Raw genomic sequence first — 126,427 nt, forward strand, 5'->3', positions numbered from 1 at the left:
CGTATAAAATCAAACTCGTAGAAGAATAAGTAGTCGTTATTTGTGAAAATTATCTCAATTTAACAAGGCATTTCAGCTTTCAACTTACAAACACCCATCATTTTTATCGTTTGTTTAGTTATTTTAGAATTGTAGACTAAAGTAATTATTATGCAGGTAGTAGTGCTGGTCATATGACATATATAAGGTGGGGGGGGGGATATGGCTAATTTTTCAACATGCACTATTTGATTATTAAAAATATAAATTATCATTATCATTTATGAGCTCTTAAATATTAAGTTTTTATCACTTTTTTGGTCATGGATGAATCTATCCTCCACACCCCCCCTGGTTTAACCCCCACTAATGGTTGATATGGTATCGAGTATCTTTTCTAAGCCCTAACTATTCACTCAGAATTTAAGACTCCTCATCGTAATCAAATATTATGTATACACACAGCCTAATAACCACGCATATTTTAATTAAAGTCGATGCCGTTTTCAAAAGTCTCCTTTGAGTTTTATTTTTACTCTCAACATGTTTCAAACTATACGTGAAACAATTTAGACCTCAGATATGTGCATAATATATTGTTTACATATTACATATATATACACAGAACTTCTTCATGTCAGCGGCATTAACGTAAACCACCGAGTTCGTGCAATAATCATAATATATAATATAACAACAATATTAATCTTATTATTATGTACTGCATTGACGATACACGCAGCGCAGGGGAACGGTTAAAATTAATGCGCCGTCGGTGTATACGAGTTACCATATATATATGCTAAGAGTGTATGCGCGCGTGTGTGTGTGTAACAGGGATGCTGATAGTTTTGGGGGTGTTTATGATTTGTAGCTTTCGGAGAAAGGGGTATATTGTAATTTTGGTAAGCGAGCGGGGGTGGTTTTTGGTCGTCGGGTGGCTGCAGTGGTGGCAACGGTGTATGGGGGGGGGGGGCGAAATTCACCAAGATAAGACACGTGCAACGGTCGTCGCTTTTACACGCTCCCACCGCGGCCGCGGCGGTGGTGGTGCGAGAAGAGGCGCAACGCAACGGCTGCTGCAGAAACAATCCCGTGAATACATAAATACACAATTAATCACTCTCTCGTTATAACTGCCGCGTTGCTCTTTCTCTCCTCCGCGAGCGAGTGGGAGAATTATACATCCCGATCGCGCTCTTTGCACCCTCCCCGCCTAATTGCAACCCCGTACACCAAAACACACGCTGAAATGGTACCAATACTAACGTTGTCGGTGGTCGTTTTTATCGAGGGTATTTTTGTTGAATCACGAAGAAAAACAAAACCCAGTTGTGGGGCGACATTCGGGTTTTTTTAGTTTTACCCGCTCATAGGATTGTGTAGGTACGGTACGGGTAAAGTCAAATTTCGCTTGGGTTAAAGAAAGGTAATGGTCGAACTGCATTCGGGTAAAAGATAGGTAATGATAGAACTACACTCGAATTAAAAGCCGGTTATCTTAGAACTGAACTCAAGTTCAAAAAGCGTCAACTCATTTCCTTTCCCACTTACAAGCTTAGGACTGACAATGATTTTAATCATTGACATGATTAAAAATGAGTTTTTGTGTATATTATATAATTATGCTAGTAAAATATACATATTACATATTGTGTAGTAAATGTGATAAATGTGTAATATTTTTTTTTAAAGTATATTTTAAACTTTTCAAATGTTTATACTATATCTATTATTTACAATTATTTTTTGTAGTTATTATAAGAAACTGATTTCAAAAATTTTAACCTGTTAATTAATTTTTGATAATATAAGTTAACATATTTTTCGATTTCGTTAATTTTTTTCTGATATCGTGTAGTTGAAAGTCTTGTGTCAGGCTTCTGCATTAAAATGTGCCTCGTTGTATGTATAATTATCTACTAAATTCTTGAACATCGTTATTTTCTGGGGTAGTTGGCATAAAATCATCTGTATAAGATTCGTTAACTTCAATTGAATTCAAAAAAACTTAAATCAAATATATTACGAAGCCGTTTTTCAATTTCTGTTTTTGATTTGTGATCAGTAACAAAACCCAAATTTTGTATTTTGCGATTAATAGAATCTACAACTGTATACGGTACATCGAAGAAATATTTAGTAGATAACATTATGAATTGCTTGTTCAAAATCAGCTACAAATAAATTTGGCTTAAATATTAATCTTAATTCATTGCACTTTTCTCAAATAGTTTTAAACATGTTTTTATACGTACCTATCTACAGTTTTATAATTATTGTGAACTGTAACCGTATGCAGTGTGAACATTTGATAAAAAAACGTTGGGCAAGTAAAAACGTGCAATCCATGTTCTTTTCACATATATATTTTAAATTTTTTTGGTTGAAATATTATAACATTGTAAGTAGAATTGTTAACCAGTAAAACATGTTCATCAATATTTGTTTTAATTTTTAATTTGTGTTTGTTGATAGTATCATGTGTGATGTGTGTCATTAAGAGTTTTTGGTAAAATCGGATAGTTTTTTCAATGTTCATGATATAATATATTATTTTATCGTATTCGATTTATGTGATAAATATTTAATAATTTTGTTAATTCTGAATTAGCGTTGACGATTTCTTCCCCAAAAATTTTTAATGATCTATAAATAGCTTGGTCAGCTACTTTTATCTTTGCTGATTTTGAAATAATTTTTGAGATAAATTACGTGGTTCTTCGTGCTTATGCATAAACTCACATCGAAAAATAACTGTAAAGGTTTCATTGAGATACAATTTTGTAGGACAACCACGATGGGTATAACTCCATTCAACACCTCCATGAGTAAGTTTATCTTTGTAAAATGTATAATTTTGGTACGCAATTAAGTGACGGTCTCGTTCACTTTTAATAATTTCTAAACTACTACATCTTTACCCAGTGAAGGAACAGCGTTAACTACACAATAGCACCTACTAGGTACTTAATTAATTGGTCTACATACTATGAAAATAAAATGTAAGTACTGTCAAATTCATATATACCGTAATAATCTAAACTCTTATTGATATCAGAGTATAGTATCTAATTTATTGTAGACTGTATTTCAAGGAAAACTAAATATTAGCTATTTTTCGAACATATCTCTTTTAGACAGTGCAATCTATAGGTACATGCAATAATACGTAATAACACACTTTCTTATAATTTCTACAAACAATAATTTCATTAAATAATATATTATACTTGGAATACCAAGTCCTATACATTTTCATTTTTTGAACCCAGGTGCTGTTTGACCATTACCTAATACTAATCCAAGTGTAGTTCGACCATTAACTTTTTTTTACCCGAATGCAGTTTGACAATTTATTAGGTAAAAAGTGCAATTCGACTATCTCCTAGGTACTTGCTACTTAAACTCGTGATCTACTCGATTGAATTTGTCCCAAATAATATAATGATGATAAATATAGTCGGTACTGGTTAGATTAATGGTTTTAAACTCAAGTGCAAGTTGTACCAGGTATAATATTTAGATCCCTTCCCTTACCTTCATATATTTATTGAAAATAATAAAGCTTGTCGTCTGTAAGGGGTGCGGGTCTCTGAGATCTTATTTTTGTTATGTTTCATTAATTATTTTGATATCATTATTTTAATATGAGATACGAACCACTATATATTATTATTAATTAGGTATTGTACATGATATCAATATCAGAACCACTACGTACTAGAGATTATATTATATCCAACCCGCTTCTACTGCTGCCACCATCGTTGTTGCGAACCGATAATTCGTTGAATGCCCTCGCCGCCTGTAAGTTCTGCAATTTTCGAAAAGAAACTTTACTCAAAGTTTTTATCGTTAACCGGACACGAGTTTAATTAAAAATAAACTTTCGCAGATTGGACCCGACCGCCGGGATGGCGCTTCACTCGGTTATAACTTATAATATTATTATATATATATGTAGCAATGTTGAATTATTATTATTTTCTGTAATCGCATGTATACGAACGCAGAAAATCGTAGACGTCGGGTTCGGAATAAAATATATGTTATAATATTAATGTAGATATGACGTATTGCGTAAAGTGTATATTTTTTTCCAAAAACTACATTTAAACTTTATCGCCGTGCGGACGAAATTCTGAAACAAGAGTTAGCTTAATTACTGTTTGAAACTTAAGTTTAATTATACACTCAACGTTGTAACATTATTTAAGTTTCATAATACGTATTATTTATAAAGTGATTTCATAGTGTATACATATTACATATAAGCAATTAAGTCAAAAAGTATTGGCTACTATATAGCACCGTATAGTTATTCGTACATGATCGCATAATAAAATTCCATTTATAAGAAGATAACGTATTGTAGACAGTTTAAAATTAGAAGAAACCAAATTTAGGGGAGGCAATCGCTATATATATTATAAATATTGATATGTATATATTTATATATTAAATAGCTGGCCTGGCCAAACAGTGGCTCGCATTATAAACTCATGCTATTCAAAAGCGAACTTCTTCAATTTTACTAATACTGCACTACTGCAGTAATAACTAATAAGTATTATATTCCTTTTCCTACTATTCATATTATTTTTCACTATATTGCGTGGCTCGTGACTCTCTTATCACATCTATAACGTAGGTACCCATGTTTTCGGAAGACCGACAAAATTCAATGACCACGAATGTAACATTTTTCATGACGGAAAACGGACCAATGTTGGAATACATTTTACAAAAATTCTGGATCATTGAAGACTTGTAAAAAACAAATTATAATGATATTCTGATGTTTATCATCCTGTTTTAGAACAGAAAAAATACTCCAATATTCAGCTTTAAGGTTGGTGGCTGGTAGCAAAGTTGATCTACGTAGTGGGTTTATCAGAGCCCCACTTATGGTAGGGGGAGTATGTTGCTGCAGTTCTGGGCCATAATTAGGGGCTCTCGTATAATACTGTATTTCAGTCACAAGGTTTATTTATACCAATTAAGATTAAAAAATTACTCATAGGCTTATGATGGTATAGATTATTCATAATCTTTTTTTTTTTTTTAATTTTATTAGTTAAGTAATTTATACAATCTATACAACATTATGTATAATAAGCAAATTTGATAGTTAATATAATATAAAGTAAGAGAATTTAACATTTGTGAGCAGGCACTCAGCAGCAGCACCCGACCGTGAACATTTTGATGTCGTGGTTCTTTTTATTATTTTTATTTTTTATTATTTTAGTAGGTCTCTAGGCCACTGTCTTTTAAGTCTTATTCATAATCTTAAAAAAAAAAAAAATAAATTGAATATAATAAAACAATGAAGCAAAAGCCACTAAATTTATAATTTAGGTCGACGGACTTCTCCAAAAAATTAGCCCCCGGGCCCCCATAATTCTTAAGTAGGGCTCAGGGGGTTATTCTAAACTGTTACCTTTCTTAATAAATTGGAAAAGAACTAGCGTGAACTACCATAAAACTTTATTTCATATACCGGTAGCGGCGATCACCGATTAAAACGTCGTTGCTCCGTTAATCCCGACTTAATCGTGTAGTCGCGTACTTGACTCCCCATTGTTATATACAATCATCCAATCATCACGTTTGTTTTCGGTTTTCGAGAGCATAAAGTTTTTTCAATATTTTCGGACACTCACTGCACTCCCTCCGTGCACCGCGATATCATATCTCCTATACACATAATATTATACGCCGTAAAATATACATATACAAGTAACGGCCTCATAAAGATACATGCGCTCGTATACATGTATATAGTGCTCATCCGGTCGCGGACGAGCACTTCGGCCGACGTCGTGCGCACGTGACCGGCGAACGCTCGAGTATTATAATAATACAATATTATATGCGCGCGCGGCCGTCGCCGTACCACCGGCAGCGAGCGAGGGGTGCACCCGGGCCACGTGGCGCCGGGCGTGCGGTGCCGTGAAAAAATTATCGACGAGCGGCGGTCGAACACCATAACAGACGCCGGCGGTGGTCCTCGGGCAAACGGTAAATTAGCTAGTTTCGGCATATTGTCCGCGGTTAATGGTTCGCGATGTTTTCGCGATGGTCGCAAAACGTTTACCTCCCACGGTCCCGTCGCCGCCCATACTCGCCGCTCCGTACGACGTTGACTATAATACGACGACGTCTACGACGCGGTACCGAAGTCTCCGCGAGATGTGAAATAATATTATTGAGAACGGCGCTCGGCGATAATGGACCTAATGTACTGCACCGTTGGCAGAGTGGGGAATTTATACGTAAAATGTATGTGCTAACATCATCGCCAATGAGACCTGCAGCTAACCTATAACCTTATAGTGCTGCAAAAACAAACACGTTTCCCACTATGTTATACATTATAATTTTTTTAGTTTTTGTTGTTTTATCGTGTTATGAATGATCACACTCAAAAATGATAAGGTTAAGATTTTTGGGTTTTTTGTTTTCTAGAATTTTAATGTAATTTATGCGGTTTTTCAAAAAGTAAATTAAAAATTAGCTGGATATTTTTATTCATAATTTTTACAATATCCAGAAAATATTTCTATTGTTTTTAATGCAACAACTCCAAACATTAATTTAGTTAGTTTAGTTAGACTAAGTCCTTAGTTATAAATCATAACAATATTATATATTATCACTGTGACAAGACTAAGTCGGTTTATTTACATTGCACACAGTTTTCCTCAGTCTTCATATTCACCTCCTCTAAACAGCTCTAAAACACCTTAATTAAAATTTATAATTTTATTCTGACACCAGAATGACCTCCTAGCAGCAGATACCATTAAATGTTTTTTTTTATTTTTAATGGTTATAAATTTTATGTTTTGATTTATTGGAAATGTCGTTGAGTAAAATTCAAATTGTATAATAGAGTTAAAAATAATATAATATTCCTATTATTATACCTACATATTGACATATATGATCCTTATACACATTGACTTGTTTTTAAATATTAACGTCCTGGGTTAACGTGTTGACAAGGATGCAGGGTGCGGCTACCCACTCGGAATCGCACCCTTGTTTTTCGGTCCTCTCGTTTTGATACATATAAACCTCAGTGATCCACTTGTGCTGTAATAATCTGTATTCATACCGCATTATGTTTTTATGGTACAATGTTATCGCACAACCCTTTAGCCATTTAGTTGTAAAAGCCACAAGCCTTGTCGTAGAACAAACCTAAATAATGCATTGTAGAAACAAAATAAGGAATACGAAAAATGTTTGTTTATTATTAATTTTTTTGTAAGATTTCAGCTTATATGAGTAGAAGAGCAATAGCAGTATATTTAATTTATCGTCCTTTTTTTTAAAATAATGACAAGACATATTTCACATGAGACGTGTTACTAAGTAAATTAACGCACCAACACAGATTTTCGCATTAAACTAACAATTTTTGTAAGTAATTCAAGTAAACGCAAAAATTGGCTATAAAATTACCCCAGAATAAGGTAGTTAAAATGACTACGGTTTCTCTATATTGTCTGTTGTCTCTGTTGTCATCGTTATTTCATTATTTCCAATTTCCACGTAAAAATTTTTTTTTTTAATTTAGGTTTTGTCAATAATATCCGAAGTCACTATTTATACTGCAGTTTGTTTGTATAAAATATTAAAAATATTATTTAAATCTTAAATTTACTATAATTGTGGAAACAGATTAATAGTCAGATTCAAAAGGTAGTTTTAAATTGATAACTTTAAATGTATATTATTACTTATATCATTTTCTTTTCACAATACTCCGAGTAGTTTGCCCCAAGGTGCATTTTCCACTATACAATATATATATAATATACATAATATATAAGTTAGCAGGTTGCTATAATCTCTCCCGATCCTCTAAAATACCGATATAGGTTCTATTTTATGAAATAAAATGACCCTGGTTAAGTCGTATTCTAACAAATATTTCTGTACTTATTTATTTTACTTAACATTTTAAAACGTTAAAATTATTTGCATAAAACAAATATTCAGTGTAAATAATGGTTGATACTTTGAATATTTATACTTAGTTAACAGTTGTATATACGTTGTAATGCTGTATACATTTATACAATATTCGCATCGACTCATTTAGTTTTAAATTAATGCAATGCTTTTTAATGACTTCATTTTTAAGCAACAAGGGATCAAAATGGTCCCCTTCTTATAATAACTTCTTTATAGGTTGGGCGTGTCGTGATGAAAACACTTTTCATTGGTTAAGCTTGCATTTCTTTCTGTCAGCTAACTTTGCTAATTTACATTTCTATGCTGCTTCTGATTTATATACTTTAAAAAGTTTAGCAGTAAACTTATATTACCTTTCTTTCAGTGCTAATGACATAACAATCAATATTGAAATACACAATAACTATGTATATGTTTTTTTATAATAATTTATCATTATTTTTTGTTTCCAAACAATATACGGGTATCATATATTTAATTATATCAATATAACATAAATCAGTTAAATTAATTTGGTAAATAAATCTATACATTTTTTTTTGTATTATAAGTATGAAATTATTGTTCTTTTGTGAACCTAAATAATTCCAAAGACATATTGCAATCATATTAAATGGCATAAATGCTGGACAATTCGAAAAGTGCCCAATGTGATTGTTATTGAGTTAAGTTCAAGTATCAAGTGTATGTCTGTTACCTTCCATTCAGTTGGTCTTAAAATATCTGGAAAATTTAAGATTTTTCTACAATTGTGTAAGCAAATCGTTTAGTTAAAATTGATTAAACCTATTTTAAATTTAAAAAAAACTTATGAACTGGCCAAGACTTTAATTTATAGGTAATACTGTAATAGTGTATAGGATGTATAATTAATTATCATTTTGATCATATTGATTATTGTTTATATATTGTAAATATTAATAAAATAAAAACAATATTTGTCATCATCCATGGGTGTACGACGTTATTTGAAAATCTGACGTACTTATATATTTCTTCTATTAACTGTTACAAGTATTTTGTATTAAATAAATCGTCTATTTGCCTTGGTTTGATATATTTTTCTGTACATAATCATATTATAGTCATTAATTATATATCTGATTTATTTTCACATCACCTATGTGAATCCTCAACACTTACAACCACTATGTCGATAGCAGACAAATATTGGAATTTTTTTTCTAAATAGTTTGTAAAACTATATGTGGTTTACCCGACTGAGCAAATAAATAAATAATGAAATACTTCGGACTGCAGTTTCCAATATAGCTATAATATGAGTATTGGGTAGGTAAGCTATTGCTGTATAATATATAAATACTCGAATATTGCTGTACTGCAGGTATTTAGTGATTCGCCTACTTACTAGACTTGAGCTGTCATCGACTGTGTCTACTAATACAGTATTATATCACGCATGTATATGATGCAGCTTGTTGCGTCTGTGGCATGGTGGCAATCGTATATTATATTATTCACATGTACATACACTCCATAGAGCTTCAACATCAAAAATCTCATATTTCTAACAATTAGACAAAACACCAGAATATAACAACATTTTTTCGAATAACAGAACACTAGCCTTCTCTTACTAAAAGATCACGACAAACAAAAAAGGCGCCCAACACACAGGACCAACAATCACCAAGCTGAAAACAGAGAAAGAAAAAGGCCAAAGCCTGGGAATCTATATTAGGCCAAGAGCAGCCAAAATAAAGTAAATCAAATACGCGGCAACAGTGTGCACCGTGAGAACTTTCACTCTGTGATTTCCACGGTAGGTCGTTAAAACGCAAAATAATATACTCTACCGGATATAATGTTGAGTTGGAAAGATTCGTCGCACTGGGTATTATAATAATATTATATCATATTATATACTCGCGGGAGAGCACGTGAGAGGAACACTGGCGTGACGTCTATATATATTATATATACACACAATAATTATTATGATATATTATAATATGTGCGTATCAATACGGTATTGTTGTTTTCGAATTTAGGCCCACGCTTATATTATGTTCGCATTGTTCTTTGATGTACTGCACGGACGACTCAATTATTCGATGCCGTGACGAATTGTCGCGGGTGCGCGTTGTAAGCGCCGCCGCCGTCGACGCGGCTGCCAGGAGGGGATTATGTTATTATATTAACGGGGATGTGAATCCTGCACCGCAGTAATGGATTCAAATGCGCTTTTCAACTTTCACATGATATTGAAATAATATACAAAATTAATTCAAAAATACGAACGTATAATTCACAGCGATTAAGGCGTACCTTATAGTTATAATAGATAAAATGTATAGAATATACCTATAGTGATGATTTATATACTGTTAACATATACGATGCGTGTTAGCTCGACGTGGCTATACCGCTTATATAGGTAGGTAACTGTGATATAACGATTTATGTTAAATATTGTTCATCGTAGTTCGTAGATTCTTTGAATGTGTACTGCATAATTTTTCTCATAAAGTACCTACTTACTTGTGCTTCGCTTACACAAGCGAAGTTAAAACCCTATAAAAACAAAAACTTACTAAAAAATATACAAAAACCCCTACCGTGCTACCTCACACTTATGGCATATGTTGCCACGTGTTACCCCTAATAAAAAATAAAAAATATCAGTTTGTTTCATGTATATTTACTTAATATAATTAATCAACTGTTTCAGCATAATACTAAATAATTTACCAAGTTTATTTGTTTCACATGGACAAAGGGACTTAGAGTGCTATTCTTAAGAATTTGTTTTATAGAATTTGGAACTTTTTTATTGTGGATACCAGCAGCCCATACTGGGTAATCGCTACCAACTCAGTTTGTAGCGATTTTATTAATGCTATTTATAGCAGTAGAGAGTCAGATTTTATCTGCAGGGTTGAGGTATGGTTTATAGGGGTAGTTACTAATTTTATTATATAATCCTTAGTATCCTTGTGTATCTTTGGTTTAGTTTTTTATTGATGTGAATTTTTTAAATTACTTTATCATCAGAGCTTGCGTATCCCTTATCACTGAATCATTCTTGCTGTGCCTTGTGGTTTTTTCGGTTATCAATTGACAATTTGTATGTACTAATATGCTGGATTTACGTATTTTCCCAAGGTTTGGTTCAGTTTATATTAAGGAAATATCTGGACTTCACTTTTGGTGCAGGGATGTATAGTATGAGTTGACGTCTTGAGATCCACGCACGGGGTAGTATCTATTATAACATTATCATCGTTTGTGCAAGGCGCGTGTGTGTTGGGAGCGCGTGAGCATAACTATATCATTATATCACTATGTTATGTGATTTTGAACTATGGGGCGGGTCGCGGCCGGTGTGGGAAACGCGATGCTAGCACCGTGACGAAACGGTTAGCCCTCCCTGCCGCTCGTCAGTTCGTCGTCGGGTGGCCTGCTGATACGGGGTGTGCGGGGGTGTGGAGGGTAGTTTATCAATCGGCCGCCGCAGGGGCGCGACGGACCGACGACCGTCACCGCCGCCGCCGGATCGTCCGTCACGGCCAGACGCGCGTGCCCGTCCCCGTCGCTCTGTATACACACATCACTATAACGTTATTATTATTATTATATTGTATAGCATTTTATCGTTCGTGATGTTGTTGGCGGACGAGTCGAATGATTTGACATGTTTCGGCGGTGTTGGCGTCAGCGCGTAAAGTATAATAATATTAATATGTACGTACAACCGTTACGCACCGTTGCGCGCCGCTGTATTTTATGCAGGTCCCATCGCCGTTTCACGTGAGAATCGTTTCAATCAAAATTATTGGCGCGTCACGCGTGTGCTTCGTTTTTTTCGGGGCTCGGGACGAGTTGGACGTGCCAAAATATTTCGATAAAATGGTCAGAGTAATTATTGTATAAGTATAATATGTAGTAGCGCCTAATCAAAAGTAAAATATACAAATATTAATGTATTTTTTTTATCATAGCTTTAATTCTTAATTGATTGATTTTTATCGTAGTTCACTAGAAATAATATATATATATATTATTATTCATAATATAATATTACAAGTTGAAGAAATAACCATGTGGTTTGGTGTGCAATTCTAAGTACGCAGGCCTGCATGTATGCGCCATATATAAAGTGCATGTCAGCCGTCAGGATGCAGGGCTGTGTGGACTGCAATTACTCATTTTCGGAACAGTAAAAGGCGAAAAAATAATAATATGTAGTTAACTATAGTAATTATTGTTATAAATGTAGCTCAAAAATTAATTTTAATAATTTCAATAATGATTTAACTGACTTTAACTTGATTGGTATTTTTCAATAATTGAAGTTGCTTTATAAAAAGTTAAGTTTAAACATAACAGTAGATATAATATCTTAGGGTCAACGGAAACAAAAATGTAGGTAACTCAATAAGAAATTACATAAATTATAACGAATAACATAATTTTGTTGATATTTGAGTATATACAATTTCTTGCATAAATTCAAAACAAACTGCACGAATAATAATTTATATATGATCTGTTATAGGATTTAAATCAATACTAAATTATCTCAACTATGCTGTATATATATTATAATTATAATACACCATATGTTTATTATTTTATTATATTTTACAATTTGTATCGTTCACATCTTAATAAGTCAATTAAAAACAGTTAAAATTGGTTTTTGTTTAAGTATTGTTATTACGTGTAGCCGTGCGAGAATCTACACGGTAAATGGTAATGATATTGTATATATTGGAGTAAAAATACACGAATTTAAAAAATAGTAATTTTATTCATATTTTGTAAAAAAAAATGTTTATAGGATGTATATTTTATTAGCAAAGAAAATGAAGTGCGGAATATAAAACAAAAAGCGAAGCAAAATAAAAATGAATAATAGCAACGAATATTTTGACAATTCGTCGCTTGCCTGCCATTCATTCTTTTGCACATATTATAAAGCACGTTAAAGTCCATGAAAAACTGTAAAAATAGTTATGAATAAAAAAAACACAATTTATCAAATCACCCCTTCTCTTGTACAGGTCGTTATTTATATATACATACGTAAATATATAGTTGAAAGTCTACATGGTGATGGGGTAAAAATATACATTCATATCGTACAAAGTTTGTTAAAAAATCATTTATGAAATATATCATATTCATGTACATACGCATATATAATATATGTATATATAAATATATTTTTTAATCACTCTGAATTGGAAAAAAAAATTGAATAACGGCATTTATGCTTTGAATTCACAGTTGTTATTGTTTTGGAATCCGAGAGAATAGGACCATTCAAATTCGACGTGTAATTTATATAGATTGTAAATCATCGTGAGAGTAAAGCGAGATCCGCCCGGATATGGAGCTATTCTCCCTATCCCCATTCGTTGACATAATGTTAGTCATAATAAGTAACGAAATGCAAGAAGCGTTTTTTAAAATATTATTTTTTTATACCTTCTGTTCTTTTATTTTTATTTTGGTTCTAATACAAATTTGGAATTTAATCATATAATATAATGTACATATTGCAATTTACAAATTAAGTTTACGTCAAATATCACATTATAAGATGTGAGATTTATATTTAAAATAATATTACATCTTTATTATAACAGTGGTCGGTGCAGAGATCAGGGTAGGTAGGTACTCGAAACTAACTTTCTTCTTAGTTAACAAGATGAATAAACAAAGAATATACAATTATTGTATATTACATATGTAATAAAAGACATTTTTAATCTTATAAAGTGTTCAATCGTTAGCTGGTTCGTATACAAAAGCTTGATTTCGGGGTTCAAAACTCTCCAAAAATGCTTTCAAAAGATTTTTTTTCTGCATGGCCATGTAGAAAATCGATGACAAATTTAAATTTTATGTTCTTGAAACATTTTATTAGTATTATCAACTGTTGATTAGGTAGTAGATAGTGATGAACTGATGAAGTCATGCAGAACGATATCGATATTGTTATAACACATTTTACAATATCGATGTTAATAATATATAGTACATTATAAGTACATTAGAACTTATATAATTTTATGTTTATCTATATTTTGACAGCAATGATGAATTAACGGTTTTATTTGGATGGCCAATTATTATATACTTTCTAAATATTATTTTTGTTATTTTATTACTACAATTTTTTTATAAATTACTGAAATGTTTTTTATTATTGTGTACGTATAATATATTATGTAACATAATAAATATTCAAAAACTTTTTTTATTAATGGTATACAAAAAATTAATTAATTTTCCAAATTGCTATATAATAGTTAATATTAAGAAAATATAAGAAACTATATCAATTCAAAAAAAATCATACTAACTAAAATAATCTAGACTCACATGCGTAAATTATTTACTTGGAATAAATTTCAATCTGTAAAGTAGGTTAGATCATTTAAGTCACATTCCGAATGCGACGGATAGTCAAGATTAAAACTCTGATCGCACATTGTATCAATAACCAATTAAACACGTCCATTTCTTCCAGTTACTATGCCTAATATATTATATTCCAATCTAAAATTATTTATTTTTAATGAATTTTGTTTCAACTATTGTTTCCACTAGGAAGAATCAATATTGTTGCTATTTGATGTGTAGAAGTGGGAAAAATCGGAAAGAATAGATATTGGATATATATATATATATAATATTTATTAAGATGGGTAGAATATAGGGAATATCTGTTTCCTGATTTACTGAGTGATGAGAACTAGTTCCTTTTTTTACTGTTTTAAAACGTTAATTACAGTAGATTTACAATTGATGCCAATTTTACTCTTTAAAAATATACAGCAATTTTAAGAAACTCATTCACTGGCTCACTCTTGAGTAGTAAAATCAATTAAGCTCGATTTAATTACAATTTGTAATTTATCATGTAAGTATTTTAGGTAATAAATAAATTAAGATACTATAATTAATTTTGAGTGAATAATTTTTTTTGGTGGCTATTAAATTATAATTCAAAAGTACATATTAAGTATTAACCCATCGGGAAATGAGAGTTTTTTTTTTATTAACAAATTTATTTATTTTACAAGTTAGTGTAATTATTATTCGGTAACATTTCAGTACTTGTGCAGCGAGGTTGTTTTGTAACGATATTTAGTGATTTTTGTTCCTTGAATGTTGGGTATTAGTTGAGTGATATGATAATACTCTTTTTTTATATCTTGTTCTAGCCTTCTAGATTTTTTAATCTTTCAGGAAAATCGGGTTCCAAATTTTCTATAACAAGAATATCGTCTTGTTCGTAATGTTTGTACTCCGTAATAAGTCCTAATATATTTGATTTTATATAATAAAATATTTCTGCGTTCTTCTTTGATAACTTATTATGTATTTGTAATTAATTATTAGTTATAAATTTATATTATGTTCTAGATTTAAACTCACCATCCCCTACGACGAGCTACTCTTATTGGGGAGGTATTAATTGTTAATTTTAATGTAATATTGATATTTTGTATATTTTTGTATTAACAAAATAAATAAATAACAATAATAAAAATATTAACGGAAGGTTTCTATTTTTACGTAATAGTAACAAAGTTAGCGTTGCGGTCATTACCAGTCATGCTCATAATATTATTATGATCCACACTTCGCTCAGAATCGCTTTCATGTACAATGACAATAATACCAAATCATGAAGTAGGTATATTCGAAAGGTTAAAGCACAGCGAGTTCTCTGTTTTTTTATTATAACTATTATCGTATTTCGAAGTAGGGCTTGTAGAAGCTTTATTTATTTAATCATCGACATTGAGGATAGTTTCTAAAGAGGGATTTTTTTGCTAATTGTTGTTTTGGGAGATCAGAAATAAGAAGCTCCCAAAACCCATACACTTTTCTTAATTATTAAAAAAATCCAATAAACAACAGTGCAAAAATGTATGTAACACCAAATTTTTAATCAAAAAGAATTTTTTGTTTTGGAATTCAGAAAGGATTTCGCTTGCAATTTTCAACAAATACTTATGTACTACATATAAGTAGGTATATAAAATAACAATTAAAATATGATGTCTCTTTTGAGATCTTCATAGACATTTTAAATTCAATTTTCTCTTAAGTTTCAATTTATGTTGATGACATTTTTAATTGTATAATTGGATTTAAATTTAAAAAACATCCATTACGTTTTACTATCTCCGGGCCTGCTCGTCGTCTCTGCTAATATGGACTCAACGAGCGACGTCGCTATAATTCTCGTCGGCTGTAATAATAACAATGATAATAAAATATATGTTATTCAATAAAACTAAGGGTTGGGTAAAATGTTGAATAAAAACCGTAACTGGTGTCGACATCTGTGAGCGCGGTAGACCGAAGCGCGCCATCTGTTAGTAGCACTCGCTTCGTCGATATCGCTACCGGCGCGTCGTCTGTCGTCGTCGACCGGTCGGCAAAAAGTTCACGGCCGTTCGTCGTCTGCGGTAGCGGTAGCGGCACCCCGCTCCGGCCAAATCCAACCCTTCTCGCAGCCACCAGTCGTCGTCCACGGGGGGTGGCGGTACAATCAATAACGACGCAACCCTTATGCGTCGAAGTCGGCGCGGCGGATTCGGCCGACGAGACGCGTCGTCGTCGTCGTCGTCGTCGTCGTCCGTTCACCGCCTACGCCACGCCGCTACCGAAATTGAAACGACCGACGCGAGCGCCGCCGACTCCAGTCCACCAACGCAACCACCCCTCCGACCACCACACGCCACCCCTACCACTGCTACCACTCGCGAAAACCCGCAAAACGCGTTCCACCGCGCCCCGAGATTACGTATTTTTGTTGTTTCGCTGGACGCGGATGAACGCCGACCGAGCGCGCGCCGCAGCCGTACATCGATCCGTACACGTGCGTGGGCGATACGGCGCTAAACACATCCCCCGCCGCCCACGAGACTCGTCTCTCGATCGGCGATTGTGCGATCGCCGTCGCTGCTCGCCGCACTCACTCCCGACGACAGTGTACACATTACGGTCGCAACACCGCTACCGGCCACTGTTCAGCAATCGCCTGCGGGTGGTCCCGTGTGAGTAATAATAATACCGTATAATACCGTGACGGAATACCACCTACCCACGCGATAAGTATAAAAATAATCGTAATAAGCTGCGAGTGTCAATCGCGTGCGACGATCGGTGCAAAATATCAAATCTCGTCGCGTACCGCCGTGTGTTATCGTCACAATATTACATTGTCGTATCGTATCAGTGTCGCGGGTGCAGGTGCAACGGTCGTCTGGTCGGCGGTGACCGACATGGACCGTCGCGCCGAACCACCGACAACTTCGGGCGCGACGCGGCCCTGCTGCTGCTGCTGCCCGTCGACGGGACGGACTTGCTGGTCGTCGACACGCGCTGCAGCCGCGCGAACACGTCCCGCCGCTAGTACGTGAGATCGCTGCTGCTGCTGCAGGGCTCCGTCCTCGGCGGCGACGGTGACGACGACGACGAGGTCGTCGTCGACCACTGTGCAGAGAAGGTGCAGGCGGCGGATGCGGCGACGTGGTGATCGCCGGTGGTGGCTTGTACCGTCACATCAGCAGGTCGTTTCTCGACACCGGTGTACGTGATAATTATGGTCGTGGCTGCAACCATGGCCAGCATGGATGACCACGAGCGGAAGATTGTCGTCGAGTTCTGTCAACTGCTCGAACAGTCGAAGCAGCTATTCAACGGGCTCCGGTAAGTGGCGGTGCTATAATATATTATATGCGGACGGTGACTGATTATAATATCAACCCATCAGATGAGTGACGACGATCGACGTCGTATGATTGCGTTTGTCGTAATGTCGCTATTATTTAATTTTTATTAATCATCACAATACCCTTTCGGCATGAACTTTTATCTTTTGAAAGGGTAACAATAACTTTTTTATTTTCGTTTATAATATGAGTGTATGACGTATACACAATATACTTATGTCGACTATATTGATGGATTGAAAACTATAAATAATAAAAATTAAAGATAATAATTTTATACTGCAAATTATGTTGATTATATTGTAGTATTAATAATAATGTGTCAGCTTGGTACGGTATTATGATGTTATAACAAAAGAGTATAAATAAGATAATATTATCTTATCATGGCCTCGCATACTACAGCTAAAATATAGCTACACTGTACATGCGTATGCGTCATGTCCGTATACTATAGACCGGTGTTTTAGGGTTTTTATGTTTTTCGTCACACTCATATTGTAGTATATAGTGCACGATCCAATATTCGACGTTACTACGGCACTGCTTTTTGAAAACGCACGTCGTCGTGGGTGGTTCAGAATTTTGGAACGGGGTGAGCAGGTTTTTTCAGAGAAAATATTATAAATTTAATTTTTAATTTTAATACATAACTTTAATAATATAAATGTCATTTATTTACTTATATACTGAATGCATGATATGCATGACGTCTAACAATTCCAAAAGGGGCCCCTTAGCCCCTTCTCGGTCTTATTAGATCCTGCACTGACGCATGTCGTATAACATTATAGTGACAATGACAATTAATTATTTCCATGCGGGGCTCTCGTTGGTCTTTATATGACTAAGCTTAGGGTAGGTTTAAGATATATAAATACATTTCCGAGTACAACACTTATATAGATATATCTAACCTAACCTATACTTCATAATAATATTACATTATATTTACGCTATCGTGTGGCATTTATACGTCTACTCAATACACCTATTGTGCTTGCGTTGACAAAAAACACACGCACACACACAAGACACACACATGTCCGTTGAAATGGTAAAATACTAATGTTAGTACGTTACCAAGCGACGCGTGTACCCTGATTACGTTATTTCGTGCGCTTAGCGTTTTTTTGAAATGATGGTCTCCACGAATATAATATTCAGGCCTTGGGACGTGATTTAGTCGTTCGAAAAATTCTGTGTGTGAGAGGGGGGAGGATTTAGAAAAATATATTACGAAACCAACGAGTCACGTACTGAGTGCCTTAACCAGAAAGGTATATGAATATAATATAATCGTATCGTATATCGTTATGAATATGCACGGATTCGATTTTATTTACATTTTTCACAAATCCAGGGATGTTGGCGGTTGACATCGTTTCAGATTTTCAACTGAGAGCAAATGTTTTAAGCACACTGATTTTATCCCACGCGACCCTCACTTTTTTTTTATCATACATATTATATCATTCTATAAACGCTTTGGTTTAAATTTGGTTAGGGTCTTTTAAAAAAAATGTATAAATATTGTTGATATTACCTGACTTTTCCTTTATAAGGTATAAACATTAAAATGTATTAAACGATGATAACCAGTGAACATTTACCTACGATTGATAATATATGTAAGCGATTGTACATAGTTACTTGATATAATTGTTTCGATAACAATGAGCTATTTAGTAATTGTACATAATTATTACACATTATAGAATAGAGAATGGAAAGGAATAGAATGGTCTAACGACATAAAATTACATTTCCAGTGATTTAAGTTTTTCGCCGTGCTCAGTGCTGCGTTTATCTGCATATATTAATATTAGATATATATTTCCATGTTCTCTTCCCAATAGAAAAATAAGTATTGTTTTGGTCTTATATTATGTTTAATACTTAATTGTTGGGAACATAATATTTTTACTAAACGTATAAATCGTTCAACCAACATTAAGGTTAGGTTAGGTCAGTACGTTTCGTAGATCTCTGTGCACTGAAAAACCTCTTAATCTCAAATATGTCACTATAAAATAAAATTGCAATATAAATACTATAAACAAAAAAATACATATTTTGTATTCTCGTATGGTATATCGATAGGTATTCGAGTATTTGACATTGTGGTAAAGCCAAAAATCTAATATTAACATCATTCAAATTCATTCACTTAATCAACCTACGCTTAGTGACAGGTGGATCATAAGGTACGTACCTATGACGTTATAGTATAAACTCTAACTTCACAATGACTTAAAAACACAAAACACACACACACATAAATACACACAAGTACAATACATGCTTAACTTGTCTATTACAACATAACTTCCAAGATTAAATTCCGGATTAAGGATCAATTGGGCTCTGGAACACCAAACACTTAGTGGGCCCCTTTCAACTTTTAATTTCAAAAAAAATTGTATCACTACATTTTTACGACTGTATAAAATTGTATAATTTTGTACTGTAATTATGGTACATCATGCGAATAGATAACAAATACCTAATTTCAATTATTACTACCTATAGAAAATTGGTACAATAATGGATAATAAAGAATACCACCTTTGCCGAGATATGTGCATATAATGGACATGTAGTTATAATACGTATACGCTATGTAGTTCACAACATCCATTCTATAAACTTTATCAATTGTTAGAATATCAATTAACTATTATCGTTTAGTAATTTTTTGAAATATAAAATAAAAAACATTTTTATTTTATAATTACTACTTACTAAAATAATTTTATGTTTTTTGAAAACTGTTTTAAACGCATACAACGAAAATATTTTGGGGATAAAGATGGGCCCCCAAAATCAATGGGTTCTGGAACCGTGTCATCTGTAGTATGTGCATTAAAAATACCCCAAAGACCCTGTTATATTATTTATAAAAAAAGGCCACTGGGGAACACCACCGAACACCGACAAAAAACGTTCACGCATTCAGTGATACCCAACAATTGTATACCGTTTTTAGCGCCAGGGATTTTAATTTTTAATTTTAATTCATATTTACAGGGACCTTCCACAATGCGGTCAGAAAATCTGGCAAGGGTATTTCGGCAAGACTTTTGACGTTTACACAAAACTTTGGAAGTTTCAACAGCAACATAGGTAGTTCAAAAATATATATATTTTATAATATTATGACATAGTTTTTACATTTAAACAGCACAATTATTATAATAATTGGTCGTATATATATACTGTGAGAGGGATGACCAACAGGCTGGCCTGTCCGCTAAGTCGTTTTGTTCGGCCTACTGCACTATAATACTGCTGGTTATCTGTTCAATTTCAATATTTTTTCATATAGTCCAATATTAATATGAAGTTTACTGTGTACATTTTTATCAGTTACTATAGTAAGTTATTAATTTAATATTGTGTTTAATAACTTCATTTAACATGCCAATATACGGTTGAAAAACAACCATTTTTTTTACCTTGTCAGCGAACATTATAAAATGTAAAACATTCATCTCGATTATTATTTTTTCTTTTTTTTTTACTTAAAGTAAATAAATTGTTTAAAAAGCTGTAGTATAATAAACAAAATATCACACGTACAATGGTATAATTTATGCGAATTTATTATTATTATAATTTAATATTCCTTTCATGTGTTTAGTTCAGCGTTGAACAAAATATCTTCTACAATTTAATCTTTATTTTTTTGTTCGTTTTTACTTTTAACAATGCTGTTAGGTATATTTTAACGTTTTTTGATGACATACTCTCAAGTTTATGAATAAAAGATAATTTGTTGTACTGTGCAGATTAAATTATTCTAACTTTTAATATACTTAGTATTATATTTATGTATATACATCTTACAAGTTATACAGCTTACCTCTGTATTAATACTATAAATGCATAACTTGATAGTGTTTTTTTTCTATTTACTATATTTTATTGATCGTTTTTAACATGTACTCGTTGTAGTTTTCGAATAAACGAAACTTTATAACAAATAATGTTTTGAATGTTTTGATGTATGAAACTATAATATTTATAATTTGATTTTTTTTACATCATTACGGTACCCAACAAACTGTGTAATTTCGAGCTTAAACAACAATATTATTATTTTCACCGGCATATTAGATTGAATTATTAACGCAGGTACTTAAAATAATAATATACAATGATAATTTTACCGACAAAGTAATTATACTTCCAAAACTAAAACAAAAATTTTCTCAACAAATACTCATGACTAAATCCATAAAATCGAAAATGTCAGGTATAATTTCATGTTGAATTGTTTTGTTTCAGACAAGTGTTGGATACAAAGTATGGCTTAAAGCGATGGCAAATAGGTGAAATAGCCTCTAAAATAGGTCAACTGTATTATCATTACTAGTGAGTATATTCATATTCTTCAGTCAGGCATAAAAATGCCACACTATCCGATGAGCCCATAACTATTGATCCTTTCTATATACTTAACGTGGTGTAAAGATAAAAAAAATCGTACAAAAGCCAACGAACCAAGCGACGACAGCCCCCAAATGGCAAACTGGTAAACTAAATTAATTTCGAATTCGAGGCTGCTGTGTTTTACTCAAGGTTTTAAGTGTTTTTTTGGGTTATCCTTATAAATTATCGGTCAAGGGCTTTAATTATATTATCCACTTGTGAACGTGATCTCGGGAAAAAAATCTACCATTTTACACTATTACGTGTGCATATATAAATATATAGGTACCCTATTATAATGTATAGCAGTCACTCCATTATATAGCTTATTTTACATAATGCGTAAAATCGATGCAAACTCGGCCATACTTGGACTTGTCGGCTTATATATGTACAGGGTGCAATAGAAATAAGTAATGACTGACAAACGTATAGTTAACCAAATATGTATAATAGCTTTTGTTTTTATCGATGTTACATTTTTTTTAAAAGCTTATTAATAATAATTTAGTCGTAATATGATATCTAATTTTTAAAAAAATGTATATAAATAAAAGTTATTTCATGGTTGGTTAATTACATCTTCGGCCATTTCTATTACACCCTGTACATAGGTTTTTTTACTTGGCTGGGTTTTAAGGGATTGGGGGTATAGTTTTCAAGTATAAAACAATAGTGTCATGCCATGTCTTTCGAGCGTGACGGGCCTATTTTTTTTTGTACACAATTCACTTATCGATTAAAAACTCTTTGGCCATTGTATAATATAAATTTTCATTACTCAAGATCCTTGTAGATTTTAATTTAATAAAATATACTATAATATATAAGTACGTACAAAATCCTCACATATACTTACACAATATTATCATATCCATTACTCATTTAAGTGTATATCATGGCGTAATAAAAATGCAATAAAATAATTCGTTTTAGTCTTAGAACCAGCGATACGAACAATTTGAACGAAGCGTATTCGTTCTATTCGGCAATAAGAGGAAGACAATACTATTCTCGAGTGTCTCAGGAAGATAGGTAAGTTAAAAAAAAAAAATAAATTGATAATTAGAAATAGCAATTGTTTTAATTACATAAATGTATAATAATATTTTTATCGAATATCGGATCGCAAAAATTACAGTATATTATATTATATTATACACCTATAATAAATTCACTGAAGAAAACGCATGCGATTATATTATGAGTATTAATCTTATATTACATTTTTTTTACCTATTTAAAATACCTCCCGAAGTTTAAAGTAATATGTAGGTACCTATAGGATAAAATGATATGTAGGTATAATATATATATACATATAACATATAATATTATTAATGCATCATAGTTATAAGAAAATACGTACCTATGGTCGTGTTTTGGCCTGAATGACTGAATTACGATCTATATTCCAAATAGGTACAAACTAATACTTTGTACCATTTTAGTCTTGTTTTTAATAAATTATTGATTTTAGGTTTGAACATTATTTTTTTTCATTATAATATAGTAAAATAATTGGATTCCATGTAATCATGTTATTTTCAAAATATTTAAAATCAAAAATTCAAAATTGTACAATTTAATGTCATATCTACTGATTCTAACCTAATCTAACCTATAGATAAAATATACTATTTTATTTAGTGTAAATTATAAAATAAACTACAATATTCAGACATTGAGAGGTTAAATGAAAATGTATAGTTTTATTATACTGTCTGAAAAAACGAAATACAACTTTTGATTATCCTTGAAAATATAATTATACATATACTCATACCTATAATATAGATTTAGTTTAATTTCCAGTTATACTTTAAATGGAATGGTTCATTTTCAATAATTCTGGGTGTTTTTATGTTTTGGTTTATCAAAAAAAAAATAATTTTACCAATTAATATGCCATATATATATCCTCTTGCAGGTCATAATAATAATAATAATAATAATAAACATCTTATTATAATATTATAATATTTTTTGTATAAAGCCATTTTTGCATCATACTCTTTAGCGGTAGGTATTAATTTATAAATTGTACATTTTCAGATCTGATCTAATGGTAAAGAAACTGAGGTACTACGCTAGGTTTATCGTGGTGTGTCTTTTGTTAAGAAGAGTGGGAGCCATTCGCGAATTATTGGCTGTAAGTGTATAATTTAGCGATGATGTTTATTAATATCAAGTAAATTGCAATTATTAAGAGTTAGTACTCACTTCTCAGTATCTTTTCCTATATGCTCTTACTGAATGAAGAGAAAAAAATCGATAACATTTTAATTAGAAATAGCATCGTTTTGTTTTTATTTTTTGCTTAAATGCAATTTGTTTATGTCTTATAAATTTGTGACCGTGTACTTTTTTATTTACCTAGGAGCTCGACAAGCAAATCGTAGACTACACGAGTACGTACGAACCGGATGACCAGTTAGAATGGTCTTTGGTGTTGGAAGAAATCAAGACATTCGTAAAAGCCGACAGCATTGTAAACGTTTTACACGCTGATCAGAGTAGTGTCATACTTTCACACAGGTAAATACAATTCAATAATATACCTAAACAAGATAATACAATACTCAACGTAGGTGGTATTTGTCCCAACCCCAGAAAAAAATATTATTAGGGCACAATTTTTTTGTTTTAATTGTGATTGATTTCCCCCCCCCCTCCCCTCAAACAATTAGAGCCAAGTACCACCTATAGCACACTATATTGTATTCTATATTACACAATATAATTTACCTAAACAGTATAATACAAAACACAATATAATATAGTATTATGCTTAGGTTAGGCATGTCGAATAATATGTTCCTACTCCGTTAACTCTGCCACTGCAGCATAATATCCTCTGCTTATTCATACTTCGTATGTTATGTAATATAATATTGTCGCTTTTTTATAGAGACAAAGGTTTCTGGCTTGTCTATAATATAATTTCTTCAGTATCTATATCCAAGACCAATTTTTGAAAACTGTTGGTATAAAATTAAAACTTATAGCCCTACCCTCCGTGGGTAGTCCAAATTGAATTTTTTAGATTTAATATAGGTGAATATCGTATTGTATTAATTGTATTTACTACATCATCTTATCTATCACAACATTATAGCTTTAGCGATAGTACGACTATTTTTAATTTTTCTGGTGTATTTCGCTATTGTCACTTATTGTTCGAAATAAAAATATTATTATAACAAAAAGAACAATATACCAAAGTAGATAAACAAAATTAAAATAGTATTATAATATCTGATACAACTGCTCTATGATAACAAATTTGAAAATAATATTAAGCTATTCTGAAGACATTTTAAAATATAAGCTAATATCGAATTATCTAAGAAAAAGAGCCCTTCAGGCTTCAAGGGGATCCAATATAATGAGTTTTTTCTTGGAGTTCTTGGAAAAAATACCTCGTGCGCACGCCTATGCATTGTAGGTATGTGAATATTGGATGCAGTACGTGTCTGTAGTCTCTTTCCTACCCGTTAAATTTCCCTCTGTCAACAGCCAACATTCAATATATTTTCGTGTTCGCTACACCGCAAATGATACCATACAACGTACAAAAGCGTTAACGCATGATTCGTTTTCCTTATACTCGTTTGACACGCACATATGCAATAAAAAGAAACTTTTACAGTGCTATATATTGTATATTTGTATATAGGTACCTACCAATTATGTTTACAGGTTAACACCGCTGACTACGCCACCGGTGGAAAAATCTACGATGATGAATCTCTCGTTGCAAGAAATCATACTCATAGGAAACGCGTCAGAACAGGTTGGAAAAAAATCGAATAATATATTATATTATACACATGGACATGTTGCATAATCAATAATCATATTGAATATGATTTAATTCGATTATGAACAATTATATTAATAAAATTGTCAATTGTAGGTCAAGTTTAGCGAAATGACGATAGACATGTTCCGAATGATGCAGACGCTAGAGAGGGAGAAAAACCGAGACGAAGTTAATCACGTATCCGATCCTCCTTCAAGAGCATCATTTGTGAGTTTTCCCACTCAAATGTACCATTAATTAAATTGGTTTTTAGCTTTAAATTAAAAACAATACATGATGACATTCTGCACTGTATTCTTATACCATAACGTACTATTATATTAAGTCATCTAAAGAAGAACAAACTAAAGCATATATCAAATTGATTAAAATGCAAAAAAAAAATGTTTTTGATTATATTATCATGATAGCTATATTATTATATTAGTTCATATCGAAAAAACGTAATATATTAAACATTAGATTGTTATTCAGTACTTAGTACTAAACATATTATATCATGTTTAAAAAATATTATAGGAAAGGGGCTTTAGTACCCACAAAAACTCCGGCTATTTGCACCTTTAAATTTTGATTATATAAGTTTGAATATTAATAATATATTAATATATAAATATATATATGTATATATTTATTTGACTATTGACTTAATAATTTCAATTTATTTTATAGGAAAAAAGTTACTCGATAACCAGTAATAAAACCTTAGCGTACCCGATGATGGCAAATCACGACGTGAATAGTTCAAGAAGAGAAAATCCTCACAAATATATACTTTATAAACCAACTATTACTCAAATAATGATGTTCTTAGCTACAGGTTCAAAAAGACCAGTAATATATTATTTGTTTTAATTTTTAATTCAATATTTTTAATTGAAGGTTTTAAAGAGCTTCCTGCAAACGGTGTGCTGCTCATGTACGTTTCCGCAGACGGATGCTTTCAAACCTCAAAACACGTAAATGATTGTAAGTAAAACACTTAGAAATTTTATACGAGTTTAGCTTGTTCTATAAGACATATCTTGAATATTTTGTACATACCTACATAATATTAACAGTATAGCTATTTACCTGCACAAATTAGAAAACTAATTATTTCTCAAAACGTATTTTAATGAAAAATAAAATAATATTTATTTTAATATATGTATTATGTACATCAATTTATTTATTTATTTTAATCTATATCAATTGACAACTGTGTAAATACCTCATATGTCTTGATAATACAGTAATATTATTATGTATATAAAAAATAGTTTTTATTTTAAAATTGGAAAATGTATACGATTAGATAACATTCTTAAAATTTTGCCAGATAATAAAATACCGACATACACTTTTTCTTGTACAGTTATGCAGTTTTACGTATTATATGATAGACTATACTGTATAGGTATAAGTCGTATAGGCCAGCGTTTCCCAAAGTGTGTTCCGCGGAACCTTAGGGTTCCGTTAGATGTATGAGATTATTGAGAAAATTATGTTTATTTAATGTTTGTTGTTTAAAAAATGTTTGATTGAAAATTTTTTTTTAATTTAAGTTTAATAATGAAAAGTCATTAACAGTATCATTAAAATATTATTTGGACTTGAGAGTTTAAGGAATTGATTTTCCATTTTTAATTTACAAAAATTGTAGTTGAGTTGGATTAGACATTAGGGTTCCGCGAAACACAAACAATTTTTTAAGGGTGCCGTGGTCGTAAAAGTTTGGGAACCGCTGGTATAGGCTAGCAGGTAATGCCCGACTAAATCAATTTAACGATTATTTGTTTTGATTTCAAGTATAGCTTTACCGCTATCAAATTTAGTTTGACGGTGATGAACATAATATAACTTACCAATATTAATTAAAGCATTGGCTGTATATAATAGGTACTTTTTTATTATCTTATAAACTTTTAGTCACTATCCATGGAAAAAGAAATCGATTTCGGGTTCTTTTAGGTAGCTTATCCTGCTTATACAGAAATACGTGTATATTTTTTGTAGTACATAATATATTTGAAATAATGAAATGTAATTACAACCTAATAGACAATTATTTTTCAGTGGGTTACGATTGTGGAGGAGTCATGGCAAGTAGCAAACGAGAAATGGAACTGACCAATAAAAAAGGTGTACATGTAAAAGAAATCCACTGGTGAGAATTTGAATAACGTTCTAACCCATAATATATTGATTTAAAACCTAAAAATAATATTAATATTTTTTTTATTCGTTCGATAGCTTATATCCAGGAGATCTTTACCCGTTCACTAGAAAACCATTGTTCGTTATTATTGATTCTGATAATAGTTTTGCCTTTCAATACATACCGAGGTATTTTGGCCATCCGTTCGTCGTGCTCATGTCTCCCCAGGAGTTGCCGGATAAACTTCACGGTGGGAAGAATGATATTATAATAATAAATAATAGCATAGTAATAATATAATAATATTTCTATAAAAATAGACATAGCAACAAATATAATGAGTTTTGGTTAATGATATATCAAAATTCTAAGTCATTATTTTGAGCTTATATCTTTCATGACGAAACAAATATTTTATTTTCGGGCACCAATGTTATTTTTCAGTTTAAATTTAGTCTAAAAATAATTGAGATTTCAAAATGCTTTTGATTAAATACTTTAAAATTACAATAAATATTTTTAAAACTCCATTTTGTATGACAATTATAAATTAAGTACTGGAGGAATGTTTATGTTTTAGTTTCTACAATTATACGGTATATCTACTATTGAATAATAAGAAAATACCTATATTAAAAATTGTTAAGATTTGTTTAAATACAAAATGTTGTCGAAATTTGAACTTCAATTGCTCATAAAAATTATACGAGGACTTAAAATCCTAAATAATAAACATATTTTTTTTAATTTCTATTGTAAAAAATAACTTTTGTGGTATTATCACGTATAGTACACAATGCTAAGTTTCTTCGTTATTCATTTTTGAATTTAAACAATACAACATGATTTTAACATGTTCTGAAAATTTGGTTGAGCATATATAATTTCAGTTTCCTAAAAATGTATTTTTATTTTTCTCTAGTTATTTTGTGAAGTAGGTACTAATCATCTTTTTTTTCACATTTGGCCATCTCACCCTCCCTGTACCCTTAAAGTGCTAAATAGATCCAATACTCTGCCAAAATCCACCCTCAAAGTCAAAAAATGGAACATTTTTACTTCTACAAAATGTGATTGTTGACACAAAAAATAATGCATTTTTAAATCTTCAAACAACACTCTCCTCCCAGAATCTAAAACACATTATACAAAAATAATGAAAACAATTCTTCGTTATATTTTTAAAGACATAACTCCTCAGTCCCTACATAGACCTACCAAACTGATACCTTTTAATTTTTGACTTTATTTTAACTAGGTTTTTATTTAGAATCCTGTTAATTCAGGTCTTTTCGTCTTGCTAAGACTTTCACTAGTTTAAGATTAAAAATATTAATGTCATTAAATGAAGCATTCGAAAAATACATTGGTCGGTTCAGAGAGTAGCCTCTTTTGTGTCTTCAAATTAAATTGCCTTACATCATAGTTACAGAAATTATTATATTATTATGTTGTTTAGTTAAAAAAAAATAATAAATAATACATAATATTTTATATAGGTATGTGGTTCTTATGAGATTATGTATTTTTTTATCCAACAGAACAACTACAGCACAACGGAAGTTTGTTCACGTTGTTCTTGCATAGCCCTTTGACTGCATTCTGTCTCATATGCAACATCTTAACGGTTAAAATGCATTTATGGGAGAGGGCCAATTCGTACGTAGATAGGTTTATCACGGAAGCTAGCCGTCTGTTTACTAGCAAAGTGAAACCAGGTAAATAAAACGAATAGTAAAGTACAAATTTCCGATAAAAAATTGTTTCGTATAATTGTTTAATGCATAAACGTTGTTTATTGTTATTGTTCTAGACGTGTCTTACATACAGTTCTTCGGTGACGACTTTTTACGGTTATTATTATTGCGGTACGTTTTTTGCCACGTTGTACTTCGTCATCATAGAGCATTCGTTGTGAGTTAACTATCATATTATTATAATTATTATTATTTTTATTTATAATCATTCGTCATAATATAGTATGGTATACGATTTTGAGTTAACTCGTGTAACGTATTATAATTTTCCGTTAACTTATAGCAATTAACACATACCCATAGATGTGCCTACAATTATAATGTATTTTCTATAATGTTAAAAATTATAAAAAGATGACAGTATAAAGTTAAGACACATACCACACACGATATTTATGCATACAACAACTCTTACATTAAGTATGTTTTAATTTAGACATTGGCATAAAAAGTATCTACAAATTATACGCATTGTGGAAACGGTTTGCGATAGTGAGATGTGCTATTTTTGAATGTACCAAACACATAAATATGTATTAACTTTTGCAAACAGCTTAAGAATATGCGAAATCCCACGAATTTCTGAAAATGTGTAAATCGTTTTTAAATTGTATTGGATTGTTTATAAAACAAATATTTAATTTCCTTAAAATCTTATTTTATCTTAAGAATTTAGTATTTTATGTTTTTTTTTAGTTTTATTATTCCAAGATAATACAATAATAATACACTTTAAAGTACTATAATTATCAAAAACGCATAGGTAGTTACGTAATGTACCTACTATGTAAATTCGCAAAATTATTTTTTTATTCAAATTATCCATACATAATAGTATAAAGTATAATGAATATATCTTCGCCAAGACGATATTTGTTTTTATTCTTGTTTGAATGGAAATGTTATTCTTTAAAGTGGTATTCTGTGTCCATTGACTATCTACCGCTGGTTCAGCAACAACATCTAAAAATAATTTATCTTCGGATGTAAAAGTCTAATAAATATTGAAACAAGCATTCACAAAAAAACAAAATAAATATGCAGTTATAATAGTGTGTGTATATTATGCAAAAATATGCTTCATAGACCATGCATTTTGCAGAAAGCACATTGCACAATTAGTTATAAATAATAATAATAATGTAAAACGAATTTCGACAGTAGGAACTTCTTCTACGTCTTAACATAAGGAAGACATCACTCAAACGCAGTTAAATAGCTTTTTTTTTAAATCCACAGCCGTGGAAGTTGAACGCGTATATTAAGTGTACTGTTATTTCTAATATCTCTATAACATACATACAAGTAAATATTATAGTTGTAAGTTATTACAAAAAAATAAATAATTATTAAAACTATTTATAACATCCAAATAAAAAAAAAATTGTAATTTATCTAAACTACCAAACATCTGTATAAAATATAAAATACAGGGTATCTACACTTATAGGTAACTTACATCAAAAATAGTATAACGTGTCCGTTTGAGACGAGGGATAATATTTTGAGTTGTTATTTTACACATTTACTTACATTTTTTTTTACATTTATTACCTACATTGTATATATATAGATTGTAACAGTCTTACTAATTAATCACTCTTATCTGTTTTAGGGAGAACAGTATCTTCCGCGGTGTCAACCGCCATTGCCTTTGGCCAGCTTTTTAGACGAGATAACTCTGAAGAAATACGTCAGAGAGTTGGCCAAACACTTGGACGTTTTGTCACATTTCGAGAACTTCGAATGATCCCCACGACCCACTATTATTATTATATTGCTCGGCGGTCGTCAACTTCTTCCAGTATAAAAATAATAATAATTATTATTATTGTTGTTATTTGATTATAATATATAGTATGTAGTATACCATATATAATATTATGTTTCTATAAATATTGTACAAAGTCGTGAAATCCGTGTGTGACCTATAATACCTGCATATTGTGTGAAAATTGTTCGGATATATGATGTAAGTCAACGATATTTAAATATGTTTAAATCTTAATTTTGACCAAACGTACGTAAAATGTGGTGATTCAATATTCGTCTAGTTTATAGATGTTTATCCCACAGATATTAATTGTTTTGTTTTCAATAACCGGAGTTCGATATTTGTTCTACACACCTATATATTATATACGTTCAGTTAAATAGTAGTATCTAGATTAAATATAATATACATATGTATATGTATATATATTTATACAATATATGGTTATATATACATATATATATATATATATACAAGTATATTATATCAAAAAATAAAATACTAATTAAATATATATGATATTATATAATATATATAGGATGATTCACCAAGGATGTCCCACCAATTTTTTCTTTAGTTATAAAGTTATTTAAAATCTAATATTTGGAATTTTTGAACACTTGATATTTTTTTGTACCATTTAAGGAGTGTCGTTTGGTGATAACAACTTTGGTTTTTCAAATTAGAACCTTGATTTTCAAAAATCTTACCTTTATTTACTTTAAATTATTTAGCAAATAATTTTTTGAGATTTTTCATGTATCAAAATAAAAATTCACACGAGTAGTTTACGGGTTATTAAACATTATTTAGGTACTAAGGATAGTAAGTATTGGAAAATATGAAAACTATGATGATTTTAAAATTGAAGTAATTAATATTAATCCATCAACATTTTAAATTAAAAAAAAATTGTATTTAGTATAATTAATACTAGTTTTAATATGAAATCTATTTTGTATTTTTTTAGATTCATTTGTAACTTTGTAAGGACTATTTTATCCTTAGAATGTCCATTTATAACTAAGAAACTACTCATTTGAATTTAGATACTGCAGACAAAAAAATTATCAAACAAATTATCTTTTTAATAATTTAATGTAAGTAATGGGATTCTCATTTGAAAGAAACAGAAGTTATACATTTCTACAGGACACTTATTATCTATGTAAAAATCCAAAGTAGGTATTCAAAAATATGGTCTTTTAAAAAAATCAAATTTTGAATAACTGTATATTAGGGTATTATTTAAAAAAAGTGGGGGTGGGCATGGTTGGTGAATCATGCTGTATGTTGTATTATGTTACATAAATAATATATGATTATTATTTTCTTTGTTTAGGCCCTAATGGCTTATTTATCTGTTCATATAATCTGTTAAGAACTATTTAACTCCATCGTAATATATTTGAAACTTAATAATGTGTTATGGTTTAATCAAAAAACGTTCGATCGAAAGTACAATAAACGTATATTAAGCTCTAAGGAAGCCTAAAATGTTTATATACATGAATAAAAGTACCAAACTACAATGTTACATTATTATATAAGTTATGTGTACCAATTAAATTTGAAAAAACCTGTAACACTTTCTTTTTTTTAAATTCTAATTTCTAATAATAAATAGTTTAATTTTTTTCTAAATTAATAAATCAATTTCCAAATCTTCCATTTTGTACTACGAAAAATCTCTTAAAATTGCATTATATACAAATTGTTAGCGAAATAAAGTACAGTATTTTTTATAAAATTCATTAATCTATTTATATTATAAAACTACTTGGTTTAAAAAAAAAAACATTGCTGCTTAATAAAAACCAAGTGCCCTAAATTAGTTTTACTATATAAGTGTTTTATCGTCATTATTATTATAAATTATTATTGTTTCTGTATACTGTTTCTTGTAATCCCTATATTTTGTTGTACTTCTTGGGGACGAGTACCTTCGATGTATGCGTACTGTACCTGTATCGTGCAAGTATACCTACTACTGATGTAGGTACATGCGTGAGTAATAAGTATGTACTACTCGCATATACATAATAATATATATTATATATATATATATATATAATTGAATGTTTTAAGCGCTATATGCAATTGTTTATTATATAAACCCAATAAATTGGCCGAAACTGTTTACTTTTATATATTATATTTTTTAGAAAAATGCAATGCGTTTGTCGTCCGTTCTGTTTAACGAAGTCAACGTAGTCTTAAAATTTTTTTAGATACAACTACTCCATCGTTTCATTCAATATTCAAATACTACCTATTATTATTATTATTATTATTATTATTATTATTGTGTTGTTATCTTAAAGGCAGGGAGAGGGATAGACATCGATACAAAGGAAACGCTTCGATTTTCGTTTTCGATCGTTACATAACGACGACGGGCGAAAAAAAAGTGAAAGATATGGGCCACTTCGCGATATGACAAATCCAAAGGGTCGAGTTTATTTTTAATTGTCGAAATTGGACTTGGCCCAAACATGTCTGAGCGCCGGGACCACGTCGTAAACGAGCTGCATGCACGCACACAAACGGTTTTCCGTCTCCGGTGCGCGAGAACCGACTCGTGTGCGCGTCACCTTAATCGTCAAAGCCAAACGACAAGGTCTGTAAAAATACAATAAAAATAAAAACGAAGCTCGTTTGAAACGAATAAAGCGAAAAAATCTGTGCACGAATGATACTTGTTCCTGGACCCGTCAACGCGTAAGTCTCGTCGCGTGCCGAGTGCGACGATGGAAGAACCAGGTCGGTACCTATATATTATGATAATAAATGCATAATGATGACTATACAGTGTATCCCAAAAGTATCTCCGTAAATCACTGGCAAATCAATAGGTTAGGCCTCATCTAAAATATAAGAGTTATTGTACAACAGTATGATAGGTGCCGATGAACTAGGAGAAATGTATATACAAATCAATATTGTAATTTTCTTATAGATTTCTATTGAAAAAAAACAGCATTTAAATAATATTATATTGATGCGTCTCGGTCTGACAGAGATGCTCAGGTTGATACCGGATTTTTGGGAGACATTGTAAACTCGCCTATATCTGTGTTTATTTAATTTAATTTAATATGCATATGAATACTGTAGGGCGCCACTGAAACGACTCGTGTGGGGGCCTAGGAGTTCTAAATCAAATTATATAAATAGTAGGCATACAGAACATGATTAAATATTAAATTATCTTACACTAACGTTTGTTACTATTTTATTAATTCGACAGGAGACTCTTATAACAGTTATAACTTATAACTATTAGGCAATTTATTTTTTGAAAGAATTAATTGAAAGATTTAATATATTAAATAGTATTTCATTATTTTCATTACATACGTACCATAGTTTGGTGCCGATTATTTCAAAATGTCTACCAAAAGTGGCTTTTATTAGACTATTTTATGGGGAAATTGTTTTTTGAGTATCTACTGTGTTAATTTCAAATGATATTAGTTGTAATAAATTGAGGGTTTTAAAATATATATAACGATTATTTTTAGATAAATTGTCTTTTATACATTATAATACAATGTTGTGACTTAAATGCAAATGAAAATGTTTTGGTTTTTATTGTATTCAATAACTTTATCAATTTTGTAGAATAGCCGCAGAACAAAAATGCTTTAAATGATTTAAGATTTAACCCAGTGCCCCGAGGGAGAGAAAGAAAATGGATGAGTTGCCTCTGGCGGCAAATGTGTTGACAATTAGGTGTTAACAATTTTAACAATTGTTTTTTCGCAGTTTTTACTTAATTAAAAAACTTTACAAAATTATTAATAAACAAGAATTCTGAAAATAAAATAAAATTAAAATTAAACTTTTTGTTATATTATAGATAATATTCTCCAAAATTTAGTTTTTAAATCCAATGCCTATAAGGCCATAAATAAATACACTTTTAACTGTGTGGTTATTATTATACTTAAGACTCAACCCGGCCGGTTTTTGAAACTTTATAAAATTTGAAAGTTAAATTTTATATTTTAGTTACTACCTTAATTATAATACTTTTCACTAAACTACTGCCCGATCGCGATCCCTACTTAGGACGGAGGGGATTGATACGGTGTATTATATCAATGAAAATGACTTCACAGAAAAACTCTCACGCCATGTAGAATAGTCGGATTTCTTTTTTTATTTTATAATTTGAGATAAAAGAACTTTTTCCCGGCCTAAATTTTGATTTTACTTTAAATAATGCTAGAAAAATACGTTTGGAAAAGAACAATTATTGTACATTATTCAAAGGCATATATTATAGTTATAATTTTGAAAATCAGGCTTGAAGGCCAAAGTCCATGTGACCTGTAAAATATTTTCTTCTTTTAAATTAAAAAAAAAAATTACAAAATCCAGCTATTCTACAGGGCATGGGAGTTTTTCCAGTGAAACATAAATGTATGCTAAAAAACGCACCGGCTTCGACGCCCTTAATGTTTTGGGATTATAGTGGTAATATGGGATGGCATCATATTATGAGATGTATAATATGCCTACCAATTACCATTGGCTGTCAGATTTGTTGACCCAAAATACGCTGTTTTAAATTTTAATCGCATTCAATTGTTTTTTGATGTCGGACAAATCCAGTCATCATAAACAAACGTGTTTTGCTACATTATACTTGAGTAATATTTTTATATTAGATTCGTGTAAATCAGTGTCCTACGGCAAGGATGGGCCGTATTATTCGACTCTGAACCGACCCGGCAGGTCTCCGTCGACCAGGTCCACCCCTTGCATGTCTACTTCGCGCAGATCTACCCCGGGCCGGTCTACATCGGGCAGGTCTACTTCGGTGTGCAGTAGATCTACCACGGACAGGTCGACGACTCCCGAAGCGCCGCCAGTTCCGCCGGCCACCTATCACTGGGAGGAAGTGAGAAGAAAACGGTCGGTGGGTGGGTACCCGTGGACGCATCTCAACAAACCGCCGTTCGACGAAAACACCTGGGTGAAGTACGAAAGGCAAGTACACCGTGTGCAGGCGTCAATCACGCCGACGACGACCCGTTAAAGTACGTTTGCAGTACTTACGTTTACTTTGGTTTTAATGGAAAACAAATCAAATAAAACCTATATACCAGCTATACCGCAGCTGTATAATTTATATATTGCACTCCATACGAGATGTCGAAATGCGTGCCAAACCGTTCGTCGCTATCTCCTGTTGTCGTAGGCGTTTCGTTCGAAAAACAATGCCAAATCGAAAATAAAATTTGATTTCCGATGAAATTGAAAAAAACTGTTTAACATTTTAAATTGCGAGTTTGTTATGTGTCCCTACCTACATGCAGCTGCGGTGAAGCCTACAACTTATCAAGTATTTGGTTCTGCAGGTCGAGTATATATTGTGTTGAAAACAAAATGTCTCAACCTTGATAACAATAATAATGACACATCAATACAATTCCTTTAAAGTGTTTATGACGTCAGATAAACATAATATTACCTATATACCTTACGGCTATACCTAATAATAATTATACAATAATAATTTCCATAAACATTTCACACGATCTTCAGTTCTATAACGCATGTCGCACGTGGTACGCGTTAATACGTTTATACTATATATATATTGTTTACTATATGACAGAGCGAATTTATATTATATTTTCTATACCTACTTACAATTTATTATTGAACACTATTTTATATTCAAGTCGCAATAGTTTTTAGGCTATTATTCTCGTTTCCTGTCTTACTATAGACTACCTACTCGTGTGTCCTATATAGTTGTATATAGATGACGTCTTCGCCGGATGTTTATGACAATAATGCATGATCTAATAACGATATTATATGTACTAAAGACATTTTTTTCAAACATATTCGTCTATATCGAATAAACTTATCGATTGCATGTACAACATTATACTATATGTATGTATAACGTGGATAAATTATTTCGATAGAGATGATTTCGATCTCGATATTTTAATCAATTTAAGACTGAGTCCATTGACACTCGTGTGGCTATTATATATTAATAAATACCTGCAGCAGACTGCCGCGGTACATATGTGTACCATTTGGCTGTGTAAAATGACAAAAATCTCAACTATATTGGCCCAGAGATGATATTAGTTGGAACTTGGTAGTGAGAAAAAAAAACGAATACTCTTCTCGTCTGAATATTCGGGTTATGCCGGACGGCCAAAACACATTTGGCAACCGTTGCGGCAATTTCGATTTTTCTATTCGTAAAATCGAGCTCGATTGTGTAGCGCATGACGGCGATGTCGAAACCGGGGAATGTAGTAGTCTTACGACGATTCAGTGTAGTCCGGAAGTCATTTGCGGCCGCTGGTCTTCCGACACCATTGAACACCGGATAATATTTCCTCCAAAGATGCCAGTTACAATGTTGAGTTCGTAATTAACTTGAGAATTAGTACTGCATGACTTAATATAGGACAAGTCCAGGAATGGGGTGAGTATACAACGCCATTAAATTGATCAGATACATCTAACGAACCAAAAATAGAGAAATATTTAAAGTACTTATAAATGATTAAGAAATTACTAAATTAATAAATATTTGGTTAAAAATTGTGTTGTTGTTATATTTAGGTGTTGGTATTTTAATATGTAATATTTTATAAGACATCTAATTAATAAGCATAATTTTACAGCTATAAGTCTAGCATTTTTAGTAGGTACACATTTTTTTTTTATAGCTATTCTATATTTATACAACATTCGTTACGAACACATTATAAACTTTGAGTACTACAATATATCAATAAAACAATGCATTTTAATTATTTAACATGTGGGTATATAATTTACGTTTTTACGTTGAACGTCATGTTATCTCGCATCAGTACGTCAATTTTAAATATTTTATCGTCCGTTAAATGAATAAATTAAAAAAAAATGATACTGTATAGTATACACTATATAGGTACACGACGAATCCTAACCACTCTACGTCTCTAAGTCTACTTTTAGCTCCGGACCAACAGACACCTATAAATAAGTTTTCGCTCTCTCACGAGAAGATTCTTGGCATGTCGAATCCTCTGTCTCTGTTATTGTCGCCAAATAATAAATAAATTTAACCCTTCTGTCGTTACGCCGGTTTTTTTCCGGCGCCGTTCGCACGTGAATCAGCCATTATTTTTGAAACAAATATTCAAAATATGTTTGATGCGATAATATTTTGGCGATTTCTTGATAACGTTAATTTTTTTTAGGGATCATGTATACGAACCTGTGACACCAGCCGCTGGCGCTGACCGGAAATCTCCTCCCGTCGTGAATCCGATAAAAGACGATAACCGTCATTTTCTACGCATACCATTGACGGAAGAACTCGTAATGGCCGACGATACAGGTTCGGAACCAGAAAGCGAACAACAGCATCATCGACGACGACGACCTAACGGAGAGGAAGAAGACGACGAGGAAGACGACGAAGACGACGACAACGATGACGATGACGAAGACAACGACGAAGAAGATAATGATGAAGACGGAAATGATGATAGAAAAAATGTAAGATCGGACGAATCGATTTATGAGGGTGAAAACGAAAACTCGTCTTTGGGTGATGTAGAGTCCGGTAACACGCGTATGAAGGTGTTCCAGCAAAAAGTCAAAGTCAAAGCGGACATATTGCGCACCAAATTGCAAGGGGTGACTAAACGGAAGCCCAAGCAAAAAATAGTCGTGGACACGCCCAACGGTGAAAAGTCTCGCCGCAAGTTTGGCCAGTTCGCCACTCTGCCGAAAAAGTTCACATTCAATGCACCCAAAGTGAACTTCTCAACGGCTTTTGGGCACTTCTCCCGGAGATCCATGGACCCAAATGAATCTAGCACAGATGAGACGAAGAGTGTTCGGGATGAGACGAAGAATGGTCGGGATGAGACGAAGAATGGTCGGGAAGAGACGAAGAGTGGTCGATTCTCGTTGCCGCGTTTTGGACTATCCAGGACATCGTCGGAATCTCCGAAACCATCAAAATCCTTAAAAATCGGTGGTTCTCGGCTGTCTATACCAGGTTTCCGGCCGCGCACTTGGTCAGACGCGTCCAAGGTGTCGAAACCCGACAGCCCGAAACCGGACATCTCGAAACCTCGAATAATGGATTTCGGTACTTACCCGAGAATATTTTCGAAACGCAGGAAAACCAACGTGATGAACAAAGCAAAAACTCCACCACTGTCGTCCGATGGAGGAGAGCCAGAATCAAACAACTACAAGCGAAAGGACTCTTTCCATCGGCGTTTCTTTCGGTCACACAAAGAGTCAACGCCGGCTCCGACGGAAGAACAGACCGCCACGCTGGCTGTAGAAGAAGAGCTGGACGAGCCACCGCTGCAGGTATCTAAGGAATCGTTGGCTGAATTCGGTGACAGCGATCTACAGGAAGTGATATCGCTAAGCGACGACTGCAGTCGACCAAAGGACACGAAGAGCTTGTCCGAGCACCGACCGGGAGTAATCGAGGAGATTGATTCCGATGAGTTTTTCCTCCGTGAAAAAGGTCTAAGTCGTGGTGACGTGCATATCAGCAATTACCTGTCGTCGGAGATCAGAGACGTGTTCAGGTCGAACCGGACACGGTCCGTGGAAGGTGTTAATGACAACAACAACGGCGGGAATGCTAGAAACAACCGCGACTCCAGTAGCGGTATCGCCACGCCCGTTAGACCGTCGCGGACCAATTCGTTGAGGAGACCTAACCGGCAAACTACAGCAGACGTGAACTCTGAGCGATCTTATGTCGCGGATCGGTTCAGCACGATGCCAAAATCGTTCGGTGGCACCAGGTCGTTGAAGAAACCGGAAGACGATACTCCTGAGAACATAATCACCAGTCAGACGTTTGAACCGTCTCAAAATCCCGTGCTGCCGTCGGGAGTGCCCTGGAGGACTTCCGGTAGGCAAACGGTCGCTGCCACGGTCACATGCATGCCGCCAAAACCACCGACCAGACAACGCATGTCCAAGTTTTCCACGTTTGACACGCGGTCGATGATTGATTTGTCCAGAAAGAGAAGCCAGTCACAAATCGTAAGTATTCATTATATATGGTACATACATACCGTTTACTACTTTTTAAAATAGGCAACTTTTAAATTTGTATACACTAGGCACACCCACGTTTTATCGATATAGCACGGCAGTCTAAACTTTTTTTATTTATACTTTATTTTAAGAGCTGTTGTCTTAAACGAATGAGCTTGACTGATATTTAACAGAATACACTGTTTACGTTATAAATAATCGTTTATTGTGGTAAAATATAGAAAACCAAAATACCAATAACTAATATCCGAAAGCAAAATTAAACAAATAAATAAATAAATATCAAACAAATATTTAGTAGATCACCAAAAAGCTGTTAACAATTGTTATTTATTAGGATAACCCATATATATATTATATACTGGCTATACGATTAATTTGATTTATTAACTTTCTACCGACTACTTCGTGAATATATGTTGTGTTTATTATAATTTATAAGCAAATTGCAAATACTCTAATGAAAGATGCGTTACCGCTAAGTAGTATATGTTCTATGTATATGCCTATATTTTTGTGATTTTTGAGAAGCGCGTTTTGATTTACATACTTTTAAAAAAATTGCAAAAATATAGCTCAGTAAGCTATGCATGTTTTGTGTAATGCAAAAAAGTTAAAAGTAAAGTTGTTTTATTTTCTTGTTGACATATTTATAATTTTAGATTCCAAACAGAGCAATAGAAATAGGTACATTGGTTTTTCAATGCGTTTTATTTTACTGCTGTAGTTAGTAAACGCTAATTTTATATAAGGATATTTGCTCCAATCATCAACATCGAGGGTGGTTACTGGTAGCATTTTTTGGCCTTTAGCTATTAAATGAGAAATTTAAAAAAAAAGTTAAAAAGTATATAAAATAATATAACTATTTTTAGAAAATTCAGTTTTCTACTTTGGACCCCTAAACAATTTGTACTATTCGCACCTTTGAAACACGATTTAATAATTCAATTTTAATTTAACATTTTTTTTTTTCGTCACAGGGATTCCAGCCGTCAATGAACTTTTCAGAAACCGTGCCAAAAGCGCCGATGCGTCGGTCCAGAACTTCGTTAGCCGGTTCCGATCACGATATTTCGGTGGCGATGGCCGATTGTGGGAGCCGGCCTTCGTGGGCTGTCAACAACGGCGGCGCAGGAGTGCCGACACCACCGTTGCGCCGATCGCGGATGTCGCTGTCGGTGGACGCAGACGTCGAAGAGCGGTCGGCAACGGCCGCTTACGCGGTAAACGGCAGTGCGTCCGCGAGGTCCGCCGGCTCCACGCCTCCCCGGCCACCCCCACCGCGGTCGACAACAACTACGTCTTCCACGGTCGCGGGCTACGCGACGGTGGACAAGTCGTCTCAATCCTCCGCGACACTACTGTTACCGCCACAGTCACCGATGCGGCACAGACGGAAAAAATCATATGACGTAATCAAAAGCCAAGAGTTTGGAGCGTTCTTCACCATACCGAGGTCGTACAGCTACTGCGACAGGAATGCACGACCGTCCACCACTGCAGCAGACACCTCCAACGCCGCTAAACTGCCACCGCCATCGAGACCCGCGCGAGCCTACAACACTCTGGGGCCATCTCGACCGCTCCGGCGCCGGTTACCGGTCAGCGAACACGAGTATGGCGACGTGGCCGATGACGGCAGTGGCCACCACCACAATGGCGGTGGCGACGACGACGACAGAAATGACGGGACGGCTAAAGCGGCGGCAGCGTTGTGCTCGGGCGACGTGATCGAAAAGATGAAACTTCGGCCGTTGCCGTCACCGCCGCCACCGCCGCGCAAGTCGAGGGCGGCCGACGACACTGCTACGCCCGAACCCCAACGGCGCAGGAACACCGATTCGGCCCTGGTTCCTTTTTTAGATCGGCGAGAAACGTCTGCAACATCGTCTAGCGATTTTTTTGCCGACGTTTCTCGTGCGCTTCTCGCGTCTGCGGCCAAAAACGCTGTTGCTAACTGAGCTGACGACGTGTCCGTAGCCGTTCAGACCGACCCGTCACCAGCAGCTGATGATTACGCGTCGGACGATCATCGCGATGACGGATCCTGCTGTTCAGCCGATTCGTATGACCGGTCGTCGAAGTTTACTACTGCAGCAGTAGGAGGAGCAACATCTCGACATCTCGCTCCGAAAACCCTGACCGTCGCCGCCACTGACCGACCCAGGACCCGGTCATCGTCTCAGGCCACCGAGTACGTTGACCGGCCGACCTCCGGCATGTCGGTAACCGCAGCAGACGACTGCAGCTGTAACGGTTACGCGATGGTGTCTGACGCAGCCGCTACAGGCGGTGTCGCTGCAGTGCGAGCGCAACGCATAACAGTCGAGGAGCTGCAAGTAGGGAGGATGATCGTGGCCGACATACTCGGGCAGCGAATGGCCGTCGATGACATGTCCGGATCGAGTCTGAAGATCGCTCAGTTTGCCGCTGCGGCTCAGCATCCATCTCTGCAGCAGGACGCCACCGCCGCCGTCCAAGCCGCACCTTCAGGTGCAGACGACCCGATAACGCACGTGCCGCTGTTGCAGGACGACAACGCGTCGGTTCAGTCTTCGCGCGTGTCGTCCATGTACCCGGAAGTGGATTCGGACGAGGACCGGGCCAGTGTGTTGGCCGCGCCCACGCCACCGCGCCGACGCAGCAAACCTCCGTCCTCGCCTCGTTCACCCGTCACCACCGACCACCACCACGACCAGGGAAAAAACGGCAGGCCACCGGGAACCGTTGGCGCCGTTGACCTGTCCACCGCCGACCCGTCCATCACCGAGCTCAGCTGTCAGCTGTTCCGGTTGTGTCACTCGAACGTGTGCAGCCTGTTCACTAAAGTCGTCCAGCAAGTGGTCCCCGAGGATACGGAGAAGCGGCGCGACCTGCAAGCCGCCTTGTGTTTCCTGAGCATCATACTCGCCGGTCTACTGATCCTAGGCTTCGGCAACGAGAAGACCATACACCACCACCACTGGGACTTTCAATTTCCCCCCAATCAGTAGCCCCACGCATGTTGGGGGTTGTTGCGCTACTGTCGTTATTGTTATTGTTGCTAACCGATCGTTGTTTCTTTAAGTTTTGCATTTCGATATTTTAATATTCAATTATTGTATAGCACGATTGTTAAAAATATCTTTACTCTATAAACAACAGTCGTTTTAGTCATTGACCGGCTGGTAAAAGATAATTTTTAGGGCTTAAATTCAAAACACTTAACACTTACGGTTTTTGTTTATGTACCTACCTAACTTTTCCTAGCGGTTTCGTTTTACTCAATTCTTGTTCTAACCTATTTCTGCAACACATTGCAGTTGTTGTTTCATTAAAAAGGTTAACCGCTAACAGTAAATAATTACTGTTTTACTCCACAGTGGCAGTTAGAACACAAATATTATATAGGTAGGTTAGGTTATGTATTGACTAGGGGTACTTCAAACTTTGTACGAATATTAAAAAATGTTTATTAATTAATTAAAAATTTGAATGATATTCCGTTATTTTATGTTTAACGATGTAACACAGAGTGAATTCAAAATGCTCTCAATTACTCTTAATATTTAGATTAGAATAAACCTATTTATAAAGTTAGGTTTAACCGGTCCAAGAAGAAATTATGAAATAAACTATTAAGATTTATTCATAGCCAGTATTATTAAATGCAATTTATTTATATCCCTACATTAGCATATTATAATGTAAGAAATCACAAATTTTGGACAAAAATAAAACAAGATTGATCAGATCATAACAGTTCTATAACAGTATAACTACTACTAAGTCAGTAGTCACGTAACTATACCGGTTATGTACCAAATACCAACTCATAAAGATGAAATCATCAAATATTTAAAATTTAATTTATATAAGTAATTAGGCATTTCCGATACAAATATTATTTTATTTATTGAAGGTTTTGTTTCATTATGGATTTATAAGGAGATATATCCAAGACTATCATCATTATTTTTAATTTGTATGATTATCTACAGATATTAGTTAGATTAAAAATCTCCATTGCTACATAATTAACTAAAACCTCAAAGCAATATTTTTTATTATAAACTATGTGTTTGTGAACTAAAATAGTAGTTACAAAACTTATTTTCCAATGTCATAGTTATTGAGTTCTATGTTTTAGTTTACAACAAATTAATTCATAAAATAAACAGCAATACTTTTTTTAAATAAAATAGTTTATAAAAATTACATCAATATAATAAATTACATGAATATATTTTTTTAACACTCAGTCTATCATTAAAAAATCTTTATTATAAATAATTAAAATCTAAAATAAGTAAAAACAAGTTCTTAAAATAAATCATCATATGTTACCAGCGATCGATCGTCTCGTTGATTTCCTTTTTGTGATTTATTAGTAGCTGGAATTAAAAAATTATACACATAAGTTTTGACAATTAAAAGCTGTACATCTATATTATGTTGAACCATTTAATTTTTATTCTTTTTATTCAATCATATCTGATGTTCAAACATTTTTAAACCATATTAAAATTGTTGCAAGACAAAATAATATGTACACATAACTACATAATATATTTACATTAAAGGTTCCAAAATTGTAATCTTTTATGTATCAAATGTTGTAATATAATAATGTTATAGGTAGTGTGCTAGAAGAAGTGTTCAACAACTAATTCATAATTATATTATATATTTTATCATTCAGATATTTTTATGAATTTAATAAAAGTAAAAAAAAAATCTAAACTGTGATATTTTTTAAAATCAAAAACTTGGTAATTAATTATACAGAGTAATTCACAAAGCATACTCAGTGCTCATCCCAATTTTCCCTTTTATAATGAATTTATTAAAAATTTAGTTTGTAATTTGTAAGTATACCTATGGGCTATGGACTATATTTTCAAATATTTTTAGTTTTATACCATTTAAGGGATATCTTATACCAATGCTAAGTTCATTTTTTAAATCAAAACCAACTTTTTCTGATGTAATTGTGTTATACGTCCTGTATACAAAATAGCATAGCAAAGAGAGGAAGGTATGGTGGCACCTAGTAATAATAATTTGACCATTTGAAAATTGAACGCACAAGATATGAAACGAAGCTTGTCACTCATTGAAATATTATTAATAAATGTTTTTTACATGACCATAGATTTTACAAACGGTAAGGAAAAATGGCCAACCATGGCAAGCCACTCAAATAACAATTCAATTTCTGTAGTTTCATAATTTAACCAAGACAATAAATTATATGTAGTGTACTGAAGGAAAACAAATAAACATAGGTTTAGTCCAGGCACATCAGAAGCACGTGGTAAGTCGTAACACCACTCAAAAGTCTAAATGTAATTATATACTTTTAATAGATATGCTCTTTATTTATAATAGACAAAACTAGAAAATAATTGTATGCAGTAATGACAAATTTAAAACGTAGGCATATTTATCACATTTTGTCAATTTAAGGAAAAATGTACATAATACATAATGTATACATATTTGAGAAAAAAGAAGTTGGTATCATTAAAGGATTTATTCCTCCTGAATATTAATTTAAATAAATATAAATAAACTAATGGCCCTTGCTGCCGAGTAGTATTTTAGATGAACAAAAAAAAATATATATATAAAGATAGTTTACACATTAAATTCAATATTGAAATACAGTTTAATTAAAAAATCAATCTATACTGTAAAAATGTATTAAGTTCAAACTTATATGTATATTTTTCTCCAATTTTTACATTGCACAAATCATTATGTAAAACTACAAACTAAGAAAATAATTTTTTATATTATTAATAAACATTTTAAATTAATTATCACCAACTGTGCCTATATAGAAATACACTATATAATATAGACCTAATTAATATTAAGTATTCTAAATATTGAATAAAAATTTGAAATTATTAATAAACCGCTTACCAATGGCATTCCATGAATTAATTCCTTTATCGCCAAATTCAATAGGCTGATTTCGTGAGATTGAAACTTTTAATTTAATACCAGAGACTGTAGTGGCGTTCATCTATATAAACATTAAACATATGTATGGATAGTAATAGAACATTTGTATATAATACAAATTTAGAATATTTAGAATTAATTACTTGAGATACTGCTTTATCAGCAGTTTCTGGGGAGTTGAATGTGATGAACCCTCGACTAAAATAAAATTTGTTTTATGAATTCGATTTTTAAGTAAGTAAAATATTAAAAAACTCACTTTTTTTCTATTTCCATGGATATATTAATTATTGTACCAAATTTACTGAATGTGGACCTTAAAAATTCTTCAGTCATTGAACTACTTCCTCCAACAAATATAGTGATGTCCTTACGAGTAGGTTGTTCGGGAACTGGTTCTGGTGAGCTTGGAGCTGGTGGAGTGGTTTTAGAAGTGGAAGAAACAAAACTACTATACAAATTCTGAAAACATAAGCAATTTTAAATACATAACTCGTACATAACTAAAACTGCGGATTATTCCAAGGTGATATAATATTACACATACAGAGAATTTAGTGGTTGGAGTCGCTTTAGGAGTGCTATCTGGAATGACATCAGTTTTGATGACCGGTGAAGCTGCTGAAAAGGGTTGATAGCTACTTAAAGCCTGAGTAGTGATCAACAATTTGCGTTCCATTCCACAAGGTCTCTTAAAAGATTCCTGGTCTGTACGATTGGGTACTTTTTTTATCGGTCCTATAGCACCAGACTTCAATAGTTTTTTCGCTATTTCCCTTGCATCACGAGCTGTTTCTTTGGGCCTTTTGGGATTGAGTACAGGTGAAGGCTCAGGTTCAGGTCGAGGTGTTTTTTGCACTTGCAATGCTTTTTTCTGGATAAAGTGAGAATACAAGTTAAGCACGGAGAGCTATAATCCGACGTTTGAATATGAACAAAATTACCTTTTTTCTCAATTTTTGATACTTGTTTTGCAGCATGAGTTCTTCTTCAGTCAGATTCGTCGGAAAGTGTAAGTACACCATCTCGACGCACGATTATTCGGATGTTAATATGCGATTTACGATAAAACTGAAAGACTACCGTAGTCTTCTATTGCAGTATTGCACTAATAAGTAATGAGTGATCACTGATCACAGTTTGAATATTGCTTGAAAAATCAAAAAATGCATTAGCCGATATTTTTCCATCCGTTTGGCGTTTGCAGACGATAACGGAAAGTAAACAAATATGATACCATTATCAGCGTCTACGATGATGAACACGAGCCGATCCATAGAGTAATATTACTCTATGAGCCGATCACTGCAGCTAATTCCACTCCTCACGCGCATGCGCGCACCATAAACTACCATCAACATGCCTTTAAGGACCGTGAAACAAAAAAAAAATCATTTTTTTTATACCTTAGTCTAATATTAGAAATTAAAACTGAATTATACTTCTTTTCAAAAAATGATCCGATCACTCCTGTAGTCCTGTGTCAAATAACGATCGTACGTATACGCATGACGTCACTGGTGCGCACGGAGTTGTGCCGCCGTATTATTTTAGGCGGTAGATATTTACATGGTGTATTATAAACACGTAATTTCTAATTTATCTATACGACTGTCGACTATACTTATTATTAATTAGTAATTATTAATTGTATCGTTAATACTTAATTTCATAGGAAATCGTGTATGTATTCCAGCATGTGTTGTGATGTACAAGATATTCGAAATAAATACCCTGAAAATAATGAAATATTCAAATATATACGTAAGTTTTAAAGAAAAACAGCAAATAAAAAATTTGAATAAATTTGAACACCAAATTAATTGTAATAAATAAGTTTGAATAAGATTAAACTCAGTATTTATTTTATATTTTAGTATTTTTTTCGGCTGAAGAATGACAAATATGACAATTGATAATATCCCATAGACGATAGACCCTGGTTTGATGTTCATGTTATTCAAATAGAATTATCTAATATGATATAAATGACTTTTAATGTCAATAATAATAAATGATAACATTATATCGTCACAGAAATTAATTCAGTCTTATATTTTGTATGTTTGAATGAATGCACCATATAAACATATTGTACCGCGTAAAATATTACGGCGGCACCAATCCGTGCGCACCAGTGACTTCACGCGTATACGTAGGATCGCTATTTGACACAGAAGGAGTGATCGGATCATGTTTTTGAAATGACGAACAATTTAGTTTTCATTTCTAATATTATACTTAGGTATAAAAAAAATAATTTTTTTGTTCCATGGTCCTTTAAAATTGAAAATGCCAAAATCAATCATTCATCTCCTCCACAAACCATAGTGTCCACTGACAAACCATTTCTTACCATGGTTTAAATCATTAGTTTAGGAAAGATAATTTCAAATTTTGTTAAAATTGTATTAGTTTGTAACAATAAAATATTATATAATGAAATAAATGCAATTTTATGTATGTATACTTACAGAGTTACAGTCAAATTACCTAAAAATGGAATTGTCGCAAAAAAATGTACCCAATTATTCAAACAATAGGTATGTGGGCATAAGAATAATTGATTTAGTCACCTGTATCCAGGGGCGGAGTGGCTCAACAATTCTTACCGGGCAAATAGATATTTTCAGGCCACCTAAATTTATTTCAGGCCATTTTTTTCAAATTTAATTTCTTACCATTTATTGTCTTATTGCTAGATCCTAGATGTGTGCTTATCATTTTTTGATTGGGTGGTGAAGTATAAAACAATTTAATAATATTGGTGGTTCACATATCACATTATTAATTTGTTTTCGTTGTTTTTAGTCATCAAAAATAGCTAAATATTTTTAATATTAACTATTTTCATCACACCAGGACCAGGCCACTTCTTATATAAGCAAGCCAGGCCACCGGGCATTGTCCCGGTTGCCCGGCGGGCCACTCCGGGCCACAAAATACATTTACAATACAAATATGAATGTACATAAAATAAAATGTACAAATATTTACACTTATTTGTGTATTTAAAACCAAAGCATGTTATGCTACAATTCATTTTTATTTTTTAATTCTTAATAAGTAACATGATAATTCAATATTCAATTTGTTTTAAGTATTAATAATTTAACATTGAATCAACACAATGTTAAATAAACATAAGTGCCTTTTTCTTAACTTATTTTTATGTTATCGACATACCTATTAATATATTCACAGTCCCTTCTGCTATTACTAATTTGGTTTAATAATGTATATTTAGATGCTATGAAGCAAACAAGTGAAGCTGTGACCAGTAATATAGATTTAAAAACATTAAAATCTGTTAAGGTAATGGTTGAAAAATTAGACTACAGTGTGTATGTTGATAATTTGCTTAAAATGAAATAAAATATTGGGGGAAAACTTTATAAAATTGGCTCAATGGTTTTCATTCTGAAAGTACTTCCTCTAATGCGAATCCGCAATTGATCTAGTTACAAAAAATGGTTTGCATAAAAACATATTAAAGATAATCCTTCAAATTAACATTAATTAAAAATTAAAGATATATTGGTCCAGCAGATATAAACAAACCAGAGCTACAAATATTCACCTAACCAACTTACTATTGCTCTACATTCATTAAAATATAATTTGGATACTGAGGTAAATAATGTTAGTTAAAAAGATATTTTTCAATCATAAAATTGCTTATTTTTTCATCACCTTAAATAATCAAAATTTAAAATTTGTGATTTAAAAATTACTAAATGATTAAAACATAATAATGTTATCGTTTCTGAAAAAAAAGTATAATAAAATGAGTGTTCAGTCAATGAATTCTAAAATTATCACTCATGCACTGAATAAACCATCTAAATCACTTTGAATTAAAATTAAAAGTTTAATACATGTGACATGAATCTAATTTTTGAGTTCAGAAATTGTTTACCGATTATGCCATATATTAAAAAAAACCAAAAGTCTATTGGCATTTCTATTATACTAAAATTTAGATTAGATTATTCAGACTCAAAACAATGAAATGTTTGTGTTACACAATTGTCTGATATAAAATAAAATCAATTATTTAACCTGAAAAAAAATCAAGAATACCAGTAAATTATATTTTGTCGAGCAGTGTTGTGTTACTAAACTAGATCACATGATTAAGGAGCTTATTAGAAATCTAAGAATTAGAATTTAGTTAAGTTACAATTATTATTGGTTACAATTAAGTTTATAATAATATATATTTTCTTGCAAATATGTTACTTCAGATCCAAACAAAACTATTTAATGAATATTAATATACACAACCATAAGTCTTAACCTTTCATATACCATCAGCAATCAGCATAATATTTTCCGAGTAATTACATATCCCAATTCCCAAGTAGAATTTGGATTATATTTTTTAATCGAAGATTTTATTGAATTACTTTTTCATTAAATTGTATTTATTTGATATTCATTATGGTAGGACTTAATGTTAGAGCTAGAGTTAAATTTATAGCAAGACTTATGGTAGTAATAATAAACAATATTTGTTTTCAAAATAACTTTACAAATGTTCCCATTTTCTAGTATTTTAATTTTAAACTAGATTGTGCCTAGATTTATGCCTTTATAACAAGAATATTGAAGTTGAATTACATCATATATTATAGCATTTGCTACTTATTATAGGATAGAGATAAAAATAGCAGAGTGGGCTATACATTTGTTTAATGCACCAGGGATTCTAAATATGAAATTGTACTTTGCTATTTTTTGCATATTTGAAGAATCTTAGAATTTTAGTGCTATTTTTAAAGTTTTGGTGCTATGTTTTGCTAATATTCTTAATTCAACGCTTTATTTTATATTTTTCATAAATCTCGTTTATATTGAATAAAAAATAGTATACATTTACGCTAATCAATAAGAAAAATCCCCTTGTCGAATATATTTATACATTTATTCTTTCTTATCTGTTATTGTTCCACATAATTGTATAATATAAAACACCGTCGACAGTCATACGTATTTCAACGTCAGTCGGTTCTCCGTATCCTTTAATTTCGTTTCATATATGTTTATTACTCGATGTGTATTATTAGTTTTTCTGTTCCGATATTAAACGTAAAATGCCAAATGATAAAACATCGAACTATTCTAGACTAAGATATTTTGTGTCCGAGTTTGGCGATGAGGTTTTTTCGGTTGACGCAAGTATTCTGTTTTGCAAATTGTGTGAATGTAAGGTTAATAGTGACAAAAAGTTTAACTTTACTCAATACTTCAAAACGGATAAACATTTAAAAGCCATTAATCGAGAGCAAAATAAAATTGAAAAGAAACAGCAGTTACTTACAAATATTCCACAAAAATGTACTTTTAATATCGATCTATTGAAAACTTTTATTTCTGCAAATATATCACTAAACAAGTTATCCAATGCAAAGTTTCGACAATTTTTAGAAAAGTTTACCTACAAAAATGAAAAAATCATATTCCAAACGAATGAACACTGAGAAAATTGTACGTTGATGATATTTACAATGAAATTATGGAAAAAATTAGAACTCAAGTAGCTAATAACCGCATCTGAGTGACTGGGTGAGTATCGATGAAACAACGGTTAGATTTATTTATTTATTTATTTATTTATATTTTTTAAAATAGCTTTAGTAACAACTAATATAGCTCAACAATTATAATTTTTGATGTTTTTAGGGCATGTATAAAGAGCATATTTTACTGTTTTTTTGGTCATATTATAGCGCATATTTTAGAATTTTTGGTGCTATAAAATCCGAACCCTGGTTATGAGTAATAACCAAATTATTAGAGACCTTAATCTTTTGTTCCTCTTTATTAACTTTGTATACTTGTCATATACTTTTTACAGATTATAATAAATTGTATAGTTTTATCTATGAATTAATAAGTGCAAGTGTGCAACTCAGGAGTCAGAATTCTAAAATGGGAAGTTTAATATTTAAATATGACTTGAGGGGGTGGGGCACATCTAATATTTATTTTTGAACTATACACAGTCGTCATTTTAACAACAAAAACACCCTAAAAGTAGATTTCTTGCCTAGTCATATATAATAATCATGCTAAATACCATTTAAAATGTAAATAACCAGTGCTTTAACACATATATGCATTAAATAATAAATTATAATAAAACTTGACTGCAATAATAGAATAACTTTAAAGTTTATTTTCAAACCCCCCTCTCCCCCATTGAAAAATTCTGCTTACGCCACTGCATTCTGGTACGAGCCAGTGGCTTAGGTATATAGTGTATAGGATTTAATTTCGGGATGAACACTTGAACCCGTAACAATGGAGAGGTCAAATATTCTCCATCGGTACCAGCTATTGAACAAATCACTATTTTAATTCATTCTGATTTGTTTAAAATTATATTTTGTCGTCATTGTTGCTACAAATGTAGCTTTACTCTTACTTTTATATTTCGTATGAGTGTATGACCGATGTATTTAGGTACTATTTAGTATTTATCCATGACTAACCAAAACATTTAACTAACAACAGTGGTGTAAATAAATAGCCTAATTATAACGCTGTGTGATCACCATTTTCAGGTATCAGGTTACATACGGTATGTATCATACCAAGCAGATCTCGACCCTATATTTTACGTTTTAAACTTCTTGGGGGTTTACTGGGAATTGTTCGAGTAGCAAGATGTCTAGAGAGTGGATTGGGACGATTTTGTACACGAAGGCGGAATCGTTGTTTTTAATATCTATATGTCTTAGCTTCATTATACACTAAAGACATTTTGAGTGGATACCTAATATGATTAGAGACGCAAGGAGGAGCGTTAAGCAATTTACGTAATGATATATTTTGAAAAGTTTATGATTTGTTTTTATTAGTTGTCTTTGCACTTCCCGAAATTGTACCGTATGTCCACATGGGTTTAACTAAGGATTTATAAATAATTAGTTAAGTATTGTCAGTATTGACTTGTAAATGTTTGTTAATATTGATGCGATTTTTTACTAGGCGTAACTGTATATTTAATTTTATTCTTTTGGATTTAATATGTGGACTGAAGGTCAGCATTTTATCTAGGGTTGGGACCAAGATATTTAGAACTTAGAGCATTTGGAATTTGAGTGCCATACATAGAAACGTTACTGTAGGGAGCTAAACTGAGGGTGAACACATATAGATAGATATAGAATGATCAATACTATTTTAAAAATCCAGTGTGCGTACTAATCTTCCATGAGACTATGAGAGTGAAGTGATATTGGAGATTTTGTATTGCTATTGCAGGGTCGGAGTGAATAGATAGGAATCTGATGGTCTTGTCGTCCGTGTATTCAGAAACCTGCTTGTAATAGAGGCGTGTGTATAGTAAATAGATTATTTATAAGTTATTCGTATATGAATTTATTAAATAGTTAATTTTGTAAAATATAATACAAACAGATTATACACAATAAATAAAAAAAAGACTAATCATAATAAAAAATATAAATGGACAATAACCATACATCTTTTAGGGTAGTACAAAAATATAAAATTCAACTGATCAAATCCTCACTGCAATATTAGGTTGGGAAGTATAAATATATTTGTAATTTTAAGTTATATAATTTTTATTATTATATAGACAATGTTTTATTGTATACAAAAAAAAATAATGGTAAGTACTTAAATTAGGTTCTTTTAAATGAGTACAGTGAACAACTTAATTATTTTATAATATATTATTTAATTCATACATATAAACTATTTAAAATAAAATGCCTACCTATTGATCTATAATTAATTATAGTAAAAATAACACAAACCGCATTGTATCACTGATAAAAAAGAGGTATTTAAACGGTAGACCTAAGAAAAAATTTATTTCAGTCAATTTATTATATTTATACATATTTTTAGCATTATTATTGTTTATTTAAATTAATAAAATTGTGGTAGGTACTTAAAATTCTTATCAAAAAGAACCTAATTTTTCTAGATTTGTCCCTTAAAAAACGTATTTTTTAAAACAACGCGTACATGGGCAGTTTTTCTTATCGGTGTTTCAATTTGTATGTTAAGTCTGTTACAGAAGGCACTAAATAATTTTCCAAATTTAATGTAATTTGAATTCAGTTGAATGCCATAATGTTATGTTATTATGTTAAAGTACGTATAACAAATATTATTCAGTCCATATAAAATATATTATTGACTCATAAAAATAATACACTTAACCATTACCATATTTAATATAGTTGGTTTATCTGTAGATGGGGTAACTTATTCCTTGTTTGACTTGAGTCTTACTTTTTTGTAAAATTTTTTACTAAGCACATTGCATATACCTACCTATAAAAGTGTCTATATTCTACAATAAAAAAAACAAATTTTATCAGTAAATGCTTTTGCGGTGGTCAGATCAAAAGGCCAAACTTAATTTTTTATATTCTTAATATATTCGATAAAGAAAAATGTTTTAGAAAAAGCTTAAAAATATAATACCTATATAGTTTATTAATATGTACCTAGTCGCTATAGAATATTATACATACAAGACAATAGACATACTTGTCGTATCGTCATCACTTGAAGCAGGTCCATAAGATGATGGTAAAACGTGATAATTGCAATCGTGAAAGCTAATATTATCATGATTTATGACATATATAAAATAACTGTGTAAACATATTTTGGGGCTTGAGTCAAACTTGAAATTATTTTTTCATAAGCTAACCTAGCTAACCTAACCTTTTTGTGAAAAATTTATAATGTCTACTTTATGATATCCCGAGGGGTGGATCCTTGATAAAATATAAATTATGGTATTGATGGTACTTAATGGTATCTTAAATAAACGATCTATTTTTAATAATTTAGATGTGTGCATTATTGTATTATTATTGAAGTTATTAAACAAAACACATATCGGCAATAAGTAAGGATCCAGATGATAAAAAAAATATTTGAGGTCCAGAAAATATTTATAGCCTTATAAGTACTTACATTTAAAAAAAAAAGATCAATTATAAAATATAAAATACGTTCCGAGTGTTTTAGTAAATTATTCTACGTCTACACAAATAAAGCAAATAATGAAAAAAAATATACGTTTAGGCGGAAAAACATAAAAACGAATTTCCTTGTGTGAACTCGACTATTGCTGACCCCCGAAATAATGTAATACTTATGAAACCCTAGCTAAAGATGGATTAAAAACAGTACTATATTTTTTCCCTATGATTCAAGTAAAATTAAAATTGTGTATAAGTAATAACCTATATAGTCATCTCTATAAAAATGTTTGATATAAAAATATAGTTCCATATTATATAATATTACATAACAAGTTTATATATAATAGTGTATCATTATGACCAGCTACAACTACAGATTCATTTGTAAATGAATACATTTTCTTAAAATTCTAAAAAATAAAGCACTAAGTATATAGATACTTAAATGATGACCACAATTTTTTTTATCTATACGCAATTATACATTTATACAGCTGGTGAGTGGGTGACATGTAAATTAACACAATGGAACACCTGACACTTCAAATCTTTTTTCCTTTAGAGCTATAAAAATGGACTTGTGAGTCGTAGATAATATTAATAAAGAGACTTGGAATTCTGCAGTTCCTAAATTACTTATTATACCTAGCCACCTGGGCACTAGAAGAAAAATATTAAATCAATTTGTGTGATACATAATCTTAATTCTTAGCCTCTTAGGTATACATTGTATTTGTGACTAAGCAATATTTATAATAATTTTAACTATAGACAATCATATTTTTAAAATCAGTTCAAGGTACCTACTTGAAAACTATTGTTTGAGTACCTACATATAGGTATGATGTATAACTATTATCTGCTTACATCCTATAGGTATAGATTTGGGTAACCTATGAATAAAGGCAATTGCAATTTGATTACCAATAGAAACAAAATTAAAAATATTCTTCTGAAAGGAAACCAATGATTGGTTAATAGTTAGTATGTATTTACATTTTATAAAACCAATATATGTTTTTTAAACTTGTAGATTAACTGGTGAATTAAAAATAATAAAATAATTTAAAACTATATGATTTAATGATTTAACTCTACTAGTATACACTAAGACAGTAAGACACTATATGCTAATAATACCTAGGTAATAATAAAATAATATTCATATCTTTCCAAATATTCATATCAGTGTCAATTGAAAATTTAAAAATACCGAGGAACTCTACAATTGCATAACATAAAATATACCTACATGGGTATTTATATTGTATATTGCACAATACACATATTTTTAATTGTACATTTATGAATACCTAGTATGTTTCTACAATTGTCATTTCCAATCTAACTATATTCTACATCATTCAAAATCAGAATGGTTTAGAGAAAAATACCTCCCAGACCTTTTTTTTATAGGTATACTATATTATGATAGGTATTTATTTTCATCCAGTTATTTTTTTCAAATTATAAAAGAAAATTTGATCTGATTATTGAATTATAAGATTTTTATATAAGTACACAAATAACCTAATACTAGCTATTTAAAAACTCGATGTTGCAGTGACATATTTTCACTTATGTAGGTATTATTTACTATAGCATCAGAGGAATACAATATTTTTTTTATTATGTATCCAAACATTTAGTAGTCGAAGTGATTTAAAATAAGCTGGTGGAAGGGAATGTATATTTGCGGATTTGTATACGTTACCTATGTGGCTATGTACGTATGTTTTGCATGTAATCACAAGCTATGTGTTATTAGGAGAGAGGATTGTGCTTTTTTCAAATTTGAATTTAGTAAGGGAATGTAGTATATTATGGCAATAGGTACGAATAAACAGAGTAATACCACTTTTGATCTACACTGATAGAGGAAGTATCATATTAATGCATAACGTATAACTCAATAATTGACAGTATAATAATATGTAGGTAGTTATCTCAACCATGCATTTAAGTATAGGGTTTCTAAACGATAATTATAATGTACATATATATATATAATTTTTTTAATAGACTACATTAAAACGTACCTATGTACTATTTTATAGTAAGTTTTAGATTGATTTTTAAGAATAAAAAATTGTTTCAAGTGCTCGACCTATTTTACTATTTATATACAATTAGGAGGCCTAGATCGGTTATATTATTATATCTATTCAAATAAAAATTCGTTTTCCTATAATTGCAGTTGGGTCCAATACAGATCAAAAGCGAAGTTTCGGGAGTGGCTTGCAAATTGAAACGTTATGAATTACACAAATATTTTTCATGCTCATTTTTGAATAGTTTATAATTACCTAAATAATACCTTTGACATTTTACAGAACTTTCGAAACGTACCGACCAATACAACTAAATAGTTAGGTTAGGTCTATATATATTATATCGAGATTATATTATGTGCAGCACTTTTCTGTCAGTTTTATTTCAATCATCGAAATCTTTGCTTGTGCATTTATTATCAGTTTTTAAAGTAAACCCGTATTTCTGTTTAATCACGAATATCCATATACAATTTTAATCTAACTTGTAAGACAGTATATATAATGTTTAAGTTTGAATCATTATTACTCTCAGGTAGCATAATACATAATACCTATTATATACAGTAAACATTTTGTGTATGTGTGTATTGTACACGCACATACGGTTAAAGTGACTTAAAAGTTAAATTAGGTACCAAAGGTACCTAACCAAGTCATCGGTGACAAATGAAGCGAAGATCTCAACATCGTTTTATTTACATCATATACGATAGTGATGAATGTGTCGGCCCGTCTTGAGCGCGTATAATAATATTGGTAGAAGTAATAAAACGATAACGATAGCGATTATCATGTTAAAATAGAACTATCAAATGGGCTTCAATGAGGCAACATTTTTTTTTGTTCACATAATATGTAATACGTAGGTAGGTATTTAATAATATATAGCCATATAGGTATATAGTGTATACCTTTATCTCTGTGTAAATTTTATGATGTTTGTAGGTAAGTTTAAAAAAGTTATTTTTTCATGATTATATTTTAATTTTAAATCAAGCAATAACAATTAACAGAGGCCTCGTTTTGGACCACGGATTGTCCCATTGTGGAATATGGATTTAATGAGACACTTTCTACTTTTTAAAAAACCAATTTTTTGAGCGTTCTTAAATGGTTATCTAATATTCTATAATAAGCTCTGCTATTCCCTGAATTCTTTGGTACAGTTGGAAAATATGTACTATCACTTTTCTATCTTTAATGAGATACAATCATCCAATATCCGTCTCAACGGGGACCACTCTATCCTAATATTATCGTTGTATATTCGTTATTCAAATATTATTATACGCGATCGTCGGGGTGATCACTCGGCGAGCTGACGGACCGACAGCAACACGGGAGCGGACGGGTCGATTATTGCTATCGCGTTGCAGCGGCCACCGCTGTAGACTGCAGAGTCGGCGGGCCAAGCAACAATCTCGTGGTGGGCCTGCTGTTGGACTGGAGACCGCGGGTCACCTGCAGCTGCACTACATGGCGTGTCGACTGCAGACCGAGCGTTCTTGGCAGACCGGCGCCAACAGTCGACGACGGTGGACAGGGACGAACTGCCCGAACACGTCAGCGACGAGCTGACGGAATAATCGTTATTACCGTTGACGGCGGTTCCACTGGCACCGCCGGTCACGGCCGCGACGGTGGTGCAGCAGCCCGACCGCGACGGCGCGGGGTTCCGGTGCAGCGGGCTCTTCTTGCACAGCAGCAGCGACCTAAACGCGTTCCGGAAGTCCTTCAGGTGATACGCGTACAGCAGCGGGTTGCCGGCCGAGTTTAGGTGCGACAGGACGATGCAGCCGTGCATGAAGTACGCGGGCACGGGACACTCGTCGCAGAACGCCTGCACGCAGTTGATGGTGTACAGCGGCATCCAGCAGACGGCGAAGAACGCGACGATTATCGACAGGTTCTGCGTGGCCTTCACCTCGCTTTTCCGGGCCGCGCCCAGCACACGCAGTTTCGTCGGACTGTTTCCGCCGCGCTGGCCGCCGTTCAACAGCGTCATTTGCTTGATCTGAAACGGGATTGCGAGTTTGGATCGATTTATTTCTATAATAATATTATAACGTAACCTACTGTAATAACAACAATAATAATAATAATAGCATTTACAGGGTGTTCCATGTAAAAGATTTCCCGGTTTCAAAACCATAAATTATTTAATAAGGTATCATTATATAAAACTACGCACGTACATTTGAAGCACTTGCCGATCAAAACTGCAGGTTATCGAGTTATAGCATTATAGGCACAGTTTTTCTTCCAAAAATGTTGAAATTAGTTCAATACCCCCTTAGGCATATACTCGGCTCCAAACCCTGTCTAACACGCAACAGGTGTAAGCGTGTACCTTAACCGACGACCCTTTATAGATTCTTTTTTCCAACATTTTTCTATCTTGAATACCTAACTATACCTATTGTTGGCAGAGGTGAAAAAACTAAAGACTTGCATGCAGGTTCATTCGACAACAACTTACTGTTGGTCATACGTTACGATCAAAACCTTCGAAGTCATGATTTTTTGAAGCCCGTACATTCTTTATGGAATACCACGCCTTGTATTCTATATTAGCCACAGTCTTGTGAAAAATTGCTTTTAACACGTTTACGGCCTAAAGTCGCATAAGTGCATCAGGTGCTCTTTAGACAAACCCATGCCACACACCCTATATATTATAAATTTATAAGGTTGACATATAGTGTATAATATTATTGGCTACAGCCTATTTGCGCCCCAGAGTAATAGTACATTTGCGCCCCGAGGGATGTGGACAGATGCGCCCGAAAGATAAGGTACTACCTGCCGATTTATAGCCCATATGCGCCCATTTCGTATGCAACGTTGCCGCTGTGATTCATATTATTATAGATTATATTTATCTTGATAAATAACTTAAATTATTTAGATTACCTAGTAGATTATATTATACTCTACTAATTGTGCAGTTATTATTTATTTTATTATTATTTACTGTAGTAATAATTCATCTCACATAAAATTATATAAATAAAATAAATGTTTCAAATTAAAAAAAAAAAAATTTCGGAAAATATAATATAAGGTTGAGTACATGCAATTATTATAAAAATTAATACTGTTGATTTTTTCACATGTCATATAAGGTATGTCTCATATATGTCTCATATATGTCTCATATATGGTAATAAGTAGTATTGCTTGGTATTCCAGAATACAGTTTGGCAACGTTGTACAGGTTTAACACATTTTCATTAAAAATATTTCGGGCGCAAATGGGTTATGATTTCGGGCGTAAGTGGGTTATAAAAAAGGTGTGATGGGCGCAAATGGTTTGCACCGATATTATTAATATTAACTATTACATAATAATATTATGTAATAGTTGTTTTCAAATAATATTTTTTATTTTTATTTTTTATTTAAAAGGTTTACCGGCTTTAATTGCTCAGGTTATTAGCCAACATTTCTTATCAGATATATTTTCGTGTTTTTTCAAACATTTACTTCGAAATTGAAATGCGTTTGTCTGGTTGTTTTCGGTATGAAAAACAGTAGCTCGAGTTGTTTAAGCTCACAATTTTAAATTAACGCAATCGATTAATGAATTTTATGATGCCCTTTGTGGAGAATCGATGTACGCATTGAGACTGTGGCTATATAATATTTTCCGGAGGTATAATATGCCTTCTCTATATATAGCCGAACAAAAAATGTTTAGTTAAATAATATATGAAAAAAGTTCCCCCATTTCGATTTTGTTGATTTAAAAAGTAATAATATAAATAATGAGTAATGTTAAATAAATACTTATTATAAATTATGATGAAGTTAAATTTAAATTTATAAAACCGTATTGATTCATGTCTGTATCCTGCTGTCCCACTTTTTAGTGTTCAAAATATATTTGAAGTCATAAAGTAGATATAGTGATCATAATACGATTCTTTATTTTCAATCAAACTGTAATAGAGTATAGTTATACCTACATATTCATTTTGATAACGCATTTTATAGATTAGACAAGTTGACGATTTTATTTCAGCTGTAAATACTATTAAATGCGCATTATATATATTATTTTCGTTGAGTACATTACATTTTTTATGCTTACTTGTTTTATTACGACTGTATAAATATGAGCATAGGAGGTGGCCATAAACAGCGCAGGTAAAATAATAGTCGCTAAGTATAAAAACACCAAGTAGTTATAATCCATCACGCTACTGAACTCGCATGCGTCCAATGTTGGACCTTTGGCGGCTCTCCAGCCCATTAGTGGCAAGAAACCTATCAGCAGGCCCATTATCCAGCAGATACATATTATGCCTATAAAACAAACACAAAATTAAAAATAAATAAACAGTTTCGATGGGGAATTATGGACTACACCAAAACTTCTGGTTCCAAACTTTATATTACCTAACTATCATATTTTTTCATTAAAATAATCAGTTTATACAACTAATCATAATGTTAAATCTATCAGTGTTCAATATTACCTATATTAATATAGTGTTTTAAAATACCTATATCGTGATTCAAGTGATTTGGGTACCTACCACATTATACAACAAATTTCTGATAGGTAATATAATAATACACCTAGTATTAAGTAGGTAAAATTTGTTAAAAAAAAAAATACACACCATTGTAAAATCGATGCATTCATCGCTCCTCTCAGATTCTAAATATATACACATATAAATACATTATATCAAATATTCAAATGTAAAGATTGGCGGAGTCGATACAAAATCGATGGAATGCACTTAAGCCCTATTGGATTATCATAAAAATCTCAATCCAATACGTGATATTGCGATAACGTTCTATTATAATAATGGTACCTATAAAGGACATAGATACTATAATACCGTTCCGTTATTTGGTCGAGACGACTATACGAGTCAAATACTATTATAAGTCACATTTTTGTAAAAGGTAAAACAATTTAGGTTAGGTTGCTGTGAGAATCATTTTTTATCTTCCTATAAGTGTAGTGATATTCTAAAAATGCCTAGGGAGGTTAATAAAATGTCCGAATAGTCAGTACTCACTAGAAAAATTGGGGCAAATACTAAGGGAAAAAAGGATATATTAATTATTAATATACGCAATATACCAGTTTTTGCCAAAATCGGTTAAATTAGGTAACTACTTTGTCGTATTTCAAAAATGAACAGCAAATAATTGGATGTATAATTTTCAAAATATTTTTTTTTATCTATAAACATTTGAATTTTTGTAGTTTTTTATTTGAGATGATTTGTTCATGTGTCAAAAAATTAATATATAAGGTTACCCATAAGAAATTCTAATAGAAATTTAAAAAAATCGATCATAAAAAGTTGTAATTCATTTTATATGCCTTTGAAGTTAACAATTTAACAAAAGTTGTAGAAACTACGGAAGTTTACACTTTATTTTGGATCTAGTAAAAATATCATATAATTTGTATTATAGTCCTTGGAAATTTAGCACGACATTCATCATAAAATTGTATAGCGACATTTTTAAAATTTTGAATGAATCAGTTTGTGATTATTTAATTATTTCATAATGTATATATTATATACGCCATAAAAAAAAAAAAAATAATGATAGACCAACCTATGCACACGTTTTATATTGGACCGGGGAACTTCCTGTCTACAGATATCGATACTTAAAAAAAATGATATTTTGTAAAAATATGAATTCTAATTTTACATAATACCCACATAATTTAATAAATATTATCAGTAGAGACTTTTTTTTATGTTATAACTTGGTGCCAGATAATAATTATTCATATCCAATTAGGTATATATGACTTATTTTATAGTGAATACGTTTTTATTAAATAATACATTATATTATAAGTACACATATTATATGTAACCTATAATAGGTATATAGTAATAATAATATAATAATACATATTCTCTATCAATGGAATAAATTCCAATATTCTGTGAAGTATAGTAATTGATGATTGTAGGGTTACTGTGACTTTCAGGATAATTCTAAATGGCTTCAAGTAAGGGTTTCTCAAATTATGTATTATAAAAATGTGATCAAAAAGTGCTATAAAATTTTTGGGCGAAAAGGGAAAGGTCATTTTTGAGTGAAAAGAGTCCCGCCCGTTTGTATTTATATCCTGTAGCTGGGCGCATATAATTCAACAGGTTACATAGGTACCATATTATGTTATGTCACACATGGGCACATGACATAGGCATTGAGCAATGGTGTAGAAAAGCATGGTCCTCAAATCAGTCAACCGTAGTGTATTGGTGTAATACTAAGTAATTTAATGTAAATATATATGTAATGTGAATTGTAACTAATGGATATTGTCACCGATGTTAAATATGGACAACAAAAACAAATAAATAAATAGTTTTAATTATTTATTTACCGATACCTACCATAGTAGGTTACGACTATGTGTCTTCTAATATTGTACTTAGGTATGTCATTTTTCTCATGGAAATAATGCCACAACTGTGAACAATTTTTAAGTTCTATTATAGATTAGGAATTTAATACAAATAAATATTTGTGTATACAATATAATCATTTTCGAATGTTTCTCTTTTTTTGAATATAGATTAAATTTTTGAGTATCGGCTAGAAACTAAACAAGATATTTTAATCGAAGATTACTTTTGTGAAGAGTAACTATTCAAATATTATGTTCATTAAAACTGCGTCAGTAAACAACATGCTAAGATAACTCCTTATTAATTATTACTGGTGAGACACTTATTAGTTATTATATTATTAAAAATTGCAATCAGAGCTAGTAAGCAGGTATATTATTATATATTTAAATGTTGTAATATTATTAGGTATGTATAGATCAAGGGAGTCGAGATGGCAAACATAAAAATTAAATTTAAAAAATTTAAACACAAGTTAGTTTTAAATTCCTAACAATAAATCTGCATCTATCGGGAGCTAAAAAGTTCTTGAATCCATTAAAAACAAAATGTCTATGTAAAAAGGGTGTATTTATGGGAACTAAATTTTAAGAAAATAGTGGTTTCTATACCTGGAAAAATTTCTTTCCGCATCAACTGATGAAACTTAAGTAAACTTTAAAAAACATAAAATCATCCGCAGTTGATTTCTTCAATGATTTCAAGTTGTACATTATGTATATTTCTGAAATTTGATAGTACTACTATTTCAAATTCGATATTTTTCTCAAGAACCTTTTCAATTTGCTACCTTCATAATATTTTGTTGTCTATTCGTCCAGTGGATTTGTTTATTGCTGTGGTGTTTACAGTGTTCAATAGACCCATAAAAGGGGAGGGGGGAGGAGTCAAAAGTTTTTACCAGCCCAAATAAGTAACTTAAACAATACCGCACGCAACCACATAATATTTAATATATTTTATAAAATTACCATTCCCACCTCCCATATTTTATAATTTAAATATTTGTACTCTAATCGTTGCAACCCTTTTATTATTAACCAGGTAACAAAATAATTTGCAAATATAAGGTGTCAGATACTTTATAAAAACAATAAATTGTACATACAAATTAAAACTCTGTAAACTAATCTTATTTCACAACTTTTTTTTCTGATAGTTGTTGACATTTTGTTTCATCGGGTACAACGTAGTGTCATTTTGAATGAAAATCGAAAAAATGGTGTTTATGCCTAACCAACTTTGAAAATATTTTATCGAACCCCTCGGTGGCCCAGTTTGATTGTTTATAGTTTTGAAATTTTGATAATTTAACATTTAGTAAAGTACTTTTATGTACTTTTAAAATTTCAAGTGGAAAAATAGTAGGTAGCATAGAGCAGAAATTGTGGGGGGGGGGAGGGGCTGAACCACAAGTATATTTTCACTTCTTATAGATGAACTTAGGTGAACTCTACTCAACGTAATTAAAAATATTGTTATATATTGTGGATACCTATTTAGTTAAATCAACTTATATTTTTTAATTACAAATTGTCTGCCTATTTCTTTTTTTCTTATCATTATTCAATTGCCTTTTTTCCTATTAGGTAATAGGTATTACCTATCGAACAACTCACGGAATAAAAGTTAAGTTGTAACTTTTTAGGTAAATGTTGTAATAAATTATAAACATCATAGATGCTATTACTGCATTTTTAAATTTTAAGAACATATGGCTTACATAGCTAAACACACCCATAACTAAACTATACAGCTACTATAGAGTTAGAGGCCACTACAGAGTTTAATAAACGCAATAATGTTCACAACTATAGAAGAGAGTATGAGACAAATATACATAACCAGTTACCTTTATTTTCAATTATTTTATATCAACATATTTACGATATTACCTGTGTATCTATCGCTTATATAAATAATAATGCAATGTGGCATAAAATGTCTTTCTGATATCTGTTGAGTACCTATAATATCACAAAAACTTATTTACCAGTTAAAAATTAATTAAGCAGATTTCGAAAAACGCGTATATACTATATAAAAGCATTATAATACTATAACAATAACTTATAATATGTGTAATTGGTATATAGGTATTGATTTTAAATTCGTGGATTTTAATAATCCTCTTTTTAAATATCGGTTACCTTTTACCAATATTATAAAATATATTTTAAAATAAAAATTAACTATGTTATATTGCAAAGTAATACTATACAATAAGTAAGTAGTGTATACATTCATTAATATTACCACCATTACAATACTTACATCAGTAATATCCTTGTTCCACATTTTAAGTAAGATATAATTATATCAATCGAACCATTCGAACCAACAAATTATATTATTCTATATTCCAATCGTGTCTCAATAGTTATTCGTTAAATATTTCGTGACAATAGACATTAAATAATTAGTAAATTATTATTAGTATGCAAAATTTGTAAGACAGTACTAATTAATACGCGTAACATACATTAGCAAATGTCAGCATAAATGTCGCGAAATAGTCGAACGTGATTTCTCTGTGCTTGTGTGGCGCCTACAAATACGTTATGATAATGATAATAATAATAATAATAATAATAACAATAATAATAACAATATAATCTATAAGACTTTTTAATGACATGGTCGAATTTTGCAGTATTGTATAATATATTTTAGATGTGAGATAATTAGTGTTGTATTAATGTGTAAATTTGAAATTAATATTCATAACACACGTGTTAGGTACTGTCTCTTTTTAATGAAAGTTGTAATATTTTATGACGTTATTTCATAGTAGCAAAAATATATGAAGTACCTACCTGTCCTACCTAATATTATTAGGTAGGTATTAATTGAACAGCTAATACTTCTAATTTCAATCCTTTGGTTATTTTAATTTTCACTTATGAATTTAAATATCAATATATCACCTAATCACCCTATAAATCAAGATTTCAGAGTGATAATTAGTCAATCTTTTAAATTTGAGAGTTTAATGGCCCCGATGGCCAAATTTATATTTTGTTATGAATTTTATATTAAAACTATTATAGATACATGCCAGTTTGTTACCAGTAGGTATTGAATTTTTATAGGTTAATACATAATTAAGTTCCTTAAGTAGAATGAAATATTATTTTTATCTTAAATAGTATGATAGAGCTATTTTACAGTACATAGATATAAATTGGTTTACTTGAGTATGATGTAAGGATCTCCAAATTTTTACTTTAGGGTTTGTCCTTTGAATGAGTGTTTTTGGATTAACACATTTTTGAAATTATATTAGGTACATAATACGTAATCGTTACTATAAGTCTATAAATACTTATAAATCGGTATGTTGATAACTATTTTTTACTTGAGTAGGTACTACCACTTTACAGTATCAATTACGTTCTTAATTACAATCATAAAGCTATTTTAATAATAGACAAATAATGTATAACGTGATTTTGAAAGTATCACTGACTAAGTCATGAAGTAATATGTAGGTAATTTATTTTTAATAAATTATGATAAATCTAAGGAATTGCATAAAATAATTTAATGTCATTTAATTGGTTACAATTTTGGTATTAAAGGCGTGATAGGTACGTAGATATGTGGTATGTTTGATACGCGTTAGGTAGGTATAATATATATTATAGAATCACTTCACTCACAAATATACATTTCTGTATATTTTAATAAACCTATTATTTTATTAGAACTTAAAATTATACTAATGAGGGATTGAATTAAAAATCTGAACACTTACATTGAATAAATATAATATTTTAAACAGCTATAGTGTTAGTGTTACAGCACATATTTCTTATTATAATACAATAAATGAATAAACAAATTTAAATCATAATTTTATGTGAACAATTGTTTACAAAACCTCTGATTTGAATATTTTTATTTAACAGTAAACGGTAAATTGTTTAATGTCTATTTTAAGTGAGTGCCTACCTATATCATAACATTTAGCATAATTGATACTTCTATATTATAATATATATATATATTTTTTTATTTATTTATTATTTTTAAGCTTCGGCAACTGAGGCCATTAGCTGTCGGTTGTGGTACTGTAGGGTTTTGGGACTGTAGGGTTATGGAACACGTGTGTGATATAATATATTATTAGGTAAGTATATGTATATACCTAATTACATAATATATTAATCTATTATATTTTTTCAAGATATTTGGTTAGGATTAATCCTCGACCAAAAATTAACTTAGAACAAACATATAAAAACTAAAAGATTGATCCTTAACGCTCGATCAAGATCGCTAAAAACACTATTATCAAAAAATAAATTTACTAGCTTAAAAACCAAACTACTATACAAAACTCTCCTAAAGCCAATATGGACATATGGATTACAACTCTCGGGATCGATCAAAAATTCAAATTTAAGCAAAATTCAAGTCTTTCAGAATATTACTCTTAGAAAAATCACTAACGCTCCCCTCTTTGTCTCTAATTTAACTCTCCACCAAGAACTAAGTATTTTACCTGTTATAACTGAAATGGTACTTTTTTACAAACGTTTTTTTGACAGACTTGAAAATCACTCTAACACACTAATAAAAGAGCTACATACCTTCTCACTTCCTGGAAATCCACAACGTATACTCAAAAAGAAATGGTGTCTTGACCATTTAAATTAAATATCCCTCCTTAATTACACTAAACATCACGTCAAGTAAATGCCACTAATGGGTGGCTTCTTGTTCAAGCAATCCATGTCTTAACTCTTATTCTATACGCTTATTGTACAAAATGAATAAATTGTGTATGTGCACTCATAAAATAATAATAAAAAAAAGATATTTGGTTAACTTAATATCCTTAAGTTAACAAAAGTAATAAACTAACACAAAATGTCAATGTAGCTGTTCAAAAATATTATTTTTATTACAAGTAAGTAAAAAAAATAATGTAATTAGTATGTAAGTACGTAAGTATGTAAATACTTTCATATCAAAACATGAAACTGCTATTCATGAATATTTAATACAAATAATTCGTATTAATTTTCGGGTATACCCCAGTTAACTATGAGTCTATTTTGCTATGAGTACATATTAAAGGTACGAGGTATACAAGTATATGCTTATATAATATATATGTGTCAAGGTTGATATTACGTACCTATTAATTGTATAAAAAGGTACCTACCTAACGTAATAATGTTTCTTATTAAATAAGACGAAATTGTAGGATACCATTAGGTGCGTGTAATATATTAAATATATTAATTTATTATAAACCCTTTAAATTTTGTTTTAATTTTTACTTCGATCTTGTAATATTTTAAACATAAATAATACCAAAAAATAAAAAAAGCCGTACTGGATACAGAAACTGCGGTTATTTGACGATCACTATAACTTATAACTCAAAAGTATAGCTTAACTTATTTCAGCTTCCCTGTGATATTGGTGTCATATCTTTATATACAATTTACCCAATAATGTAATATAATTATTATAAGTTTGATTAGCAAAAATATATAATGATAAACTATCTCATTTAAGCAAATCAGTAATGAACGAAACCCAGATCAACTATACGTAATAGTGCAATAACTAATCATATAAATATATAAGAGTGCCTATAATACGTGTTTACATTTTAAGTTATATAAGTAGGTAGGTACTCAAAAAATAAATGATAAAAGATAATATAAAGTTTTAGAATTAAAAAATAATGAAGTAACCAAAATATGTATGCATTAAAATGTCATCATATTTTTACGGTTGTGGATATAGTATCTTACCCATAGGTTCTCTACACATTGGGAAAATGTTAACAAATCAAAGTTTAATGTACCTATACAGTATTCACTACAGTTTAAATTTCCATATGATAGATAAGGTAACATGTAAGTAGTTTAGAGATCAATTGCTAACAAAAACAATATTAGGCAAAAGTAACTAAGTTCATAAAGAATAAAGATCATAAAAAATAAATGTATTTATAGATATTAGATATCCCTAATAATAAATAATCATACTGTACAAAAAGTTAAGAGTATTTGTTTTAGGTATATTTTTAAATACATATAATTATTTAATGTTCATTATAATATATGCATACATTAAATATACATGTAAATGTAATATTTTTTTAGTTACCTAGGTAATATATAGGTATATATACTCAATAAAAAATAAAATTGTTGATTCAATTACACAAGCATGATTGTTGGAACGTTAAATTTATTAAAGCTACTAATTATTACAACAACAAAAAACTACAAAGCTTCAACTACAATACCTTCTCTGTAGATCAGTGGTTCCCGACCATAGTGTCACAGATAATTTGGAATGGGTTGCCAAAAAATTAGTTATGGAAAATAATATAAATATGAGTAAAAAGTAATCAATTAATAGTTTCTTTAATAGTTATGGTAATTCAAAAAAACGAATGTTTCGAGAGAGGGTGGGTAACCCCACATTAAACATTACATTCAAACAGGTCGCATGAAAAATTGGGTAAACATTAATGAGTCGTCAACACACAAAGGTTGAGTACCGTTGATCTAGCATAGATAAGTCAAAACTATTAACTACACTACTAAAAGTATACGACTTGCAACTACTACTTATGGTGTACCAATAATATAGCACAAAATAATTTTTAAGTTAATAATACAATTTGTGAAAACTGTTGTTTTGTACTGTAGGAATATAAAAAAAAACGTTGACTGCAGAGTCTATTCAAATTGTATGTTAACACGAATTATTCTCAATATATATATTAAATAACGTATACAGTTAATACCTACAACCTACGTACCATACAGTAATATTATAACTGGCAATTGTTTCTTAATCATATACGATTGAGATTTGAAACATTGAGATTCGAGTAGGTAAATATATAAATGTTTAATCAAGTAGGTATAAACTGTAAATCGTAAATCCCGAGACATTGTCCAAACTGTATACCTACTATCTAGTAAATAGGTACATAATAAATCATCGTAATTCTCAATGCCTATCAGCCACGTGGAAAATAAATAGTAAATAATGTTACAAGTGCATTATGAACTTATGTCGACAGCGATGTGACATTTAGATTTTTAGACACAAACACAACATAATTAATATATAATAAAATAATATCAGCGAATAACGATGGTTTTGTCGAAAATTTAAATGCCTTTAAATATACAAAGAAATAAATCGCAACAAAATATAAAAAAACTCTCTCAGTCTCTCACATAATCATCGAAGCTGTGACTTTTAAGTATAAGATTTATTTTATTCGATTTTTATCGAAAAACAAAAAAGACGAAATTTTACCGGGGTTCCATCATTTCGACCATTGGTCGGAGCTTAGAGTGGAATTCACGTAGAGGTATTGGTAAATAAGCAAAGATGATATTTAGAAGTACATGGGTACCTATACTTGATAATGCTAAAAATAGTTACTATTATTGTACTATTATATAGAGTAGGAAGTTAAAAATGGAAGGCACGCCGGTTATTATCAGTCGCGGGGGTGATAAAGAAATCACAACCTTCGACTTCTTCTACTAACTCAAAAGTTATAATAACTATATCCATAATGTTGTTAAAATATTTCAGGGCTTATATTCGTATAAATATAGGTAGGTTACCATCAATACCAATACAATGTGTGTGTATTTAATTTTTTTTATTTGAAGTCCGGACGTATACGCGTGTGCAGGGTGTATAGGTACTTACTGATTGCGATTTTGGTGTTTGAATTCGTGGAGTAGGCCATCGGGTAGAGTATGGCCCAGTACCGGTCGGCCGACACGGCCACCAGACTGAGTATGGACACGGTGCACAGGACGATTATTAGCGAAACGGAGAACATGCATAGGTGCAGGTGACGGGGCAGCCCGACGCTGGACAGCACGGCGCACGGTATGCCCACCAGACCCACCAACAGGTCGGCGACCGCCAGCGACACGATGTAGTAGTTGGTGCGCCGGCGGAGTCGCCGTTCCCTGTGAAAGGCAACGATCACCAGCCCGTTGCCGACGGTCGCTCCGATGGCCACCAGGCCCTCAAGAACGGCGTACGGCACGTTCAGCCCTCCGCCGTCCGCGGCCATCGTTGTGGCCGGCGCCCGCAGTGCCTGTACACCGACCTGCACGGCCGCTTACCGGAGATCCGTCGCGGTGACGACGACGGTCGGACACGACTATTATAGCAGCGATGGTGACAATATGACGACAGAGGCGGTGGTGCGAAGGCGTCCGCCGTGCACGCGTTCATAACGCCAAACCGTGACTGACCTCAACGGCGGCCGTGGCGGCGGGCCGGCGGCGTCTCGGGCTTTCCGCGCACCTCCCTCGCCCCCACCATGATACATATATTGTTTTACACACCGATTAGGTATAATATTATACTCTCAGATATAATATGATAATATTAATACAAAGTATACTACACAGGATGATTCACCAAGCGTTCTCACCCCCATTTTGTATATTCTTATGCCTACCTATTTTACATATCATCTACTAATGAATTTGTTCTAATAATTCTGATTGTTGACATTTTTAAACATACTGCACTGAAGGATCTTGTTTACAAAATATCGTTTTGATGCATATATAGGTACCATTTGATGGATACGTCGAGTGGTGCTATACAAACTTCATTTTTTCAAAGGAGAACCAACCTAATTTACATCCACAAAAATCAGCAGACGATTATTTCGAAAAATTGTACATTGTCTGAATAAAAATCGGAACCCTAAGCATAATAGTTCTAAGAAAAGGTTGTATAAAAATATCAAATTTATGTAATATTGAATATAGTATTTATTATATTCAGACAATCCACAGTTTTCAAACATTATGAAATTGTTGGTGGATTAATATTATAATTACCTACTTTAATTTTCGAATCATCTTAGTCTCCGCATATTCTCCAACCCCATTAATCATTATCATGGACCTATCATCCATCATAGGTAGAACATGAAGCTAAATAGCTTAAAAATTATGTTCGAATTTTGATTTAGATAAATAAATCAAAACGTACAATATAAAGTCATATGATCAACAATTCAAAAGAAAAAAGAGAAGTTCTAATTTAAAAAATAAGTTTGTATTAAATATGGCCCAAAAGTATTTTTAAGAGTTCCAAAAATCAGAATTCGAATAAATTCATTACTAAAGGATAAAATGGGGGTTAGGCTTGGTGAAACACCCTGTTTACATATTACGTGTGTGCAATAAACGATAGTTTACCTGTGTAATGGTGGTCAACCGTGACGAGTGAATACGGTTATTAGTTATTAGTTATTAGTGCAGGACATAATAATGTAATAGGTAGATACGAAAATTAATAATATTAATACGTCGTTGTTGACATATGACGATACAATATGTATAATAATACTAATTGTTTGGGACTGTTAAATTATTGCAGTCGAATCAGGTCGACCGTCGATCGACTGGGGACGTGAGATATTTTATTACCTCAGCAATAAGCTGGCACCACCAGTTGGAACCTGAAACGTACGCGTATGATATTATGTTTTAATATTTATTTACGCTGTGTTTATATAACTATTATTATATACTATTTTATAAGCTTAAAAAACAAACTACCTACGTCGATTTTCCCGTGATTGGATTGCGTTGGGCGTGATCAAACATCATTTTTTTTCGGGGTGGCAGGTGAATAAAGTAAGTGTATTACGACGCCAACACGAACTCTATTTTACGGTACCTATCGTTATTTTTAGATGTTAATATCATCGCTTTCCTCAATGCACGCTCGCTTGACGCTACAGCGCTAATCACAGGAACTACAAAGACTATAATCTGCTCATTTTAAATTCTAAGGAAAGTGAGCGTTGAAGTTACGATATTACAGAAGCATTTTTTTTTTTAAAGATATTTTTTTACTACCTAGTAAAAATGGTTTAATGGTCAAGATTTGTTATGAGTGTTGATAACATTTTTTGTTTTTTAACCTTTATAGTGTAATACAAAGTTCTTGTATAGGTAGTTTTCAAAGTGGTTTAACAATTTCGAAAATACAGAGTTTAATCTCCAGCAAATTTGGATATTTAGACGAAAAAAAATAAATTTCGTTAGGTAGTAACTAAATTTAATTTGAAATAAGAATAACTGCATAATTATTAAATATTAAATTTACGAACAAAGATAAGAAATTATCATAACTTCTACTCCACAAAATAAATGTGGGCGGCTCTTAGTGTAGTATAGCTAGCGCCCTTTCTCCCCCCACGTTAAGTCCGTCTCTACAATCGGTGTGCAATAGATTAAAACAAATTATATGATAGGAAAATAAAACTATGATTTTTAAATATATTTAAACATCGCCAATTATGAATATTGTAACATTTATACAATATGAGTTTTTAATTAACGTTAAAATGTTTTATTCTGACGCTGCTAGTTGCTGGTTCCATTAATTTAAAGCGTAAAACATTTAAACGCCACTGTATAAAATAAATGTATGCAAGATTAAATGAATGATGTGTTTCATTATACTAATGACTAACAACATAATAAGTAAAATTTCATTATCTGTAGTGCACTTGAAGTTTGAACGAATTATAATGACAATATATTTTATTCATATCAATATACACTTAACTTACAAAAAAATTAATAATCGATGTTCGCGCATGCTAGAACTACTTGAAGTTCCTTATATATAGTTACATAATATAGTAGTAGGTACGATGTGCCTACCAATTTGTTTAGCTGTACATACACTAAATAAATCATTTTTCAATATAAATATTATCCTACGTATAGTAGGTATTAAAAGACAAACAAATGAGTGCGTGCACACTACACATCGCACGTGTAACTATACATTTTTTCTTCTCCTAGGATTTTGTTAGAATCTAAATTTATTGCTTTGATTTTATTTGATGTCTATATTTATGTACCAAATATTTTGTAATTTTATATCCAAAGCTTTCTCATACGATTGAACGAGGCTATTACTATGTACTATTATTGCATTAATAATACACGGAAAAAATTATGTAGTTGATGTTACTATTATTATAATTATTCCAACTATATTTTATAGTTATATATAGGACAGCTATAATATTAGTTGATAATACTATATTATTATAGTTATCGTATTATAGCAATGATAACTATAATATAGTAGTGACAACTAAAACATTGCAATACCTTTTTAGACAAATATATTTGTAATTTAATAGAAACTAATTTTTGACTCATTTAGCATTTACTAATATTTTGTAAATTAAATAATATTTTTATAAAATCTAACAAAATGGCCAGGCCATCTGGAAAATTCCCATTTCCAGATCGGCCACTCTTCCCCTGACAATATTATACAACTTGTTCAACTTGATGACACTATTGAGAGGATGCAAGAGCAGTGTTTGTTTGCTCTTTGTGGCCCACGCACAACAAAGCAAATTTATGTTTAGCAGAAACAACCACTATTAAAGTAACACTATATGGTTGGTTCTGTTAAATATACATTTGTTTTGTAGTGCGTGGGACACAGAGAGCAAACAAACAGTGCTCTGACATCCCCTACCGATCTTTTTATTCCATCCCTTAAGTCAAGGTTTTCAACCCATCACTAGGTAGTTTCGGCTAATTGGTCGAGAGGCCTTTGCAATTCAAGAACCTTTCCTACGTATTCGGCATTGTGATTGTGAACCTAACTATTCTACCTTCACACTTCCTATTCACCTTCCCTCCACCCCTCTCTTTGTCACTCCCTCTCATCACACTCTCTCCTTTCCTCTCTCTCAAACTCTCTCCTTCCTTCCCCTTTCTCCCTTCTCTCTCACTATCTCCCTCCCATAACCCCTCTCACTGGCTGTATACATTTGTCTCTCCCCAATCCTTCCCCACTCTCACTCACTCTCTCTGTCTCTGTCTCTCCGTGCCTGAATTTCACTCACCCTCAAACTCCTCCCCTCTCTCTCACCCCATCCTCAATCTCTCTCATTCACTCTCTGTCTGTCTGTCTCCCCCTCTCTCTCTTTATTTTTTCTCCTGTGTAAATTTACAAAAATAAGATAATAAAAAAACAAATAATATTTGTAGGTAAGTAAATGATATATTTTAAAATTCATAAATCACTTATCATGCATTAGATATTTTCTTTTTAATAAATCAAATTAATAATTATTAATTAGGAAGTGACAAAATAATATTCGAATTAATGCTTTATGAAAATTTAAAAGCATATCCTTACCTGAATTTATTATACATATTTTTTTCGTTCATCTTTTGGAAAACGATACATTTTTAAATTTGGAAACATTTTCTTAGATTTGCGGATTTGCCACAATTTAAATGTTGGCACTTGTTTCCAGATATGTTTCGGACGTGAGTTGTAAATAATTCACAATTATTGTGACAAATGGATATTTAATAATTATGCAGTCTACACACCAAGATATAAGCAAGATCGTAAAATTCCAGATTTGGTTCAAGTCCGCGCAAACGTCACTTGCTTATCCGTATTATCATATTGTCATTCAATTATTACTATACTCATTGAACTCTATAGTCTGTAGTCTGTATGATAACTGGAATGCTCGCCAAGCAGTATTGCCTGTTAGAGAATGTTAGAACGAGATGGCACATACTAATGGTGTTACTATCTTTGTCTTGCACACTGCGTTAATATCGTATTTTCATTTACCGCGATATTACTTTAGTTTGGCTCTTAAAATTTTGTATTTCTTTATTTTTTTTTAATTTCCACAAAATATTTTGTATTATAATTAAACCATAAATAAATAATTTATTAGTAGATAATTATAATTTATAATAATATAACAACTAACAAGACGTATTGAAACATGCTTTTCTTGTGGATAATATTATTCATAACACTACTTACCCGAAGCTGTATCGCCTGTATCTACTGACTTAACTACCTTAACTACTTACCTTAACTATACAATACTTACTATTCTCCTAACTTAACTTAATACTGCAGATTTATAATATAGGAAATATCCAGTAAACAAAATCTTCAATACATTTTTGTTATTCTTAATGGCCAAAATTTCCTAAAATAAAGAATTATTTAAAGAAACTATGCAACATTGTAGATACTTTAACTTTGATTAATAACCTTTGAGTAGTTTTCGGCTAGATATTTTTCCAGAAATTAATTTAAAAAAAGGTATTTCATTTAAAATAAACCATCAAAATATTCAACTATATAAGAAACCATTATGAAATATGATAGTTGATATATTACATTTAAAAGTATTCACACAACCCTTAAAACATGTTAAAATAAAAGCATACACTATAAGTTAACAATATTATATTATATTATTATGATAAATAAGTTTTTAAAAAAATAAGTGCATAAATAAGCGGTAGTATTAAAATAAAAGCATAGAATGAAGTTATATATTAATTATAAAATAAATCAAGCTCAATTAAAAATATTTAACATGCACAATTTTCAATGACAAGAGTACTAAAGTCCTAATATTATATTAAAAAAAATAATTTTTAATTAGATATGAAAGTTCAATTAAATATAAACTGGTTATTTATTATAACACACAAAATAACTCTGTAAACATATGTCACAAATATTGTATAACACAGGTTAAACATGATTAAATAAAATAAGTTTGTTTAATTTATGCCTTAGGGATGACTCTGAACCCTGTTTTTGTTGTGTCAATTGTTTACACTGTGTATGCACTCTTAAAGTACAGGAAATATATTAATGGTTCATTTTCTCTAGTTAATAAATCTAATGCTACATTTTTATAGCTCAAAATATTAATTAAATATATGTACATTTATATCAAATGATTAATGTGTAAAATCAAATACTATTTAACTCTTTATAATAACTTGTGAAATGAGAAGTCTTTTCTAACTTCACTAGAGCTAGCACAATTGAAACATTTGAAACGACAACAAAAATTCACCATCTTAAAATCTTATCTATCCACTATTTTAATTGTTTTAATTTTGAGTTGAAAATGTAAAACAAAACGTTAAAAACAACAATATTATTCAAAATGTATTGGTGAACAATCATAATTCATAAAAGTATGTGTGATAAAAAGAGATAGCAACACCATTCTTATCTGCTGTCTTTTTCTAACAAGCTATCTCGGTTATGTTTACATTGATCTTATGGCTGGGTGGCTGGTGAACATTCCAGTTATCTGAGTTATTATACAGAATTACAGACTACAGTGTTCAATGTTACTACTATACGTTACGCTAGGTACGTCATGTGCTTACCGAAGGATCTGACCGTCAAAAAGTTACGATCATACCATGATGTTATATCATGCTACACAGTTCACACTACAAGTCTACAAAGTACAAATCCAGAAAATGCGACTTGCGGGCTAGTGAACGGCGAACGATTAATAAGGTAGTTTAGTGATAATAAAATAATAATTATTTCCAACGATTTTAACATTTCAGTTTCTTATTATTATTCTATTTTTAGATAGACACCGCTCGATAAGCTACCTCCCTCTTCCCTTACAACAGTTACATATTCTATGTCAAATATCTATGATAGGGGTACCACCACCTTGCATCCCGACTACACTAGCGCTCCATAGTGGCTACATCCAACGTGTAGTCGCCAAACGGCAAATATTAACACTGTCTGTTCTGTTCTATAATCAATGGTTCTGCGTTCTGCGAAACGTTTTCCGCTACAGAATTTCCTCAATATCATTGATTGCGTCACAGTTATCGTACCCATCGACTATACCAACTAATTTGTAAAATTCCAAGTCAAATATTTTCTTTGAATATAACTCCGTTCTACTGCCGAGCATGAAATTAATTATTAATATTTTTTATATCAAATTTGATTCCATTAGGGATAGGTATATTTTTTATATTAAGATTTAAGATTTTAATCTATTCAAGAATATAATATATTATATATTCATAATATTCCCTCATAATATATTTGTACCTATAATGTTAGTTTCAATACACAATACAATTTTTAAAATATTTCAATTAATTTTCAGCTTTTATTGAATAGAACTTTCACTGCGCCTTACGATTCATTTTAGATATTTTTTCAAAAATCTTGTATTATAGAATTAAGTTTTAAGAATATTGAATTTAAAATGTAATTAAAATTTTAATGTTTAAGGATGATCGAATGAAAAATTATAAAATTATTTGTCAACGCCAGAACTCTGCATGTGCTCTATTATTTTATTGACAGACGATAACTAAATACAGTATTATGTCAGTCGTCAATATTGAGTTATAATAGTGAATACTGAATAGTGAATAACAATAATATACTATTGTGATAAAAATAAATTATAATAGTATAATACTATATTACTATAATATATACCTGTATTTTTGGCAAAAGTTAATTCAACATACTGTTTAGTGTTTACTACTATATTAGAGACTCTCCCAGCTTTATAAAAGAATTTAATGTTTGATAAATTAGTAATTACGGCGTCATCTTCGTCCGCGGTAGCTGATTTGGTGCACAAGCAGAGGAAGCAGACGTCAAAGTTATATATTTTATTATTCATTCATTATTCAATTCGTTCATGGTTCATTGAAAGTCAATAGTCACCCCACTTTGAGCTTTTTGTGGTGGAGGAATAAGGTTAAAATATTACAATGTAACTAAACATTTATATATACAAAAAATAAATATTGTTGAATTTTGCGGGACTTAAGAACTTCCGTGTACCAACTACCAGGTACTGTACTTATTACACTGTACTACCATTGTAGTATGACTAGTACTACTAATCTGTGCAGCACAATTTATACCTATTTAATTGTATAAATATGTTATTGCTCTTTGACCTGGATATGCCGTCGTTGTTTGAGCTAGTGTATTTTTTACTTTGCGCTCTCGAAAATAAAAAATATGTGCCTACGTCACCTGAGTAGCAAACTGTCTGTGGCGATAAATTGTATTTTTAAGTTTTACTAAAAACTAAAATACAAAATCCTCAAATGAATAGGTAGGTGATCAAACTTACCTAGGTATACATCGACTCTTCTGGTATCGGGTTAAATAAAGCTGGGCCATATCTAGAGTGCAGATATAGGTATATCATAACGATGAACTGATTTCTTCATCTAACTCCGAACTGAAAGGATCGAGATATTTTATAAAAAATACTTGAGCAGAATGAAAAATATGAGTAAATGTTGTTTAGAACAACTGAATTTCTCTTTTGTTCATTGAAATTATTAGAAATGTGAATCGTCTTCGATGAGTGACGGAGACCGGCTTTTGCTATAGATAATAGATATTATAAAAAAATAGGCTGTCGTCATCAGTTTCCGAGTTTTTACTTCTTTGGAGTACCGATATATTTTTTATTTCAGAATATTATTCGGAGTATTTACATCTATAAAATTATTTTTGCGGAACTCAGCGTACCAGCTGTAGTATATTTAGCTACTTACCCTACTGTCGCAAGTCCATTATTTTTTCCGGCATCTTACAATATTGTTTTTAATTTAAATGACAAAACTGTAATTTAATATATAACTCTAGAAGTATCAAAACTTGAGAGGAATATTCAAAAATAGGCTTTAAAACTTAAAACAGATAAAAAAAAATTGGATACTTTAATCGTGCCTAAAATATTCCCTCTGTGATCGACATCAACGTGTGTTAAACTATAAATTCTTAAATTCTAATAATATACACTTCATTGATGAATATAATTCACCTTATAATACACAATACTTAGATAGTAATTAACTACCATTAGAATTATTATTTAAATACCTAATAGAAATCCAATAATTGTTTAACTTGGTTTTTACAACTCGATGTCTCGATTAATAAGTACTATAATATAACCGTTATATTAAAATTAATATATAAATAGTATATACCAATATACCTACTTCGTAAATAATTTAAATGTAGAAGTGTAATAATGATTTTCTTTTAGATGTTTGTTCCTTTTGAACAAAATAAAGGAACATATTGATTTAAGATTTTATAAAAATATTTGTATTATTATATTTTTTGTAAATATTTGTTCAGGAAAAAGTGAAGGTGAAAAGCTACTTAAACAATTAATGAGTAACATGCATATCAAAATTGGGTTTAAAAAAATATACATATATTTTTAACTAAATGTCATTTAATAATAAATAAATAGATCAAACTTGGCATTAAATAACTGTATTATTCGTTAATACACATCATTTAGTTTTGAAAAATATTTTAAATACTATTACAACATTTTCCTTATTGCTGTAGTTCTGTTGATACTTGATTTTGATATTTCTATGCCAAATTAAATTAAACTAGATCAATTAAATAATAAATTGAAAAAAAAAATGACCAAGCTATGTTTTGTTTTTCCATACTTCTTTTTTAAGAGTAGCAATTAACTCTCTACCTTCTTTCAATTCTCTAATTATATTCAAATTTCCAATCAATGATATTTGTAAGTAGACTTGTGGATATGTTGGCCAGTCAGAATAAACTTTAAATCCTTGTTGACCTTCTTTATTAGACAAAATGTCAAATTGCCAAATGATTCATAATCAATACTATGGTAAATAATTTTATATTATTAATATTATTGTTATATGTACTATATTTTGTGTAATTCTAAAATGTTATTAATTTTTTTTCCTTGTAATTTTGTTTAACCTGAAGAAGCCAGGAAGGTTTTCAAGAAATCTTATAGAATATAAATTAATAGGAATATTTTGTTACCTAATTAATATTAAGTAGGTAGGTACCAAAGCAAAACGCAGTCATCAGCTGGACTCTGAAAGCCATTAGTAAAATACTTTGATACTATAGAATAAGTAAATAAATTAGTAAAATACAGACAAACGAGTTCAGGTGGTTCAGCAGTGGTCTTAGTCCGTCATCTGGGTTCTATCAAATAATTGATCACAATAAAACCCAAATCTGATTGGACTGAAATAATGAAGTTAATGAAGCAGCTAGATTATAATTTAAAGAATAGAATTTAAATTTGAAATATGTAGGTACTTGTTGATGATTCAGAACGCCAAGTATACCTAAACATAATCTACCTATATAAACATAAGGACTGGCGACTATAGTGAATACCCACGATTGGTTAGTACATAGGTACTGAATTCTTTCACTTGGTAGTTGCTGTCCTCAGTTTTTAGTTATTTGTCGGTTGAAATCATTTGTTGAGACATTTGGAAGTGGCTTAGAAAAGAGCCTTTTTAAAACGAGTTGTTTCTACACAGTATACAGATTTTATATCATAACAGACGACAATGGCCAACGGAAAATAGTCATTAAGACTTCAAGAGTCGACACCAAGTGTCAAATGGCAACAAATCTTAACTTTGATTTCAAACTTTCAGGTTATATAAATTTAAACTAAAATAAAAATACATTAAGATTGCATAATTTATTTTTATTTTTATTTAGATTGAAATCTATTTAGAAATATCTTAACTTAATAGCAACGTTGCTGTAGTTAAACAAGTTCATTTTGAAAGAGATGGGTGAACAGAAACTAAAGCCAAAGTCAAAATAGTTCGTCCACAACCTATTTCAAAGCATGTGAGCGTTTTTTCTGCGCCGTACCTTTCGGTGTTGTTTGTAATATAACACGATTTCTACTGTGTTCACCTTCTTCTGTTCGTCATCAGTAAGTATCCTTTGGTACCTACACATATTTTGTTGGCATTCATTAATTATCTTTGTTTACTAATTTAGTTTATTTTGTTGTATACCAAACGGGCATGTGCTCATGTAAATAGAGTAGGGACATATAACCAGTGACGCTCAACAGCAAAGCAAGTACTGCAACTACATGTGCACTCAAGGGGGTTGAGTGTAAATTACTGGTGTGACAAGGAAGTTTATAAATGCATAATACAAACTATAGCCTTTTTATAATTAGCAAGAAAGAAGAGTCCGTATTTGATAGTTTCATTGGTGTATTATTTATTTCATTCGAGTATTGGACATATTATATGGTTGAGCAGCGAGGAATATGATAAGGAGTTGTATGGCAAGTAAGACGTCAAGGCACTTTAAAATTAACAATTGAAAGAAGAGAGGGAAAATCAATATCAGTTTTGTGAGGAAGAAAATGTTATGAGAATAATGACGGACAGTTAAAATGGATAATTTGAGTTTAGTAAAAATAGAACAGTCTTGCAGTAGGCAGGAATTTATTTTTAAAGTATTACTGGCATAACTGAAGAACTTCCTTTGGACTACACAAATCAGCACAATGTGGAATTTGGATCCCAAACCACTGAACCATATTCAACAATCAGTCTGATGAGAACACAGTAAAGGGATTTAAGTAAACATGCAAACTTAAATTCACTTGAAATTCTTCTAATGAATCCCAGTAATTTATAAGCTTTTGCATGTGATGTAATTTATGTGTGAATGTAGAGAAACGAAAAGGTGTGAATAAAAGCTTAAATCAAGTATAGTGTCAACTGATAGGATTTTTAATTTCATTTATTATGTAGGTGGTAGTATGGGAGACCGACCGCTGGTGAAGATTTTGTTCAATGGTATACCAGTATTGACTTATAAGTTAACAACAGTTATTAATATTACCTATCTGAAATAAAATTATATTAATATCATATATGTGGTTACATTTGGCAAAAAAATACTTCAACCTATTGTATTAATAGTAGTAATGTAAATACATTATAAAATATCCTGAGAAGTAGAGGTTGACAGACTGTCTCCAATCAGAAGTCAGAATTGATTTTTGTATACAATGATTTTAGATTTATCATTGAAATCAAATATATTATATCCATTATAGGGACCAACTTAATGTCAAGATTTACTAGACACCTACTAAATAACAAAATTAACAAGTGTTTTTTTTTTAAAATTATTTATTATTAATTTTAAGTACAGGTACATTAAAATATTTAATTTCAATATTCACAGTACATTTTTAATCATTACCTATTGGCTATTGATTATCCGCACTGATCTGTTCCCTTCTCAGTCCAAATTTAGAGAGGATAATTGACAACCTACTGAATATAATAGTGTCAAAGTTGGGTGCATGTGTTGAACAATAAAACATTAACATTCAAAAAATCTTAAGACTAAAATATAAAATACTATATATATAATAAAAAAAAATACAAGGTCTTGGGAAAAAAAATAGAATAAATTATCACTTTGACCTAGGAACATTAAGTACATATTTTAGTGGTCAAGTGCGTAGAATAATTCTTGCAATAATAAAATTAATTAATATTTCCAAATAACCATAATTTCAATACATTTTAATACAAAATCACTAAGATAACAATATTATTATTCAAATTATACAATTTCTTAAAACACTTTTCATAACTATTGTTCATTGAATGAATTGCCAATATTTTACATTTGAAAATAAGCTCTAGGTAGAGATGGGAAAAAATCCAATGTTTTGCAAAAAGGTATTCATTCAAGAATATGTATAATTTTATTTAATAAATTTAAGATACGAGTTTTAAATTATACTTTTAGAATGGTATACATTTTTAACATTGAGAAAGACTTAATTAAAAAATAGTGTAGTTAATTCTTAAGAAAATGATAGGCAATACATAATAAATAAGTAGCCGGTCAGTTTTAAATATTAAAAATGTTGATTTCATAATTTTGTTATTGCCATATTATTATGTATTTTAATGGTGGAAGCAAATGATTACCAATCACACAGAAATCACTAGTCTTAAAAATCATATATTGTTTTTTGTCTATTCGGTAATCCTTTTTACATAGGATAAGATATAAAATCGAGGAATGTAAACTTTACGATACCAAGTAAATTGTTTCAAATAACCATACAATTAACAACTAAGACTGGATAAGTAACCTAATTTTTTGAAAGTTTAGTTTCTTTTATTTTTAATGAGTAAAAGTTCTTATTTAAATAAAAAATTGTAACTTAATTTTTATAGAGTGTGATTATTATGCTTTGGTATAGATTATAAATATAAAATATAAATATAAATACAGACTTTTTACTGAATTTATAATTTATGACAAAAACAATAAGGGCATCGTATAATGTAAATAAATAATAATAAATAATAATAATAATAATAAAGAAGTTATTGATCATTTAATTTGATTTTTATGAGAGGCATCTACAAGATTTTACGTTAGGGTAATTGTAGAGATATTTGAAATTAATTAATTTGAGTTTTTTTTATAAAACATTGAATTTATGTTACTTTGATCCCTATGAAATCCAGAAATGGTACATTTAACACTGACAGTTTACAAAAGTATTTACCAACACTGACAGTTTACAAAAGTATTTACCAACACTGACAGTTTACAAAAGTATTTACCAAAATTCATACACTATTGTAATTACAAAATAAACAAAATAATTTAAGTATTGGTTTTGTATTGAGAAAAATTTACTTAATGTACAAGGTAAATTAATTAACAGATTAGCTACTGCATATTATTCAAAATAATGTAGAGGTTGGAAGTTAGAAATTGCTTTCAATGAAAATCAACACATTATGTAACTTAGTTAAGAATTACTTTTTAACTTTTTAACTCATTAATGCCCAGCCTTGTTAACAACCTATGTAACTAAAAATAAACATATTTATTGTAAACCTACCAAATCAACTGTCATTATTTTTTTAAGTTAGAATAAGTGTGTTTTTTGAAAATCGTAATTTTAAATAAAGTTATTTTGTTTTTATGAGGTCATACTAGATTTAGGTTTAACTTAACTGCCATGCAACGCATCAGTCACACAATATTTACTTTTGACACGCCAAGCATATTTTTTATGTCATTCCAGGTTTTTATAGACTATTGAAGTTATAGAACTATATTCGTTTAAGGTCACCGACAATCATGTGGCGTAGTAGTAATGATCGAGTATATGTGCCGGCAGCCAGAAAAGTATAAAATTTGAAAATTACAGAAGACCTCTGGCGGTCACATGGCAGTCAATGATTGCTTAATTCGGGGAGACATCAATGTCTGTGGTTAAAACTTTCCAATTAAATCTTTTATTAATAGAGTTAGTTAATGGTGGAACTGGAGGATCGACAAATGTCCAATCATTAATTCCATCAGTCATTAAAGTTACTAGGCCACAATAAGGGATGTCCTTAACCATTTTTACAAAATTTTGTTTAGTACGTGGAGATTTATGAAGTAATGATCTTGAAAAAGAGTCCAACGAACAAGCATGACCTACCAGCAATATATCACCACCTGAAAAAATTAATTTTTTTTTTTAAATGTCATAATATTATGTTGAATATTATACAATATAGTGGATTCTGAGCGGTGCAATGAATGTAGTATTAGCAAATCGAAGAACTTAAAAAATGTATGGAAATCCAGGAATATTTAAGCCAACCCAGTTTTTGACAAAAACAAATGTTTTTTTGTTTTAATTCAAAAATGAATACAGAAAGATACTATTTCATATTTATATTAAACTTTTTTTACTGACATTTTAAGTTTTTGATTTTTCTAATAAATTTTAATAACAAAAATGGTTTTTGGTCAAAAGCATTGAAACTGTAATATGAAATTCCCCATAAGTCCTTAAAATAATCGAAAAATATCAAAAATACATAATATCTTTTTACAGAATTTAGATGCTTACATTTTTACAAAAATGCATATTTAAATTTAAAAAAAATGTTTTGCTCAAACAATTTCAATGAGTTAGTTGTAATTTAAAAAATATCAATCGTAAGGAATCAAAACTTTTTTTATTACTGAAAAATATCTTAACACAAATAAATCAAAAATATTTATACAATGCATAAATAATAAACATGTATGTATAATTCTACTCATAGCATTGTAATATGGTAAATTGGTATTGACTCAAAAATTAGAGTGATTCATAATATAAAATTGTATGCTATTTGTTTTGGGAAAAAATTAGTTTAACCCATTGTGTAACTAATGCAAAGATAAATAAATAATAAAATATCCTAAAAAATAGAGCCTGAAACCACCATCTCCGCTCAGAACCGTTAATTGTACGCAATGATTTATCATTGAATTCAAAATTAACATATTTATTACAGTGACCTAATCAATGATGAGGTACACACAAAACATCTTATACATAAGTGTGAGAATTTGGTTTTTTTTTACCTTTGGGTTCAGTTGCTTTGATTAAATTTTGTATTACTTCATCACATCTAATATAATACTGTTCAACTGTTTCAGACATATTTTCAGTTAGAAATAGTAATGATACTAAAGCTTCATACTTGGAATTAATATTAAAACCTGCAGCTATTAACTCTTCATTACTCATCCAATCAGGTAGCCCAGACTGATTATACCAACCAAGCCATTCAAATATACCGGGTTCAATACAAATTGAAACTTGTTTATCAATATCAAGACCTATATGAATAATTTAACATTTCAATTAATGTACATATTGGTTTTATATTAAAAATAATTTATATATAAACTACTAACCAACTAAGATATTATGGCAAGTTTGTACACAGCGTAATGATGGTGAACAAAAAACATGTTGGATTGATTTGGTTGAGTGAGCAGCTTTCATACCCCATCCAGTTAATTTAGCTTGATATTCACCAACACAAGTGAGAGGAGTATCGGTTTGATAAGAGTTTGGAAAATCCCGCCGTTGAGGAATATTTGGGGGCATGTTTAAATCTTTTCTGACATATTTTCCATCGGAATCAAAACTATAGGGTACCCAAGTTCCAAAAGTGAAATCTACTCTTTCTCCATGTCGACATATATATATTTTTTGAGATTTGGGACCTTTGGGAGATTCTGAATGTGGTGTATAATCAGCTGGAACAAAACTAATGCCATATTTTTCAACAAGTTTTTCTTCAGTCATATTTGTATCATTAACTTCACTAGATTCATGATAACTACCATCTAAGGGTAATGAACTGCAAAAGAAATACATTTAAAAATTAGTGGTTACTAATTTTATAGTAATAATACATTTTACCAATGTAGAGTCCATGTATCAGATTCAGCAGTACGTTCAGTGTAGCATAGCGGAAAGTAACCATTACATCCTGTAAACATTTTCAGAAATTCAGAATTCTGTTAGAACTTAAAATTAAAAGTCTATTTATTACCAGTTAACCATGACATTCCTTCAGCCCAACCATCAACAGAGTTATCTATGCTTTCTTTAGATACATATATATAATCACCTATTCTTAGTTCTAGTTCATCAGCAGCTTGTGGGACGTGTGCGTACACAACCTTATATACCTAAAATATTTGATATATTATACATAAAATGCAACAAAAGCCTAACTAATAATAATCATACAATATTTTGAAACAAAATTAAATGTAAACGCACTAACCTGTTTATAAGCAGCTAATGGTTCTCTAGAATATAACTTAAGTTCCCATAAACATGGAGTTGATGGATTTATTGTGGACTTGATTAATGATTTCAAAGTTTCTTTTTGGCTTACATCAAATTGATAGGCCAAAGTTAAATGTAAAGATTTTAAATGAGGATCTACTTGAACTCCAACTGGAACAAGTAATTACAAATTAAACCATGAGCTATTTAAGTTTAAAATATAATATCTAACCATAAAATGAGATAATATGACATACTAAGCCATTTAATATAATTTGATAGTAACATTTTTTTTTTTTTTAATCATTGATTGCTGTTAATAGTCTACTATAAATCAGCTAGGAGAAAATTCAGAATGGTGACAATGTGACAGTAGGTATTTGATAACTCTGTCAAATTTTTCCACTCGGCATAATCGAATATACCTACCAATTGGCTACCACAAATATTAATTATTAACCTATATTATAATAAATGTAGATGTCAAAGAGTTAGATGCAACCACTTTCCCACTAATAAATTTTTAGTGTTTAGTCCTTTTTGAATTTTTGTCTGTACCCATTAAAATTATAAATAATATAATATAGTATTATAAAATATAAATATTGGCTTAAATTTACCAAGATCTGTGATTCTTTCTGAATATAGTACAGCAATTTTTTTTAAAAAGCTTGATCCTTGATCAGATAAAAAAAAACCCATAAAATTTGAAGAAGTGTAAGTTTCTAAATGAAAGTCATTGACTGTCATTTCTTTAATGACCTCATCTAAAACATTTTTTAGTATAGATACCAGTGTATTAGCATATTCATCAGGTACCTGTAATCAATATTTGTATAATTAAACTTAGTTTATACATTTGATTTAAATGTTCCATAGTTTAATAGTTATGAGTAGGTGTACAAAATAATTCATAAGTACCTGAAAAAATGATACTAGAGTAATATGTGGCAAAAAATTATGAGCTCCATTACGTCCACACTTATTAGCTGATTTATTCCAAAATTCCCTTAACTCATACATTAATGACCCACTTGGACAGGCATAGATGATATACTCTCTACTAGTGCTGGAATCTAAAGAAGTATCATTGACATGAGCCAAGAGCCAATCAGCAGCTAATTGGACTCCTCGATTGCCGGTAGCTGCTAATGCTTTTTCTCTATTAATATAAAATACAACATAGGTATGATTTTGATGTTTAATAGTATCAAACAAATAATCTTACGTTCGATTTTGGGGGAACCCCATTTGTAAAAGGGTTTGAAGGGGCGTCATTGAATGTTTACAACTTTTTTCAGTTGACACGGTCTTCGTTTTCCGAGGTGGAAGCATAGCCATTATTATAATTAAGTTAGAGATGCAGTGTAGGGGATCGTAAGTTCAACTAGATGGAATTGGTTTAATTCCAAACATTGAGTACAATTAATACTGAAATAATCGTTACCGACAGCCAAGTAACGAGTTTGAGTACCGCACTACCGTCTAGCACACGGACACACCATTATTCGATAAAGACAATATTCTATTTACTATTAACACAGAATAATATATTAAATATTTCATTCATTCTGTGTCATTGTCATACTACCGCCGTCAGCCGACCATCAGTACCGGGATTCCGACAGCCACGAAAACTACGATAACACCATTCTTCATTCAATCATACACGGATAACATTAAGTAACGTAAATACCTTAAAATGTACATGTTTCGAGTTTGAGGTTATACGTAAAATATTTATTTACAGTTTTTTTTATCATTTAGGTTGACGTTCCTGATAACAACTTCTTGTAATTTAAGCGGTTGCGGTTGTCTGTGTTGTCTTGCGACTATAAATCGAATTTACGTTCAATTGTTCACCTTAATAGTAAACTGTAAATATATGTAACATATTATAGTTTGAATATAGTATACAAAAGTTCGAAATCAACTTACTGGAAAAATGGCTCAAGGAATGGTTTTTGAAGATATATTCAATGTGAAAGATATAGATCCAAATGGCAAACAATTTGATCGAGGTAAACATAACTACCTATTTATTTATAATATTATAATAATGCTGGTGTGTTTAGTAGTCCATTTATATCATATAAACCTTACTCTTAAGAGATATCAGGCGATTGCCAGTTAAATATTAATAAATTATTCTTAAAATATTACCCTCTAAAAGAACAGTTTAAACTCATGTTTTTTTTTACACAATATAGTATGATTAGTTTTTTTTTAAATAGGAAGAATATACCTAGTACTATATGCAAACTACTGGTTTTTAGTAGGATTACCATACCAATAATTTATTAGTAAAATATCAAAGTGTAACATGTTGGTGACTTTTAGTCATGTTGGATTGAACAGTGGTTTTGACTTTTGTAGATAGTCTAAAAGTGGTCCAGACAGTCTGGTCAATAGCTGTTTTTGAGACTTTTTGAAGTGTAAATCAGTAGTTTCCAACCAGTTTGACATTAGTACATGTCACCATGATGTTACACCGACCTAGTGTATAGGTGGTGTAAAATCCTGGGAAAAATAAAAATAAATTAAATTGTTTTTAATGAAATCTTATTAATGTCTCAACCGTTTTGTAAACACCACCACTGCCAAATCAACACATTTATGATCCCCGATCACCACTCTTCACATTAAATACCCTTGGCTATTAGCAAAGGCTGTTAGAACACATTTTAGTTTTCAACAGCCGGGTTATGTAAACATAAATTTAATAAACTTATAAATAAAAATAATTAACAACTAGACAAAATACCTTAAAGCACAGTAGTAGTAGATGATATGATGAGCCTCTCTTTCCATCGACCCTTGAATTACCTAAATTTGTAATACAATCAGGTTAATTCATATTAATTTTTTTTTCTTTGTCAGTACATAATATTATTTTTTTAATTTGTCAAAATATCCATACTTCTTTAATATTTAAGAGGACTCCAAACATGTAACTATGTAAAATACTACAATTTTAAAATACTCGAAACTCCCTTTAAAATTTAAATATCAATTAAATCTTGTGGGATGCCGTAGATGATATTTTTACCTTTAAATTTGATATTGTTATAGGTCAATTGATTCTAATATTACCAGGTTAGTCTTAACTACAACTAAAATAAAATGTTTTTTTATTATTTATAATAAAATAAAAGTTGTTCATAGGTATTTTCTTCTATTTAAGTAAATCTAGTAATTTTAAAATATAGTTGAAACAACGGCCAACACATAGTATATACACATATAATATAAGTAAAGCTATGCTAGTTCCTAAGTTTTATTAAATTACTCAGTATTAATAATAAGAAATAAAAAACTCAATTTGAGTTACATTGATTATTTCTAAGCTCTAGTAGGCAATTAATCGTTTTAACAAATGTAGTAAAGACAAAGTGTTGAATTACGAATGAATCATGATCATTTTTTAGTAATTTTTTTTTATGTACCTAACTTTTATGTATTAATATAATTACTAACTATCAGTCGTGTGTAATTTAAAACAGTTTAAATTCGATTAAAATATAATGAGTAAATTACCTAGTAATTGTATGAATTTTGAAGATTATCAATTTACTAACTTGTTTTAAACATAACATATCCCTTTAAATTCTTGTTCTACATTTTAATAATTCTATTAATTACTTACTAATTTAAAGAATGAAGGTCCCCATACACTGAAATGAGTCTGTACGCATCCACTGCTCCAGGGTATGTGGACCTTTATCTATATTTGAAACCTCAACACTTTTTTTAGTGATAATTGTATGTGTAAACTATTTAGTATTCATTATTCAGTCAACTCTCTAATTTCCCATCACTAATCTCTTGAAACAAATTAAAATTGAAATTAAACAGTATTTTAAATTGTATGACTATGGACAGTTTAATTGTTTTTTAAGCTAGTATATATTTTGAGACATTTTTCAATTGCCCATTAACTATCATAGTATTATATTTTAATAAAACAAATTAAAGTGAAACTATTTATAGATTGGTAATTTGGTAAAAATTAAAACATCAACTATCAAGGCATGAAAATATATACTGCGGTACATGCACAGCTAAAGCTGACTTAACTCAATTCAAATTAGTTAACTCTTGAAGTTAAATGCATGTAAACGGCTGTTAATTTAGTTTAATATCAGTTCGGTTTACCTTAAACATTTAAGTTAATTTATATTTGAAATGCGCATTGGAAATAACTATATGAGTACAAAGTGCATCTAAACGGATTGCACTACAACAACCGAATGAGATTATTAATTTGTATTAGGGTAAATCGGTTTAAAGTTTAAACTGTGCATGTAAACGTTGCATTGTTAACTGGTTTGGTGAAAGTGTATTATACTAATACAGTTTTAGATAGGTATGCATGTATACTTGTACTCTAATTCAAATTAATTCAGTATGAATCGTGTTAATTTGAATTAAAGAATGCATATAAATAAGGTAATAGTCACATATATTGAGAATTTATCTTGTTTCACTCTCTGGGTAGTATAGAAAAGTATATTTTTAATTACTATTTTAAATAAAAATACAATCATAAATTGTGGCATTTGAAAAACTGGTAGATGTACATAGACAAACATGTTAAAACTTAAAAGTTATTAAAATATTCAAGTAATAAGTTATTTTTCCTTTAATTGATCACTAAAGAGAATGGACTTTGCTTGTAACTCAAAAGTTGGGTATTTATTCATGAATATAATAAATGATAAGCCTTGTATTATAATGTCAGATATGAATACCCAAATGCCAAACCTATGAATTATTATAAAGCAAATATCTAAAAAAAAACGTAAACAACGAATATAATATTGAAAAAAATTCTCTATAATAGGTAACCTTTAAATATCTTTTAAATAAATGCAGTGGCATATCCGGGACTTTTCAATTGCGAGGGGGGGGGGGGCTAAACATTGTAAATCATAATTTGATACCTGTTACCTTATACTAAGGTTGTTAATACTATATCCTGTAACCGTAATAACCTCTAGTAATAATTGATAATACACAAAATGTTTACAGAAATATCATGGGGCCTCTACTTTGCCTTTTATTATAAAATATTTATTCCATAACATGGCCAATGGGGGGAGAAGGAGGGTTGCTGAAGCCCCTAAGCCCCTTCAACATAGGTATGCCACTGATTAAATGATGATAGTTTACAGTTCAAGTTATGAAATTAGTTGAAATTATATAATGAATGTATAGGTACATCAAATTTTAAACTTAGCACAAAAATGCTCTTCATTTTTGTAAATTTCATGTATACATATGACTGCAATTGCTATAAAACAGTATTATGTAACATATTATTTCCCCCTGTATGACATTTATGTTTCATTATTGATTATTTTTTTAATATCTTTTATTGTGATTATATTAAAACCTTGTTATCCTAAAATTATATTGTATATTGGACTTAATAATATTATGTCCATTAATTTAATTTTATAAAATAAACTATGCTAGATATAAAAAATGATTGTTATTTTAAGTCTTATTAATGCTCTAACTAAACCATCAAAATGAGGTAGGTTTTTTCATACATAAAAATGTACAAATTAATTGACAAGTTATCTCTCGTAAAGTTCTTTCATTACTATATTTAGACATTTTCAATGAACAATTGAAACTTTTAGAGTACTTCTACTAAGAAAAATTGACAACAAATAAACATAGACTACATCCATACATTTTGCCCGTTGCTTAGGATCTATTACAAACAACTCAAATTTTATTGTTTGATTCCATTTTTGATATTTTTTAAATTCACTATGTTTAATTTCTGGACAATTAAATACCTTGCTCAAAATGTTTGGAAAGTATGATTGATGCCAATTTCAATGGAAAATAAAGGATTTTTTAAAATTTATAAACACCCTATTTTGAGTTTAAACTTTATTAATCCCATGGTTAGGGAGATTACCCTAAATTTTAGATTTTAAGTGGAGTTATAAATAAATTGGTTTTACGATGTACACGTTTGTTTTATCCCTGGCGTACCTTTTGGAGGTTCAATCTTCTACACTAAATATAGTTTCTGGTGGATAATTAGATCTAGTTGGTATTTTGATGTAAGAAACAAAATATGGAGAAACGGCAGGGATATTTATGCAATATCAGTTTTTAACAAAATTGTGCTATTAATGGCTGTAGTCCGTATAGGTAAAAAATAACGCAGAATTACTTAGATTCCAAGTACTTATATTAGATTTTTCTCAACATAATATAATTATAATTATAATTATATATTATATTATATTAATAATATTACTTTCAAAATATTTTGGCTTTATTTAAGGCTTGTACTATTTATATACTTTAACTCAAGTCTTTAAGAATATTATTTTCTTTATGAATTTCATAAAAATTTCAAAAATGTGCAATTTATTCTTGAGTTGAATAAGTATGAGAATGTTCTTCATAAGTTTTTCATTGTTCAATTTAAAAATATCGAAAATACTTATATTGGTAGGTATATAATTTTTTTTACAAATTAAATTTTTTTTATGGTCATTTGATATTTAAATGTTGATTAAACTGTTTATTAAAAGGAAAAATAATAATTTTTTTTAAAAATATTTTAAATAGTAAATGTTGGTGTAATTAAAAAAAAATATTAATCGTTGTGACTTGAAACATTTGCCTTTGTTATACAGTATCGATATCCCGGCATTGACTCATACGTTCATAACAATAATATATGGTATAATATTATTAGTATTATTGTTATTGTATAATATGTGTATTGTGTATTGTGGAGTGTTTTGAGTAAAAATTAGTTCTGCCTACTATAGAACTAATAGAAAAGTATAATATATACTTAGAAAGTTAGAAATAGGGACTGTCTCCGCTCAGATTCGTTTTTTGTATGCAATGATTTAAAATTGAATTCAAATTCAACACATTGATAACAGTGACCTTTTTGGATGATGTAGTAAACTCGAACTCTACTATATAACAAAACGAGTTCCCTGCTTTTTTTTAATAACATTTTATTTTTATCTAAACAAATTTATATATTTGTGTTTTATTTTATTATGTAGTATGATTTTATTCTTAAAAAATAAGATCTCTGAAGAATGTCGTTTATCAATTAATAATGTTTAAGACAAATTTATTAGTAAATATTTGAGTTATACAGAAAAATATTTATATAGTTGTATACAATTAATATATTTTGTTTATTTAATTTTAAATGTATCACATTACCCATGCCCAATGTCAAAAGTTCAAAGGGTGTGTCCGTGGCATTTGTGAATTTCCCGATCCCATCAACCCCCTCGGGGGGCGCATGCTCGGTGCCTTGAAAATCGATAGAGCCCCGAGCCCGGGTTTAAGCACGGTCAAGGTCTTCTCTTTCCCAATTCCTCTGCACAATATATACATTGAGTGTGCTGCTTTGCTTTCAACTACATTAGTCTAAAAACTAAGGTAACACACTTCATCATAACCTTTACACTCTTCAAAATATCATCAATGTTTTACTTATTTAGTCATGAAAGCTAAATAAATATGATGCCGTCATCTAATGTTTGCCCAGTCAAATTAATATCAATAAAATACGATTGTTATTTTTGAAAACACTCTTAATAATATAAATTAAATTGACAGGAGTATAAAATATGTTCACAATTTAGACTTTGAGAAAGAGGTCATTTATAAAAAAAATGTATTCATATGTTTATATGTTTGCCTTTAAAATTAGAGGTTTTTCGTTTGAAATTTTATTTTAATTCTAAGAATTTGCCAGAATTTTTTTGTATGAATGGGTTTTTTATTTTATTTCTTTTTTAGGTCTGTCTTCGACTTTTGGAGCAGCAAAAGCGTAGAGGGTAGTTTCTGGTACCAAATAGTCGGAAAAAAACTGGGTTATTTCTGCAAAATTATAGTTTTTGACGCGACTATTTTTTTGGTTTTTTTTTGTTATTCTATAAAACGAATAACCTTAAAGACTTGACATTTTCAACATGATTTTCAAAACATTTTGGCTCTTTTTGTGCTCTTTATATAGGCTTAATTTTATGATTTTTTTTACTTTTCTCAATTTATATTGATAAAATTATATTTTCCTAGCCGTAAAGCTTGAGATTTAATACAAGGTTCTTCTAAGTTGTTCTTTTCGCAATTATAAATATAGATAGTATCACTGATTACACGTACATACCGACGATAGAACATAATAATATAACGGACAATTCTTCTTCAAAGACCTGAAGTTTAAATTCACGACAGTTAAAATGTTGATGAACTTGGATATTTAAACGAAAATAACTATTTCAGTTATTGTGTTAATTAATTACTTAACGCCGTATAATATTATTATCTATACATAACGCAATTTTCAAAATATTTCGATTAATTTTAAACTATTTTAAACCATGAACTTAAAATGTATTTTATAATAATTTCATATTTTGTCAAATTGCCGAGGAAAGTATAATATTATAGCATAGTATTAATCTGTATTATATGTTTTCTTATATTTTTATAATGACCAAGAAGTAAAATATATTTCCTTGAAAATCAACTTTTTTATTTAGTTTTACCTGGTCTATATTTTTATTTTTTAAACTTATTGCAACTGCGTCCAAATTACATTTTATTTTTGTAATATTTTAATTAAAATGCAAATGTTAATATATTTTTATTATTAATTTGTAACAATTAATTTATTTCTAGTTTTATTTTTCATATGTAATTTAATAAATTGTTCAACAAAATTTCAAACCTGCATAACACAATGTAATTTTATATCTGATATAAAATATGTTAATCATTACCTGTCATTGCACAAAATGGCATTTCAAAAGTTTGATGTTGTGTTTAGAATATTTTGATTAATGACTAGAACGTGATAGATGCGAACCTGTCTGCGGTAAAGAAATATTTTGAGATATAAAAGCGTATAAACATATTAAATCCAATATGCAACGGTTTATATTTGATATGGTTCTGACAAAATAATATTCACATATAAGTACATACAAATCTCTAAATAGTATTGACTGTTTATTGAAGTGTAAAGAATTTCTTTATTTTTATAATATTGTTACTTTTATTAATAAATAAAAATCTTGAAGTAAAATTACTTTATATATACGTATACCTATGTACAATTGTACAATAATGTATGATTATTAATTAAATAAAAAAGTTTCAAATTTTCAAATTGTATACATTATTGTTTTGAATTTGTTGATACTTATTCCATTAATATTAAATCAATCATTTTTAAAGCTCATTAATAATATCACTAAACACATTAATTTATAAGGTCCATAATGAGGGTTAATTCTTAAATTGTGTTTTAAAATATTATGCTTATTATATTTAGTATGAAAAATAAAAAATACAATAACATTGTAAAGTGCATTCTATGTTTGGTATTAAATTAGTAACAGTTTGCGAAAAATAATTAATCATACTGAAGATGAACGTCGGCCGCCAACATGAGCGTTGAGGAGGCAATTTGCCAAGTTGCTTTTTAAAATGTTTTGTCAATTTAATAATGGATAGCTTCCTCGAGGTCGAACTGAATTTTATTTGTATTGCCTTACATTATACAATGTAACAAGTAAACGCACATCTCACGTAGAACCATTCATTAGTTGTTTATCAATTCCTAAATTCATTATAATTTTATTTGAAATGCAATCTTAAAAAATAGATTTTAAAAGTGTTATTTTATATCTTTATTCATCTAATAAATATAATATTAAATGATCTACAACCAAGTTAAAAATAAATGTTAGAATTAACGGCTAAAAATGAACACTAAATTAAACAAAGTAAAAAGAACAACAGAAAAATTGAATAACCCAATGTCCCACTAAAAAAGAGACAAAGTTGTATTAAATCGCCTCAGAATAGGTCATACACACTACACACACGCCTATCTCACGAAATTAGCTAAAATTTAATAAATCGTAACGATTTATAAATAATTATTTAAGTACCTATATTATGTAAAAAAGCCAATGGTTACGTTATCCATTATTAAAATATACAAATTGCAATTTGTATTCTGTTTGAGGTGGTATGTTTAAAAAAAGGCGAAATTATGACTCGAATTGGATGCAAACTAAAAATGATAAAAATAGTAAAAAAAATGAATTTTTTCAAAAATGTTCTGTTATAATAATACAATTATAATTTATAATTTACTTATCAAACATCTGTATATTCTATTATTTTTATCAAAAACTCAACAATTGACTGTAATTTGTGCATAACATATTAGTAAATAAACACATTATATATTTTTTGAAAACATTATGTTTAACTTATAGAATTATAAAACATACTTAATTCTGTATCATAACAATAAATTATTTAAATTATAAAACAAATTTATCAATTTATAACTTAATTATTATTAGGTATTAATAATGTCAATAATGTTTGTATTCACGTAAAAAAGCAATGGAAATATTGGCACTGCACCCAAAGCTATTTACACTGCCGATCGATTAATAATATTGTGTTATGTCCAATTTTTCAAATGAAAGTATGAAAACAATGAAATAATTTTAGACTTTGAGCTGAGCGAGAATGTATTGGTTTAAACTTTAAAGTGATTTGTTTTTTTTTTGTAAAGAACTTTCTTAAAATTTTAGAATTTGAGTGGAGCGATGATAATGTTTTGATTTTGCAATGCTATTTGTATTTTATTTTTCTGATCAAATTTTGGGGTAATAAAAAAGTCTTGGGTTTTCTATACATCAGCATCTTTTCTAGTAGGAAAGTGAATCTATTTTAGAGGGGAAGCAAAATATTTATATTATGGCCATTTCCCATTATGATACAATTTTCGAAATATTATGATTCTTTTTGAGCTATTTATGGGAATGAGATATTTTTTTAAACTTTGGTTTTAAGAGTTTAACCAGTAGGCACTTGTTTGTTATATTGCTACGCTACCTCACTGTATAAAATGTATCTCCCCCCGTGATAAGAAGACGTCTATTCGTTGTATACTCGGATATTTTTTATATATACGATGTACCATTGCAACACTTTCAAATAAAAGTAAATAGGAATATTATATTTTTTTCCAGATCATTTACAATATGAATAGTACCATGTTTCATAATTACACTTAAATAAATATAAAATTATTTAAGTCATATCCCTAATCATAAAGCTCTTTAAATATCAGTACTTATAATAAAGTTACAAGGCAACAATCTGCCTACCAAGATTATATTTTAATACAATAAAATACAATTTTAAATATTTTAAGAAGTTTTTACTATTTTCCATAAACATGCTAAATATATCTAGGTACACGTAAGATATCGAGTTACAGAGAAATATTGATCATGAATACCTATCAAATTTTTAGTTTAAAGACTGCTGACATGAGAACGCCAGGTAGTGTTTTTATGCAGTTCGGTTGCGGTGCGATAACAAACCAGTACCTTAACTTATCCAAAAGTATATTTCCAAAAAGTTCATACTCTTAGAAAACGTGCAGTACCTACTTAGTACTTACCTTTAAAATAATCACCTCTGTATTTATACTTGTATAATATCACGATTTTGAATCCATTAAAAGACTCTTTCAAACGTTGTATCAGCTATGACATTTTTATTTACTTGTTTTTAAAGTATCTAATATTTATCATTTTATAAATTGTTTATAAATTGTATCTATTTATTATTAATATTTTCATATTATGCATGTATCATCGAAACCGAACTAGGAGATTTAATTGTCGACAAACTATGTAAAACATAACTATCTATATTTAGGCAGTGAGACTATAGTGAAAGCTAATCTGGGACCTTCGATACCATTACTAAATAATCAAAATATCCGAGTACAGCACGAACTATGTTATTTGTATCTAAAAAAAAACAAGTGGGAATGCGGTAGCTGACTCACAGCAATCGTTAACGAATTACCCCTTTCTCTCATTGAATGTGTACCTCTACGTTCGTTTGTATATGTTTCGTGGGCGATTGCAAAATAGTGTGGAGATAATATCATACACACAAAACCCTTGGATTACATTGCATAATCTCAATTTCGTGTTGACCAAATATAGGGTTTCGAAAATGGCTGCTAACAATACAATAAATACATGACACAATAGTCAAAGCAATCGGCTAATACACGTGCGAAGATTTAGCAATAGCTTATAGAAAATAACTACTAGAGCTCACAAAATATTTAACCGAAAGTATAACTCTTAGATAAAAAATTTAAACCATGAATCATTACCTAGATAGTAATATGTAGTTTATATTATATAACGGCAAAAATCAAATTGAGAGTCTACCTGTAACTTTAATTTAACTTAACTATGAAGACATTCTGTCGTCGATAGTTAAAACCAACTTTTAACCATACATTTTGTCACTTGAAATCTAAACACAAATTATCTTGACCAAAACTGTGCAATTTGTTTCCATATTCTAAATATATTATTATTTATAAATATTTCGCCTGAGTAATTCCGGTGTTATAATTATTTGGCATTTACATTTTGAAACCAAAAAATAACTAACTTTCTCATTTGACAAACTTTTTGCATTATTGTTTTAACAATGCAAAATTACACATAGAATAACTTGGGTCATATTCTTGGTGCGTTTATAATTATGTGTTAACTCCAATCAAGCCAATAACCCTGAGGATTTTTCGTGGTGTATACCTGACAATGAAACGTAATGATAAAAAAATAATATTATAAGAAAAAACTATCTATATGTTATTATATTAGATGATCGCAGACATCCTTGAATATTGTTGGCTTGAAGCATTGTGTTACGCCTTTCATATTTTCATAAGTACAATAATTTTAAGATCAATGCACTCAGTTGATTGCTTCTAGTGCTTACACGGTATACTTTATGTACACATAATCAGATTTTTGTGAGGTGTATATTTAAAATAATAGCCCAACACATGTTATATAAAGATCATCCTAATATTAATAGCATTTTGATAAACACAATCTTTAGGGGTAAACTAAAATACTTGTATTTTGTAATTTTATCATAGTATTCTTATATTTATAATATAAAAATATTAATTTAAATGTTATCATTTATACATTTATCTAAGCTAATGTTTTCATTTATTTTATATTCATAATATATATATGTATATAAATTATATACAATAACAAAAATGCATGCGCGTATCATAATTGTATAGGTACTGGTCTAAAAAATATACATAAATATATATGTACGATTCCTATTTTTTCCTCTTTTGCTCTAAATTTAAGACAAAATAAAAATCCAAATTTTCCAATTCGATGTATTATAAAAAAAAAGTGGGTAAATAGATGTCGCTCTTCTGTATAAGGTATCTAGAAGGTTGCTGTAAAGGATGGTACCTACTAAATTTGAATTCAATGATATAAGATCTTGTGGTATACGAAAAACGATTCTGAACAGAGACGGTACTTCAGTCTAGGATATTTTATATTCTTATTATCAAGTATATTAATAAATAAAATAAACATATGGTGTAAATTTCAAGTGTACAGTTATTCGTTTTTGAATGACAACAAAATAAGAAATATTAAACACGAGAAATCTAGTGAATATCCAATGTTGTAAAAATTTCAACTTCAAACGCTCATAACAATTTAATTTCACTGTTTGGCAGAATTTATATACTTATAGGGAATCTTGTATTACATTTTCAAATCAAAAGAAAATTTTCTTATGAATTTCTAACTTAGAATGATTTGCAAATTGTTGTGACTTTTACGTATTTTGTCAACTTTGAAATTCAGACGCTCATAAAAAATTATTTTGGACTAAAATTTTTATAGACATAATTAATCAAAAAAAAACTAATAATAATTTCAAATTGCATATATGCCTATTGCCGCCTATATAGAGATCAACATAGTCTAAATACTTTGAATTTTATGGTGTATAGAAAATGCTAACACAAACATTCAGTGAAAATTTCATGTATCTATGGTCATCTTTTTTAGAGTTACACTAAAAACAAAAATCGGTTATTTCAAAAACTGGTTTTGCTTAAAAATCCCCGTTTCTCCTTAATATTTTATTTGTTATTCCTGACGCTTTTGAAAACTTTTGAGAATTTGAAACTACTATTATTTAGTAATAGTAGTTGTTAGATAAAAATTATAAAAATTTTTATTTTTCATCGACTATTTATATATTATATAATACACTTGCTACACTCCGTCACCCCACCAATACCTTGCATTCTTGCTTAAATGGACCTTCACTGAATTACTATTTCGCCTAACTGAATGAGACCATACCAAATAAGTAGATAACGAATAGTTCTACTGACATTTATTAACATGTTTTAAGTAACTTTATATTTATATATAACTATTATTTATATAAATAAAATTGAATATTTTTATTAGCGAATCACTTTAAAAAAATATAACATTATAGACTATGAGCGAAACAAATGTACTGGTAATGTTTTTTTTTGTGTCCGTTATGGACATTTTTAGCTGTAAAAATACTTTTATCTTTTATCTTCTATAGTATATACCAATACTATATCACATTTATTACTAATATTATTACCTATTTATATTAATATTATGCATGATTTTATAGTATTTTGAATATTTTCTTATTTGTTTAAATACCTAATAATTGGTAATAGTACACACTATAGAGTATAGACTATATCAATGAGTATATACCGTTATTTCTGATTTCACTATTTTACAGTTAGTAATTTTACCAATGAACATTACATAATATATTCATGTATGTCAAAATGGCATTTATGCATAATTCGTCTTCTTCGTATTGAACTTAATTAAGTATTATATATCTATATATACCTATACTAATATATAAAGCTGCAAGTGATTTTTTTGTGTAAAGTAAACTAGATAATTATCAAATGAATTTTGATCGGATTTTTTTCATGTGTTTCTTATGTCCAAGCGAATTTCATAGGCATACATTTAGTCCGATAAATTTACTAAATAAGTGGTTATTAATAATTAAAATAAACGTGTAAATTGTATACCTATATATGCGGCGTGGCGGCCCTCGGATTTCCAGCTACCTGTAACCTGACATTTTCGTCCGTCTAATTATGTATTTGATCGGCGAATTGTATCAAAAAGTAAAATTCTACAATTAATCTATTTTTATCTGTATAATATTAATGCAAACAATTAAGAAAAGAAAAGTATCTATGAGTCATGTATTCTGGGGCTTTAACTGCAGTATGGCATTACAAATTGGGAAGTGTTTGGGCTTTTGGGACTACAGAGCTTTAAAAAAAAATCAAAACATATTTTATTTGACGGTTTTTTGATGTTTTTATGCTTTAAAGCTTTGTAGTGAATTAACGATTGAAGATAAAGTTCTAAAAATCTTCACAGCACTTCGTCTAGCCTATTTGAATCTAACAAAACCCCAAACAACAAAATCCTTTCTTCAGTTTCTGAAATCTACTCCGCTAAATGAAGATCTAGCGAAAAAATAACTTTTTTAACTGAAAAATTAAATAATTTTTTTTAAAATTTTTTATTCCACTCTTGTTTCCCCTTTGATAATTTTGTGTGAGCTATCAACCAACTTTCTAGCTATCATAGTTTAGGAGATAAGTTAAAAAATAAATTTTTTGGTACTGTTCAAGCTGACGTTTTTGTGGATTCGTTGTATAGCTTGTATGTGATATCAGATCTCTCTTATTAATATTTATACTAAAGCTAGCTTAATTGCCCACCTATACTCATTATTACTGAGTTACATTTTTATTATTTTCCTATTTAACACAAATTCTTGAAGTTCTCAAAATTCAGTCTTTTTCATTTCAATTACCATATTTACTTGATTAAAAATCAAGAAAGTAAAAATGTGCAGTGCGTTGTTTAATAAGTGTTTGTTCATCATGGTTAGTTCAAAGCCATCACGCTTATTATTATAAACAAACTTATGTCGTAGAACTCGCAATGCTAGAAGTCAAAGATATTATACAAGAGCAAGTCAAACATAATTTGACGGACAACAAGGTCAGATTAGAGGTAGCTGGAAACCCGCTGGCCGCCGTGCCGTACAATATGTGTATTATTCGTACAATTTTTAATTAATAACTAATTTTTCGCTCAATTTTCTGAGTAAAAAATAAAAATAAATATTTTTTAAATTGTTTGGTTGCCATTGGTTAATCAGGCAGATCAGGTTTAAGTATGCAAATTTTCGCACATGGCCTATACCAAAGTGGCTGAGTTATATTTTTATTTATTTATTCCACAAACAAAATAAAAAATGAAATAAGAATAAAACATATTTTTCATATAGAGTGCACCTATACCGGGGTCCGCAATCCACCGCAGGTAGATTGCCTACCTGATGATATATTGCTCGCATTATAACAAGGGAGAGCCTCACATAGAGTTGGCATTTTTAACGGGCAACGAAGTGTACAGGATCAACTTATACTATTATGTAGGTACCTATAGTTATATTGTTACCATTTGATTTGTGCGTATCTAAGTTAAAGTATATCTTTAATTAATATATTATATTATATTTTGAGCGGAGCGATGAACGTATTGATTTTTCAATGATGCGTGTTTATTTTTGTTTTTGTGCACACGATTTATAATTGAAAAATGCTTTGATTTTCAATTGCAATATACTTTATGGTAGGTAAATGAATTGTTTACACAAACAGTTGGTACTTTTGGTATTTTTTTTAATTATCGAGTAAAATTCTGGAAAAATGGAAATTTTTGCACAAATGAGTTTTTGACAAAATCGATTTTCTTATTTTTTTGAAAATCAAAAACAAATGACCGCACATAATAAATGGTTTAATTTTTTGATTTGTATTTTAATAATAGGTAACATTGCTTGATTATTAACAACACATTTATATTCGTTTAAAGAACCCTTTAATACCAATCTGATGTACATACATTTCATAAAAAAATAAAATTCATGTGCTATGTTAAGTAAAACAAAAATTCAAAATTGTTTAAAAAATAAAAATAAAATTTGAATTTTTAACTGTTCTTCAGACATAAATATGATTTATTCAAAGCTACGATACGAACCATACATACGAATATGATCATATCTTTAATGTTAAACTTCATATTATATTGTTTTCAATGAGATGAATTGCATAAGAGGATGTCAGCACACTATTTGTTTTCTCTCTCTGACCCACGCTTGACCTAGGAAATTTGTGTTCAGCAGAACCAATATTGTGTTGTTTACTTAAATATTAGAGTGAATTGACCAATTATCAAACTTTAAGTTAAAAAACATTATCAGTGGTTGTATTAATATTTTTACTATATTTCAATTTTTCTATTATGTACAAGCATTTTTAAATTATTATATTTTACATACTTATAACTTAAATAAAAATATTGAAATATCTTGGAAATGAATATATTTGTCTTGTATACAGATAAAAGTTATAATTTTCAGAAGTCATAATGTTAAAACGTATAGCAACTTTTTATTTGTAATAACATGTATACAAACGGTGATTACTCGTAAGATTTTAACAGCACACAATACACTTATTACAAAACACAGCTTTTAAATTAAAGTGAACTATCAAAATACCTTCAAACATTAAAAAATATTTATGTTCTATTTAATTCGTTTTTAATTTTTTTTTAAATATACAAGGTGATTCACAAGCATGCTCAACCCTATTTTTCACTTTAATAATGAATTTATTCAAATCTGTTTTTGGAATTTTTAAATATATGTTATAAAGACCGTATTTTCAAATTCTTGAATGTGTTTGTTCTACTTAAGGAGAGTGTCCTGCGGTGATACAAATTTCTGTTTTTCAAATGAAAACCTCCCTCTTTTACTGTAAGTGTGTGGATTATATTTTTAAATGTTGATGTAGCACATTTGAAATTCGAATGAGTAGTTTTTTAGTTCTTGAAATGTTAATATTAAAGATAATAGTCCTTAAAACTGGTTTTACATAAATATAAATAGACGTATTAATAAAATTAGTATTTTTAAATTTGAGCCATTTTTACAAATTATTAATGTTGATAAATTAATCACTGGAATTTTCAAATCACCATAGTCCCCATATCTTATAAACTCATTATTATGGACCTTTTATCCATATAACTCAAAGTTATAGATAACTCAAAAACTAACTGTTTGAATTTTGACTTTGGTACGTCAAACATTTTAGAAAAATTATCTACTGTGCAATTTATAGTTGAATAGTGGTGTTCTCATTTGAAAAAAAAACCAGAAGTTTGTATCTCCACAGGACACTCCTTAAGTAGTACGAAAAATCTCAAGAATTTTAAAATATGGGATTTAAGTTTATTTAAAAATTTAAAAAAAACCAATTTGGAATAACTGCATTATTGAAGAAAACGAGGAATTGAGCATGATTGGTGAATCACCCTGTATATTTACTGTGAACATGGTATATACAGTATATTAATATCATCCTTAAATATATAAAATGTATTAATTGTTGAAGCAATGCAAATCACTATATATTATAAAGTATTATAACTGTACCATCAATCGATTATAATATTTTCGATTTCGTTAAGAAAAATTGTTAAGTATTATATTGATGAGACTTTGGCGTGGCTGAAGGATAGGTGGAGCAGAGATCGAACAGCTCGAGTAATTGTTTTAGACCTTTAGTTGCTAAAAGCCTAGTGTTAATCAGTTCAACGCACGTTTATAGATTTTCAAGACATATGAAAATTACACCTACATATTATGTAGATTGCAATAATCATTTTGGATGATATATATAGAAAATTCGTTGCGCTGTCATATATTGCGGCGGTGGTGTGACGAAATGAGGCCCGAATTAGGTTGTTGGGCACGGTTTTTTAGCAACCGACGCTTGTCCTTGGCACATCTGTGTGTGTATCGCACTGCAATAACAATGGGGCACCCGTGGGCCCCCCTCGTATAACATTTTCGGCAATACGGTCTGACCACGCCAAGGACGTACATGTGCCAAAACAATATTATCACTAATAATCGCGCCCGCGGATCGTTAAAGAGTTCCACTAGTTACATTATAATATGGCTGCAATCGTGTAGCCTTAAAATATAATACCATGTACCTTTATATAATTTATATAGATATATATATTTTATATAATGAACGTATTACTTTTATGTACCAAGTTTTTATTTGTAATTTGTAATTTTTTTTCGTGAACAAGCTATATTTCATTAAAAATAATACAATTTTTAAATAGCATTATGTTAATTATATTTTTTATATTATAGTCGGTTTTAATATAGTTCAATATATAGTCAAATCGTAAATGTAGTTATTTATTATTACTCTTGTAATTTTGTCGTCTTTTCTATGATTTGAGATTTAATAACTACTGTAATGCAGTAATGATAATCACACTTTCACGTGTTACCGATTACTATGTTTATATACTTTTCATAGTTGAAAGTTATAGAACTTTTTCAAGGTCGATATTTATATACAAAGTTATTTACTATGCTCTCCCCTGTTATTCCCTTTAATAATACATTTGTTCAAATTTTGATTTTTTAATTTTCAAGTATACTTTAGGACTATATTTTCATTATTTATATTTATCATTACATTAAAGGAGTGTCCTCTGGTGATACTTACTTCATTTTTCAGATAAGAATCAATCTTTTTTTCCTGAGGATAAGGTTAGGTTTGAATTGTTAAGCAGGTGAATTATTAAAGGAAAGTATTGTATAATGTATATAGTGCATGTAATGAAAAGTTCCTCTTGTTAAATACATGGAGTATATTTATCTACACGTAAAGGTGATTCACCAAGCATTTATAATTCATCCCCGTTTTTTTTGATTTTATGTATTGTAAATCTTATTTTTGGAATTAAGATTGTTTTTACAATGTGAGAAGCTTGAATGATATAAAAAAATCTTAGTACTAAATAATAATATATATAGAAAATATGGTTCTTAACTATAGTTAAAAATTACAAAAACCATCATATTTTGAATAAATTCATTTTAAAAATAAGCTTAGTGAACCACCATGTACTTATATAAAATGTAGCTATTTTAAAATAAATAGATACCTACAAAAAACTATTCCAGATTTTCTATATCTTTTAAAACTGATTTTTTTAATACAATTACTAATTGACCACTCATCACCTAAATCAATTGTTTTGAATTATTATCGCAAGAAGAAAAACAAATTACGATCATATTTATTTTTAGGTACATATTTAGTCTTAACTCATATATTTATTTATATTTTCTTATTCATAAATAGAATAATTACCTATACTTATTTATTTTTATGTACATACTTGACATATCGTGTAACATAATATGACCAATAATCTTTATAATTTATAATCGTTTTAATCATATTCATGTAGTAAGTTATTGGAAAGTTGGATATATTATAATTCCTTACTATCTGGTAATTTAAAATAAAATTATAAACTATCAACTACTTCGATGATGTTTACAATTTATAGAAAATATAATTGAAAAATAATATATTGGGTAAAAAAATTTGGCTCTAGAATATAAAATTTAAAACGTGCTGACATTAAAAAAAATTTTTTTTTTTTAAATTTTAATTCTATTACATAAATGTAGTGATGAAAAATTACAAAATCGGTACCTACCTATAATATTTGAGTTATGATTTTATTTATTTTTTAAATTGTAATTTGTATTCAAACAAGAATCATAAATATTATGTATACCTAATGGCTAATACAAATAACATATTTACCAATGCACATCTATATCCCTTTTCAGTTTTCACTATATTCTAAACGTGATTCAAAATAGTTGCTTTAGGCAGACCCTTTCTTTTCGATTTCATATAGAAATTATATGTATAGGCATGTATAGCTAAGTCCTATAAGTCTTCATGTCTTTTAGGTCGTTGTAACTATTCTCGTATAAGAGTTGTGTGATTTTTTCTTTTTTTTGAGCTATTTATGTTTACACTTTTTATATTTTCACAATAGTCAACTTTACTATCTTATGGGGGTATGGTCAATTATGACCTAAATAACAATTATAGGTATCTATTTATGTAATATAGTTAGTTATTTAAAATTCAATAATTATAGGTATCTACCTAAAGAAAAAAATTCTCAACATTGTCGTATACTATCGTGTTTCTCGGCCAAGTGAACTTTATGTCATATAGAAAGTATGATCCAAGTTGTAAAAAGGACAGTACTCAGTGGGTGCTTAATCAGATGAGGAGAGAGGGGAAGCTTTTTGTTTTCTATCTCAAAAAATGGGACAAATCTTCTATTATGTAGGTACTTATAAGTTATAAGTATAACCATATATGCAACTGACAAACAATCAATTCCGTTGCCCCACCACATGAAAATACAAACGGGTTATGTAGTGTACGTATGAAGATAGAGCGTGAGAGAGAAAGAGTGAGAGAGGGTATATAGGATTTTTGGCAATCTATAGGACGGACCTTGGGACCTTGGAAATATGAACGCGCAGTCGTACTTGTTTTGTCGTTGCGTGCTGATCGACAGCTGATTCTTTCTTCTTTAGTGTATATAAATATGTATATTATCTTTATCAATTCTACCGGCATTTTATTTAAAATTTAAAATGTATTTCAAAGTACCCTGCAATTCGACAACAAGCAATTTGATGGATACAGGAACATATTATACAACAAGGTCTATATAATATATTTTTTTTTTAAATTTAAATTTGCATTTTATTTTAAAATAACTATAGCAAAGCGATTACAAACTATATAATATATATTATTAACGTTTTATTATTAGTTAAATTATAAGTGCACTTGAGATAAACCAGTAAATTTCTTTCATTTTAACTAACTTTGAAAATGTTTTAAATTACCCATATTAAAATTTGTCTATCACACTAAACTGCTTCTCTTCTAAAATGTAGGAAATTACCTATATTTTTTACATAAGTAGGTTATTATATTAATCATACAAAAATATCTTATTTTTATTACTATTTACTGTTTAAAATAAACAACCGTAATGTAGAAAGGTAATACTAGACTATAGTCTAAGATATAAGTACATTACTATATTATATATTATATACTCAACTAGGCATACTGTTGAAATTTCATGTGCATATTCAATTCATGCCTATACAAAACCGTTAAAGACCTTGCGGCTACATTTTATGATTGTTATTGTTGTACTATATATACCCATAGTATTAATTTTTACCAAACACGATTTATATCCTAATTATATCTCTACAGAAATATTTTATATAATTTAATGAGTCAAAATGACCTTCCAGTTTTCGGTAACCTTGTAATTTCAAATACTTCAACAATAGTACATTAGCCTCTCTTTTTTAAATATAAATCTATTACAAATGTATGGTATGATGTAGTTCATTTTCAAATTGAAAACATTTGATTAATGAGTGTCAAAAGTTTAAAAACTTAAGAATAGATGACCTTCGCCACGTGGCGAAACGCCTTTTTTTGTTGTAACAAAACGTGATGACTCAATTCACTTAATTTTATGTCCATCTTTGGTTGTTAATAAGTAATAAATAATGAGGTGTAAATACTAATTGATACTATTTTGTTAATTTTATCAGTAAAAAAGTGTGTAGTTCAGAATATTTTAAAATTATTGTTAAATTGACTGTTGTGGAGTTCACAATAATTCAATAGTCTTTGTTCACATTGAAAATAATTTTTTAGGTAATTTTCAAATAGTCCTTATACTATTAAAATACTAAATATAATAAACAATGTGTTTTATTGATCACGATCAAATTTCGTGAACATTTAAAATCAATTTTTTTATTATTTTATATTTTATATTAATTTATATTTATTTAAATGTAATGGTGTATTATGAATTATATTTATTTCATACAATAGATAGGTAATAATAGTAGGTGCCTATCGCATTATTTTTAAATTTAACTTAATTTAAGCATAAATATTTTTTATATAATTTTGAGAATTATTTTAAATGTCTTCGCTTTTATTACATATAGGCATTGAAACAGAATATTTTTCTTGTACTTATGCATAAATGTACCTATAATTTAACATTTAAACATCAAAGATACACAGAAAAATAATTTATGGTAGCTACTAAACTGTGTCAGGAAATAAATTAAAAAGTTGAATTATCATTTAATAAACATAAATTAATCGATATTGTGCATTAACAGAATAAAAACTATATTTATAAATAAACAGTTTGATTAAAAACAATATACTTGCAGATAATGTCAATTTATTTTATCAAATATACATAATACATATACATTTTATAATATGGTTTTGAAAAATGTTAAATCATAATATAATAATTAACATAATTTTATTATTAATAAACAAGCCTTCATACTTTTTTAATTAATTTTTAGAATACAATTTATTTAGTGATGTTCATATTCATATTGAGTCAATGTTCAATTTATTATTAGAGAACTAAAACTGTATTTAAAATTTAAAATACAAATTTATGTTCTTATAATTATGGAATCTTCGTTGTCAAATAAACGTTTTAATTTCATACCTATATATTTTTCTTACAACAATTTAAATTAATTCAATAAAAAATCATTTTGAGATAATTTAACGTAAAGTTATAATTGCTTGGTTTTGGACTATAGAAGTAATTATGTAATATTTTAATTTACTTTGTTTCAATCTTAAACGAAATTACATATAGAAAATAATTCGCGAAGATGACAATAATATCACACATATTTAACAGTAGATAGTAGAAATACGAGTATAGTTATCTTTGTAACATTTTATATAATGCATAACATACTAAATACGATATACCACCTGCTGAATTAAATGCATCTTGCATTACTACTTTTTTTTTTTGTATAGTATTTTAATAATCTATATTAAAACAATCATGTATTTTTATTAAATTGAATAAGTTATTTTAGCACAAATGTAGTTACATCAGTTTAGGTTTACCATTATTATACAGAGAGCTTGCAGGGTTGTGGGTTGGAGCTATCGATCTCTTTCGCTCCGTTCGTTTTAAATGTCAAAGATCGTCCGAGTCCCCTCCATTTTACTTCACCCGCTAGTTCCATTCTATTTACGTCATAGCCCCTCTACCTCGAACGCTATCTCATTTCTTCATCCAAACAACCAAAAAAAAACTTTCATCCCTTTGTACGAGAAGAGGAATAGGGACAGGGATCGCGAAATATTGCGCCATCTATACTGACTCACCTACTTTCTTTTTGTAATTAGTAAACGCTTTTATAAGTATATAAAATCATTTTGTATTAGATTGTATATTTTAAATATTTTCACTAAAACTTATATCAATACAATTTAAATGTCAGTATTACTATATCAATAGTATATAATATGTCTCTTAGGTGGTAAATGAAAAAAATTCATATTTTTTTAAATATTTAATTATTTTGTTTGGCACTTAAAGTCCTCCATCTATAATCTATAAATTGTATGAACTTAAGATTTTTAAATATATTATTGTTCCGTCGCATCCTAACCTCTTTTTTAATTCGACATTTGTCGTATACAATTTTGAATATCTAGATAACTGATTAATGTAAACAATTCTTTTAAATAATTATATAGGATGTAAAAACTGTTAGAAGAAATACTTTTATTTTGGTTAGGTAAGGTACCTACTCATAACCTACTCATCCAAGTTATGAATAATATTATAAGTTATTAACTAATTTTTTGTTATGAATAATTCATTTGAAAAAATTAACATTTTAAAATTATATTATTGTACTTATTTTTGGTAATAAAAATGTAACATTTATAGTTTAAATGACGAAAACACTTAGTGGACCGATTTTATAATATATATTTTTACTTGTAGCCTGATTCTTCTCTAAATATTGTATACTTGACGTAAGTACATCATATAAATGTTGTATTTTTTATTATTAAAATATATCTGATATTAGACCATATACGTTTCAGTATTTATTGGAAGTTTCAGTTGGTATTCCTGTACTGACAAATAAAATATATTAGGGAGAAAGATTCTGAACTTCGAAATATTATAATACATAATAAATAACTAGATGATAACTGATAACCAAATAAACACTTTAATTTACCTAATATCACATTAAGTTGATCATTTATTATTCTAATGGAGTGATTATTTGTACAGTGATAATTTTTAGTTACTTTATAAAACTATGACATCGTAACCTATAGTTATTATCATTAATTAGTAGTATATACTATTTAAAAAATTGATATAGAAGTTAAATAGTTGGAGTATCTTTGAGAATAATATGATATAAATTAATAAAAAAAACCCCGGCGCTTACATTTCTTCGTCTTTATTTGGCAGTTTTTCTTGATTTTGCCAAAACTAGTGGGACAATAATAAATTAACTGTATAGGTATGTATGTCGTTTTACGTCAGTACCATCCTTTTTAAAATTTCTATCTCAATATAACAATTAAAATGTTATAATGTTATAATTATTTGATGTAGTTAGGTATTTGTATTTTGGCTGCTCCAACTGTAAAAGGATTATATGCTCTCGTGTTGCTTGGACTCAATGTATATACATTAGCTCCGCTAAAGAAAGTAGATTCCGGCCCCGTGCGAGTCAACCATAGTTTTTATTATTGTTTAGATTTTTTGCATTAAATGATGCTGCATGGGGGCCTAGTAATGTGAAAACAGTTCAGCCCTCATGTTGCAGTACTATTTAAAAAAAAGATAGATATTTACATTTTAAACCTATTAATAATTATTTTATCTATAAATATGTTCAGTAACACGGGTAGAGAAAGTAAGACGTTCCATTGTTTCGGTAATTAAATTATATCTTTACTTGTTTAATCTATTCATTTATAAAAAAAAATTCGGCAATATTAGAATTTATAAAACTTATAAACATATGTAATGTCTGAGAAATTATCTATTGTTAATTCATAATTACCTACCTACAATATATAGGCATTAAAAAATTAAATAGTTGGACAGATTTAAAACAAGTAAGCTCTACATTTTTCTTTATCAAGTAACATTGTGTATTTTGTAGCCATTGCACACAAATGCTAAATTGATAATAAAATAAAACATTTTGAATTTGTTTTCGAAAAGGTTAAAATTTGCTGTCTTGAAGTTGTTATTTCAATATTTGTGCTTGTTTATTAATTTTTATATCATTTCGTTTTTAAAATAATTACACACTGGTTATTGGTTAGTGGTTAATGGTCATAATCCTGTCACCTGGTATTAAAGCAAAATATTATATGATGTATAACTATAGCAACTCGACGATACCAACAAACCGAATGAAACACCTATAAAGCCCGTTGCCCTTGGTAAACATTTTATTTGAAAAATACCCAATTAGAACTCAGGGTTTCTCCGGAAATAAAATAATGATTTAATCCTAGTTTATATGTTATACCATATAGGTACTGCCTAAGCCTTTTTTTTTTTATCACTTGTGCTTAAATATTAGTGAAACAAAATTACTCACATACACTTACGTCTTACAATTTATACATTTGCGCGTGTGTAAATGTATGTTTATTCTGGGCGAGCGCAAGTGACTGTGGGAGAAATATTACCCCGATGGGTCGCAGGGGGTTCGTTGGGCGGCGTTGGCGGTCTGACGTCAATGAATTCGAGCGCCGCCCACAATAGCTAAGGCGCGTACCAGCTCTCCGGATCGAAGTCTCATTCAGCAAGGCCACAAGTGTCAATGGGCAACGGCATAGTCTCTCTAGCAACTTTTTTTTAACAATTTGCACTTGATATATTCTTGATTTTAATATTTCTTATTCTATAAATCATTCTAATTATATTTTGGCGTTTTCAACCATATGCCATGACTGAACTTCATAAAAGTATCTTCAGGTAATATTATTGATTCAATATAAATAATAATATACTTTAGTTACCTTTGTAACAGTTTTCGTATTACCATGCTGGTTTAATTTAAGTGCACTCAATATATCCTATAATAACAATAGGAAGGTCATTTACAAGTACAAGTACAATTATATGTATTAAATATAAAAATAGCACCAATTAATGTGTATATATAATATCATATACTAGGTATTATACAGATTGGACCAAATATTGTTATTTTCTGTTTTGCAATAAATAATTATAATTCGGTGTTCTACAAATAACATCATTTTGTCATTTTATATATTACAGTTCTATAATGATAGTCAATAATTTTATAATTTTCTATAACATGTTAAAAATAAATTGTCCTAAAAATCATCCAAGGTTTCATGTTTTCTGGCGATATGCATGTATTATGTTTGATGGATAATCGATTTACTGGATGATCTTACATTCATTATTTTATTTAAACATTCAAATGTGTTTTCACAAGAAATTATTTGTTTATAGCCTTTAGTACTTATAGTAGAATGGTATAAATTAGCAATAACAGATGTTACTTTATGAATTTTATTTAAAATTGTATCATTAAACGTTTATAGTTAATATTTTTACACACAACTCAAGTGTAATAATATAGTCGTGTATCTATACTTTAATTATTACCAACTATAATCGTTTAGATAAGAAATTATGTTACTTTTCTACAAATTTTTGTTTGTGTCTTGAGTTATGGTATATACGTAATAAAACGGGTGTATGATAATACATATATAAGAGGTTTTAATAAATAATATTAAAACATTTAAAACGAAATTCATTATAATTTAATTTTTATAAAGGAACTGGAAAGTTACATGTTAAGTTAATTCAAACTTTTGTTTTATTAAAAATTACTATTCAAATGGGTTTTAGACAATATTATGTGATGAGAGGTAGGGTAATCTGTTAATTCTATATGATTACATTTTGTGCTTCTTTTTTTTCATTTCATATTATTATTTATGTACCAGGACTTGGGTTGATACTTAGAACAGTTCAGGTAGGTAGAGTAATTTACTTGAACATTTCTAAAAACAACCGAAAACTCGTTGTAAAAATGAGGGGGCCAGTATTCAATTCCCGCTGGGGAGAAAAACTTTTTTCATTATTAAACAACTTTAAATAATCTTATAAACATGAAATAATATCTAACGATATGTTTTTAAGAATTATATAGATGTGCAAATATGGTTCTGAAACGTTTTAACCGTTTTTGGACTCTACGTGAAACAAGAAAGATTTTTAGATGTTGTAAAATATTAATTTTGAACTCTGTTGATCTGAAAATGACATGTGTTATTCTAACTAAATTATACAATTTTAATTGTTTTTGTTTCTTACTTTATTGTTTAGACGTGGCAATAAGTAGGTTATACTATATGCGTATTAATTTCATGATTTGTTATAATACTTTAAATATTTTCTTGTAGTTTTTTCGTTGATCAAAATATGTTTGATTTTGGATGTAAATTTAAATTGAATTATATATATATATTCTTATTTTAACATAATAAATTCTTGACTAAGCATTTTCATAAGTGTTCAAAATTGAAAAACAGTTTAGTAAGTAGAAATAACTAAAAAGAAATAACTGATGGCTAGGTATTTACTATAAAATCATTTTGCGAATTCAAGGTTTGCATTCAATTTGTGGCTTGCTTGTACAAAACAAAATTATTGGCCACACCCAGTTTTTGTTGGTATCTTCAATCTTGTCCATGATTGTTTATTTAATAATTTGTGAACTCTATGCATGGCTTCTTAGAGATGTATTATGCAAATGAAAAAATAAATATCAAGATGTTTAATTTAATATGATTTATATTATTATTAATAAAAGATTTATATCGTTCCATATTTACTGCAAAACAAAAAATAATTATGTACCGGGTACCCAATAAAATAGATATAGAGGTATAGGTACACATTTAATAGTTTAAACTTAATCCCTGCAAACTTTTAATCGGATTGTATGAATGTTTTAAAATTTTAAAATACATATTAAATAAGTAAGTACTTATTTATGTACTGCATTCGCCAGCGATGACGAAATATTATTCGTCCGCATTTGTACGTAGGTGTTCTTATCAAAATATTGATTATTTTTAATTCTGCAGAGCGGAGTTAGGAATGTATTTTTTCTTGCAAATTACAGCTTAATTTGCTTAATATAGGCTAATATTTTGTATGTGTAGTATTTTAATAAAACTATATTTGTATAATATTAGTAGTAGTAATAGTAGTATAAATTTCATTGTTTTATATTAACTATTTGCTTTTAATAACATAAAAATAATACCTCCTGGCTCCTATCACGTAGTGGTTTTAATTTTAGTCTATTAGTATTTCTTCTGTGTTGTCTAGATTGTTGGTTAATTAATCAAGTAAAAATGTATAATTCTATATTATTATTATGAAATGTTTAAATAGCTGATAGGTAGATTGAACTTGATTAATTATAATATAGTAGTGACACAATTCATTACGATATTTTATGAAAATTTAATAGTTTACTATCATTTCACTGATTTAAGTAAGATAATGTTTTTCTGTTAGATTACCTATAAATGTTTATCATTGAAGTATTTTTTATTCGATTATTAATCATTACTTGTAAAATTTAATTTGTCACTAAATATAACTGATTTGTTATTGAGGGATAATAAATGTGAAGTACCGATATTCTATGATTTGCTAAAGAAAAAATGGTAATAAATAATAATTATTTATCCCGCCGTGAGTAACCATGAGAATTATTATAAATTATAATATTTTATTATTACTCTACAATAAAACATTTATTCTGGAATAGCTCCCTATATTTTGGATGCATCCTTGTAGTAGTTTATAGCTCTATATAATAGGCATTTTAGGTGTATTCTTTAACATTTATTTCACTCAAATTAATTCCAATTTCGTGTAGGAAGAAAATGTCAATTGCCTACAATATCGTTATGGTTCACTGTGGATATTATTGTAAATATATATTTATTATATTTTTATAAGTTTTGATTCACGTGTATAAGTTATAGGTAACATTTTATTTTAATCGTCAAATTTTTCGAAAATTTGCAGTTCAAAATCTAATTGTGTTTTTACAAAATTATTTTTATATAAAATAGACACTTGATGCAACTTAAACCAATGTTTTTTATATGTGAAAATTAAATATTTAAATAATTAAATAGTTAAAAATTAAATATTTATCCATCTGTAAAATTGGAATGCGTATTTATATATTAATTGAGATTCTAGGGCCTTTCAAATATTTGTCTACACTCATTGTTGTGGTTTAATTTTATAATTAAAATTTTTTATGTCATTGCCTGATGTAAAATTAAAAATTTTACTTAAACCGTTGGATAACAAATAAATAATAATCTATTATTCACATTTTACCAACCTTGTTTTTATGTATTTTAATTAAATGTTTGTTTTTATAAATAATATGTATTATAATTTATAATAGTATATTATATGTATACTTTGGAGTTTTCTCGTTAAAAATTTGAATCATCACGATGAATCCTTAATACATTGTATAATATTGTATATAAACGTCTTTACATAATTGCTAAAAGCTTCAGATTTATTAGATATTTTCTTGGATTTGAGTAGGTATGTAAAAGTTCTCTTTGTATAAAATGAATAATTCTTGTCGTTTTACTTAATAGGCTAATTCTTTATAACATATTTTATTATATATATACACACGGATATGGATTTAATAATATTATAATATTTAAAACGGAAATGATTACTACGGCCACGACATATTCTGGTAATGTAAGCCATAATAATTATATAACAACAATAATATTGTATACAAAATAATAATTGTTCAAAAATAATGATTTTTTTCACCAGTTAGTCGGCCATTTTGTTTTGTTAATTCTTTTACCAAATTAATTTACTATACACACATGAGCCACACCTGTGTATGCACAATGATATACACTATACTATGGGTAATACGAGTGTTATATTATACTATAATATAAGAGCTGAAATTTACCGTTATTTACAGGCAGTTGTCGCGTTATCGCCGTGCGGCGAATTATTATTTATTATTATTACAATAATAATATTATTGAGGTACAATAATTTTATTTTAAAATCTCAATAAAGAAAAAAAAAATATTCAAAAATCAAACTTTTATCAAGTACATTGTAAGTCATATCCAAACAATTTAGATAATTTATTGTCATTCATTTGGTGATAGTTGATCATCGTCAAATAACATTCGATGGATATGAATAATGAGTTGTATGTAGTTACCACCTAAATTTACCTACTTTCGATTAAAAAAATATTTTTTAAGCGCATTTATCAATTTCAAAGCCTCGCGAAAACGACGGTGTCGTGGTTTACGATACTACCGCAAATGGAGTATAATAATGATATATAGGAATTATTACTTTCCTGTTAAGTTGCTTGTGTGTACAATATTTTAATGATTATTATTTATTATACAACTACGACGTTTGTCTCGCACACATTATTTCTAAACAGATTCATTTGGCGATGTGCGTTTCTCTCTTTCTTTCCTCTCACTCCCACGCTACCAGCTTGTAACCGTTCGAAGTGCGTCATCGCCGTTCAATTAAACGCTATTGACTGAATCGCGGTTAAACAGAGTTTGTTACTTAGGACATCTTCTCATTTCTCAATATCGAACTTGTAATAAATCGATGTCCTTTAAAATATATATGCTCAGAAATATGTATTATTTTGTCGAATTATGTAGGATTTATTTGCTAATTTTACAATTTACCTATACTACGGCTATACATGCGCAATAAGTGTAATATAATATGCTGGTATTGTATAAATGTCATGCGGAAATGCTCGATACATATTTTATACATGATCGAGATAGACACTATTTCGAGTTTATGTCTTGTGGGTTACAGCACAATACAACGTTCCAATAACTGCAATACAGTTTTTAACAAATCTTCAAGGGTTAGTGAATTTAGTACCATGGCAAAAACATAATATGGCGAAAAAAATGTTTTCATACTCTTGTTAAATATTGTCCAAGCATACTTACTTTTTATTCTCTTTATATTTTAATAATATTTACCGAATAAACTATAATTTTTAATACTTTTATAATATTTACTGAACAAATTATAATTTTTAATATTTATATATTAAAATTAACTAACCAAATTCGAAGGGGTTAGTGGGGGAGGCGATCGCACTCCAACTCTACCCCTCATTAACGTCACTGAATATGACGATGGTAAATCGATTGCGGTGCCGTATTGATGCTGGGGCCATGCGTTAGTTAACACGGAGAGATTTGAAAATTATGCGTGTTTAAAAAACGAAATATTATCAAATTGTCTGCTCCAAACTGTTGTCGTCACTTTGGAAATAATTATTTATTCGTATCCAATACGTGCATTTATTTATATATTTACATATATATCTACATTCGTTACAAAACACACATTAGATCGCGATTATTTCTTTTTTTAGTTACTTGGTTGTCCTTTTGAGTATGTACTATACACTGCGAAATATTTATTGGCGATCCTATTGAACTGAAATTGGTAAAGATATTATGTGTTTTTTTTTTATTGATCAAAAAAAGACATCGGCAACAAAGGCCATTAGTCATAATATACGTTACATTGATTACATTTTTTGAATCTTAAATATAGTATTTTTAAATTAGATTGTACAATTCATATTTTCTTAAAAAAGTCAAAATTTGAAATGTGATGTCTGCATTTGGTCCGAAGGTTGCGTCTTAGGTGGTTGGTATGTTCAGCTGATGGAGTTCCTGTGTGTATTGACGACATTCTGTGAAGATATGGTGGATTGTTAGTTCAGTACCACAGGTTGTGCAGATAGGTTTTTCGTCCAGATATGTGTTTGTTTTGTTTTTAATATTCAATTTAGACGATTTCAGAACATTTTATTGCTGTCCCTTGTTATATGGGTGTTTTTATTAATGTTTTACAAGTTGTATTCTTGTATTCCTAATCACGCGGGACTCAACAATAAATTATAATTATCATTGTTATTTCATTGTTATCACTATTATAGGAAATCGATGAATTCTATTAGTTTTTACCTACTGTTTGATGTGTATAAAGCGGACGGTATTATTACTTATTAATCTCTTCATTTGCTAAACGTTATACATTTTTCAAGCTCGTTAAAATGTTTTCGATATCTATATTATAAATATATATTTTTAAAGGTATTAATATAAGCGATAAATTTATGTTTAGAGCAAATATTTGCTCTATCTTATATTTGATAACCTATAATCTATATTATCGCGTTTTCTTTTTCGTTTCTAATAGCTGAAACTGACCGGTATTTATGAATTTGGCCTATAGTATGCACTATATTATATTATATGACCTGATAACTGAATTATTATGTGGATATAATTTTCTTTTTGTGAATGAAAATAAGAATATTATTTTCCGGTTGATGTTTGTCTACTATTGCAGCCATGTGTACTCTGCACGTATGTAAAACAGCACAGTTTAGCAACATAGGGTATGTCGTATTATTGTGACATATTTATTATAATATTACATTATTATTATTACTCTAATACAAATTCTATGTTTATTATATTATGTCCTTAATTTTTGTTCGTTATTTCAGTGAGCCGCCTGCATTGCGAGAGCGAATCGTTCAAGATGGAATTGATCTTGGATATCAATTCGTGGATTTATCCTATGGATTTGGGTGAGTGTATACATCATAACATTATTTTGACATATTTAAAGAAAATTATGACAGCAGTAGAAGAGGGACATAGATTATTATAATCAAAGTATTTTTTCATTTTTTTTCTATCATCTAAATTCAATATAAAATAACCTACGGTGGGACTCCCTGTATAGAATAATATTAGTACAATAAGTAGGTACTCGATCCTAACTACACACTACTAGAAAAGTACACTATTTTCCCCGCTTTAAGCACGCGATACCCATACTTAAGTGGCGTTGTTTGCGTCACTCGACCGTAGCAGACTCATAATTCAGTTACGAGTAAAATACGAATTAAACCTGTCTAAAGATTTTGTTGGTAAAATTTAAAGTGATGTAGCTAGATTAAAAGGTGGGAAGAGCGATCGGATTCTTTATCAATAAACAGTCATTTGTATTGTTTAAAATGCGAATTTTATGTTTAATTTTTTTCTTACTGTTGATTTATAATAATAATATTCATTATCGCGCCGTATCCGAGTATAATACTATGCATAAAGTTACACGCTCAAAATATTTTTAATTTTTGCAAAATTCTACAACTGTATTATTATGCTGTGTACCTTGCGTACTCGTGTCGGTACCCCAAAAATTCGCGTTCAATCTGTTTTCTTATTATTACAGGTAATTAATATTATATTCGCGTAACTATGTATATAATATGATATTGTTATGCTTTCGGCTGCCCCGGCCCGGTACCGAACGAGATATCATACACAATTTAATAATAATATTATGTACACATTTTATACGATCGCTCGCGCACGCGCGCGCCCGCCCGTTGAACGTCGTCGTCGTCGTCGTCGTCGTCGTCGTCGTCGTCAGCGGCGGCAGCAGCCGAGGCGCCTAGAGTATACACTCCTACGCCCGCCCCGCCCGTCCCGCCAACCAGCCGGCCCGTCAGTATATTTGGCAAAACGTGCGTGCGCGCCGCCGCCGCCGAACGGGAGGCTCCGAATGGGTTGGTGCGAAAGTTTTCGACACGTAGGTTAGGTATATACGCGATGCAGTAATATTTTGTCCGCGCTCGCGGGTTTTTCGAAAACCCCACCGCACGCCAGTCGCAAGTGCACAGTCGTGCACTCCCGTCGCTCATCACCGTGCCATACACTGTCATCAGTCATCACCACCGTCACCGTCACCGCCACCGTTAACCGCCGTGTGTCGCACGTCGCCATAAGAACGCGTCGGCGACGATGGCGTTAGTAGTTTCCTCGCCGCCGCAGCCGCTTAACGCTTTGTCAACAACACGCGCGCGCGGCCGACCTCCACCGCCGCCGCCGCCGTAATGCCATCCACTTTTACGGTAAAAAAAAACCACTCTCATGATATTTTTTGTTTCGGGTTTTTATAACTTATAAATAATTGCAGTTATACTAGTTATTGCTCGTAATAATTATTACCTAATAATATTATACTGTTTAGACATCGTGTATATTATGTTGCCGTGGCATAATATATTATTATTGTTTTAGGCGGGCAAAATCTGTGCGATACCATGTTATCATGTTGTATTAAATTATATTAGTTGTGTTATATTACAATATTAGAGTATTACGTTGTGTACGCTTTCCGTCGTCGAAAAATATTACAATAATAATAATTATTGTTTTGCCGATAATATTATTTGCGCAGCCGTTTTCGCGCAAAATGTATACGCACTATTTTTTTATGCGTATAGATAATAATATTATAATGTTAACATATTGACGATATGCGCGCGGACTATAGGTCGTCACTACTATAATATACTGTCGGACAATACGGTGGCCACGAAGCAGCTAGTGTGAGTGTTTTGTGGTGTAATATTGTGCAGCTATGCAAGCCCGTTAAACGCTGTGGACGATGTCTTTACGGAACTCGGTAATAGTCGTCGTTAATATTTTAATATTTATGCATTTCCATAATAATTATTATGTAACACATTAATAATTTTTATTAATACTTTCGTTGTGTCAGCTTATATGATAATATCATATGTTACACTTGTTCGTTACAATAATATTATAACTGCGGTCTTGCCGCGGATATTGATTCTCTCACAGATACGTTTTTCTTATTTTCTGTCCGATACGACCAGACTTATGTTAAACTTATGTTTTAATTTTGATAACGACCTTATGCGTTTTACAAAAACACCGAAAAGAATTTCTCGACTCGGTAAAGACATTTCCCTGCCAAAATTCCATCCGAATATCCGATTTAAACCGAAAATAAATCATTCAGCTTACAATAATCCCCTCCTCCGCCACCGACAACGCAAAATTCCGCTTCCCGGATCCCCATGCATGGTGCTCATACGTCTCCGATTTCCATTGACATAACCTTCGGCTATTTAATTCGACAGTATTGAATACTTATCGAAATAGATGTAGGTAACCCGTTATAGCTGGTGTAGGCTAATAAATAAAAGATAATTAATAATTATTTAGGTACCGTATGGATTATATTTTCAGTAGATTTTAGAATTTGATATAAAATATTTATGACGATATATCGCAGTGGTATTTTACATAGGTATTTGAATAATTAATTGAAAAATGTTTGTCACTTTTTTTTATTCGTGTTTATAATAATTTATTACGAATTTCCATCATTTTATTATATTAGATTATATATTTGGATAAATCTGATTAAAAAAAAAATTTTCTCATTGCCTATAAATTTGAGAATTCTACAACTATTATCTTATATGGAAGTTTTTTGATTAATTACCATTATTTGGTTTTAAATCTTTTGACATACATAAGCTTTTGCGAAAAAATTTTAATGTGTGCAAAGTAATGAGATCTTTTTGGAGTAACTGCAATTCAAGTCTGTGAATTTTATAAAAATATTATGAAATAGAGATCATCTGGAACGATGGTCTATGAGTAATTTTAAAAATTATTGTAAAACAATACGTGCTCACTACTGTATATAAAATTAGATTATTTTCATAATGCATAGAAGAACGCGATTAAATATTTTTTTTTGGTACTTGTACCTACACTTGTACAATATACACACATTTACTGAGTTTCTATTAAAACTATAATTGATTTATTTTTTATTATTTAATCGCTTTTTGTTTCATCGAAAGCGCTAGCACAAGTTGTGTTCTTAACCGCTCATTTTTCCCACGGAAACCCAAAATAAAATTGTTTAGTTATACATCATTGCCGTCTAATTGTAATATTGAACAGTTGCCAAAATAAAAATCTTTTTATGAGAATATTTACACGTTTTTTACGTGCCGTTCGTGTCAGTGCTTCCGATAAAATGTTATTTTTCGCGGGGCGTAAAAACGACACAATATAAATTATAATCACGCGGTCGTATCGATGCGAATATTTAATGAAAATTCGTCGTTCGTTTCGCCAAATGCCCTTGCAGATGTTGGTGTGTTACGACGTATCTTAAAACTATATTTTAATGTATCGTGAAAAGGAAGAAAATGAAAAAATATATATATTCACTTTACAGAGGAAACTCATCAAAATAACAACAATGTAGAAGTAACTATATAATATTATTATGCGTATTGTTATATTTTGCCGAACTGAAAAACTGCCATACCCTTCTGCCCGGAATAAATAATAATATTATCTCAACGGTGTACCTAGTACCTGCAGTGCCTATTGCTAAAAAAAAGAAAAACTTATTTGAGAAGGGGTTTTATCTCGCACTATATTATAATACGATGTGTTCGAAAGAAAAATAATATTATCCAAGGTTGCCTCCGCCGTCAGCTGGTGATGTGCCACACACACACACACACACACACACACACACACACACACTCACACTCACACACACACGCGAGCACCATCGGATCGATTCGCCTGCTACCTCCTCTCTCTGCCACCACCGACCTTTGTGCTTGCCCACCGCCCGCAAACGCGCGCGCACGTACTCCTCGCCGGTGGAATGACGCAACACCCGGCGTAGTGTGTCAGGTCTCTGACGCGCCGGTCTGACTGTTTTTTTTTTGTTTTTTCGCTTCCACTCTCGCCTGACCACCCTCCACCGCCCGCGCATCGCCGTTACCCCGTTCCCGCCGTCACTGTGAATTCCCTCCGAGTGGTTCGCGCGCGCGCCAGGCGCTCCGCACACCCGCCGCCTCGCCGTCTTTCCATATCGGCCGGCCGCGGCGCCGCGTTTCCATCGCGATTTCAGCGCGGGTCTTCTCCACCCGCCAGTCCTACCGCGCGCCGTCGTTGTTTTCAATGCCAAGGTTAGATGCGCACGGGCGGTTCTCAGTGCCAAGGTTGTACGCGGGACGTCGGACGCGACGCACTCACTCTCGCTCTCTGTCTCTATCACTCTCGCTCTCTGTCTCTATCACTCTCTCTCTCTCTCTCTTTCTCTCTC

At 30.3% G+C, this 126,427-nt stretch overlaps 6 protein-coding genes across 7 annotated transcripts in view; 3 read left to right on the forward strand and 3 right to left on the reverse strand.

Moving 5' to 3' along the window:
• The first annotated feature begins 17,566 nt into the window (after positions 1–17,566).
• LOC111029069 (protein SCAI) lies at positions 17,567–31,859 on the forward strand. The gene is made up of 15 exons (XM_022307916.1): positions 17,567–17,673; positions 20,727–20,822; positions 21,987–22,073; positions 23,067–23,165; positions 24,186–24,282; positions 24,511–24,668; positions 25,833–25,926; positions 26,050–26,163; positions 26,629–26,776; positions 26,839–26,925; positions 28,015–28,105; positions 28,192–28,346; positions 29,638–29,814; positions 29,910–30,010; positions 31,469–31,859. The coding sequence occupies exons 1-15, from the start codon at positions 17,567–17,569 to the stop codon at positions 31,601–31,603; spliced, it is 1,746 nt and encodes a 581-aa protein (XP_022163608.1). The 3' UTR covers positions 31,604–31,859.
• A 2,298-nt stretch (positions 31,860–34,157) lies between these two features.
• LOC111029060 lies at positions 34,158–44,182 on the forward strand. The gene is given in 4 exon segments (XM_022307895.1): positions 34,158–34,390; positions 36,304–36,625; positions 38,860–40,684; positions 41,683–44,182. Coding segments are annotated over 4 exon segments (4,173 nt in total). The 5' UTR covers positions 34,158–34,377; the 3' UTR covers positions 43,696–44,182.
• On the reverse strand, positions 43,443–48,166 carry LOC111029061 (negative elongation factor E-like). The gene is made up of 7 exons (XM_022307896.1): positions 48,097–48,166; positions 47,599–48,017; positions 47,202–47,528; positions 46,914–47,116; positions 46,798–46,852; positions 46,613–46,715; positions 43,443–45,075 (listed from the first exon to the last, which is right to left on the reverse strand). The coding sequence occupies exons 2-7, from the start codon at positions 47,677–47,679 to the stop codon at positions 45,005–45,007; spliced, it is 840 nt and encodes a 279-aa protein (XP_022163588.1). The 5' UTR covers positions 47,680–48,017; positions 48,097–48,166; the 3' UTR covers positions 43,443–45,004.
• Positions 48,167–58,191: 10,025 nt separating this feature from the next.
• Positions 58,192–72,357, reverse strand: LOC111029068 (adenosine receptor A2b-like). Its single transcript, XM_022307913.1, has 3 exons — positions 71,810–72,357; positions 61,786–62,000; positions 58,192–59,706 (listed from the first exon to the last, which is right to left on the reverse strand). The coding sequence occupies exons 1-3, from the start codon at positions 72,183–72,185 to the stop codon at positions 58,999–59,001; spliced, it is 1,299 nt and encodes a 432-aa protein (XP_022163605.1). The 5' UTR covers positions 72,186–72,357; the 3' UTR covers positions 58,192–58,998.
• Positions 72,358–84,817: 12,460 nt separating this feature from the next.
• Positions 84,818–90,242, reverse strand: LOC111029062 (protein UBASH3A homolog). 2 transcript variants are annotated; one of them, XM_022307897.1, is made up of 10 exons: positions 90,142–90,242; positions 89,674–90,082; positions 89,367–89,607; positions 89,066–89,264; positions 88,441–88,616; positions 88,204–88,342; positions 88,071–88,140; positions 87,557–88,008; positions 87,221–87,478; positions 86,058–86,317 (listed from the first exon to the last, which is right to left on the reverse strand). In XM_022307897.1, the coding sequence occupies exons 2-10, from the start codon at positions 89,784–89,786 to the stop codon at positions 86,058–86,060; spliced, it is 1,908 nt and encodes a 635-aa protein (XP_022163589.1). In that variant the 5' UTR covers positions 89,787–90,082; positions 90,142–90,242. The 2 variants fall into 2 exon arrangements, with proteins under 2 accessions (XP_022163590.1, XP_022163589.1); XM_022307898.1 differs by lacking the exon at positions 90,142–90,242 and having other exon boundaries at positions 84,818–86,317; positions 89,674–89,786.
• A 121-nt stretch (positions 90,243–90,363) lies between these two features.
• Positions 90,364–126,427, forward strand: part of LOC111029063 (DNA-directed RNA polymerases I, II, and III subunit RPABC3) — a 41,347-nt gene continuing 5,283 nt past the window's right edge. The window contains exons 1-2 of the mRNA XM_022307899.1: positions 90,364–90,466; positions 121,965–122,048. Of these exons, the coding sequence (XP_022163591.1) occupies positions 90,391–90,466; positions 121,965–122,048 (160 nt within the window). The 5' untranslated portion in view covers positions 90,364–90,390. The remainder of the gene's footprint in view (positions 90,467–121,964; positions 122,049–126,427) is intronic.

Source organism: Myzus persicae, unplaced genomic scaffold (genome assembly GCF_001856785.1).
Source record: "Myzus persicae strain clone G006 unplaced genomic scaffold, MPER_G0061.0, whole genome shotgun sequence".
NCBI classification, from domain to species: domain Eukaryota; kingdom Metazoa; phylum Arthropoda; class Insecta; order Hemiptera; family Aphididae; genus Myzus; species Myzus persicae.

Excerpts from the sequence above, each read along its gene's own strand:
- LOC111029069 (XM_022307916.1), top strand. The coding sequence starts at position 17,567 with ATGGTCGTGGCTGCAACCATGGCCAGCATGGATGACCACGAGCGGAAG. Across the intron at positions 24,283-24,510 it reads CCATTCGCGAATTATTGGCT|GAGCTCGACAAGCAAATCGT; the intron begins GTAAGTGTATAA and ends TTATTTACCTAG. Across the intron at positions 24,669-25,832 it reads AGTGTCATACTTTCACACAG|GTTAACACCGCTGACTACGC; the intron begins GTAAATACAATT and ends TTATGTTTACAG.
- LOC111029061 (XM_022307896.1), bottom strand. The coding sequence starts at position 47,679 with ATGGTGTACTTACACTTTCCGACGAATCTGACTGAAGAAGAACTCATG. Across the intron at positions 46,853-46,913 it reads TCCATGGAAATAGAAAAAAA|TCGAGGGTTCATCACATTCA; the intron begins GTGAGTTTTTTA and ends ATTTTATTTTAG. Across the intron at positions 45,076-46,612 it reads TAATTCATGGAATGCCATTG|CTACTAATAAATCACAAAAA; the intron begins GTAAGCGGTTTA and ends TTTTAATTCCAG.
- LOC111029068 (XM_022307913.1), bottom strand. The coding sequence starts at position 72,185 with ATGGCCGCGGACGGCGGAGGGCTGAACGTGCCGTACGCCGTTCTTGAG. Across the intron at positions 62,001-71,809 it reads AAACACCAAAATCGCAATCA|GCATAATATGTATCTGCTGG; the intron begins GTAAGTACCTAT and ends TTTGTTTTATAG. Across the intron at positions 59,707-61,785 it reads ATACAGTCGTAATAAAACAA|ATCAAGCAAATGACGCTGTT; the intron begins GTAAGCATAAAA and ends ATCCCGTTTCAG.
- LOC111029062 (XM_022307898.1), bottom strand. The coding sequence starts at position 89,786 with ATGGCTATGCTTCCACCTCGGAAAACGAAGACCGTGTCAACTGAAAAA. Across the intron at positions 89,265-89,366 it reads CTCTAGTATCATTTTTTCAG|GTACCTGATGAATATGCTAA; the intron begins GTACTTATGAAT and ends TATTGATTACAG. Across the intron at positions 88,009-88,070 it reads GATACATGGACTCTACATTG|TTCATTACCCTTAGATGGTA; the intron begins GTAAAATGTATT and ends TTTCTTTTGCAG.